Source organism: Syzygium oleosum, unplaced genomic scaffold, assembly GCF_021117445.2.
Source record: "Syzygium oleosum isolate NSW1041296 unplaced genomic scaffold, Sole_v2.1 Sole_v2.10, whole genome shotgun sequence".
Classification (NCBI taxonomy): domain Eukaryota; kingdom Viridiplantae; phylum Streptophyta; class Magnoliopsida; order Myrtales; family Myrtaceae; genus Syzygium; species Syzygium oleosum.
Genome location: NW_026607494.1, coordinates 10,724,284 through 10,864,835, shown reverse-complemented (window position 1 = coordinate 10,864,835; position 140,552 = coordinate 10,724,284). Strand labels below are relative to the sequence as shown.

The 140,552-nt window shown below is 41.8% G+C and overlaps 15 protein-coding genes, 2 long non-coding RNA genes and 3 pseudogenes across 19 annotated transcripts; 12 read left to right on the top strand and 8 right to left on the bottom strand.

Annotated features, from left to right (window-relative positions):
- Positions 1–760: 760 nt before the first annotated feature.
- LOC115679931 (coumaroyl-CoA:anthocyanidin 3-O-glucoside-6''-O-coumaroyltransferase 1-like) lies at positions 761–4,271 on the bottom strand (annotated as a pseudogene).
- Positions 4,272–6,290: 2,019 nt separating this feature from the next.
- On the bottom strand, positions 6,291–8,669 carry LOC115679933 (coumaroyl-CoA:anthocyanidin 3-O-glucoside-6''-O-coumaroyltransferase 1-like). Its single transcript, XM_030603654.2, has 2 exons — positions 8,130–8,669; positions 6,291–7,341 (listed from the first exon to the last, which is right to left on the bottom strand). Exons 1-2 carry the CDS (start codon positions 8,577–8,579, stop codon positions 6,355–6,357), a joined length of 1,437 nt encoding a protein of 478 aa, XP_030459514.1. The 5' UTR covers positions 8,580–8,669; the 3' UTR covers positions 6,291–6,354.
- Positions 8,670–17,943: 9,274 nt separating this feature from the next.
- Positions 17,944–18,735, bottom strand: LOC115679909 (coumaroyl-CoA:anthocyanidin 3-O-glucoside-6''-O-coumaroyltransferase 2-like; annotated as a pseudogene).
- A 501-nt stretch (positions 18,736–19,236) lies between these two features.
- On the bottom strand, positions 19,237–21,215 carry LOC115679934 (coumaroyl-CoA:anthocyanidin 3-O-glucoside-6''-O-coumaroyltransferase 1-like). The gene is made up of 2 exons (XM_030603655.2): positions 20,700–21,215; positions 19,237–20,278 (listed from the first exon to the last, which is right to left on the bottom strand). Exons 1-2 carry the CDS (start codon positions 21,171–21,173, stop codon positions 19,292–19,294), a joined length of 1,461 nt encoding a protein of 486 aa, XP_030459515.2. The 5' UTR covers positions 21,174–21,215; the 3' UTR covers positions 19,237–19,291.
- LOC130139205 (uncharacterized) lies at positions 21,075–21,835 on the top strand. The gene is made up of 2 exons (XR_008817397.1): positions 21,075–21,271; positions 21,522–21,835. It is a non-coding gene; the product is annotated as an uncharacterized LOC130139205 (long non-coding RNA).
- Positions 21,836–23,976: 2,141 nt separating this feature from the next.
- Positions 23,977–28,121, bottom strand: LOC115679937 (coumaroyl-CoA:anthocyanidin 3-O-glucoside-6''-O-coumaroyltransferase 1-like; annotated as a pseudogene).
- An 8,533-nt stretch (positions 28,122–36,654) lies between these two features.
- LOC115679935 (coumaroyl-CoA:anthocyanidin 3-O-glucoside-6''-O-coumaroyltransferase 2-like) lies at positions 36,655–38,753 on the bottom strand. Its single transcript, XM_030603656.2, has 2 exons — positions 38,152–38,753; positions 36,655–37,782 (listed from the first exon to the last, which is right to left on the bottom strand). Exons 1-2 carry the CDS (start codon positions 38,599–38,601, stop codon positions 36,802–36,804), a joined length of 1,431 nt encoding a protein of 476 aa, XP_030459516.1. The 5' UTR covers positions 38,602–38,753; the 3' UTR covers positions 36,655–36,801.
- Positions 38,754–49,914: 11,161 nt separating this feature from the next.
- On the top strand, positions 49,915–55,565 carry LOC115679932 (diacylglycerol kinase 5-like). 2 transcript variants are annotated; one of them, XM_056315252.1, is made up of 13 exons: positions 49,915–50,343; positions 50,865–51,073; positions 51,162–51,284; positions 51,398–51,526; positions 51,823–51,908; positions 52,154–52,277; positions 53,108–53,156; positions 53,286–53,368; positions 53,578–53,645; positions 54,171–54,245; positions 54,549–54,636; positions 54,770–54,886; positions 55,032–55,565. In XM_056315252.1, exons 2-13 carry the CDS (start codon positions 50,876–50,878, stop codon positions 55,347–55,349), a joined length of 1,458 nt encoding a protein of 485 aa, XP_056171227.1. In that variant the 5' UTR covers positions 49,915–50,343; positions 50,865–50,875; the 3' UTR covers positions 55,350–55,565. The 2 variants fall into 2 exon arrangements, with proteins under 2 accessions (XP_056171227.1, XP_030459512.1); XM_030603652.2 differs by having other exon boundaries at positions 49,915–50,379.
- Positions 55,566–55,833: 268 nt separating this feature from the next.
- On the bottom strand, positions 55,834–58,837 carry LOC130139057 (uncharacterized). Its single transcript, XR_008817309.1, has 3 exons — positions 58,549–58,837; positions 57,579–58,405; positions 55,834–56,988 (listed from the first exon to the last, which is right to left on the bottom strand). It is a non-coding gene; the product is annotated as an uncharacterized LOC130139057 (long non-coding RNA).
- A 9-nt stretch (positions 58,838–58,846) lies between these two features.
- LOC115679938 (uncharacterized) lies at positions 58,847–59,455 on the top strand. The gene has a single exon (XM_030603660.2). The coding sequence runs from the start codon at positions 58,862–58,864 to the stop codon at positions 59,318–59,320; it is 459 nt and encodes a 152-aa protein (XP_030459520.1). The 5' UTR covers positions 58,847–58,861; the 3' UTR covers positions 59,321–59,455.
- Positions 59,456–62,378: 2,923 nt separating this feature from the next.
- LOC115679941 (uncharacterized) lies at positions 62,379–62,877 on the top strand. The gene has a single exon (XM_030603662.2). It carries the CDS (start codon positions 62,464–62,466, stop codon positions 62,749–62,751), a length of 288 nt encoding a protein of 95 aa, XP_030459522.1. The 5' UTR covers positions 62,379–62,463; the 3' UTR covers positions 62,752–62,877.
- A 2,251-nt stretch (positions 62,878–65,128) lies between these two features.
- Positions 65,129–65,676, top strand: LOC115679942 (uncharacterized). Its single transcript, XM_030603664.2, has one exon. It carries the CDS (start codon positions 65,292–65,294, stop codon positions 65,574–65,576), a length of 285 nt encoding a protein of 94 aa, XP_030459524.1. The 5' UTR covers positions 65,129–65,291; the 3' UTR covers positions 65,577–65,676.
- A 3,066-nt stretch (positions 65,677–68,742) lies between these two features.
- LOC115679940 (uncharacterized) lies at positions 68,743–69,305 on the top strand. Its single transcript, XM_030603661.2, has one exon. It carries the CDS (start codon positions 68,860–68,862, stop codon positions 69,154–69,156), a length of 297 nt encoding a protein of 98 aa, XP_030459521.1. The 5' UTR covers positions 68,743–68,859; the 3' UTR covers positions 69,157–69,305.
- Positions 69,306–73,160: 3,855 nt separating this feature from the next.
- Positions 73,161–73,698, top strand: LOC130139119 (uncharacterized). Its single transcript, XM_056315482.1, has one exon. The coding sequence runs from the start codon at positions 73,252–73,254 to the stop codon at positions 73,501–73,503; it is 252 nt and encodes an 83-aa protein (XP_056171457.1). The 5' UTR covers positions 73,161–73,251; the 3' UTR covers positions 73,504–73,698.
- A 1,262-nt stretch (positions 73,699–74,960) lies between these two features.
- LOC115679936 (vesicle-associated protein 4-2-like) lies at positions 74,961–78,182 on the top strand. The gene is made up of 7 exons (XM_030603657.2): positions 74,961–75,602; positions 76,428–76,498; positions 76,751–76,832; positions 76,987–77,105; positions 77,383–77,460; positions 77,606–77,725; positions 77,839–78,182. The coding sequence occupies exons 1-7, from the start codon at positions 75,332–75,334 to the stop codon at positions 77,896–77,898; spliced, it is 801 nt and encodes a 266-aa protein (XP_030459517.1). The 5' UTR covers positions 74,961–75,331; the 3' UTR covers positions 77,899–78,182.
- A 4,502-nt stretch (positions 78,183–82,684) lies between these two features.
- LOC115679910 (uncharacterized) lies at positions 82,685–83,218 on the top strand. The gene has a single exon (XM_030603633.1). The coding sequence runs from the start codon at positions 82,685–82,687 to the stop codon at positions 83,216–83,218; it is 534 nt and encodes a 177-aa protein (XP_030459493.1).
- Positions 83,219–85,266: 2,048 nt separating this feature from the next.
- On the top strand, positions 85,267–86,016 carry LOC115679943 (uncharacterized). The gene has a single exon (XM_030603665.2). The coding sequence runs from the start codon at positions 85,437–85,439 to the stop codon at positions 85,719–85,721; it is 285 nt and encodes a 94-aa protein (XP_030459525.1). The 5' UTR covers positions 85,267–85,436; the 3' UTR covers positions 85,722–86,016.
- A 140-nt stretch (positions 86,017–86,156) lies between these two features.
- On the top strand, positions 86,157–89,719 carry LOC115679930 (protein NRT1/ PTR FAMILY 2.8-like). Its single transcript, XM_030603649.2, has 3 exons — positions 86,157–87,571; positions 87,709–87,926; positions 88,145–89,719. The coding sequence occupies exons 1-3, from the start codon at positions 87,430–87,432 to the stop codon at positions 89,543–89,545; spliced, it is 1,761 nt and encodes a 586-aa protein (XP_030459509.1). The 5' UTR covers positions 86,157–87,429; the 3' UTR covers positions 89,546–89,719.
- Positions 89,720–90,355: 636 nt separating this feature from the next.
- On the bottom strand, positions 90,356–107,472 carry LOC115679928 (vacuolar sorting protein 18). Of its 2 annotated transcripts, XM_030603648.2 has the most exons (23): positions 107,192–107,472; positions 106,071–106,283; positions 105,832–105,971; positions 104,682–104,777; positions 104,019–104,086; positions 102,979–103,080; positions 102,493–102,637; positions 100,955–101,098; positions 100,751–100,870; positions 100,567–100,623; positions 100,022–100,081; positions 99,746–99,853; positions 98,928–99,070; positions 98,457–98,535; positions 97,670–97,732; positions 97,389–97,519; positions 95,217–95,322; positions 94,213–94,401; positions 93,200–93,427; positions 92,705–92,860; positions 91,530–91,691; positions 90,871–90,987; positions 90,356–90,707 (listed from the first exon to the last, which is right to left on the bottom strand). In XM_030603648.2, exons 1-23 carry the CDS (start codon positions 107,352–107,354, stop codon positions 90,537–90,539), a joined length of 2,961 nt encoding a protein of 986 aa, XP_030459508.1. In that variant the 5' UTR covers positions 107,355–107,472; the 3' UTR covers positions 90,356–90,536. The 2 variants fall into 2 exon arrangements, with proteins under 2 accessions (XP_030459508.1, XP_056171008.1); XM_056315033.1 differs by lacking the exon at positions 94,213–94,401.
- A 6,912-nt stretch (positions 107,473–114,384) lies between these two features.
- LOC115679911 (CYP enzymes assisting alcohol dehydrogenase-like) lies at positions 114,385–133,967 on the top strand. The gene is made up of 6 exons (XM_056315068.1): positions 114,385–114,605; positions 114,703–114,740; positions 132,483–132,885; positions 133,012–133,269; positions 133,380–133,538; positions 133,621–133,967. The coding sequence occupies exons 1-6, from the start codon at positions 114,420–114,422 to the stop codon at positions 133,729–133,731; spliced, it is 1,155 nt and encodes a 384-aa protein (XP_056171043.1). The 5' UTR covers positions 114,385–114,419; the 3' UTR covers positions 133,732–133,967.
- The last annotated feature ends 6,585 nt before the right edge of the window (positions 133,968–140,552 follow it).

The window sequence follows — 140,552 nt, the reverse complement described above, 5'->3', positions numbered from 1 at the left end:
GGTCTGAAGAAGTTTTGGACTTTCAACATTTCCGGAATGCTAATATATTTATTTCTTCCAACTTTGCCCTTGCTAAACTTTCATAATTCCATAAATCCCCTAGCCATACGTGACGTCTTTGGAGGCCGACCGAAGGGCTCAAGCTGCTAGCTGTTGGCCAGCCCTGCCTGCCAAGTCTTGAGATTTTTTTTCCATATATATATAAAAAAAACAAAAGTCTTTTACTACTATAGTTTTTTCCAAACGACATTTAAGTCAAAGTTACTTTCCAATATATTTTTAAATAACACTTTATCAAATATTATTTGCATTTTGAAATAACCCTTTCACCTAAAGTCCTTTACATTTCCTCAAAGATTTTCCCCAAAAGCCGAATCAAATGCATCCTAAGTTGAACTAAGGGACTTTGTAGGACTTTGGAAATGCTAGCATTTTTCAAATGAGCTCCCAAAAATAGTTTCCAAACAATTCAACATTTGCCCAGGAATCTTTACAGCCCCAAAGCCCATTTTACAAGACTATATGAAAATGTTTAAAAGTTTAAAGACCACAATAAAAAAAATTAAAAGTTCAGATATCACATTGAATATGCTTAAACTTCAGAGATGATGTTACACATTTGAACTAAGTTACCGTTTGTGTCATTTTCCTTTATATCATTTTGGTCCGATGATGAATTCGAGAGATTCTTGCAAATTTTGTGCTCAAAAATTGATAGGAAGTCCTTACATTTGTCAAAAAAATAAGGTACAAAGACCAATGTTGTAACACGGCATATATAAGGACCAAATTGAAATTGACATGGCATTACATGGACCGATGTATTTTAAAGTGGCATAAATGATGTCAATCCATTTTCAAATAAAGAAATGAAGTTCTCCATGCCAACCTTGGTCAATGCCAACCCGACCTCCGTACCACCATCCCCATCCCTGCTCTTCGAGAGAGAGATCGCCCTCGATACATCGATGTGCACCATGCGGCTTTTCCTCAGCCTCCCTCACCCGAAGTCTGTGTCATACGCCTTCTACCTCGACGACCCGGCCACCGTCACTATATCCACATGATTAGCTATTTTGTAGTCCCTTATCCATTCCTCCGCCCCTCTCACTGCTCCCTTGTCGCTATTTCCTTGACTCTCCTCCCTGTAGCTCTTGCGGCATGCGAAATTCCACTTTTGCCCAAGAGCGTATTTCTTTTTTCCGAGAGAAAACATATGTCCAGATAGTTTCCAAAGTATGTCAATGGTATCGAGTATTCAAGCCGGTCCCTACAATCTGCGACAAAGATGAAGTAACAAAGTTTGTCGTCATTGGTCTTTGATGACGGTTGGTTCTGACGCTCATTTTCTTCGCCTTTCGATTTGGTGATGCACACCCACACGAATGCACACGTCGCCACGAACGCCGACAAGTGGATTGAATCCGACTCCGAGTCGAGGTTGTCATTCTTGAGTTGACTCAAGATCTGCGCTTTTAGCCCGTCGATGTGAGCTTTTCGAAGGACAAACGTTGCTCTCACCATGTCCGCAACGGCAAGAAGAGCTCTGCTCGGGCTTGGGCTTGGGCTTGGGCTTGGGCTTGGGCTCGGGCTCGGGCTCGGGCTCACATAGCTCCACCAGTCTTTCAACAATATGGACTCGTGCCCATTCGGGTCTTTGATCACTCCTCGGTCGTGGAAAGGACTCAAGTCGTCCGGGTCAACGCAAGTGGGGTACCCTTCGGACCTGTGAATGGACGACCACGATTGCATGAAGTGATTGAAGAACCTCCCATCTGCCACCGCGTGGAGGAATTGCCCACCAATGCAAATGCCCTTGTTTGGGAACAGAGTCACCTAAATCATTATCCAACAAAATCGTCGATAAGTTTCTAGTTTAATTTTTATTTATACAACTAGTATTTTGAGTTAGATGTTTGTTTATCACCCTCGCATATCGGTTACACATAATCGAGGAAGATAATGTATTTGAAATCATGAGTTCCTAGAGACATTTATTAATGAAATCTTTATCATAATCTACAGCATTTCTCGTAAACACATCACTCGTTCTCAAGTTCTAATGTCACAGTTTCATTTCTTTTTTAGCCAAACAAAGTACCTCATTTGATTGCTTCAAACTTAAGACAATATTGCAGATTCATCTCTAAGTATCATTTCAATCGAAAATCGCAAATATGATGCTGCGTTTTAATGTTAGTCTGCGCACATCAACATGATGCTTAATCAATACTTCTCGTGATATCTATAAAATGTAAACAATGAGATCCTGCTTTAAACCTTGGACTCTCTTCATATAATTACTCCTCTTTCATTTTCTTTTTTATCTTTGTACATGTTATATAGACTCAAATTACTCTTAAATCCAATATCTGCCTTATATTTAGGGAAAAAACCACAAAAAACCCCAAACTTTGCCATCTGTGACACATTTACCCCGAACTTTTTTTTGTGACACCAAAAACCCCGAACTTTGCTTTTTGTGACACATTTACCCCAATGTATTTAGTTCATGGGCATTTTCGTCTTTTTTGCTTTTTCTTTTTTTTTCTTTTTTTCCTTTCCGGCGGAGGGCCCTCAGTGGCGGTCGACTCGCTGAGTCGGGCGAGGGCTGCCCTCGCTCGCCCGGGCGAGGCGACCCTCGCCGGCGTCGGGCGAGGTCCGCCCTCGCTCGGGCGAGCGAGGCGGCCCTCGCCCGATCTCGGCGAGGTCGACCCTCTCCGGCGTCCGAGCGAGGGCGGCCCTCGCCGAGATCGGGCGAGGGCGACCTCGCTCGACGCCGGCGAGGGTCGCCCTCGCCCGATTTGGCGAGGGCCGCCGCCGGCTGCGTCGGACGAGGGCCGCCTCGCTCGCCCAGTGCGAGGGCGACCCTCGCCCGACGCCGGCGAGGATCGACCTCGCCGGATCGGGCGAGGGCCACCTCGCTCACCCGGGCGAGGGCGGACCTTGCCCGACGCCGCCGAGGGTCGCCTCGCCGGGCGAGCGAGGGCGGCCCTCGCCCGACTCAGCGAGGTTGACCTCGCCCGACGCCGGCGAGGGTCGACCTCGCTGAGTCGGGCGAGGGCCGCCTCGCTCGCCCGTGCGAGGGCGAACCTCGCCGACGCCGGCGAGGGCCGCCTCGCCGGATCTCGGCGAGGGCCGCCTCGCTCGACGCCGGCGAGGGCCCCCTCGCCGATCCGGCGATGGGCAGCCCTCGCCGGATCCGGCGAGGCCCCCCCTCGCTGGAAAGGAAAAAAAAGAAAAAGCAAAATAGACGAAAATGCCCATGAACTAAATACATTGGGGTAAATGTGTCACAAAAAGCAAAGTTCGGGATTTTTGGTGTCACAAAAAAAAATTCGGGGTAAATGTGTCACAGATGACAAAGTTTGGGGTTTTTTGTGGTTTTTTCCCTTATATTTATGTCTGTATGATATAACTTTCTCGCTTGTATTGTATTTTGTTTTCTAACTCCCAATTGCATTAACTTTGTGTTGCAATAAGGAAACATATGTTGTTGCCTAATGAGCTCAAGTTATATCATAGCATTATTATACTGAATTAACAAATAGTCCACACACAACTTCAAATAAAAAAAATATTTGATGAGCTCAAATGATATTAATACTAATACCAAATAATAAAAATTAAGAACAAGTAAATACGAACACGATTACGTGAGAGTCAGATTATCGACAACTGACCTGAATTGCCATAAGGGGCCCCGCACGTGCTCCATCGGATGCACGCGGCGGCGGGAGTTGAGGCACCAGAGGGTGTATCAGCGTGGTGTCGCAAGCCTCGCCGTTGACAAGCTTGGCGAAGTCGGTGGGGGACTCGGCGACGGTGAAGGAGAGGGAGTCGCCATCGGAGTAGAGGATGTAGGGCTTCTGGGGTGGCGCCAGGGGGAGGACGAGGTTGGCGGCGAAGGGGAAGAAGCGGCGGAGACAGAGGGAGAGAGAGTGGACAAGGAGCGGGAGGGTGGTCTGAGCGAAAGAGGGAGGGGACTGGGGGAAGTAGTAGAAGAAGAGGCGTTGCATAGGGCAGCAGAGAAGCCACGGGATGTCGAGGAAGGTGAGAGGGAGAGCATGTTGCCTGGACCGAGTTCGCCGGCGGTGAGATATCGTAGCGGTGGAGGATCTTGATATTCACCATCTCGTCCGACAGTGAAGGGGAGTTTTTGTCCCAGTTTAAAAGCGATGATGTAGATCCACTCCCGCACATAGGTTTGTGCGCATTCAATGGAGGTAGTATACTGAGTTAGATCTGAAATACGCAGTGGTTTCAATCAATCAAGAGCTCGTGTCCTTTTCTGGGAGGTCTCGACATCAGAGCTGGACTTTCTGGTTTTCAAGTCAATCCAAAATATTTAAAGATGACGGGAAGGAGGGTGAGACGAATTGGTCTCGAGAAAAAGCACGACACCGCCAGATTGCGAAGCTAAAAGGTAAATCGGTTTGCTGATACAAAACGCCAAACAAATGTAATCAAATCATGCTCCAAAACAAAAGCCTCTGTCTCAAAATCTCTCTTTCCCGTGAGTTTTTTCCTCTGCGAGCTTGCTATGCTGTTTTCTTAGCACGCAGGGAAAAGTGACGGCTTAGCTTTGAGTTAGCTAATGGGAAGCAATAGTGAGGCGAGACTTGGATAAGATAGGGCCCAAAGTAGATGAAGAAAAGGTGCAACCATGGTGTCACAAGTCTACGTTGACGGGCTCAATCTAGACAGAAAGTTCTATAATCTAAGAAACGGATTCTTTCATGCTAAACCACCATAATTGATATTTTTCTCCGTACCTTCTCTACATATTGTCGAAACTTACAAAAATCTTAAAGCTTTCTTGTGCAGTGTGGATTCATGGCTTGTAAAACATATCCTGAGCGGTGAAAAAATGGGGGAACGGCAAAAAGGCCTGATAGCCTCCTTCCAATCCAACATCGGATTTGAGTGCTGTTCCAACACCTTTTGCTGCTTATTTAAAAAAAACCGACGCAAACATCGGATTTGCCGCTCTTAGAAGAGCCGGATCATGAAATTTTGTTGCAATCCGCCGTTGCACATGCCCACACCCGCCACCATGCGCTATTGCCCTTGGGATCCACACGGCAACAACTCTTGTACGCATGCTGGCGTTACTCCCGCCACGTCAACAGCGTGTCTTGTGCCACGTCGATGGTCACGTCAATATGACATGTCCTCGCCACGTCAGCCGAGTCAGTTAACTTGCACAGTTAGCTGGTTCTTCCTCTGCAGACCGACCGGTTCAATCGAGCAAACAGAACTTGATTCAGGACATCAGACCAAACCATCTCTTGTGTTTCCGTCCAATTTGATTGATTTTTTACTAGTTCTTGAAGACTACAGACTTTTCCAACGTTTTTCGTCGTGCTGAGTTTCCCTTTTTTTTTTAACCTTATTTTCACCATATCTATCCTCCAAGGTGCTGGTCTCTTCGTATTCTTTATCCATTCTACTGTATTCGCCGGTTCAGTGCATATTATGGATAATTTGGAAGTTTCACTACCCATTGAGACCATTTTGAATGGTTTAAATTCTTTTTTGAACAAAGATTTCATTAAAAAAAATTACATAGGATGAATAGTAGGAATTTGTCACCAGAAACACTTAAATGATGTTTTGTCCATCGATATTGCACACAAATGATCAATCGAAAAATTTTAGTACCGAAGTGAATGTTGCATGAACGTTGTGGTACTTTTGGCATCATTTTCCCGTTATAAAACGATTATAGCAAGTTGGAAAGATTTTTGTGTGATTTATAATTCTATAAGTTCTTCGTAGGAGTTTATGCTTATCTTTCTTTTGTCTTGTTTTGAGGAATTAATATTCGATGCATACTTCTAATTTGAGGAACTGGGGCCAACATCCTTACTCATATTTCACTCTAAGTCAGCAAAGGTTGTGCAAGTCTCGATCAAATATTTACTTTATGGATAATAGCACAAATGGCCTCTGAACTTTAATCCAATATGCAATGTCATCGCTGAATATTTAATTTGTATATTGTAATCCCTGAACTATTGGTAAATGTTCAATATGATCCCTAGAATATATGAAAATATTTAAAAGCTCAGAGACCACAATTAACAAATTAAAAGTTCAGAGATCACATTGAACGCGCTTAAAGTTCAGATACGATGTCGCACATTGGACCAAAATTACCATTTGTATCATTTTCCTTTATATCGTTTGGCCTGATGATGAATTCTAGAGATTCTCACAAATTTTGCGCTAAAAAATTGATAGTAAGTCCGTACATTTGTCAATAAACTAAGGTAGAAAGACCAATGTTGTAACAAGCCATATATAAGGACCAAATTGAAATTGACATGGCATTAGATGGACCGATGTATTTTAAAGTGGTCTAAATGATTTCAATCCCTTTTCAAATAAAGAAATGAACTTCTTCATACCAACCCTAGTCAATGCCAACCCGATCTCCATACCACCATCTGCATCCCTACTCTCCACGAGAGAGATCGCCCTCGATACATCGATGTGCACCATGCGGCTCTTCCTCAGCCTTCCCCACCCGAAGTCCGTGTCGTACACCTTTTGTCTCGGCGACCCGGCCACTGCCACTAAGTCCCCATCGTCAGCTGTTTTAAAGTCCTTTATCCATTCCTTCGCCCCTCTCAATGCTCCCCTTGTCCCTATTTCCTTGACTCTCCTCCCTATAGCCCTTGCGGCATGCAGAACTCCACTTTTGCCCAGGAGCGTATTTCTCTTCTCCGAGAGAAAACATATGTCCAGACAGTTCCCAAAGTATGTCGAGGGTATCGAGTATTCGAGCCGGTCCCTACAATCTGCGACAAAGACGAAGTAACAAAGTTTGTCGTCATCGGTCTTTGATGACGGTTGGTCCTGACGCTCGTGTTCTTCGCCTTTTGATTTGGTGATGCACACCCATATGAATGCACACGTCGCCACGAACGTCGACAAGTGGATTGAATCCGACTCCGAGTCGAGTTCGTCGTTCTTGAGTTGGCTCAAGATCTGTGCTTTTAGTCCGTCGATGTGAGCTTTTCGAAGGACAAACGTTGCTCTCACCTTGTCCGCAACAGCGAGAAGAGCTTCGCTTGGGTTTGGGCTTGGGCTCGGGCTCGGGCCCACTAAACTCCACCAGTCTTTCAACAATATGGGTTCGAGCCCATTCGGGTCTTTGATCACTCCTCGGTCGTGGAAAGGACTCAAGTCGTCCGGGTCAACGCAAGTGGGGTCCCCTCCGGACCGGTGGATAGACGCCCACGATTTCATGAAGTGAGTGAAGGACTTCCCATCTGCCACCACGTGGAGGAATTGGACCCCAATGCAAATGCCCTTGTCTGGGAACAGAGTCACCTAAATCATTTTTCAGCAAAATCCACGATAAGTTTCGAGTTTAAACTGGTAATTTGAGTTAGATGTTTGTTATCACCCATGCACATTGATTGCTCATAATCAAGAAAGATAATTTATTAAAAATTACGAATGCTATGAAGACGTACGCTAATCCTCGTAAACATATAACTCGTTCTTGACTTATCATTTTACATTTTCATTTCTTTTTTAGCCAAACGAAGTACCTCATTTGATTGCTTCAAACTCGAAACAATATTGCAGAGTCATCTCTAAGTATCATTTCAATCGAAAATCTCAAATTTGACACTACGTTTTAATATTAGTTTGCACACATCAACATGATGCTTAAGCTATACTTCTCGTGATATGTATTAAATCTAAAAGATGAGATCCTACTTTAAACCTTAAACTCCCCTCATATAATTACTCCTCTTTCATTTTCTTTTTATCTTTGTACATGTTATATAAACTCAAATTACTCTTAAATCTTATATCTACCTTCTATTTATGTCTGCATGATATAATTTTCACGCTTGCATTGTATCTTTGTTTTCTGATACCCAGTTGCATTAACTTTGTGTTGCAATAAGAAAACATATGTTGTTGCTGGATAAGCTCAAGCTATAGCATAGAATTATGATACTGAATTCATAAATATTCCAAACAGACCTTCCAAAAAGAAAACCTTGATCCGCTCACATGATATTGATACTAATACCAACTAATGAGAACTAAAAACAAGTAAATACGAACACGATCACATGAGATCCAGACCATCACCGACTGACCTGAATCGCCATAACAGGCCCCACACGTGCTCCGTCGGATTCGCACAGCGGCGGGAGCTGAGGCACCAGAGGGTGTATCAGCGTCGCGTCGTGTGCCTCGTCGCTGATGAGCTCGGAGAAGTCGGCGGCGGACTCGGCGATGGTCAAGTAGAGGGAGTCGCCGTCGGAGTAGAGGATGTAGGGCTTCTGGGGCGGCGCTATGGGGAGGACGAGGTTGGCGGCAAAGGGGAAGAAGCGGCGGAGACAGAGGGAGAGAGAGCGGATGAGGAGCGGGAGGGTGGTCTGAGCGAAGGAGGGAGCGGACTGAGGGAAGTCGTAGAAGAAGAGGCGTTGCATGGGGCAGCAGAGAAGCCACGGGATATCCAAGAAGGTGAGGGGGAGAGAGGTCGCCGGGACTGAGTTCGCCGGCGGCGAGATATCGTAACCGTGGAGGATCTTGATCTGCACCATCTCGTCCGACTGGTGAAGGGCAGTTTTTCCACTAGGGAAGGAAGCCGCTATATAGACCCACTCCCGTACACAAATTGGTGTGAATGTGGATTGTGCTTGTCTGACGGCACAATCCATCCTAGACATTGGAATATTGTTCCGAAATAAAATAAATGATATTTAAAAATTCATAAACGAAGAATATTAAATACTCAATGTTCACATAATATAGGTACATTGGACTTTCGATTTTTTTCAAAGTTTTACTTTTTCTCTTGTTGCTCGATTTTTGTTGACATGTATAGCAAAATTGTTGACACGAACGTCAGGATATACATATTGTGTTATAATTTGCTCAAAAATATTATATGATGTGAAATAGGCACCACATTAAACAACATAAATGAAAACAAAATTAAAAGATAAAAAGGGGTTTCATCGCAGCTACCATTGCCCAAGTTCAAACTCAAGTTTGTGGATTCCATAGCCACTCGAGCTCGTAGACATGGCCGCTTAATTTGAGCTCGCAACAGCCATGGGCTCGAGTTAAGAAGCTCACAGCGATCATATCCTATAGATATTTTCAAGTCATGAAGCTCAAGGCCAAGGTTGCTCAACTTGAACTCTTGATAATAGTCACTCAATTAGTGATTGTGTGAATAATTTCGAATCATGAAATTTGTATCACTGTATGTACTTTATGGGTTTTCTTCGCCTTAATCACTTTCCTTATTTTATTTTTATCACATAAGGACTTTCACAGTCATCCCATTAAGGGAAATTTTCCGTTAGTAAATTTAACAGTGTTAAGTTTATGACTCGATTATATCAATTTGACAAGTTTTAGGGCTCGATTGTACTTTTTACAAATTTAAGACGTAAATGCACTTTTAAAATAAGTTTTAGGACTTATAGTATATTTATCTCTTTTATTTTTATCATATAAGGACTCTCACTGTCATCCCATTAAGGAAAATTTTCCTTCCGAATTTTCGAAGGAAACCGGCTAAACAATTTAACCGGTTTCCTTGGGAAATTGAAAGTTAAGGGGCGGTGCTAATGGCCAATCATTTCTCCTGTGCATATAATGGAGGTAATGAATTGAGTCACATCTGGAAATGCGTGCTTTCAATCAATCAAGAGCTTTGTGTTCTTTTCTGGGAGATATCGACATCACAGCTGTCTGACAAAAAAAAAAAAAAAAAAGACATGGCAGCTGAACTTTCTGGTTTTCGAGGTATCCAAAGTATCCAAAGATCACGGGAAGGAGCGAGAGACGAATTGATTTCGAGAAAAAGCGCTGCAAAACGCCAAAAACGTAATCAAATCATCTCCAAAACGCCAACAAACGTAATCAAATCATGCTCCAAAAGACAAGCACCTTTCTCTCCCTCTCTCTCTCAAAATCTCGCTTTCCCATGAGTTTTTTCCTCTGCGAAATTTGCTATGCGGTTTTCTTAGCTTCACTGGCCAAGGTCCCTCGTTTGCCCTGCATATCTTTGTCTTCCCGGTAGGGCGGGGAATACGACCCCGGATGGGCTCAAAGGGAGATACCTCTGAGACTCCAAACGGAATCTACTATGCTGTTTTCTTAGCACGCAGCGAAAAGTGACGGCTTGGCTTCGAGTTAGCTAATGGGATAGAACAAAGGTGCAATCATGGTCTCACAAGTCTACGTTGACGGGCTCAATCTAGACGGACAGTTCTACAGTCTGAGAAACCGATTCGTTCATGCTAAACCGCCATAATTGACATTTTTCTCTGTAGCTTCTGTATAGGATGTCATAGCTCTCAAAATCTTAAAGCTTCATGTGCAGGATAGATTCATGTCTTGTAAAATTTATCCTGAGCGGCTAAAAAAGAGAGAAAGGCCAAAAAGCTCGAAGCTATATGTGACGCTCCAGAACATCACGCGCGATAAATATCTTTTTCAATTTTTACTTATAATTATTAAAGCACGCAGAAACATATTAAAATATTCACAAAATTCCATACAAGTTCAATATCATATATATGCATTTTTTTATATACATTATCACCAGTTTTACAATACAACATTCAGCCAAAAGGCAAAATACATAATTCCTAAAAAGAGTCAAGGTCACCGAACTTCAATATTATACTTCTACGCCCAAAAGCCTGCCTGCCTAAGCGATCCAACTAACTCGCCCTCGATGTTAACATACCAAGCGATGTAACGATGGAGTATATATTCTGGTAACCTCACGCCGACCCATATAACGAAAGTACACTTAGTATAAACTACTAGTGATCCAGGTATAACTATATCTTCAAAACTATAATCCAAAAACATGGGAGCTCCAAAATACGGCGGCGGTGAGGGATCCATCCTATATATCTGAAAAATAAGGAGTGAGCCGAGTCCCGGTAATTGAAATCTCTAAGTCCAAAGTAGAAGATTCACTCACCACTCAACCTGATATCAACAATAATTATGAGTTCATGGCAGTACATAATACAAAAATAAAGTTACTATCCTTCTAATCATGATGTGTCAATGAAACAACAATAACATTGCATAAAATCAATCACTTATGTGCAAACGGATAGCATATTATATATATCCCAAATATCATATAATATCTTATTGATTTACACATATGAGTTCATATTCGTCACTGGCTAAGACCATCTCGATTTACGAGGTATCTCGACTAACGAGGCATTTGTGTGGTATTTAAAGAAACAAATTTAATGACATTATTCAAGAAAAGGAAATCCAAGAGGTAATTGACTACAAATTTTAGATGGTGGAATATTGTTCCGAAATAAAATAAATGATATTTAAGAATTCATAAATGAAGAATACTAAATACTTGCACACATAATATAGATACATTGGACTTTCGATCTTTTTAAAGTTTATTTCTTTTGTCGAATGGTTAGCCATGGACTTGATTTTCGTTCGGGATGTCGAAAAGAAAATCCAAGAGATATCCCCCCACTCAATTTTTTAAAAATTTGTTTCTTTTGGCAAAAACGACGTATTTTATATTTCACGTAAGCCATGCAAGCGCTATGTTAACACTGTTTACTTTCTGGCATTCATATAGACAGATTTTTAACGGTTTTTATTAACAGAACTTTGACGAAGGGTAAATGTGTCATACATATACAAGTTTAGGATTTTTGGTGTCGGCACAATGTGTATAGTTTATATTTTTGGTGGCCTTTCCCCTTTTAATTAAGGAATAATGTCACATTTTATTCCTCTATTATTGTCCGAAAATTAAAACCGCCCTCTATCTTTTTATTGTTAAAAAGCCTCCTTCAACTTTTTAAAAAATACCTTGTTATACTTTTTCTCTGGCACAAGGACACTACAATTGCCAAAACTTGTGTACGGCGCTCACTTTAGTGCCAAAAGTTTCCGTCGGATCACTTAAGTGCCGAACTTTTTGAAAAGCGATCATTTAAGTGCCATTTTGGCCGGAAATACTACGTGGCATTTTTTATTAATTTCTGAAGCCAATGTGGCTCGCCGGAGGATGAGTCAACATGTACAGTCAGCATTTTTTATTATAAATAATTTTTTTTCCTTTTCTTTTTTGTTCCTTTCTTTTCTTTTTTTCCTTTTCTCGCCTCGCCGGCTGCTTTGCCGGTGGCCGGCCCGACCACTGGTGAAGCCCGGGAAGGGCTGGGCGAGGGTCGCCCTCGCCCGATCTGACCTCGCCGGCCGTGGGCAAGGTCGGCGAGGGGCAGCCTCGCCAGTCGTCAGCGAGGGATGGCATCGCCAGATTTGGGCGAGGCGACCCTCACCGGCCGTGGGCGAGGTCAGCGAGGGGCAGCCTCGCCAGTCGCCGGCGAGGGATGACCTCACCAGATCTGGGCGAGGCGACCCTCGCCGGCGACAGGCAAGGGGCAGCCTCGTCTGTCACCGACGAGGGATGGCCTCGCCCATGGCCGGCGAGGGGCGGCCTCGCCCGTTGCCGGCGAGGGTCGCCTCGCCCGTTGCCGGCGAGGGTCGCCTCGCCCGGATCTGGCAAGGCCATACCTCGCCGGCGATTGGTGAGGCCGCCCCTTGTCGGCCTCGCCCATGGCCGGCGAGGGCAGTCTCGCCCAGATCGAGTGAGGGCGACCCTCGCCCAGCCTTTCTCGGGCCAGCCACCGGCGAAGCGGCCGGAGAGGGGAGAAAAGGAAATAAAGAAAAGAAAGGAAAAAAGAAAAAAAAGGAAAAAAAATTATTTATGATAATAAATGCTGACTGTACATGCTGACTCATCTTCCGGCGAGCCACATCGGCTTCAGAAATTAATAAAAAATGCAACGTCGGATTTCCGGCCAAAATGGTATTTAAGTGATCGTTTTTCAAAAAGTTTGGCACTTAACTAATCCGGCGGAAACTTTTGGCACCAAAGTAAGCGCCGTACACAAGTTTTGGCACTTATAGTGTCCTTATCCCCTTTTTCTCTTGTTGGTCGATTTTTGTTGACATGTATAGCAAAATTATTGACACGAACGTCAGGATATACATATCGTGTTATAATTTGCTCAAAGATATTATATGATGCCAAATATGTGCCACATTAAACAACATAAATGAAAACAAAATTAAGAGATAAAGAGGGGTTCTATCGTAGCTACAATTGCACGGGCTCAAGCTCAAGTTTTTGGACTCCATAGCCACTCGAGCTCGTAGTCATGGCTCCTTAATTTGAGCTCACAACGGCCATGGGCTCGAGTCGAGAAGCTCACAACGATCATATCCTATAGATCCTTTCGAGTCACGAAGCTCAAGGTCAAGATTGCTTGATTTGAGCTCACGATAATGATCACTCAATTGGTGATCGCATGAATAATCTTGAATCATAAATTTTGTACCGCTATAGGTATTTTATGAGTTTTTTACATGTTAATCACTCTCATTTTATTTTTATCATATAAGGAATCTCACTGTCATCCCGTTAAGGGATATTTTCCTTCCGAATTTTCGAAGGAAACCGGCTAAACAATTTAACCGGTTTCCTTGGGACATTGAAAGTCAAGGACGGAGCCAATCATTCTCTTGTGCAGATAATGGAGGTAATGAATTGATTTACTTCTAGAAATGCGTGCTTTCAGTCAATGAAGAGCTTGTGCGCTTTTCTGGGAGGTTGGGTGGTCTCGACGTCACAGCTGGACTTTCTGGTTTTCAAGCTAATCCAAGATATCCAAAGATCACGGGAAGTGGGGAGAGACGAATTGGTTTCGAGAAAAAGCACAACACGCCAAAATTGCAAAGCTAAAGGGGGGATGTTCTACGGATACAAAACGCCAACAAATGTAATCAAAGCATGCTGCAAAAGAAAAGCCTGTCTCTCTCTCTCTCTCCAAATCTCGCTTTCCCGTGACTTTTCTGCGAGCTTGCTATGCTGTTTCCTTTGCACGCAGGGAAAAGTCATGGCTTAGCTTTGAGTCAGCTAATGGGATACAATAGTGAGGCGAGACTTCGATGAGATAGGGCCCAAAGTGGATGCAGAAAAGGTGCAACCATGGTGTCACAAGTCTTCGTTGACGGGCTCAATCTAGATAGACAGTTCTATAGTCTGAGAAACGGATTCGTTCATGCTAAACCGCCATAATTGACATTTTTCTCTACAGCTTCTGTACAGAATGTCGTAACTTGCAAAATCTTAAAGTTTCTTGTGCAGTGTAGATTCATGGCTTGTAAAATATATCCTGAGCAGCGAAAAAGGGAGAAAGGCAAAAATGCTCGAAGCTATCGTCCCTCATTCCAATCCTTGTTCAAGTAAAGAAGTGACCCTCTCCATGTGAACCCAATCTTTAGATCACCATCCCCGGCCCTACAATCTGCGATGAAGCCGAAGTGGCAAAGCTTGTTGCGGCCTTCTTGTTAGAGACATCAGGGGATTTTCTAGATTTTTCTTGATTCTCTTAGATAGTCATTCTATAAAATTTATAAATAAGCTCATGTACTCTTCGTTAAAATTCGCAGAGAAATATACAAAATTACATGAATTTCTCTTGATATCAAAGTGAGATTCTGATCTAGTTATTTCACATGTGGGTCCTCCATATTCGTTAGATTTTGAAGCTAAATTGTGAAACAACAACAACACCGCCAAATTGCGAAGCTAAAAGGGGAATGATTTGCAGATACAAATCGCCAACAAATGTAATCAAATCATGCTCCAAAAGAAAAGCCTCTCTCTCTCTCTGAAAATCTCGCTTTCCCATGACTATTTTCCTCGGCGAGCTTGCTGTGCTGTTTCCTCGGCACGCAGGGAAAGTGATAGCTTGGATGAGATGGGGCCCAAAGTAGATGAAGAAAAGATGCAACCATGGTGTCACAAGTCTACGTTGGCGGGCTCAATCTAGATAGTCAGTTCTTGTTTCGTCAAAACTACTCCCGCAACGAAAAATCTTTTATTGAAAGTCGTTCTTCGATTTTTAATGAGAGGAGACAGATTCTACGGCGATTTTGAACAAGAGATATTCAGTCAATAAGGAATAACCCTAAAACTTTTACTTCGAATTTCGAACCGAACCGTACGGACAAATCATGCCGGAATTTTATCTATGACAAAGCTTGAAAGTACAGCCACTTTCACAGCAACACAGGTCCACAAACTGTGTCGAAATTTAATCGACGATAAAACTTGAAAACGTGCAAAGATGTAATGCCGGAATTTAATCGACAATGCAACACCTAAGATAATACACGCCAGAATTTAATCGATGACGCAAATCGGAAAACTACAGCTAAGGAAAAATAAAGTGCAGTATAGGAAAGTAAAGATAATTGAAAGATAACATTTTGATTGATTTGTTAGGGGGTGCTTCCAAAGAGTATAATGTGGCTATTTAAAGCCTACAATCGATGGTTATAAATAGAGGTTACAAACGGTTACTAACAGAGACTGCGAACGGTTACAAATAGAGGTTACAGACGGTTACTAACAGAGGTTACAAACGGTTACTAACAGAGGTTACAAACGTTTACCAACGGTTACATTAAGTCTACTACCTTGACAGTTTATTCGACTCTACTACATTGACGGTTGCTTCTACCCTACTACGTTGACAATTCTTTCTTCGACAGTTGTATATGAGATTGTCGACTCCACTTTTTGTCAATTCCTTCAAGTCGGCAATTCTTCCATGAAGGTCATATCCTTTTTCCGAATCCTGACCAGTCACGATAATCTACTTTCTTCCAAAATCGACAAATCTATAGTGCTTTCCTAAGAAAACTCCAAACATAAAAGTTGTAGATCCAGGAGTCTTCGTTCTTTTGGTTTTGGAATTAGGTCAATCCAATATGTATCAACAAAGTTATGACCATTTTCCCGAACTAGCGCAGAGCTGAAATTTATGCTCGTTTTGTGACGGAGTCTTCGTGTGTGCAAGTCACTCTCCCAATCCTATTGCTCGAGTAGTCGACACATTGGGCTACATCAAAAAGACCACGAAATTTTGCTCTTATTGACTAAACCCATCACTTATTAATAATAACAAAAAAATGGTCATTTTTTGGTGTAAACATATGCCCCATTTTAAAAGAATTGAATGATTCATCAATCATTCAATTCTTTTAAATTAGGTAACCAAGAGTTTTCATGTGCCCCTTGTCATTGGCAAATTTGATTTTTTTTTCTTGCCAAATTTAATCTTGCTCGGATGCATCACATGACTAATACTTCTCCACGAAAGACACGTAATATGTAGAGTCTTCATGGGGTCCTTTATCTCTGTTTTTTTCCTCTGCGAGCTTGCTACGCTGTTGTCTTTGCACGGCGGGGAAGTGAAGGCTTAGCTTTGCTTTTGCTTCAGCTGGAAATTCGTGATCTAATTTCTGGAGTCTTTTAGGGTGGACATTTGCTAGTGCAGTCTAGACAAATCTTACAAAAAAAAATCTGGTACGTGGGCGGCCAAGGATGCCATCTAGAAGAGTACACCAGATTCTCAAGTGTTCAAAGAGAATCAATTATGGCTGCTACAAAATATATTGGGAACAGTTGGTGCATGTAGGTTTGTGCGTGGGGCGTTGTCCTCCACCATGAGCGGGGAGCATTAAAATAATCTCCCTATCATGTAACTCCTCCACTGACACCTGCTCCAATTACTATAAAACTATTTTTATAAACTAGTGAAACTATTATTGTCACACAAACCTTGCCTATATTCCTCAAAGTAGGATACCCTAATCCATTCTTCTACATCAACTAAATCATACACACATATATACTTTCACACATCTAAACAAAAACTATCACGAATATCAAAATCATGTTTTCGTACAATCCAAATTTCTAACATGGTATCAAAGTTTTCAAATTTTCAACGACTTCTAATATAAAAGCTAAAGCGATACAAAAGTTAGGCGACACTTTGATAATACAGTTTCCCAAGACAAGTAAGAGGATGTGGGGCGGTTGTAGAGGGAGGAGGAGGCTGGCGGCGACAGGTAAGAAGTAGCAGAGACAGAGAGAGAGAGCGAGTGGGGGGGCCGTTGGGTGACGGAAGTTGTAGCAGAACAACCGAGGCATGGGGCAGAAGGAAAGCCAGCGGACGTCAAAGAAGGTGAGCCAGTAGGGCAGTGGAGACACGTTCACATCAAATTTTCATCTGTGAAACTGCATTATGTGTTAATTGTGCTCATTTGTTCAGATAGGAGAGAATAATACATATTCATTTTTTTTAAAAGCTGTAATTGCATCGACCAAATATGTCCTCCGAAATTGTGGAAATTAATTTACCTTTTCTTCAAATTCAATCATAGTTCATTATTCTATTCATTTAATACTAGACATTTTCAAATGCTATTTTTGAATTCATGCATGGCAAAGATACTTGACTTATGGATTATGATCGTTTAATCTCACTATATTTACATTCATTTTTCGGTTCAAGTCATGATATAGAAATCAGTCAATTATTTCCAGAAACTTTCCTGTTACAATTATTTAGTTTATATTATAAAATTAGGTACGTGCTTGGGCCGCTATCACCCGTATTGAAAGAAGCGTGACTTTATCTCATATTTGAAAAAGATTATGTCAAGTTGGTTGGAAAGATTCTTTTTTTTTTGTGGGATTTATAATTCTATAAATTCTTTAGTCAATGCTTTTCTTTCTTTTGCCTTGTTTTTAAGGAATTTATACTCGACACACACCATTGATTTGTGGAATTGAGGTAAACATCCTTACTCATTTTCACTCTTAGCAAAAAATTTGCAACATTCAAACAATTACTTCCTTTTGGCCCATTGATAAATTCTTGAGATTCCCGCAGATTTTGCGCTCCAAATTTGGTCAGAAGTCCTCACATTCGTCAATAGTCTGATACAAAGACCAATGTTATTACACTCGTAATGGAAGAACTAAATTGAAATTGGAATTGCATTATATGGACCAAATGTATATTAAAGTGACGTAAATTATTTCAATCCCTTTTCGAACAAAGAGACGAACTTCTCCATGCAAGCCCTAGTCAATGCCAAACCGACCTCCACGCCACCATCGCCACCATCGCCATTCCTACTCTCCGCAAGAGAGATTGCCCCATGTAAGTCGATGTGCACCATGTGGCTCTTCGTCGGCCTTCCCCACCCAAAATTTGTGTCGTACACCTTCAGTCTTGGCGACCCGGCCACTATCATTAAGTCCTCATTGTCAATAACTTTCCGGTCCTTGATCGATCCCTCCGCTCCTCTCAATCCTCCCCCCATCTTCACTTTCTCGACTCTCCTCGCTATTGACCTCGCGGCATGGGAAATTCCACTTTTGCCTAAGAGCGCATTTCTGTTCTTCAAGAGACAAGTTATGCCCAAACAATTACCAAAGTATGTTGAGGATATCAAGTATTCGAGTCGATCCCTACAATCTGCCAAAAAGCAGAAATAGCAAAAGTTGTCCTTGGCACTCTCCGATGACGATTGTTCATGATGCTCGCATTCTTTTTCTTTCGATTTGATTATGCATACCCATACGAAAGCGCACGTCACCATGAACGTCGACAGGTGGATTTGCTCCAACTCCGAGTCGATGTCGCCGTTCTCGAGTTCACTCAAGACCTGGGCTTTTGGCCCATCGATGTGAGCTTCTCCAAGGGCAAGCATTGCTCTCACCTTGTCCCCAACAGCAAGAAGAGCTTCGCTTGGGCATGGGCTTTTTATCGATTCTGATTGTTTTAATCTCACCGTATTTGCTTTCATTTTCGGTTCATGTCAAGCTATAGGAATTAAATTGTTATTTCCACAAATTTTCCTTTTATAATTATTAAGTTTATTTCATTAAACTAGGTACGAGCTCGGGCCATTATCGCCAATATTGGAAGAACCGTGATTTTATCTCATATTAGAAAACGATTATAGCAAGTTGGAAAATGATTTTTTTTTTGGTGGGATATATAATTCTATATGTTCTTCGGAAGAGTTGATGCTTATCTTTCTTTTGCCTCGTTTTTGAAACATTTAGACTCGATCCGTACCACTGATTTGTGAAACTGAGGTTGATATCCTTACTCATTATTTGCTCTTAGTCAGCAGAAGATGTGCAACATTCGAACAAGATGAGCAACATTCGGACAACTATTTATTTTCTTTTGGCCCAATGACAAATTATTGAGATTCCCGCCGATTTTGCGCCCAAAATTTGGTTGGAAGTCCTTGCATTTGTCGATAAACTAAGGTACAAAGACCAATGTTGTCACACCCGAATCATAAGGATTTCGGTTGAAATTGACGTAGGATTATATGGACGACATGTACACTAAAATGACATAAATGATTTTGATCCCTTTTCAAGTAAAGAAACAAACTTCTCCATGCAAACCCTAGTCAACGCTAGCCCGACCTCCACACCACCATCCCCATTCCTACTGTCTGCAAGAGCGATCGAGCCCGACATGTCTATATGCACCACGTGGCTCTTCATCGGCCTCCCCCACCCGAAATCCGTGTCATACACCTTCAGTCTCGGCGACCCAGCCACTGTCACAAAGTCCCCATCGTTAGCTGCATTAAAGTCCTTAATCCATTTCTCCGCCCCTCTCAATCCTCCACCCGTCTTCACTTCCTTGACTCTCCCTCCTATAGCCCTTGCAGCATGTGAAATTCCACTTTTGCCCAAGAGCGTACTCCTCTTCTCCGCGAGGAAACATATGCCCAAACAGTTCCCAAAGTACGTCGAGGGTATTGAGTATTCGAGTCGGTCCCTACAATCTGCCAAAAAGCAAAAACGACAAAGCTCGTCGTCACTGCTCTCTGATGATGTTTGCTCGCGGCGCTGGTGTTCTTTGCCTCTCGACTTGATCATGCATACCCATATGAACGCACTCGTCACCACGAATGTCGACAGGTGGATTGGCTCCGACTCCGAGTCAACGTTGTCGGTCTTGAGTTGACTTGAGACCTGCACTTTTAGCCCGTCGATGTGATCTTTTCCAAGGACAAATGTTACTCTCACCTTGTCAGCAACAGTGAGAAGAGCTTCGCTCGGGCTCGGGATCGGGCTCGGGCTAGAGCCCGCACAACTCCACCAGTCTTTCAGCAATATGGGCTCGATCCCATTCGGGTCTTTGATCACTTCTCGGTCGTGGAAAGGGCCCGAGTCGTCCGGGTCAACGCAAGTCGGGTCTCCTGCGGACCGGTGAATGGACGCCCACGATTTCATGAAGTGATTGAAGGACCTCCCATCTGCCGCTACGTGGAGGAAGTGGACCCCAATGCATAAGCCCTTGTTTGGGAACAGGGTCACCTAAACCATCATCATTTTAATTGAAAATTTCAGATACGAAACTACTATTTAATGTCAATTTGCGCACATCGACACGATTCATAATCTATTTTTTCTCATAATATATATTAAATCTAAATGATGAGATCCTAATTTATACTTCGGACTCCTTTTATATAATTACTCCACTCTCATTTCTTATTTTTTCGCATGTTCTTTAAACTCAAACAACGCAAAATCCAGTATCTTCTTGAAAATTTCTCACAGGCATTTTTGTTTTGTAACTCCCAATTTCGTTACCTTTGTGTTGCAACAGGAAAAGAAAAACATATGTTGTTGTCAAATGAGCTCAACTTATAGCATATTCAATACCAAATGATGAGAATTAAAAACAAGCAGACACGAACACGATCGCGTGAGAGCCAGACCATCACCAACTGACCTGAATCGCCATGAGGGGCCCCACACGTGCGCCGTTGAACGCACGCGGCGCAGCGAGCTGAGGCACCAGAGGGTGTATCAGCGTCGCGTCGCGCGCCTCGTCGGTGACGAGCTCGGCGAAGTCGGCGGCGGACTCGGCGACGGTCAAGGAGAGGGAGTCGCCGTCGGAGTAGAGGATGTGGGGCTTCCAAGGCGGCGCCAGGGGGAGGACGAGGTTGGCGGCGAAGGGGAAGAAACCGCGGAGAGCTAGGGAGAGTGAGCGGACGAGGAGCGGGAGGGTGGTCTGAGCGAAGGAGGGAGGAGACTGAGGGAAGTCGTAAAAGAAAAGGCGTTGGATGGGGCAACAGAGGAGCCACGGGATGTCGAAGAAGGTGAGGGGGAGAGCGGTTGCCGGGACTGAGTTCGCCGGCGGCGAGACATCGTAACGGTGGAGGATCTTGATCTGCATCATCTCCTCCGACGGTGAAGGGGACATTCAAGCTAATCCAAAATATCCAAAGATAACCGGAAGTTCAGTGAGAGATGAATTGGTCTCGAGAAAGAGCACAACACTCTAAATTGCTAAGCGAAAAGGTCAACGATTTGCAGACACTAAACACCAACAAATGTAATCAAATCATACTCCAAAAGGACCAAAACAAAAGCCTCTCTCTTTCTCTCTCTCTCTGTCGGTCTCAAAATCTCGCTTTCCCGTGAGTTTTTTATCCCTCTGCGAGCTTGCTTTGCTGTTGTCTTAGAGCGCAGGGAAAGTGAAGGCTTACTCTGTTTGAAATTTGTAAACTAATTTCTAAGAGTTTTTTAGGGTGGGCATTTGCTGGTGCAGTCCGGACAAATCTTACAAAAAATCTGGTACGTGGGCCGGCAAGAACCCACCAGATCCTCGAGTGTTCATAGAGAAGTCAATCATGTCTGCTGGAAAAAATCTTGTAAATAAAGTCTAAAATCGGTGCATCTAAGTCGTGGGATATCACTATAGATAGAGCCTGCGCTAATTTGTGTTGTGCGCAGGGCATTGTCCTCCACAGTCCACCATGAGCAGGGAGCATTGAAATGATCTCCATATCAGGTAGCTCTCCCATCGACACCTCCTTCAATTATTGCAAAACTATTTCTATAAACTAGTGAAACTATTATTGTTCCATAAATCTTGCCTACATCCTTTAAAGTACCCTACCCTAATCCATTCCTCTACATCAACTATACGGTTGCACACATCAAAACACAAACTATCATCAATATCTAAATCATGCTTCCGCACAATCCAAATTTCTAATATGGTATAAGAACTTTTAAATTTTCAACAGCTTCTTATATAAAAGCTAATGGGAGACAAAAGTGAGGCGAGACTCTGATAAAACAGGTCCCTAAGACAGGTTGGGGGTAGAGGATGTAATTGCATCGACCAAATATGTCCTCCGAAAAGATGGAAATTAATTTACCTCTTCTTCAAGTTCAACAATAGTTTATTATTCTGTTCATTTAATATTAGACATTTTCAAATACTATTTTTGAATTCGTGCGTGGCAAAGATACTTGACTTATGGATTATGATCGTTTAATCTCACCGTATTTACATTCATTTTTTCGGTTCAAGTCCTGATGCATGAATCAATTAGTTATTCCCAGAAACTTTCCTATTACAATTATTAAGTTTTTATTATAAAATTAGGTACGTACTTGGGCCACTATCACCCCGTATTGAAAGAAGCGTGATTTTATCTCATATTTGAAAAAGTTTATGGCAAGTTTTTTTTTTGGTTGAAAAAAAAGATCATGACAAGTTGATTGGAATTTTTTTTTCGTGGGATTTATAATTCTATAAATTGTTTAGTTAATGCTTATCATTCTTTTGCCTTGTTTTTAACAAATTTATACTCGATACACACCATTGATTTGTGGAACTGATGTCAATATCCTTACTCATTTTCACTCTTAGTCAGCAAAAATGTGCAACATTCAAACAATTACTTATTTCCTTTTGGCCCAAGAGTCCTAACCCGTTTTCACTCTTAGGGTTTGTTTAGTAACGTTTCTGTTTTTTTGTTTTTCTGTTCTTTTATTCCCCGGAACAGAAAAAGAACAGAAATCCGTTTAGTAAAAAAAATCTATTTTTTTGTTTCTGTTCCAAAAAAGTGTTCCAGAAATAGATTTGGAACAGAAACAAGAAGCAAAAAAAATCTACTTCTTGTTTCTGTAACAAGAAAAAAGAAACGATTTTTTTTCTAGAATTCTCTAAAAATAAGAAACAATCCATCGGCCGCAATCCGCCCACCGCCGCCTCTCACCGTCCTTCGCCGCCACCTACCCCCCGCCTTCCGCCGCCACCGCCGCCGCCCGCCGGCCGCCTCCCGGCCGCGCTGGCCGCCTCTTGTCGTCGACCATCGTTCTCCACCGCTCGACGCTTGTCGCCACCGACCGCCGTCCTCCACCGCTGGCCGCCGTGCTCCATCGCCCGACGCCAGCCGCCACCCGGTGCTGGCCGCCTCCCCCCGCCAACCACCCGACGCTGGCGATCACCCACCACCGGTCGCCGTCCTTGGCCGCCGCTGGCCACCCACCACCGGCCGCCATCCTCCGCCGCCAGCCATTGTGCTCCACCGCCCAACGCCGGCCACCACCCGGCGCTGGCTGCCCTCGGCCGCCGGCCACCTCTTGCCTCTGGCCACCCGACGCCGGTGGTCACCCACCATCGGCCGCCATCCTTCGCCACCGACCGCCGTGCTCCATCGACCGACGATGGCCACCCTCCGCTGCCAGCCACCTCCCGCCGTCGCCCCCCGCTGCCGTCACCACCGCTCGATGCCACCGTGCTCCACTGCTGACCGCCATGCTCCACTACCTCCCACCGCCGGCCGCCATCCTCTGCCGCCGCCGACCACCGTCCTCCGCCCCCCACCGCCCCCCACCGCCACCCGCCGTCCTCCGCCGGTAGCCCAGAAGGGAGAAACTCATCCATGGAATAGAAATGGATCATTCGTACCCTAAACGCATTTCTATTCTTTTTCTATTCCAGGAATAGAAATTTTGTGTAGTTACTAAACGCTATTTTTTGGTCAGAAACTGTTCCAAGAAATAGAAATAGAAAAAACTATTTCTGATCAAAAATTGTTTCTGGGAACAGAAATGTTGCTATGCAGACCCTTAGTCAGCAGAAATGTGCAACATTCAAACAATTACTTATTTCCTTTTGGCCCAAGAGTCCTAACCCGTTTTCACTCTTAGTCAGCGAAAAATGTGCAACATTCAAATAAGTAATTATTTCCTTTTGGCCCATTGACAAATTCTTGAGATTGCCCCGGATTTTGCGCTCCAAATTTGGTCGGAAGTCCTCACATTCGTCAATAGACTAAGGTACAAAGACAAAAGCTATTACACCCGAAATGGAAGGACTAAATTGAAATTCGCATTGCATTATGTGGATTAACTGTATATTAAAGTGACATGAATGATCTCAATCCCTTTTCGGACAAAGAGACGAACTTCTCCATGCAACCCCTAGTCAATGCCAAACTGACCTCCACACCACCATCGCCATTCCTACTCTCCGCAAGAGAGATCGCCCCAAGTAAGTCGATGTGCACCACATGGCTCTTTATCGGCCTCCCCCACCCAAAATCTATGTTGTACACCTTCAGTCTTGGTGACCCGACCACTATCACTTAATCCTCATTGTCAATAACTTTCCGGTCCCTGATCCATCCCTCCGCTCCTCTCAATCCTCCCCCCGTCTTCACTTCCTTGACTCTCCTCCCTATTGCCCTCGCAGCATGTGAAATTCCATTTTTGCTCAAGAGCGCATTTCTCTTCTTTGAGAGATAATGTATGCCTAGACAATTCCCAAAGTATGTCAAGGGTACTGAGTATTCAAGTCAGTCCCTACAATCTGCCAAGAAGCAGAAATAGCAAAGTTTTTCCTTGGCACTCTCTGATGACGATTGGTCACGGCGCTCGTGTTCTTTTCCTTTCGATTTGATCATGCTTACCCATATGAAAGCACACGTCACCACAAATGTTGACAGGTGGATTTGCTCCAACTCCGAGTCGATGTCGCCGTTCTCGAGTTCACTCAAGACCTGGGCTTTTAGCCCATCGATGTGAGCTTCTCCAAGGGCAAACGTTGCTCTCACCTTGTCCCCAACAGCAAGAAGAACTTCGCTTGGGCATGGGCATGGGCTTGGGCTTGGGCCCCCACAACTCCACTAGTCTTTCAACAATGTGGACTAGAGCCCATCCAGGTCTTTGATCGCTTCTCGGTCATGGAAAGGACTCAAGGCATCCGGGTCAACGCTGGTGGGGTCTCCTCCGAACCTGTGAATGGACACCCACGATTTCATGAAGTGATCGAAGGACCTCCCATCTGCCATGCAAATGCCCTTGTTTGGGAACAGAGTCACCTAAATCATTATCCAACAAAATTAAGGAAAAAGGACATTACAAATCTCATAACTTTTATATGGTACTCAAGTCAGTGTTGAAACTTTTCGAACGATCACTTAAGTGTCATACTAATAAAAAATTGATCACTTAAATGCTTCCGGCGACATATTCCAACAAAAAATCCTATGTCTCTTTTAATGAATTTTTAAGTTTGATGTGACTTTTTTTCTAAAAGCTAAAGTCCAAAGTGGATAAATAATGAGATAATTAAGCACGTAAATGACTAAAATGATGCCGTTTCATCTAAAGAAAAACTCATTATCTCTCTCAAGTCTCAAGTTTATTCAATGATGGTACTTAGCTGTTTTACACATTCGCCGCCACTGCCGGGGGTGATGATAGGGGCGAATAGCCAATCTTTCAAGCTATTTTACTGACTTTTCTGAATAGAAGATAATTTGGAGATTAGGGTTTCCAAGAACAAAACGATTTTGACAAACTTATCCCCAATTTGTTAATTTCGAGCACATGAATGTGAGACGATGTTGTCTAACTCTTATTTTACTGACTTTGCTTTGATGGCAAGCCACGTTGGACAGCTTATTTTAAAATAATGCCACGTTGGATCATTTATTTTGAAAAAATGCCCCATTGAATTTTCCGGCCACTCCAAAAAACCACCGATCAATCTTAAACTGATCACCAACCTCTTTTACAACCGATATGGGATAATCTCAACAATCTCCTCCTTACATATTGGGCCGTAGATCGGAGCAGCAATAACCAGTATCTCTCTCGTGTCCATACTTGTTGGACTCTGATATTAGTGTTGGGTGGTCTTGGGCGGTCTTGGGCCTTTTTCACCCCAAAAGCTAGCTCAAAGGGTAAGATTTTTCCTCACACTTATAAACTGACCACTAGCCACCACAACTAATGTGGGACAACTTCAATAATCTCTCATCCCAAAAGTTAGCTCAAAGAGTGAGACTTTCCCTCACACTTATAAACTGACCACTAAACCCTTCTACAACCGATATGGGACAACCTTAACAATCTCTCTCTCACATATCGAGCCATGAGTCGGAGTATCAACAACCCGTATCTCTCTCATGTGACTATTAAGTCTAGACTTATTGGTAATTCGGGCTATGATATCAGTGTTAGGTGGTCATGGGCCTTTCTCACCCTAAAAGTTAACTCAAAGGGTGAGATGTCTTCTCTCATACTTATAAACTAACCACCAACCCATTCCACCAACCTCTTCCCTATTTTTTCTCTTCAAAGATTCGCGTTCCTAACAACACAAAATTTATGCATCTATGATGTCATTTTCCCCAAAATCCACCATAAATTTTGAGTTTAATGTTTATTACAAAACTGGTCTTTTGAGTTAGATGTTTGTTTATCACACTTGCATTGTCAGAAGATTTATTTACGGGTGCCCCATACTTAAAAAGGAAATGTTTTGATTTCAATATACTAATTACACACAACACAAAGAAGACAATGTATTGGCAACCCAATTTTTTTTTAGATAAGTGTTTAACAAATGTCTTGAGTTCACTTGTGACAAAATCCTTATCATTTAATTACAATATGCTGATTACACATAAAACGAGGAAAATAATGCATTAGACACCACAAGCCTTCTTTATATGAGTGTTTAACGAGTGCCCTAAAGATACTTATTAATAAAATCCTTCTCATAACATACGCTGGTTACCATAAGCACGGATCAATGTCAATTTCTCATTTCACAGTTTCATCTCTCTTTTGGCCAAACAAAATACCCCATTTTATTGCTTGAAACTTGGGACAATATCACAGTTTCATCTCTAAGTATCATTTTAATCAAAATTTTTAAATATAGCCCTTCGTTTAAATATCAATTTGCACACATTAACACGAGCTTAATTTATATCCCTCATTATATGCATTAAATCTAAACGATGAGATCCTAATTTAAACCTCGGACTCTTTTCTTATAGTTACTCCTCTTTCATCTTTCCATCATTTGCCATGTTCTGTAAACTCGAATTATGCTAAATACAAATATCTCCCTTATCCTTATATCTGTGTCATATAACTTTCTCGCTTACGTTGTATATATCTTTGCTTTCTAAATCCCAACTGCATTACCTCTGTGTCGCAATAAAAAACAATGTTCTTGCCAAATGAGCTCAAGCTGTAGCATGGCATTATTACACTTAATTTATGAGTCGTAACAAACACACCTTCCAGTTGATTAGCTAATAAGATGTTAATACTAATACCCGAATTCCGTTTTTTTAGAGAAAATAAATGATTGAAAAAATATTTTCCTAAAATAACTTACAAAAATATATGAAAAAAAAATATCTTCATCATCCAAAAAAATATTTAGACATAAATCATTATCAATAATAAAAATATTTTTCATTGACTATTTATTTCAAGCAATACAAGCGATCCTTTTTAATCAAATATTTTTCAATTATTCATTTTTCGCAAAATAAATGAATCCCTAATATTAATAATTAAAAGCAAGCAAATACGAACACAATCAATGTAAGAGCTAGACCATCACCACCTGACCTGAATCGCCATAAGGGGCCCCATGCGTGCGCTGTCGGACATTTGTGGCGGCAACAACTGAGGCAGCAGAGGGTGTATAAGTGTTGCTTTGCGCGCCTCATCGCTAACGAGCTCGGCAAAGTCGGCGACAGACTTAGCAATGGTCAAGGGGATGGAGTCGCCGTCGGAGTAGAGGATGCGGGGCTTCAGGGGCGGTGCCAGAGGGAGGATGAGGCTGGCAGCGAAGGGGAAGAAGCGGCGAAGACAGAGGGAGAGAGAGTGTATGAGGAGCGGTAGGGTGGCCTGAGCAAAGGAGGGAGGGGATTGAGGGAAGTTGTAGAAGAAGAGGCGTTGCACGGGGCAGCTTTGAAGAAATGGGATGTCGGAGAAGGTGAGAGGGAGAGTGGTTGCCGGGACTGAGTTCGCTGGCGGCGAGATATCGTAACAGTGGAGGATCTTGATCTTGATCATCTCGTCCGACAGTGAAGGGGAATTTCATGGGAGGAAGCTAACAGGCAGGCTGATGTTTGGTTTTTGTCCATGTTTAAAAGCGATGATGTAGACCCACTACCGTACATAGATTGGTGGATATAATGGAGATAATGAACTTTAGCAAAAAAACAAACAAATAATAAATTGAGGTGGATCATCAGGAGCTTACGTGCTCTTCAATCAATCAAGAGATCACAAATCGTAAAATTTATCAAGTTAGTACAATCAAATCATAAAATTTGTTCGTATATTCTATTTGTCAAGCTGGACAAAATTAATAGAATGATTTAGTTACACTAACTTGATAAATTTTAATACTTAATTACATTTTTTGAAAGTTTTAAAATTTAATTATATTTTTGTGATAAATTTTATACTTATATAGAAAAAAAGTGAAGGGTTAGCTTCTTAAACATACATACATATATCACCACGAGCCAATGAAATGCAATAGTGAGGCAAGACTTGGATGAGATAGGACCAAAAGTAGATGAAAAAGGTGCAATCATGGTGTCTCAAAGTCTACGTTGTCGGGCTCTATCTAGATGGACAGTTCTATAGTCTAAGAAACTGGTCCTTTCATTCTAAACCATCATAATTCACATTTTCTTTTAAAACTTCTCTACAAAATGTCGTAACTTAAAAATCTTAAAGCTTCTTGACTTCTTGTGCAGTGTAGATTCTCGGCTTGTGAAATTTATCCTAAGCCGCGAAAAAAGAGGGAAAGGCAAATGGCTTAAAGTTATCGACCCTGATTCCAATCCTTGTTCAAGTTGATAAAGTATTAAAACTTATCAAGTTGGTGTAAAACTTATCGACCATGGTGGTCAAAGCTTGTCGTAGCCTTCTCCTTAGAGCTATCATGAATTTTTCAGATTTTTCTTGATTCCCTAATTCTCTCAGGATAGTGCATTATCTATTTTGATTGTGCATATTCTTGACCGATTGTGATTGAAATTGTATTATTATCTTAAATAGTCATTCTATAAAGTCTATAAATAAGCTCGTATACTCTTCATTAAAATTCACAGAGAAATATACGGAAATGACATGAATTTCTCTTCCGCATTATTCTTATCTCGATACCAAAGTCATATTCCGCTCTAGTTATTTCACATTCGTGCCCCTCATAATCGTTAAATTCCACGTGTCATTCCTAATATGGCTTGCACATTAGAATGAGTGTTAAAATATCCCACATTGCTTCATTATAGGATTTATATGTTATTTATATACATATGGTATCTCTCTACCTATCATTTTAAACTTTTGGGTTGTATATGCTAACGTGGTATTAGGGCTCTTGTTGTTTGAGGAAGCACCCATCGAGTTATACAATTGTTGAGCAATATTACATTTGTCACATAGGTGTCTGATTTCCACTGAAACCACTACCCTTGAGTGATGTACTGACACCTTTGTTACTTGTTTCAAACAAACCAACACTAACATGAGATTTGCTGCCCTCAGAAGAGCCAGATCTTGAAATTTGGTTACAATCCGCAATCGCATATTGTTAACACAAAAGGATATTTTGAGAAAGAAAACCACATTCCTCACTTTTCTGTATTTCTTCTTCATTCTTTTACAATGACCTAGAGGCGTATATATATACAAAGAAAGAAAGAATCTTAAAAAATATATCCTCTAAACTAGCTAACTATAATCCTAGATTCTAGCTAATTACAATCATAAATATATTTTACAGCTCATTCTCACACTCCCCCTCAAGTTGGTGCATAGATATCGTGAATGCCCAACTTGTCAAGTGAGCTGTAGAAGATCCTGCTTGATACAGCCTTCGTCAGAATATCTGCCAACTGATCTTCAGATCGTACAAATGGAAATCGAATCACCTTGGCATCCAAGTTTTGCTTGATAAAATGACGGTCCACTTCAACATGTTTGGTACGGTCATGTTGAACTGGATTATGAGAGATATCAATTGCTGCTTTGTTATCACTAAACAACTTCATCTCGGCTTTAGGAGCGAACCCAATCTCTGACATTAACTTCTTAAGCCATAGGAGCTCACACACCCCTTTGGCCATCCCTCTAAATTCAGCCTCTGCACTTGACAATGCTACTACTTTCTGTTTCTTGCTTCTCCAAGTAATTAAGTTTCCTCCCACAAAAGTGAAGTATCCTGAAGTTGATCTTCGGTCATGAACACTCCCGGCCCAATCTGCGTCAGTAAATCCTTCGATTTCAAGATGACCCCTTTTTAAGAACTTCAAACCGCGTCCTGGAGAAGACTTCAAGTAGCGAAGTATACGCAACACTGCATTCATATGATCTTCACTTGGGGCATGCATAAACTGGCTAACAATACTTACCGCATATGCAATATCAGGACGAGTATGCGATAGATAAATTAGTTTGCCAACTAACCTTTGATATCTTTCTTTATTTGTTGGCACTTGATTTGGATACTCCCCAAGTCTATGGTTCTGAATAATTGGTGTGTCTGCAGGTTTGCAGTCCAACATTCCCACCTCTGCCAATAAATCTAGCACATACTTTCTTTGTGAGAGAAATATTCCCCCTGTCGACCTCGCTACTTCAATCCCTAGGAAGTATTTCAACCCCCCAAGATTTTTCATCTCAAACTCCTCAGAAAGTTTCTTTTGGAGCTTAGATATTTCTATCAAATCATCTCCAGTGATAATCATATCATCAACATAGATAATCAATATTGTTACCTTCCCTTGATGTCGTTTTAGAAACAATGTGTGATCTGAGTCACTTTGGGAATATCCATACCTCTTCATCGCCAAAGTGAACCGGCCAAACCATGCTCGTGGAGACTGCTTCAGACCATACAATGATCTCTCTAACTTACACACCGCCTCAGGTTGTGAGGATGAAGAATAACCTGGTGGAACATCCATATAAATCTCTTCTTCGAGATTACCGTGAAGAAATGCATTCTTGACATCATACTAGTGTAGTGGCCAATCTAAATTAGCTGCAAGAGACAACAAGACCCGAACAGTATTTAGTTTAGCAACCGGAGAAAACGTCTCTTGATAGTCAATTCCGTAAGCTTGCGTATACCCCTTTGCTACTAGTCTTGCCTTGTACCTCTCAATCGATCCATCTGCTTTGTACTTCACAGAAAAGACCCACTTATATCCCACAGTCTTCTTTCCCTTGGGTAAATCTACTAGCTTCCAGGTCTCATTTTTTTTCAATGCAGCCATCTCCTCCTCCATTGCTTGAACCCACTTGGGATCTTTCAGAGCATCCTGTACCCCTTCTGGAATACGAACTGCGGACACGTTCGATATAAATGCCTTTACTGGGCCTGACAACCTTTTGGTTGACACATAATTTGCAATAGGATATGTACATCTCTTCTCTTCAGCATCCGGCGAATATCTATTTGGAGGCTTACCTCGATTGTGTCTAGCAGGTAATTTATATCCCACAGAAGTATTAAGTTCATCAAAGATACAAGAAGGAGTAGGAGAGGTTACCTCAGGAATATTCTCAGGAGTTGAGTCGGGTACTGGAGAAGAGGGAAGCTGTTCTTCGTGATTTTGCTCCTGTAGAAGTTGGCCACCCTCAGATGATACCACCGCCTCAGACGATGTCTTCTCCACACCCCCAGACAATGCCTCTTCCGCCCCCTCAGACAATGCTTTCTCCACCCCTCTAGATAATATACTACCATGCTCTTTCGCCCTTTCAGACGATACTTTCTCCACCCCTCCAGATAATATACTACCAGGAAACTCCCACCAACTCGCCCTTTCTATCTGTATCTCCCCCTGAAAGGAAGAATGGGAACCCGGATAAAAGGATTCAGCTTCCACAAACGAGACATCCATAGTCACATAGGTTCACCGGGTAGAAGGGTCATAGCAACGATATCCCTTCTGGTGTGTACCATACCCCAAGAACAGACATCGCAGTGCACAAGGATCAAGTTTTGTCCGCTGATTCTTCGGGATATGAACAAATGCAACACATCCAAACACCCGAGGAGGGATGGTCAGGACTGAAGGTAAAGGCACATATGTAGACAAAGTCTGTAGTGGTGTCTGAAAGTTTAACACTTTAGACGGCATCCGATTGAGGAGATGGATAGCTGCGGTCACACTATTGTCCCAAAATCTCTGAGGCACATGACTTTCAATCAACAGAGCTTGAGCTGTCTCAAGGATATGTCTATTCTTTCTCTCTGCCACACCATTCTGCTGAGGTGTTTGAGAGCAGGATGACTCATGGATCATGCCATGTTGTTGAAAATACTCCTTAAGGTATTCATTCATGTACTCTCCACCATTATCACTTCTTAGAACTTTGATCTGTCCACTAAATTGAGTCTGTAACATAATATTTAAAATTTCTAAATATCTTGGCTACCTCATTCTTACTTTTCATCAAGAAAAGCCATGTCATTCTAGTACAGTCATCAACAAATATCACAAACCACCTACAAACCGAAACAGCAGTAATAGGAGATGGACCCCAAACATCTGAATGTATCAAAGAGAAAGGAGCTTTACTTTTATTCAAACTTATAGGAAAAGGAACTCTATGGCTCTTAGCCAATATACAAGTCTGACATTGCAAATCTAAATCCTTCAAATTCAAAAACAATTCAGGAAATAATCGCTTCAAATAACCAAATGACGGATGTCCCAACCGTCGATGCCAAAGCCAAATCTGTTTTTCTCTACTGATGGATGTACCGCTAGCATGATTTGCACTCCCGGAACTGAAGTCATCCATATAATACAGCCCCCCTCTCTTAGTACCACGCCCAATTATCTCCTTCGTGAGAATATCCTGAAACAAAACAAAAGTGGGGATACATTATAACAGCACAATTCAAATCTTCAGTAACTTGTCCTACTGAAATCAATTTGGTCGATAATGAAGGGACAAGCAAGGTGTTAGGAAGAGAAAAAATAGGAGAAATTGCAACAACTCCAGCCCTAGTCACAGGATAGGTGTATCCATTAGCATTTGAGATACTCTCACGTCTTGGTTCTGAAGTATGAACAAAGTCATCAGGAGTAAATGTCATGTGATCAGTAGCTCCCGAATCAATAACCCAGTGATTGCAATCAATCTGATTAGAACTAACCAAAGCACTTCCATGGTTACCTCCTGACATCAAATTCTGAGGATCAACGTGAGGTATCAGTGACAGCTGAGGCTCAACAGTCGCTAAAGAAGCTTTCCCTTTTCCTTCTGCTTGCTTTCGAGCTTTCAACTCTTTCCACCAATCTGGATACCCATGAAGCTTAAAGCACGTCTCCCTGGTATGCTTAGAATTACCACAATTCGAGCAACCTCCCCTCGGAGAAATTTTCTGGCGTATTGCCGAGCTAGGCTTTCCCCCTTCCTGCGTAACTCCTGGCTTCGCTATTTGCAACAGCGGTTCTTGATTTGCTTTGACATTCGTCTTATTCCCCCGAGATGCCATGGTTGCCGAATCATGTACTGTGTCACTGTTGGTCAGCATTACAGTTTGTCTCATGTCTTCTCGACGGACACGCGCATAGGCTTCTTCAAGAGTAGGAAACGGCTGCATCTGCAAAACATCTGCTCTGACCTTGTCAAGACGGTCGTCCAACCCATCAAGAAATATGTATACCCGATCTTCTTGTATAGCCATATTGTATCTTTCAATATCTTCAGGATACCGCATTGGGTTCGGACGGCGAAAATCGATTTCTCTCCACAAGCCTTGAAGATTGTTGTAGTACGCCTCAATTGGTCCTCCTCCTTGTCGCATCCGAGCAACACGCCTCTTCAAGTCATAAACCTGAGAGGCATCCGTTCCGTCAAAGAAAGTCGTTGCAATTGCATCCCAGACAGATTTCGCTGTTGGGAAGCGAATGAAATTGCCGATCAACGCCGAATCCATGGAGTTGATAAGCCATCCTTTCACAGTCGAGTCTTCTGTTTTCAACCTCCGAAAGCCAGGATCTGTAGGCAGTGGCTGAGGAAGGTCTCCATTGATATATCACAGTTTATCTTTACCAGTGATATACATCTCGACAACCTGAGACCATAATCCATAGTTGGCTCCATCCAATTTAATTGCAATCTGAGATGAAGCCAAATCATTCTGCGGTGTTGGTGATGGAGGAGGAGGGTGCGTCTGGTTCTGAGTGAGAATCTGAGTTAATCTGGCAATCAGATTCTCCAAAAGAGCTTCCGTGGTCGAATTCCCCCCTTGGTTTTGATGGGGAATCATCGCTCCGGTAGGGTTCTGATCCTCCATGGATCCAAAATCGATCGTGACAAAGAAGAAGAAGATCGAGTAGCACGCACGCCGAACGCCGTAATCGAGGATTCACGTACAGTACTCACAAAGAGCAAACCCTTGACTCTGATACCATATTAACACAAAGGATATTTCGAGGAAGAAAACCACATTCCTCACTTTTCTGTATTTCTTCTTCATTCTTTTACAATGACCTAGAGGCGTATATATATACAAAGAAAGAAAGAATCTTAAAAAATATATCCTCTAAACTAGCTAACTATAATCCTAGATTCTAGCTAATTACAATCATAAATATATTTTACAGCTCATTCTCACACATATGTGACGCTAACAAATCATATGCCACGTCAACATGACTCGTCCTCACCACGTTAGTCGAGCCAGTTAGCTTGCACAGTTAGTTGGTTTTTCCTCTGCAGACCGACTAGCTCAATTGAGCCGACTAAACTTGGTTCTAGATATCATACCAAACCTGTCCTCTTGTATTTCCGTCCACTTTGTTTGATTTATCGACCAATTCTTAAAGACTTCATACTTCCCCAAGTTTTTTCGACGTTCTGAGTTTGTTTTTTACCTTATTTTCACCCTATCTATCCTCCAATTTATCCATTCTACTGTATACTTCGATTAAGTGAATATTATGGATAAATTGAAGCTACACTACCCATTGAGACCATTTGAATGGTACAAATTCTATTTTATGGGTTAACAAATATCAAGTTTTTTTAGAGGACGCAAGCGTTGACGTTATGTCACTGGTGATATCTGTGCACCTACTAAGACTACTGATGAAACTGTGGACAAATCTGTTGAAAGTTTGGAGAGGTGAGATAACAAGAATCATCAAATCCTAATGTAGTTTCAAGACACTTCGATTACATCTATCAAACTTTAGTTTGGTCACCTCAATATAGCAAAGGAAGTTTGGGATCTCCTTGTCAACCGATACTACACCTGAGACATTACCCATCGGTATCAATTGTTAGGAAATCTACATCACATGCATTAGAAGACATGTTAGTTTGTTAATGATTTTTTATCCTCCACTCATGCTATCTATGATCTACTAGCCTGACGTCAGCCACAATAGGAAGCGAATTACGATGCTCACAAATTTGTTGAATATCGTGAACGTATACATATTAGGCAATTTCTAATGACACTTAATGATGAGTTTGAATATGTTCTATCTTCACTTCTACATTGAGATTCGCTACCTCATCTCGAGGCAATTATCTCAGAGTTGTTGACTGAGGAGACTTGAGTCACTATTTTGAAGGCGCAACGCACTACTTTGTCCACTTCTACAAATGTGGCGCTTGTCGCTTCCGCTTCTTCCTCATCATGCAAATGCTATTATACGTCACCAACATAGTCATCTTGCATCCAATTGCTATTGACTACAACCTAAGCAGCCCATGGGACGAATAACTGATCCCGATATGGAGGTCCACTTGCACTCGGATCCATCACTGCTACTACCATTGAGGATTTCCCCAACAGCTCTTCCGTTACTTTTGAGAATTTTCGTTCTATTTTTTGAGAATTTGATACTTCTAACTCCTTTGTCATGCTAACATTTCTATTCTGTCTGTCATTCCAGGTACTTTTGATTCATGGTTATTTGATTCCGCTTGTTGCAATCACTTGACTTCAAAATCCAATTTGTTTTAAATTGAGATTATTCATTTTTCAGTTCTCGTCAAAAAATAGGAATTGATTAGTTATTTCCAAAAACTATCCTATTACAGTTATTTAATTTATATTATTAAACTCCATACATGCTCGGGCCATTATCGGCGGTATTCGATGAACTGTGATTTTATCTCATATTATAAAACGATTACGGGACCACCCGCCTGGGTGGCGCTGCTGGAGCGCGCACTCTTCCTCTCGCAAAAGGTTGAGCGTTCGAATCCCGGGCGCCGCAGGGTGACTTAACCGGTGGCACGTGTGTGGTGGCTAGCACGTGTCGCCCCCAGGGTTTACTCCCCGGCTGTCGGCCGTGTGGGGGTTCCCTGGGTTACCAAAATAAAATAAAATAAAATAAAACGATTACGGCAAGTTGGAAAGATTTTTTTTCTTTTTGTGGAATTTATAATGCTTTGAGTTCTTCGTAGGAGTTAATAATCTTTCTTTTGCTTCGTAACGAGGAATTTGTATACGACACAAACCATGGATTTGTGGAAATGAGGTCAACATCCTTACTCATTTTTTACTCTTTGTCGGCAAAATATGTGCAACACTCGAACAAGTATTTATTTCATTTTGGCCCATTGATGAATTCTAGACGTAATTAAAAATTGGCTCTAAACTTGGTTGGAAGTCCTTACATTTGTCAATAAACTAAGGTACATGGACCAATGTTGTTACATCCAAAACATAAGGACCAAATTGAAATCAGACATGGATTATATGGACGACATGTACACTAAAGTGACATAAACGATTTTGATCCCTTCTCAAACAAACAAACAAACTTCTCCATGCAAACCCTAGTCAATGCCAACCCGACCTCCACACCACCATCCCCGTTCCTACTCTCTGCGAGAGCAATCGCCCCCGATATGTCGATCTGCACAACGTGGCTCTTCGTCGGCTTCCCCCACCCGAAGTCCGTGTCATACACCTTCAGTCTCGGCGATCCGGCCACCGTCACCAATTCTCCATTGTCAAATACTTTCCAGTCCCTGATCCATCCCTCTGCCCCTCTCAATCCTCCGCCTCTCTCCACTTCCTTGACTTTCCTCCCTATAGCCCTCACGGCATGTGAAATTCCACTTTTGCCCAAGAGCGTCCTTTTCCTCTCCGAGAGAAAATATATGCCCAGGTAGTTCCCAACGTACGTCGAGGGCATCGAGTATTTGAGTCGGCCCCTACAATCTGCTACAAAGCAAAAAGAGCAAAGCTCGTCGATGCCGCTCTGTGATGACGATTGGTCACGGCGCTGGTGTTCTATTTGTTTCGATTCGATCATGCACACCCATACGAATGCACACGTCACCACGAATGTCGACAAGTGGATTGTATCCGACTCCGAGTCGACATGGTCGTTCTTGAGTTGGCTCAAGACCTGCGCTTTTAGCCCGTCGATGTGAGCTTTTCCCAGGACAAATGTTGCTCTCACCTTGTCCGCAACGGCGAGAAGAGGTTCGATTGAGATCGGGCTTGGGCTAGAGCCCACACAACTCCACCAGTCTTTCAACAATATGGGCTCGAGCCCATTCAGGTCTTTCACCCCTTCTCGGTCGTAGAAAGGGCTCGGGTCGCCCGGGTCAACGCAAGCCGGGGCTCCGCTGGACCTATGAATGGACGCCCACGATTTCATGAAGTGATTGAAGGACCTCCCATCTGCCGCCACATGGAGGAACTGGACCCCAACGCAAATGCCCTCATTTGGGAACAGGGTCACCTAAATCATTATCATTTTAATGTTAATTTACGCCCATCAAAATGATTTCATAATCAACTTTTCTCATGATATCTATTCAATCTAAAAAACGAGATCCTATTTTATATCTCGGACTCCCTTCACATAATTACTCATTTTCTATTTTATTTTTATCTAAGTACATGTTCTATAAACTCAAATTATGCTATATCCAATATCTATCTCATCATTATCTCAGTGTGATATAACTTTCTCGCACACGTTGCATCTTTCTTTTCTAACTGCCAATTGCATAGCATATGTCGTTGCCCAATGAGCTCCAGTTATAGCACAGCATAACATGATTATGTAGAATTCATAGCTTCACCAGATAGACCATCACCAACTGACCTGAATCGCCATAAGGGGCCACATACGTGCGCCATCGGACGTGTGTGGCAGCGGGAGCTGAGGCACCAGAGGGTGTATCAGCATCGCGTGGCGACCCTTGTCGCTGACAAGCTCGGCGAAGTCGGCGGGCGACTCAGCGACAGTCAACGAGAGGGAGTCGCCGTTGCAGTAGAGGATGTAGGGCTTCTGGGGCGGTACCAGAGGGAGGACGAGGCTGGCGGCGAAGGGGAAGAAGCAGCGGAGAGCGAGGGAGAGTGAGCGGACGAGGAGCGGGAGGGTAGTCTGGACAAAGGAGGGAAGGGATTGAGGGGAGTCGTAGAAGAAGAGGCGTTGCATGGGGGGGCAGAGAAGCCATGGGATGTCGAAGAAGGTGAGCGGGAGAGCGGTTGCCGAGACTGAGTTCGCCGGCGGCGAGACATCATAACGGTGGAGGATCTTGATCTTCACCATCTCGTCGCGCGGTGGAGGGGGAATTTCAGAAGGGGAGGAAGTTTTGTGAACAGGCTCAATGACGACGGGGCTTGGTTTCCGTCTCCGTTTCTCCTTCCTTTTTGTTTTTTCTGCTGCTTTTTCTAATCTTTAATTTTCCTGGTCAATGGAGGTGCAGTTTAGGAGACCCAAAAGAACAATTATCATGGTATAGAGTACATCCAAGTTAGTAGTTGTAGGTGATATTTTGACGTCATATTCCAACCACTTTCAAAATATAATTTTATTTATTTTTATCATATTATGGATTAGTAAAAGAAAAGGATTTGAATTGGATTTGCGAGGACTATTGGTCCACAGTTGTCCATCTGCCGCTTCGTGGCTCGCGGGACCGTGATCGTAACATTGCTCTTTGATTAAATGGGTTGAAAGGGGTTTTTTGCAGACCCACCGGAATCCATCAATTTTGGACCAATTCCAAACATATGTTCTAAATCTCAGACAATTCATATATCACCCAATCCACTAAATGTGAGTTGATATATGGGTCCATGACCTATTTTGCCACCTTTAGTTTTTTGGATCGATGAAACAAAATTAGACCTTTAATAAGTTGTTAGAGATATTTAAGATAATTATGATGGTTTTCTTTATTTCTTAAGATTGTGCGAATATCTCTTTTTGATTGTGCGTATTTTGATAGATAAGTTATCTTATATAGGCTAATGTAATCTCTGTCACTACCCGTATTCCTGTAGGATAGTAGCTTCCGCTGTACCAGGGACAAAACCTTGCAAGGGATGGCAGTGCGGCTGTGCCTCTACCCTGAACGAGGTCTTTCGGTCGTCCTTCCTCTCAAAGGACGTAAACTCAAACCATACAAAAAAAAAATTAACTCCCAAAAGTCCCCATCAAAAGCGCTCTCAAACTATTGGCCACTCACCGAGGAACCTGAAAAACACGAAGGATGAAAGGAATGAGTTACCACGGCCCAATGAGTAATACATTTTTTCCAAGCGGATTGAACAATAAGTACGCATCATTATAAAATGATATCAATCTCATCATCTCAAATTCAATATACAAATATCGAAAATGTATGATAACTTTTCAACAAAACTCTATACGTACAAGATCGGTCATCAAAACTTATACAATAATGACAAACAATTATCAATGGTCTAATCCATTGACTAATCTCATCAAATCACACGTCGATGATCCATTCCATCAACTAATCTAATGTTCATCATCAAACTATGGTCACGTTTAACGCCATGACAAAGGCGACTAAGTTTATCCCCCTTGGTTAAGTCTATCACTTGCATCAGCCAGTGGTTCAGCCCAAAAAGACGTCCTGACATTATGCATACTCCCCCTTCAATGGGTTCTCATCGTAACGATATGAGCAATATCAACCAATATCTTTTTCCAACAACGCACAATCAACACCAAAAAGTCATTTTATAAACCGATTTTATAAACCGAATCACATGATCTTTCACAATTCCGTTTATTAATTAGAATTGATTTCATAAAACATTTCATAATCAATATGTACAGCTTTTGGCAATTCCTTTCACAAAACATTTAACCAAAGCATTCCCAATTGGTCATTTTAGACCACTTCATAAAACATTCCCAATCCCTTTTCAATCGACTAAAAATGTAGTAAAAGTTTGATCTAATTTATGTAAGAAACATGTTCTTAATAACTCATACTGTATCAAAACTCTACCATTTTCATAACATGAGTTTGTAAATTCATGGAAGAAATAGTACTACTCATTTGGGAAAGCCAAAAACCAACTGTCGATGGTTAAACGAGCCAATCACTCAAATACCTATCAATTAATCGAAAAACAATATCAAAAATTGGGAACAAAGACACTACAAATGCCAAAACTTGTGTACGGCACTCACTTTAGTGCCAAAAATTTCGAAACAATCACTTAAGTGCCAAACTTTTTTAAAAACGATTACTTAAGTGTCAACTCCGCCGGAAATCCGACGTGGCATTTTTTTTATTAATTTCTGAAGCTGATATGGCTCGCCGGAGGTCTAATCAGCATATAGAGTCAGCATGTACACTTCAAAACGACGTAGTTTAGCTTATTTCCCCCCAAATAAGAATCCTAAATCCCCAAATTAAAAGAGAAGGCCAAATTGAAAACCATAACCGGCGGCAATTCTTCCTATTTCGGTTTGCCCCCCAAATTAAGTGTTCAAGCTTTCAAATGGAAGGTAAGAGCTTCAGCAGCGACTCAACTTCCTTTCAACGAAGCGAAGAAGGAGGTGAGTGTAATTGTTATTATGGATTACCGAGTCCAAGAAGAATATCTTGGACTCGTTTAAGTCTCGGGAGAAGATTTCATGGATGCGCCAAGTATAGAGAAGGTTCAAAGTGCAAATATTTCAAATGGGTCGATGCAAAATTCTCCGATCGAGCGACAGAGGTGATCTTGGAGCTACTTGAAAGATGGCATCAACCTCCACTTACATTAACGGACGAGTTAGATGATATGGACTCTATGCAAGCAGAAATGAAGGGTTTAGCATCTCTGGTCAACCATTTGAAGAAGGAAGTTTCAAGGATGAAAAGAGAAAGAAAGTGTTATCGAGTGTTGATTATATTGTTGTTGTCTTGTTTGGTCTTATTTTATGCTCAAATGTAAAGTGAGTGTTGAGAAGAAATATCTCAGTCTACCATAATTGTGAAGATCAGTGGATTATGTACTTGTATTGTGTAATTTGTCCGTATATTTTGGTTGTAAGTTTGTTGCAATTTTTGTTTGTATGCAATCTATGGTGGAAATGGAAGGTTGGAATTCATCAGTTGTGAGCACTTACAAGTTTCCTTGATTAGTTGTGTATTGTTAATCTTGGTTTGCTGCAGTGGCTTACTGGTAAAGTTTTGTTGGTCTGCTGCAATATTTATTGCAAACACTGGTCGAAATAAGGAGTGAACAAGTTGTTGAGTAATCATTTCAATGCCATAAGTTGTAACTAGTGATCGTATGAGTGCTAATTTTTTCTGAAAGTGATCACTTAAGTGTCAATCATGGCTCAAAAGTGATCACTTGTACTGCACAACTTTAAAAAAATGGTTTAGTTGGTTTCACTTTTTTTTTCTACTTGTAATGCACCACAACATACTAAATACATTATGCTCGGCTATCAATGCACTTGGCTACTCTCGTCCACGATCCTCGAGCTTGTCCCCCGTGCACTAGCACAATGCAAGCCATTAGACACATATATATGCAAACATTGGACAATGCAAGGAACTGGTGCATCTTGTGCTGGTGCGCACCAGTATTTGCTGGTGCAAGAACATGTTTTAGCAACAAAAAAAAAAAAAGAAAGAACATGATGTGCTTGCACCAGCACACTCGACCACGAGAATAACTAACACCACTAACACCAACACCACCAGCGCCACACTCGACCAGCAAAACCACCAACGCCACTCTTGACCACCAGCACTACTCTCGGCCACTAGCACCAGCACCAACACCACCAGCACCATACTCGGCCACCAAAACCACCAGCGCCACTCTTGACCACCATCACCACTCTTAGCCACCAGCACTACCAGCACTAGCATCACTCAGCCACCAGCACCACCAAGCTGCTGGTGCAGTCTTACGCTTGCTGGTGCCAAGATGCACCAACACCCTTAACTGCACCAGCTGCATCTTATACTTGTACTAGTACACACAATTGCTAGCATCCACAAATGCACCAGCACATACAACTTCCACCGGCAACAAAACAATATCAGTCTCATCACAACCTTGCACCAGCAGCACAACATAACAACCATTCGCATACCAGCCAAAACCAAGACAAAAAATGAGAACTGACAAAAACATTGTTACCATTAACATTGAACTGATTCTTTACACCTAACATATGAAAACAACCCAAACAAAAACAATGGCAGCAACCCGCAAAAAAAATAATGGCAGCAACTTCCATCAGTTAATTTGGACAACAGCCCCAGTTCCTTTCCTTTTACACTTTTAACTTGATTCATAATCCTTGCACTCTTTCTAGCTGGACGTACAGGTTCTTTAACCGACCTTCCTATCACATATACCTTCTTCTTAACGGCAGCCATTTTCTTTCTACCACGTGTCATGTGATGGGAGCTATCCGTAGGGTCACTGTTGGTACCAGGTTCAATCGGTTTAGACAGAACCGGTACTTGGTTCTTTGTTGGTGACTATTTTGGAGCTGTAACCGATGTCTTCTTCTTTGGAGCACTCTTCTTTGGCTTTGGCACAGCCCTTGACTCTTTAGTTCGGCCACCTTGAGAGATAAGCACCTCCGAACTTCTCCCAGGCTACAACAAAATAACCATATAATCACCAATATATTAAATATGAATACCACAATATAAATTAAATGAACAAATCCTACAAAACTTACATTCAAAATAGTCATTCCAGTACGTTCGTCTGTATAAAGGCCATAACCATATTGCTTTATCCTTTTCCCAAGAACTCCTCTTGTTCGCTGCGGTGCCTCAGTTTCAGCAACTTTTATGGGAGCAACTTGTGCAACCTGTGTAACCTCTGCAACCTGTGCAGTTCGTCGTCTTCTTACCTAAGAAAGACATAAAAAGAATTAAATTTGAGACCATAAATAACACAAAAAAGCACAACCATGTATAACTTACAGGATAATTTTTTCTTGTTTGTTCAACAGTCGATTCAGTGGTTGTGGCTGCTATCCTGCTTGGAGTAGTCCCTGCACCTAACCCCACAATAGGGCCTTCAGTTGGCCCTTTAGCTGGCCCTGCACTTGATCGTACATGAGGCCCTTCTGTTGCCCCTTCAGCTGGCCTTACAGGAGTCCTTTTTATTGGCCCTACATCAGCCGATGCAGCCTGTTGTTCCTAATGTTGCTTCTTCAACGCACATCCTTTTTTATTGTGCCCTTCATTGTAGCAATAGGAGCACCTCATCTTTGCTCTCGTCCTGGTTATCCTCTGACTTGAGATCTCCCTTTCCTGCATCTTTCGTTTCCTGCTAGGCCTTCCTATTTGCTTCTTTAGTGGCAAAGGTATAGGAGTTTCATGATTCGTTGGCTCCCAGAATTTACTACTTCTGATAGGCTGCATCATGAATTGGTATGAAGCAAGGTATGTGCTTTTCATGTACCAACCAACTAGGTAATTCTCTGGATTTTGTCGCTTCATTTGGATGACACAAATGGCATGGGCACAAGGAATTCCAGTTAGTTGCCACGCTCGACATGAACATTTTCTTTTCTCTAGGTGGACGACATACTTATCATTATTGTTTGTTATCTCATAGCCATCGTCTCCATTCCAAATTAGATGGCAGAACCTACTAGCAACCAGGTTCTCATCCAATCTCTTCGCAATCCTAGGACCACATTTTTTGGTCTATTTTGTAGCCTAATCTCTTTGTTTATGCAGCCTGGTCATGACCATAACGCGAATGTCTTCAAGCATGCTGATGATTGGTTTGCACCTCGCCTCTATTATTCTGCCATTAAAAGCTTCACTAAGGTTATTGTCAATGATATCACACTTGAATTTTTCGCTAAAAAAGGCCTTACACCAATGCTTAGCTTCTATGTGGAAGAGTGCTTCCAAACCTTCCTTTGTCAGTTGCAACAACCGCTGTTTGGCCAATCTAAAATCAGCCATGTTGGCGTTCTTTGCTATTTGCCAAAATTGCTTCTGCAGCTTATCTCCTTTGCAGTTCTTTGCCCAGTTTGGGTATATGTGCCTCGCACACATTCTATGCTCGGCATATGGCATCAACTCAGCCAATGCAGGAACAAGTCCCTGCAAAAATTCAAACCAATAAATACAAGTAAGCAAAAATATGAGATTAAGTAATAAGAAAAAGCTAATAATTGAGAATGACATTACCTTTTGTTGATCGCTCATGAATGATCAACCTCCTCCATTGTCAATCTCTAGGTTAACCATTAAATTTTTTAGGAACCATGACCAGGTGTCTTTATTCTCCATCTTGACAACAGCCCAAGCTATTGAAAACATTTGATTATTGGCGTCTCTCCCTATAGTAGCCAACAACTCTCCCTTACATAATCCCTTAAAAAAACAATCATCCAATCCTACAACTCTTCTGCAACTAGCCCAAAACCCCCGTTTGCATGCATCAAAACATACATAAAATCTATCAAACTTTGGCCCATAGTCAGGCAGTGGCCTATCAACAGCCTTTACATATACTCGACTAAATGGATTTTGAAGTATGCATTCATAAACATAATCCCAAACCTGGGCATATTCTTCCTTGTACCGACCCATTAGTACTTTCATCACCCTTTGCTTCGCTCTTTTGCACTGATTTCTCGACACATTAACCCCCACCTGCTCCTTCACTAATTGCTGAAAATGAGGACTCTTGATCTCGAGCATCGCCTTGATAGTATTAAAGAATCGCCTCGACAACCATGCACGTGTTACTCTTTTATTGTCAAACATGATGGAACAACTATGATCCTCTTGGAAATACCTAATATGGAATGACCCCTTCCTACTCAGCACGCCATAGATTTTCCACGGACAATTAGATTGGGAACACTTACCTTTCACAAATTCCTTAGTATTTCTAATAAATTCAATGCTCCTTTGTTCAACAATGGAGTTCTTCACAATAGCTTCTTTAAATTGTTTGACATCATCAAATATCATGCCTACAGACAAAACAGGTTTATCGACAGTCGGATCGTAGCAAGGAAACTTACTTTTCCTTCTATGCGCAGGTACATCATCATCCAAAAGCTTATTCTCAGAACTACCACTCTCATTACCACCACTCTCATTACCATCACTTTCAGCCTCATCACTACCTCGACAACCAGCTCCTTCATCTCTATTTACTGGCTCAGATTCACACGTTTCTTCATCACTTGCAAAATTCACATTTGCTAAAACTTCATCATCTTCGTCACTCGTTTGAGCAACTTCCCAATCTACTCTAATCAACTCTTTATCAACTAATGTAGACTCATCCCTCTCCTCCCTCACTTGCCACTCATGTTGCCCTTCGTCTAATGTAGACTCATCCCCAACTTGATTACTCACTTGAATGCGATCTCCTACTTCTCCTATTTCAGTGTTCTCATCGTTTTCATCATCTCCATCATCCTCATCATCACTATAATACTCAACATACACCTTAGCTTCCTCGCCGTGAAGATAATAGTAAATGATATCTTTAATACCATTATCATCACTAAAGTATCTCAAACCATCCTTCAACTCCTTCACAGGAACACAATAATGCAATTTTTGCACTTTACATGGTAAATAATACACTATATCCCTCACGAATTCAATGTATGATGGCTTCTTAGCATCGACGAAGATTGCACCTTCATTTCCACCGGCATATTCCCACTCGTCAATGCCAATTACAAATTCCCCGCCATAGCAAACAATGATGGCCACAAGGTTCTCCCTCATGCTGACACTGCACTCAGGGAAAAAAAAACATTAGCTTTTGGGACCACATAGCAGAAAGGACAATAATTTTACATGGAGGTCCCCACAATCGCAAAAAATTGATTAAAGAATTGACTCCGCGGTTGTCGTTTTCTGGAATTAAACCAAGGTTGATTTAATTAATTCGGCCCCCACAATAGCACTTGATTAAACAAAGTGAGGTCCCCACAACAGAAATGAATCTGTTTACTTATACCAACTTTCCCTTCCCTATTACCAAGAACCATTTTCCCTCCAATCCGAACCCTAATTTTGCCCTCGTTGCCCCAATTTTGCAGTTGGAGCCTCAAGAGATAAGACAACTAACTTGAGTGATTGACGGCGAGACGACGACAATGAGCGAGCGACGGCGGGCAGGTGACGGCAACCGAGGGACGTCAGCAAGAATTGACTCCGCGGTTGTCATTTTCTGGAACGAAACCAACAAAGTTGATTTAATCAATTCGGTCCCCACTATAGCACCAAATTGATTAAACAAAGTGAGGTCCCCACAACTAGTACCAATTTTTCCTTATCTATTACCAAAAACCCTTTTCCCTCCAAGCCGAGCCCTAATTTTGCCCTATTTTTGCAATCGGCGCCTCAAGAGAGAAGATGACTAACTTGAATGATTGATGGCGAGACGACAGCAACGAGTGAACAATGGCGGGCAAGCGACGGTGACCGAGGGATGGCAGCAGACGGCGGCGAGCGAGCAAGCTTTGTTCGTGTGCAATAATAGGTAAAGGGTTGCCGACGTTCTACAACCTCGGCCGAGCGAGCGAAGTATCTCACGCATCCAGGACGTCATTTTGGCCATAGGCTCCAAACGACGTCATTTCGTTTGTTGGAGCCATGTTGGAAGAAAAACGACGTCGTTTCGTTTGTTGGAGCCACGTTGGACGGAAAAATGACGTCGTTTTTTATATCCATGTGGACTGTGTTTTAAAAAATATGCCATGTCACATTTTTCTTTTAATTGTAAATGCCACATGTAAATTTTGGTAGGAATTTCTCGCCATTGGCTATTAAGTGATTGTTTTTTCTCCGATTTGACACTTAAGTAATTTGGCAGAAACTTTTGACATTAAAGTGAGCGTCGTACACAAGTTTTGGCATTTGTAGTGTCATTGTTCCCAAAAATTGAGTAAAACACTACTCCAACAAGCAACTCGACAAAACCACGCTCAACCGTCAACGAATCGACTCCTAAGCGCTAACTAAGAAGCTCATTTATAACAAACGTTCGTCTTTCTTCGTTATGCGTAACTCGCACGCGAAACTTTGGAATTTCATTCCAAACAAACCATACTTTGAAATCGAGTTTTGTCAAGTGCCACCGCTCTACAATGCACTAGGCTACCATTTCCATAGGAATCGCAACTCAAAAACTTCTCAATTGAACCTCATAGTTCAAAATCTACACAACTCTCATTTTAGGACCTAACTTCCAAAATTACTCCGATTAGACGAATAATCAACTAGAATACTTACCCGGCATTGCAATACATATTTGATTTGGCTTATCGGGGTGTTTGGATCGTGAACGGGCAAAATTTTTCTCTCCTCTCGTTTTTCCCTCTTTCCTTCTTCACGTTCGCACATCTTCTTCTTTCTTCGTTTATTCCACCACTTCACGTCTTCTTCTTTTCCTTCTTCACGTTTTCAATGCACAATTTTGTTGATGAAGAAAGAAAATGGGCTAGGCTGACCCATTTATTACAATCTCATTATGATATATCGAATTATACAAAATTCGCCATTTTCTCTCTTATGCATTTTTACATTTAACTTGATATCAGAGCTACTCGATCTTGAAGTGCACTGGGTGCACTAGCACCCGGTACACAGCCAAGTGCGTATCTAAAGCTAATATTGTTTCTTGTCATTTTCCAATAAGTCTTAATATCCTCCAGTTAAGTTGATTTCAACATTTTTCATCTCGTAACATTGTTCGTATCGTCCAATAACCAACGTCATCTACAGAGCCCCGTTATCTGAGAAAGCTGAGTTACTATTTTATTAGCAAAGCTAGCCGCATCAACCGCTTGCTATTTCCCTTCGATTCTCGGCTTGGTCATTACGATGCTAGCTACACAGGTCATGTCATTTAGTAACTATTTTGAAAGCAAAGCTAGCCACATCGGTCGCTTGCTATTCCGACGCCAGCCGCATCAATTGCGTTCATCTAGTTACTTTTTTTAGTCAGCAAAGCCATATCGGCCACTTGCTGTTTTACTGCTGCTCATATCGAAGAACTGACACAACCACCAGACTTACCGCCCTTAGACGAGCCAGATCTTGAAATCTGTAGTCTAGGCATTTTTTGGATTTTTATTTTTATCTATTTTGAGGGAGGATGTTAGAGATAATTACGATAATTCTTTAGGATATTTTCCTATATTAGAGATAATTAAAATATTTCTGTTGGTTTTCTGTACCTCTCAAAATTGCGCGATATCTTATTTGATTGTGCATATCTTGATTGATATATATTACCTTTGATGGTCTCTTATAAAGTCTATAAATAGGCTAATATATTTTTCATTATGATATATCTAAATATATCGAAATATATTATAAGTGCGACCGGGTGTGACTAGTGCACTCGCACCCGGTGCACACCCAAGTGCCCATCCAAAGCTAATTTAGTTTCTTCTCTTTTTTTTCAATAAGTCCTAATATCCTCCATTGATTTCAATATTATTCATCTCGTCGATAGCCAATGTATTTTTGCCGCATAGTTTGCAGAGCCCTCTCATACAAGGAAGCATTTAGTCTTAGTCGAGTTGATGGTTGTGTTTCGATTTGACAACCGCAACGGCTGCAACACCCAGTTGAGCCTTTCACGGAGGTGGCTTTTCTTTTGATGCCAGCCACATAGACCGCATCGCTCAATAAGATGCTACGACACCAGCCATATATGCCGCGTCACTCAGTTACTGTTTCGCAAGCCAGCCCTATCGGCCATTTGCTATTTCCCTTCCAGTTCTCGACATTTCGCTTGTCTTTTCTAGAAGCCACACCGCCACCAGACTTGTCGCTCTCGGACCAGCAAGATCTCAAAAATTTGCCATAGACAACCGTCAAATGTCGCCTCATCCACCATATCTCAGCTGTTGGACACTATTCAGATTGGTATTCAAACTCAAGTTGACATCTTCAATGCACTATAGTTTGAGGGGATGTTAGAGATATTTAATATAATTCTAATGATTTTCTATAGCTCTCTTTGATTGTACGTATCTTGATTAATATGTTATCTTATTTAGTCATTTCATAAAATTTATAAATAGGTTGATGAAATCTCATTATGATATATCAAATTATACACAAATTCCTGATTTTCTCTCTTCTGCTTTTTTACATTTAACTTAAGGTAAATACTAATCATACACACTTGAGAAACAAGTTAAAAGACTATATTACCCAATTTCCCTACATAGATTAGGGCAGGCAATGGTGGATATGAATTGAGTCACATCACCAAGCACATCATTTTTGAATTTTCAATTGTTTCACCAAATTATCCTATTTTTTTCTCTCACCAAAGAAACAGCAAAATTACATTATTGTCCAATACCTATGGCCACACACAGCACACCACTAAACTAAACTCCCCCACCTAATATTTTTCAAAATTATTGCTTTCGCCATTATCCCCTTGACTTGAGCGCAAGATCGCACATATTGTTCTCTTGTGGCCCCTACCAAGTACCAACTTTTGCCATGTTTTGGATGCTGACAGGCAGACTGTCGGATTGCACATCTTCCCGCTCATAATTCGGAAGTTATCGTTACTTAACCGTGTTTAATGTTCATTTGAGTCGTACCATGCATTCGTATGACTTCAGTAATCCATAAAGACTTCGTCTTTGTGAATCCATGGCCATCAAATCAACGCGAGCCACGAGAGAGAAGCGAGGAAAGATCCCCAAAAAGCGTCCTCCTTTATCGAATCTGACAACGAACCTGCGCGTGAGGTGACAAAAAAATAGCGCGACGATCTCCTGCACATTTCATTGTCCTACGTTGCGGCTTCCCACCTTCACATTTCAAGCTATCGTAACTTCGGATTCGCACCTTCACGCTCTCCCTGCTCCGTGAAAGAATTCTCTCTGGGTTTCAGTCGACATCTCTAACGTTTCGATCAGACAGCAAAAGGAGCGTTTTTGCTTAGTGGGGGACGTTGCATCAACGAAGTGAATCTTGAATGATTCGGATATCCGAAGTCTCAGCGATCTGATTCGCCAAGAACCCATTTCCAGGTGATTCCCCGTACTTGTTAGAGTCTGAATTCCCAGGTATATTTCGTCTGTTAAAGAGCTGATTACAAAAGCTTTTCTTGTTGCTGAATTCCCGGCAGAAAAAAGTGTTAGCTTGTTTGGCTTTCCTTACGGTCGATGCGTAAATCGGATCAAATTAAAGGAATAGCGAACGGAGCGCAGAGTTCCTTTTGTTGATGGGTCCTGTTAGAATGTGGACTTTTGACCTCACTGAAGCCAAAAGGATGGACTTTTGAGCCATTTACATTTCTTTTGTTGGGGGGGTATTTCTGTGTTTTCATTGGTTGCTGTAGGGATTCTAATTGTGAATCTTAATGTCATGACCGATGAGGGTCTCCTTAATTCGAAGGACTTGACCTAGGATCTGCATCTGGCACGCTCTCTTTGTCGCTTTCCCCTCATTGATCAGCTCCCTTCAACATGGACCTACATGTGTTTATCTATACGCATGGTTTGTTATATTTGTTCCTTGTGTTCCGGTTTGATGCTATCATAATTGGCAGTCAAGGCAGCAATGGCACACCCAGACTCCGAAACCTCGTTCCTAGATAATTTCCGCATTCCCAGTTACCTAATTGCCCCCGATTCGGAGGCTAAGAATGATTCGATTGTACCTCAGTGTCCAGTTTTGGTGTTCATCAATTCGAAGAGTGGCGGTCAGCTGGGAGGTGACCTCCTCGTAACATATCGTTCTCTTCTTAATGAACACCAGGTACTTTCATTCACACTTCACATGCAATTGGTCATGCTTTTGCAATTCGCGCTTTGATTTAAATCACGAACAAAGCTTCCTCCTGCAGGTTTTTGATCTGGGAGAAGAGGCTCCAGACAAGGTTTTGCGCAGAATCTACTTAAATTTGGAAAAGCTGAGATCCGATGGGGATGACCTTGCCACTCAGATCCAGCAGAAATTGAAAATAATCGTTAGTATGATATACTTGAGGTCTTAACTTGCTTAATACATGTTATCAAACAGCCACATTCAGCTTATAATTTCAAGGATTTGAGTACTTGCTTACTCTTTTCTGCACACCAGGTAGCAGGTGGCGATGGGACGGCGGGTTGGCTTCTTGGAGTTGTCTGCGATCTCAAATTATCTCATCCTCCTGCAATTGCGACGGTGCCCTTGGGTACTGGAAACAACCTCCCTTTTTCATTTGGATGGGTAGGCACATATATATCTCTGCCTCATTGATTTGCCACAATTATAATCCATTAAGTTCTTAAATGTTTGTGTTAATGAGGCTGATCCTCTTGGCTAGTCTTCTTTCTTTCTGTTTTTCTCCTCTGCAATGTCAAATAGATTTCACGACTTTATTATTGAAGTTAAGCATGCCAAATTAACAACCAACGAGAAGTAGTTTACATCAATTCTCTTGATTAAACCAGGATAGTCACATGCAATGTCTAACTATAAGGTTGATGTATAAAAATAAAAGATTGACCTTGCTTTTGTCACAGGGTAAGAAGAATCCTGGGACTGATGGTTCATCAGTTGTGTCGTTCCTCAAGCAAGTGATTCTGGCAAAGGAGATGAAAATCGACAGGTACTAAATGCCATGCTGGAATTGCTGCTGATCAATCTGAATCAGTTACAAGTATTACTACGCATACAGCTGCTGCTGAGTGAGCCATGAAATCAGTGTATCAGAATGATCTTGAACTGAATAGCAATTTTGGATGCATTGTGTGGCCCTTTTTGGGAACAGGGGTTCTAGTGATGATGAATTGTCTTTCACCTTTTTTTGGTTCATTGCCGTCGTTAAATATCAAACTGCGTCTTGCAATTCAGCTGGCATATTTTGATGAGGATGAGAGCTCCCAAAGAAGGTTCCTGTGATCCCATTGCACCCCTTGAACTACCGCATTCTCTGCATGCTTTCCAACGTGTTTCTTCAACAGATGAACTGAACATGGTAACTTATCCGTGTCTTGGGCACCACCTCTCTATGTTTTTAATTCTTCAAGCCTACTCTATCGAGAATGTATCTTCTTGGAAAGCAAGGTGGTTCTTTGTCTAGTATTCTTAATTAGAACTTTCTACTCTGGCAAGCACTTTTAGGATCAAGATAGCCTATATTGTTTCGGAGTCAACTAAATGCTAATGCCAAAATTCTTTTGGCATGCAAAGATACTGCACCTGTGTGCAGCCTATGAGCACTTCTAAAGACGAGCTTGATCATACTGCAGATAATAAAAAGGAGCTATCCTATAGGACCTTGGGCCAATGAAACTATTCAGGGAATTGGAAAAAGGGAGGAAAGCTTGTTTCATAGTAATATATACTTCTGAAAGAAGCTAATTTTAGATAAAGCTTTTGCATGGCTTTTGGAACTCAATGCAACAACTGGTTGTCAAGAAAAGAATTATAGAACTTTTTAGTCAAGTAGTAACTTCTCCATACCATCCCATCTTGTTGTTCCTTTTCTAATCTATCATTTACATGAAAAAAATACTTAATTTTCGTGAATGGATTCAACTTGTAACAGGTGCCTAAATATATAATCAATTTGTCATGTGATATATCATCTCGTCTTTAGCTCAAAGTGGACAAGGACCCGGAAAAATCTTAAGTAGCTATTGGGCATTCCCAGCAAAAAGCTCACAATCTATCCATGGTGGAAGATTACCAGAATCTAAAATCTATGTGGAAATCTGCATCTTTTTTGTTTTTGCATTTTCTCTGATTACTGTAAATTACTCGGTAATGCTCTTTTCCTTGTAACAACTTGGAACCACTTCTCAGGAAGGTTACCACACATTTCGTGGGGGATTCTGGAATTACTTTAGCATGGGTAAGATCTTATAGTTTTTCCAGTATCTTTTTTCTTCCTTTCTTTTGCTCCAGATGATAATGTGGATGCTTGATTTTTGCCCTTAACACTTTTTCGATCCAAGAGAAACTTAAGAAGCACTTTCTACAGGCATGGATGCTCAAATATCGTATGCATTTCATTCAGAGAGGAAGATGCATCCTGAAAAATTCAAAAATCAGTTGATTAATCAGGTACTTTTGCTGTCTTCATCACTTACTAGGATGGATTTTGGAGAAGTTGGAAGGATTGATGCTTTTGTTTGTTGCTTGAATTTAATGGAAAATGCATATAAAATGGTCTTACTGTATATTACTGTGATAAAATCTGCTTTTCTTTTCCCTGTCAGTGCACATAATCATACAGAGATTGGTCACTCTGACTTCTCTAGTTTCATTTGCAGAGTACTTATGCAAAGCTTGGGTTTACTCAAGGATGGTTCTTTGCTTCTCTTGTTCATCCTTCTTCACGGTAAATATATAGATGCATTGATCTTTTCTGTGTTTCAGTGCAATGCATGTCTCTACTGGTGACTTTTTGGTCATCAGCTGTTTCAGAGTAGTTGCAAGTGGTTTATAACTTTGGATAAAAGATAGTCCAGTGAGACTTGGCTTCAAAATGAAATTGTATATCTCCATGGGTATCCTACTTTTCAAGATACTTTAGGCTTTTGAATCTTCCAGTGAGATCTTTTGGTTAAGAGAAATTTCTCCTGCTAGGCTCTACATTATAAGGAAGGTGACCAAATCATTTGGATTGTTGTCCAGATAAATTAGGAAGATTGTCATTGCTGAGATTGGATAGTTTTTTTTCGCATTGGCCATAGCCTATAGGAATCTGTAGGTTAATCAGTTCAGAAATTTTGTCTCTTTGATAGGCTCAATAGTAGCTTCTAATCGTCACAATTCTTTTCTTTTCCCATCTTCCGGATAGAAACTCTGGTTACGGTCAGCTCTTTGTTGTTGTTGTGAAAGTAGCATAACCTTTTCAATACAGGAATATAGCTCAGCTTGCAAAAGTGAAGATTATGAAAAGACATGGTCAATGGCAAGATCTCCACATACCACACAGGTAAGCTCGCCTCTTCGTGATTGAATCAACTGAGCCACAGTTTATGTAGCAACAAAAATGAAATTCAGCGTGTCTAGGCATTCATTCGGAGACTTGTCCTATCAATTTATTCCTTGAACGTATGCATTCCTTTTTTCACATCTCCATGCATTATGAAGTTCTTGGTAAGCGTGGATGCTCATGACAATGAGTTTGTCCATCATTTAACTGTGACTAATTAGTTATTTCCTATTTCTGGTTGTACATAATGGATATATTTGATCCTGCACTAAAGACTGACACTTCTTGTACTTTCTTCTTCAGCATTAGGTCAATTGTTTGTCTCAACTTGCCCAGCTTTTCTGGTGGACTGAATCCATGGGGGACGCCAAACAGCATAAAACGGAGCGATGTTAGTACTGACTTGCTCGATTTGTGTCATTGGCAGAGTGAAAGAACTATAGTTGTCTCTTTAAACCAAAAGTAATTGGAAAAGCTACCTTTGCAATTGCTATAACCTATTCTAATTAAACCATTATATGCAGAGGGACTTGACCCCACCTTATGTCGATGATGGTCTCCTCGAGGTCGTCGGTTTTAGAGATGCCTGGCACGGTCTTGTATTGCTTGCTCCACATGGGCATGGGACTCGTCTTGCTCAGGTAAAATCTGAAGCTGGGATTTTGCGTTCTTTCTGGATGAGTCTTGAAATTAGCAACTCTCTTTGACTAGAATCTAAGATTTATGGTGTTGCTGTTGGATAAAAAGGAAATGCGTCCTTCAATAATTCTTCCCATTTTGTACTAGGCACACCGCATCAGGTTCGAGTTTCACAAAGGCACGGCCGATCATACATACATGAGGATTGACGGGGAACCGTGGAAGCAACCGCTACCCCTGGACGATGACACTGTTGTGGTGGAAATTTCTCACCTTGGTCAGGTGAACATGCTCGCCACCCACGATTGCCGGGCCAAGAGTGTCCATGATCCATCCACACCGAGCCACCACGACGACGAGGACGATGACAGTGGTGAAGAAGATTCAGGGGAGGAGTTCAGGAAGTTCGGGGCGGCCGAAACTTTCAAACTCCCAGATGAGCTTGACATTAGCCGTCTTAGTTGATATCTCTAGTTTCCTTCTCCTTGATTCTTTGTCTAACTACCGCTCATGGGAATAAACGACCTTTGGTTATTCATCTCATTGTTCATACATATGCAACTGGAGACCTTTTGACACCTTATTGCTGCCTCAAGTTTGCGATTAACATGTTGCAGACATCCGTATTGACAGTGTCCATATTTTCTTCTCTCCATAAATTATCCCGTTAGTTTCCAATCATATGGTCTATAAATTTAGAAGGCCTTTACTATCTCTCAGTCATTTGGCCTTTACATGTGTGATCTTTCAAAGTAGAGTTTCTCTAGCCGACTCGTGTGGTGTTCTGATGCCGATTTTCTTTGAATTCTCTTTGCTGTATCAAGTAATGTCATTATCATTTTGTTGGAGCTTCGTTTCATGAAGAACGCCTCATTTTGAGATCATGTTTGTATCTATGTACTCGATCAAAGTTAAGCTGGCAAAACCGACCATGGCCGAAAATCAGATCTATATACGGCACAAGTTTCATTGCACTTGCAGATGATAATTACAGGAGCCTAACTATTACTAAATACGGGAGAGGCTACATGAAGAAAACCATGTTCAAAATAAAGCTTAAATCAGATGAGGACCCCAGCACATAAGGTGCATGACCTTGTCAGCCTTCTCGGCCTCCCTGAGCCGGCGGCTTTCGTCCATCATGGCAGCCGTCTTCGCGGCATCTCTGCTGCCAGAAACCCATCTGAACTGAGAAGGCTTGCCGGCCGATGATTCCGTGTTGCTTGTCGCTTGGGACGGCTTGATTCCAAAAGGCATGGTCTTCGAGCTCCGAGGATGGTCCTTTATTAGCCCCTGGACGGCCCTCATGCACACTCTGCTCATGTACCTTAAGCTCATCCCGCGGTCGACCGAAGAAACTGACCGAAGATCAAGAAGGTCGCGTGGTCCTATGAAACGTACGTTGCGTCTAGTTGCTGTCTGTGAACAGATATATACGTGGCACTGAATGCCCCATGATTTGCCCACTCCGTGTCCGCAAGCGAACAGGAATATAATAGTGGTTTTCTTCCACTGATTTAGGCGCTGCTGGATTTAGTAAACAAAAGAAAAGTCGTTCCCAGCACTGAGCCAGCGGACCCCCACCACCCCAGGTTTCCGGATTCTCCTCCCATGCAAAACCATTTGCTCTCAGAATGCAAACGCCGACAAGTTTTGGGCTCGCCGCTTGTTTCAACGTCACGTCACCAGTCAGTATCACCGCTCACCATCCAAATAAAGAACTCCCACCGCTCTGATCTTCTCCATCCAATAATCATCACTTCACTTCCACGCACCATCAGAAACGCGCCACCGAACCGAATCAAATCCTAAGATGAGGTCGACGAGCAGAACGTGGGTCGTGGCGGCCAGCGTCGCCGCCGTGGAGGCCCTCAAGGACCAAGGACTCTGCCGGTGGAACTACACCCTCCGGTCGATCCACCAGCGTGCCAAGAATCGGGCCATGTCCTCGTTCTCTCAGGCCAACAACAGCAAGAAACGATCTCCTCGGTCGTCGTCCGCGGCAGTCTCGAGGAGGCTAGCCGGAGAAGCGGAGGCGAAGTCGGAACGGTCGATGCGGAAGGTCCTGTACTTGAGCACTTGGGGTCCGTGTTGAGGTTGTTGTCTGAATAGCAGTAGATTAGATCGAGAAGGAAGTCGAAGTTCGTTGCTGAGAATGGATGTAAATTGTCAATACATGCTGAAATTACAACAGACAATATATATTACGTGAAAAGACTTTTCCATCTGCACCGTGGCTTATTCACTCTGTTCCTAATACTTGTCATACACCAATTTTAAATGGACTTCACATGATCAATGACTTTAATTGACCCGGCTTATGTCGTATAAATACGGATCCATTTTCCTATCGTAAGCTAACATTTGATATGCGAGAAAAAATCGGAGGTTGTTAACGGATAAATATGTATTTGAAATTGATGTGTAATATGCATTGTACAGATATTCATTTACCATATTGCAAATGTCTCTTGTGATCAACGGTGCTAAAGGAAGTACCTTTTTCTAGTGAATCTAATGTAAGTAACCTAGGCAAGGTGACGTAGCATTTGATGTGTAATTAGGATCTATTTGGTGATTTGCTCTATTTGATGGTTTGTGAGCGCCACTCAGTAATTGACATGGCAAGCATTGGATTGACACGTACATGCTGACATGGATTTAGATGAACAGAATAAAAAAATCTCCATCCACCTCACTTTTACTCCTCCATCTCCGTCCACCTTGAGCGTAACCTCCGCCCCTCCCTCTGCAATCACCACTAGCGGAGTTGCTGGCACAGCGTCCAAGGCGACCACTGTCGGGCGTGTCCAACCCTCTCCATCTTCTTTGTGGTCGACGTTCCTTTCCTTAACTTTGTTGCCACAGATGAATTTGGATTCATGGGACGGAGTTGCGGATTTGGAAGTCGACCACCGTCGCCTTCAGCCATGGACGAGCCGCTATCTCTAGAGCCATGGTTACAAATCCGGAAGTCCTGCCAAGGCCATGGACAAGCTGGTATGGCCAAATCTGAAGGGAATCTGGAAGCTCGACGTTGGCGATAGAGGTCGCGGCGGGGATGGAGTGGTCCAAATCTGAAGACATTTGGACGCTCGCCGTCAGATCTTGACCTTCAGGTGTGGAAGTTCGATGTCGGGATCTCAACCTCGCTGGTCGCTGTCATAGACAAACCTTTCCCATGCTCGGAGAAAACGAAGACAAACAAGAGCTTCAAGCCTCACTTTTTCCTTCTCTTTTTTTTCTTTTTGTGTTTTGTTTTCAAGTTGCATTGTCCGAAACAAGCATCACAGGACTTGAAGAGTAGCCTTCAGATCTGAGCTTGGCCAAACCATTAGATGTTGAGCTATCGTGCTCGCGGTCATGGCTCCAGATCTGGAACTTATGGCCTCAAGCTCCACATCTGGAGCCATGGCCGCGAGCAACGATGGCTTGTTTCGCGCCGGCAACCGTGGACGGCCAGGTCTCAAGAGCCGGCCAAAAAGACACCGGAACGTGGCGCCGATGGTCAGGGACAATGCCTAGGTTCGGAGAAAGAAGTGGGTGAAGGATGAAGTAGAGAAAACTTAGACTTTTATTTACTTTAATTCAACTCAGCAAACACATATCTGTCAATTATTGAACATGAATAAACAACGCCCTCAAGCAAACTCTGCTCATGTACCTTAAGCTCATCACACGGTCGACCGAAGACACTGACCGAAGATCAAGAAGGTTGCGTGGTCTTATGAAACGCACGTTGCATCTTAGTTGCTATCTGTGAACAGATATATACATGTACTGGAATGCCCCATGATTTGCCCATTCCGTGTCCCCAAGCGAACAGGAGTATAATAGTGGTTTTCTTCCTCTGATTCAGGGGCTGCTGGATTTAGTAAACTAAAGAAAAGTCGTTCGCAGCACTAGGCCAGCGGACCCCCACCACCCCAGGTTTTCGGATTCTCCTCCTACTCAAAACCATTTGCTCTCAGTTGCAAATGGCGACAAATTTTGGGCTCGCCCCTTGTTTCAACGTCACGTCACCAGTCAGTGGCACCACTCACCATCCATATAAAGAACTCCCACCCGCTCTCATCTTCTCCATCCAATCATCACTTCAGTTCAACACACCATCAGAAGCACAAGATCGAACGGCATCAAGTCTGAAGATGAGCTCGACGAGCAGAGCGTGGGTCGTCGCCGCCAGCGTGGCCGCCGTGGAGGCCCTCAAGGACCAAGGATTCTGCCGCTGGAACTACACCCTCCGCTCCATCCACCAGCGCGCCAAGAATCGGGCCGTGTCCTCGTTTTCTGAGGCCAGCAGCAGCAAGAAGCGATCTCCTCAGTCGTCGACCGCTGCGGCGGCTTCGAGGAGGCTAGCGGGAGATGCGGAGGCGAGGCGGTCGGAGGAGTCGATGAGGAAGGTCCTGTACTTGAGCTCTTGGGGTCCCAATTGAGGTTCTCCGAATAAGTAGATTAGGTCGAGAAGGAAACCGAAGTTGGTTGCTTAGAATGGATGTAAATTATAAATACATGCTGCAATTACAGCAGACAATATATATTACGTGAAAGGACTTTCCCATTTGCACTTATTCACTCGTTCCTAATACTTGTCATACACTTATTTTCATCGGGGTTCACATGATCTAACAACTTTTCTTCTTCCTTCCTTTTCATCTTCGTGCTCTTTTCTCCTCTCTTCCTTGCCTTTTGTCATTCCTGTCGACGATCCTTAGTCCTGTCGATTTTTTTGCTCTGAGCTAATTCCGGTGGCATGCGTTTTTGTCGGTTTCATTAACTACGTTTGAGGTCTCGACGGAGAGGGTTGTATCAGGGAAGCCTGCACCCTGAAAACCGTTAGAATCTCAGGGGGTTCATCTTCCTTAAACTTTTCAATGTCCGTATCGAAAAGCTGACGCATAGTCCTTTTAGCGAATAATTCAAGCAAAACCTTGTTTAGAGAGAAAAATCTCGAAATTCAATATTGATGATAATAATGTTCTGTCTTCAAAACAAACCCTAAACACCCTTTTATAGGGGTTAAACCTAATTACAATAGGAAACCTAATCATAATAGGAAAGTTACCTAATCTGAATTGGAAACCTAATCATAATAGGAAATCTAATCATAATAGGAAAGTTAATAAGCATCAAGTAGCAAAATTACAAAAACGACCCTTAAAATTAACTCATAAAAAAATACTAAAATAATAGAAAAAAAACCATCTAATCGCATCACCGTTTCGCTTTCCGTTTGGACTTCTGTTTGTCCAATCGGTCCAGAAACGCACCATTAATAAATTCCGCATCGAAAGCTCTCCACCATAGTGAGACCACAAGCTCTCGAAGTACATAGTAGATTGAGGATTTTGAGCAAACGAGAAGCAGTTGCATCGATCGAAGATTTCTTGAATAATGTTGAGCAACACCCGAAGCTTCATCATCTCTATAGTTGTTTTTCTTAGTAAATGGAAATTCTGGGGAATAAGAGGATCGAAAGCTCCATCTATAGTTGTTTTTCCTAGTAAACGGAAATTCTAGTGAATGATCGGCGTGGGGATTCCTTGAATAAACTCGAGGTGTTTGGCAGTATTGGAGTTTACTAAAATTTAAGTCCTAAATTTGTCATGAAAATGTAATCGAGTCCTCAAATTTTCGAAAAGTGTAAACATATCCTAAAATTTGTCATAGAAGTACGATTGAGTCCTAAAACTTTAAAAAATGTGCAATCAAATTTTTGAAAATTGTCAAGTTTGTGTAATCAAATATTTCCATTAACTCCGTCCAACTCGACAAACGGAAAATGCCAATAATTTTTAAGACTCAATTGACCAACTTAACAAATTTTAGAACTCAATTACATTTTCATAATAAGTTTTAGAATTTTTAATGCATTTATCCCTACTTTATTTTATCTCTTTCTGTGCGTACGAGGGTGAGTTTGTAGGTTCCCCCCCCGCCCCCCGCCATGGCACTACTGACGCGCCGCTGGTTTAGAGAGAGATATATGAAGGAGACGGTGTGTTGTGGAGATAGCGGCATTTAATGATGAACATGTCCTCGTAAATCACCTGATACCATTCCTCTGTCCTCCGCCATTATTCCATGCATGTAAGCGCTAAAACTGATATTAACTCTGTTCGAAGCTACTTCTGATTTTTGACCTTTTCTTCTGCTTTTTATGTTTGGTCCTTGTTGTTGCGTCTCTTGTGGTCTGCTATGATACTCTGTTTTTGTTTTGGGCGTTCGCCTTTGTGTCAGTTGTAGTCAAAGACAATTCAACGCCTACTTCCCGCGCTCCTTCGCCCAGGTCCAGCCTTGTCTTCCGGACATCTCCGAGCTCCTTCGCTTTGTGAGGACCTCCGCGAGCGCGAGTCGGTCCTTGAGCACAAGCTCGTACAAGAGACGGCGTGGCTCGTTTCGGGTGCTCGAGGGCATAATCTGTTCCAAGAATGCTGAGATTGCCAAGTCGATGACGCAGATTGAAGAACTCCAAGTGTCAAACAAGAGGATGGGACGCGTGCGGGAGATGTCTAGAGCTAGGTTGGAGGAAGAGAAGACGATGACTCCAGAGCAAAGGGGGAGAGAGAGAAGAGAGTCTAAGCCCTAGTGGGTTGGAAATGGGTTCACTTTAGAATCATTTAGATCTATTTATTTTTAGGCTTTAATTTTAAAATCCATTATAATTAGGCCTTTCAAAATTTGAAGTAATCCATGTGTGATCCATTCCAACAAATTCTGGTTATATATTGCTTTACCACCCATTCTGACGTCTAATTAAAGCCATCGAAAAAACTTGAGGTCAAAAAAAAAAAGGGAAAGCCCTAAATCAAGGAGATTTCTTGGACCGAACATACTCCAAAATGAAGTCCTCGTGAACAAAGAGATTTTCCCACAAAGGACCAGAAAAACAAGAGTTGAAAGATTGAGAAACAAGAGTACATTTAAAAAAAGATTTGAGAATAACCTAGTCATCATCGACCACAACCTTCCTATTTAAGAAGATGGAGGTGGAAAGTTTGATTTCCCAACTCTCTACTTTTTTAGGGCGATTAGAAGTAGAGACGTTTACTTTCAGACGTAAGTTTTAACTTTCATGTTCCATAAAAAGATAAAGTAAAAATTTGAAAGTAAATTGAAAGTTAAAATATAACAAATAAAACAACAATGATCATGGCCGATGAGAATCCCAAGAAAGAAATTGTCACGTTTAACTCCTTCAGTTTGGTGAAGCTGAGTCAGGTACGGCGAACAGGAATACGATGGTGGTTTTCTTCCTCTGATTCAGGCGCTGCTGAATTTAGTAAAGAAAGAAAAAGATAAGGTCATTCCGAGCACTAAGCCAGCGGACCCCCAACGACCCCAGTTTCGGGATCCTCCTTTCTCCACTCAAAACCATTTGCGCTCAGGATGCAAATCACGACAAATTTTGGGCTCGCCCCTTGTTTCACCGTCACCTCACCCCATTGGCATCACCACCACTCACCATCCCTATATAAAGAAGTCCCACCCGCTCTCATCTTTCTCCATCCCAATCATCATCAATTTCACTCCCATAACACCATCAGAAGCACAAGATCGAACGGAATCAGGTCTGAAGATGAGCTCGACGAGCAGAGCGTGGGTCATCGCCGCCAGCGTCGCCACCGTGGAGGCCCTCAAGGACCAAGGATTCTGCCGCTGGAACTACACCCTACGGTCGATCCACCAGCGCGCCAAGAATCAGGCCAGGTCCTCGTTTTCTCAGGCCAACAGCAGCAAGAAGCGATCTCCTCAGTCGCCGGCCGCCGCGGCGGTTTCGAGGAGGCTAGCGGGAGAGGCGGAGGTGAGGCAGTCGGAGGAGTCGATGAGGAAGGTCCTCTACTTGAGCTCTTGGGGTCCCTACTGAGGCTCTCTGAATAAGTAGAGTAGATCGAGAAGGAAATCGAAGTTGGTTGCTGAGAATGGATGTAAACTGTAAATACATGCTGAAATTACAGCAGACAATATATATTACTTGAAAGGACTTTCCCCATTCGCACCGTGGCTTATTCACCCTGTTCCTAATACTTGTCATACGCCTATTTTAAATTGGTTTCACATGACCAACGACTTTGATTAACTCGATTTGTGCCGCGTAATTATGGGTTCATTGCCCTGTCATATGCGAACAATAGATATGCGAGAAAAATATCGGACTTTTACTAGGTTATTAACGGATAAATTTGTGTTTGAAATTGATGTACAACATGTAGTGTACAGAGATTCATTTACTAAACTATTTTGCAGATGTCTCTGGTGCTAAAGGAGGTACTTATTTCTACTGAATCTAATGTAAGTATGATCAAGGACTATTGTACACAAACCGAGTCCGCCGGAGATGGAGATAGGTCTTTCGTGCGAGGATATGTAGCAAGGGTTCAAAGAAAATTATATTTTATGGGACTCAGTATAAAGGTAACCTGTTTGGAAATTCTTTGATTTGCAGAAAGATGAGGTTCAGCACTGATGGTGTTACAATATTGAAACTTTTAAAATAAATGAAAGTGCTTCCACACCATTTTATATGTTATTAGGGCAGAATGTCCCGAGCAATTTTACGTTTTTAGGTCAAAGTTCAACCTATACATGAGAGAAAGTGTTGGAATATTTAAGTATCAGTAGCAAGAAATCCTCTGAAATAGAGATGATGATGACCTGTTTAAATATTTAAACGAATTGAACATAAATACAATATTATCCAATCCTTTTAAAATGGGAATATGTGAAAAAAATAAGCAACCTTTAGTAATAGACAATGGTAAGATTTGATTGGTTAATCAAGAGTCCGGTAAAAAAGGATACTCAAAGGGCACGGGTGAATCGACAACTACATCACGCGGTTATTGACAACGAGTAGAGAATGATTGACAAGTACCGTGGCTTAGTGACAAAGCTTGTGAGTGGTCAATCGTCATAAATTTTAAGAAAAATGACACAAATGGTCCAATGAACTTTGAATTAATGTGCAACGTCGTCCATAAATTTTTAATTTATTTAATGTGGTCTTTGAATTTTTTGTACCTATTTATTTTGGGCCATGTAAAATATTTAATATTGTATATGAACTTTTTGTACATATTCAATTTAGTCCTTGGGTTATATAAAAATGTTCGACGTTGTCCCTAAATTTGAATTAATGGAAAGATAATATTGGATATCTTTATATAGTTTAGAGACTACATTATACAAAGTAAAATTTCAAGGATGACATTGTACATTAAGTGAAAGTTTAAGGACTTTTTGTATAATTATCCCTCAATTTTACTAAGTGGTGGGCATGGAGAATATTGAGTATTGAATAGGAATGCCCAATGGTGGCACCAATACCAAGTGATAGTTATCTCGATGAGCTAGAAGATTGTAATTGCTTGTGGACAAGAACCGTGTAGTGGTGGCCATAGTGGAGCAATAATCGCTTACGTGTCGCTGTCGCCCTGTAAATTATAAATACTTGCATGTGTGTATTGCATATGGAGGCCCTTTATAAACTTGACATCAAATCGATGAAATTTAACTTTCCATCTACTTTGTTCACCGTATTTTTGCTTTTTCTAGTACTTCAAACTCTAGAATTTATTTTGCATCCATTTTCAATTTTAACCTTAGTAAAATTTTCATTATCACAAAAAACCAAAATTAACCTTTGGTTAAAGATATTCCACTTTCTAGTTGAAACTCCCACTTTTCGATGAAACACAAAGGGACAATGACACAAACGGTCTCTGAATTTTAGCTCAATGTGCAATATAGTCTCTGAACTTTTAATTTGTTTAATGTCATCCCTTGATTTATAGTACATGTTCAATGTAGTCCCTAAACTTGAATTAATGTAAGAATACATTGAACATTTTCATATAGTTCATGGACTACATTGAACAAATTAACAAATTAAAAGTTCAGGGACCACGTTACATATTTAGCCAAAGTTCAGGAACTATTTATGTCATTTTTCTCAAACACGAATATGGCATTTTCTTTCTTTTAATGGATTTCTTTCCCGGGTTTAGATAAACTGCATTCTCTGTTCTTACTTATTTTTCTTTGGATTTTGCTTCTCGTCTTTCTTTTTGTTTTTCCTAATGAAGCGCACGTTGCATGTAGTTGCTATTTGGGTGCGGATGTATGTACATGTGTACCGAGGACACCATGATTTGGCCCATTCCGTGTCCGAACGTGAGCAGGACATGGCCCCGCCGCCCCCACTCAAAACCATTTGCACCCGGAACGCAAACCGCGACGAATTTGGGGGCCTCGCCTCTTGTTTCATCGTCGCCTTTACCGATCAGTATCGCCATCCCCTCTATAAAGAGTTCCCACCCGCTCTCGTCCTCTTCATCCCCATCGTCATCAACTTCACTTCCACAACACCATCAGAAACGCGCCACCGAACCGATTCAGAGTCGTAAGATGAGCTCAACGAGCAGAGCGTGGGTGGTGGCGGCCAGCGTCGCCGCCGTGGAGGCCCTCAAGGACCAAGGATTCTGCCGCTGGAACTACACCCTCCGCTCCATCCACCAACAAGCCAAGAATCGGGCCAAGTCCTCGTTTTCTCAGGCCAACAGCAGCAAGAAGCGATCACCTCAGTCGTCGGCGGCGGTGGCTTCGAGGAGGCTAGCGGGAGACGTGGAGGCGAGGAGGACGGAGGAATCGATGCGGAAGGTCCTCTACTTAAGCACTTGGGGTCCGTATTGAGGTTGTTCTCTGAGTAGCAGTAGATTAGATCGAGAAGGAAATCCAAGTTCGTTGCTGAGAATGATGTAAACTGTAATTGTACGCTGAAATTACAGCAAGGCAATATATATTACGTGAAAGGACTTTTTTCCATCTTTTTAGCAAAAAAAAAGGACGTTTTCCCATTTGCACTATGACTTATTTACTCGTGTGTAACAACGTGATTCATCGACACTTTGATCGACCCGGTTCGACTAGAGACGGAGGGACGACTGACCTGTTCATGCGCGAAAGAAATGGCTTTCTGTCGAGGGTGAGGAAAGCAATGAAGCATACGTAGATTTGATTTGAATCGTGTATAAGATATAGAAGTTTGGTCACTAAAGTTTGTAAATGTGCCATGAGAGTGGAAAAGAAGTAAGCGGTAAGGACGAAGGATGTTTGGCTTAAGGAGAATCATGCTTTTGCACCAGAGTTAAATCATAAGGGGAACTATTTTCACCCTAATTTTGGATGAAACCATACTTTTTTTTTTAATTTAAAGTGACAAAAACATAGTTATGTTATCAATATTAAATCATAATACATTAACCATTCGGGGTTGCCCCATGGTCACCATTCCCATGTGGGAATGCGGAGGTCGGAAGGGGGATTCTGGGTTTCCCAAGTGGGTCTAGTAAGTGCCTGCCCCCGATCCTCAAAAAAGAAAAAGAAAAAAGGAGGTGCTCCACAAGGTCAAAAAAAATCATGAGATATCAAAATTCTCTAATTCCAGATTTAGATCAAATGAGATTTAGTCCGTGCATGTAAGCGCTAAAACTGATATCACCTCTATTTGAAGTTGCTTCTGATTTTGCGCTTGTTCTTCTGCTTTTTATGTTTGGTCTTTGTTGTTTCGTCTCTGGAGGTATTAATCTAGTATACTCTTTTTTTTGGCATTTGCCTTTGTGCCGGTTGTAGTTGGAGACGATACGGCGCCTATTTCCTGGGCTCCTTTGCCCAAGTCTATCCCTGTTCGCCGGACATCTCTGAGCTCCTCCACTTCGTCAAAAATCTCCGCGAGCGCGAGTTGTTCCTCAACCACAAGCTTGTACGAGAGACGGCGTCCCTCGTCATGGTGCTCGAGGGCGTGATCTGCTCCAAGAATGCTGAGATTGTCCAGTCGGTGAAGCGGATCTAAGAACTCAAAACATCAAACGAGAGGCTGAGACGCGAGCTAGAGGCATCCAGAGCTAGGTTGGAGGAAGAGAAGATGTAACGACCCGATCCGAAGAAGGCGGGAATTGGTTGCTAGGGCTAGAGAGCTCGGACAAGGAGCGGCTCCTAGCAAGTTTAAAGGATAGTGAATTTGGCAAAAATGAACCAAATTGCATGCCGAACATATATATGAGAAAACTAGAATTAACTCACGGAAATACCTTTTGACGTAACGACAGGTTTTACTTTTGAACTTTGAAGTTAAGCGTGCTCAAACTAGAGCACTACTATGATGTATAATTTTCTAGGAAAATGCCTACATGTATGCCAAAAGATAAAACCATGAGACTCAATATGGGATGGGCTAAAGTGGACATATCTCGAGTGAGTTAATCTAGAGATATTACAATATGATATCAGAGCAAGACCACCTCTAGTAAATGTGTGGTTCATGGATGTACCATGCTGAATCTAGTGAGCTTATAACGATCCGGTCCGCTGAGGGCAGGGGGTGGTCGTGGGGGTCAGAGAGCTCAGATAAGAAGCGGCTCCTAGCAAGCTTATAAGATGACAAATAGGGAATTGCACACCGAATAGAGGGAGAGCGCACTTGGGATATATATGTGTGTGTGTGAAAACTAAAATTAACTCACAAAAGCGCTTTTTGATGTAACGGTAAGCTTTACGTTAAAACTACAAAGTTAAGCGTGCTCAGGCTAGAGCACTACCAGGATAAATAACCTCCTTAGAACTATACGCTATAACGAGTAGAGAATGATCGAAAAATATCGAGGCTTAAGGAAAAAGCTTGTAACTGGTCAGTTGTCATAAATTTTAGGGAACATGACGAAAGTGACACAAATAATTCCTGAACTGTGGTCAAATATGTAATGTCATTCTTAAACTTTTAATTTGTTCAACGTGATCCATGAATTTTATCCTAATGTACAATGTCGTCCCCGAATTTTTTATATATGTTCAATTTAATCCCTGAACTATATAAAAATGTTTAATATTGTTCATGAACTTGAATTAATGAAAAGATAACATTGGATATTTTTATATAACTAGAAATTACATTGAATATTTATCAAAAGTTCAAAGATCACATTTAATTCATTAAAAGTTCAGGCACGACATCATATTAAACTAAAGTCCAACAATCTTTTGTGTGATTATCCCTAAATTTTACTAGGCGGTGGGCATGGAGAATGTATCGAGCAAGAATGTCCAACGGTGGCACCAATATCAGGTGGTGGTTATCTTGATGAGCTGGGAGATTGTAACTACTTACGGACGGGAACAATTAACGTGCCGGAGTGAAGCCTGAAACCTCGAAGAACGTGCGGTAGTGGCCACGGTGGAGCTATAATCGCTTATGTCACGCTGTCGCTCGGCAAATTATGAATACTTTGGTGCGTGTATTGTCTAGGAGGGCCTTTTTAGGCTGAAGTCAAAATCAATGAAATTTTGACTCTTCATGTACTTTGCTCACCGCAGTTTACTTTCTAGTGTACTTCAAATACTAGAATTTATTTTTAGTCCATTTTCAATTTTAAGCCTGGCAATTTTCTTCTTCTTTTAATCTCGGATTTTGCTTCTCGTCTTATTTTTTGGTTTTCCCATGAAGCGTGCGTCGCATCTTAGTTGATATCTTGGCAACAGAGAGATTGCATCGTGTGTACATCATGATTTCGCCCATTCCGTGTCGTTTCCGCACGCGCGCGGGAATAGTAAATACCGGTTTTCTCCCTCTGCTTCCGGCGCTGCTGAATTTCGTTAAAAAAAAAAAAATTCCAAAACCGCGTGCTGCTCCTGCGATCATTCGTCTTATTAGCGAAGGGAAGGGAAGGGAACGGGAGGGCAAAAGGGTCATTCCGTGCACCTAGCCCGGTGGGGCCCCCCACCGGCCCCCACTCGAAACCATTTGCTCCGAGGATGCATGCAAACCGCCACGAATTTTGGGGGTCGCCTCTGGTTTCGTCGTCACCTCGACAGATCAGTGTCGCCATCCCTATGTAAAGAAACCCTACCGCTCTCGTCTTCTCCATCCCCATCATCATCATCAACTTCGCTTCCACAACACCATCTGAAACCCGCGACCGAGATGAGCTCGACGAGCAGAGCGTGGGTCGTGGCGGCAAGCGTCGCCGCCGTGGAGGCCCTCAAGGACCAGGGATTCTGCCGCTGGAACTACACCCTCCGCTCCATCCACCAGCGCGCCAAGAACCGGGCTATGTCCTCGTTCTCTCAGGCCAACGGCGGCAGCAAGAAGAAGCGATCTCCTCAGTCGTCGGCCGCAGCGGCAGCGGCTTCGAGGAGGCTAGCGGGAGAAGCCGAGGCGAGGCAGACGGAGGAGTCGATGCGGAAGGTCCTGTACTTCAGCACTTGGGGTCCGTACTGAGGTTGTTCTCTGAATAGCAGTAGATTAGATCGAGAAGGAAATCCAAGTTCGTTGCTGAGAATGATGTAAACTGTAAATACATGCTGAAATTACAGCAAGGCAATATGTATTACGTGAAAGGACATTTTCCCATTTGCACTATGGCTTATTTACTCGTGTGTAAAAACGTCATTAATCAACGACTTTGATCGACCCGGTTCAACTAGAGACAGGGGGACGACTGACCTGTTCATGCACGAAAGAAATGGCTTTCTGTCGAGGGTGAGGAAAGAATGAAGTTTGGTCACTAAAGTTTGATTCATGTATAAAATATAGTGAAGTTTGGTCACTAAAGTTTGCAAGTGTGCCATAAGAGTGGGAAAAAGTTAGCGGTAGGACAAAGGATGTTGGGCTAAAGGAGAGTCATGCTTTTGCACAAGAGTTAAATCGTAGGGGGAAGTATTTTCACCCTAATTGTGGATTGAGCCATATTTTTTTTTTATTTAAAGTGATAAAATCATCGTTATGCTATCAATATCAAATCATGACATAATCACATGGGAATGGGGAGGTGGGTCCAGTAAAGGTCCGCCCTCAGCTCCTAAAAACAAAGAGGCGTACCAAAACAAATCATGACATATCAAAATTCTCGGCCCAATTTAAAAAAAAACCCTCAACTTTACGCTTTGTCTCAAATATACCCTGAACTTTTTTTTGTCTCAAGAAAAATCACAAACTTTTATCTAAGTCCCAAATCTGCCCTCCCGTTAAAAATCCGTCCAATTGACGTAAGGAAAAAACAGAGAACCGGCAGCTACGGCGGTGGCCAAGCCTTCGCCGGTGGCCGCCGCAACAGCCGTCGGGAAGGAGCGGCGGCCCACGCCCGGGCCTTCCCGAGCCGGCGACCTCGCCGCCCGGGCGAGCCGCCGGCGAGGGCGCGCGCAGCCCCGATCCGGGCGAGGGTCGCGCCTCGCCGGCGGCTCGCCCGGGCCTGGCGAGGGTCGGCGAGGGTCGCCGCCTTCGAGAAGGCCTAGGCGAGGGCCGGCAACCCTCGCCGGCCCCGGCGAGCCGCCGCGAGGGCGCGCGCCCCGATCCGGGGGAGGGCGCGACCTCGCCCCGATCGGGGCCGCACGCCTCGCCGGCGGCTCGCCGGGGCGGCGATGGTCGCCGACCTTCGGGAAGGCCCAGGCGTGGGCCGCCGCTCCTTCCCGACGGCTGTGGCGGCGGCCACCGCCGCAGCTGCCGGTTCTCTATTTTTTTTTTTTTCCCTGACGTCAATTGGACGGATTTTTAACGAAAGGGCAGATTTGGGACTTAGATAAAAGTTTGTGGTTTTTCTTGAGAAAAAAAAAGTTCAGGGTATATTTGGGACAAAGTGTAAAGTTAAGGGTTTTTTTTGGAATTGGGCCCAAAATTCTCTAATTCCAAAATTAGATCAAGTGAGATTGTTGTGGCAAATTTGTCGTGTCATGCAATATCAAAGATACTTGACATATTTATTAATATGCGCTTTTAAATGGTTGAACTGATTTGGAAAACAAAGTAAAAGTTGAAATACTTGAGAGAGAAAATAAAATAGAAGGAGAAGATGATAGTATGGAATTGAGAAGTTCAGAGTAAAACTTGCAATCATACTCTCTTATTTGTGAGGTCAATGGAAAAGTCAACTATGAGAGTGGTTAATAAATATAATTAGACTCTTTGTTTTAAACAAAAAATATATTTTTATAGAAGCACACCTTTTTTATCCACGACTTATAATGGTCAATGGATAAATCAAGAAAAAGAATACGTTGGGGGTAATTTCCACCCTATTTTGAATGGAAAGTAAGTGAATTTTTTCAAGTAATGTTATTATTATTTAGTCGAGTACTAATTTTGTCATTTTAAATTAAAAAGTGTGGTCCCATCCAAACTGGGGTGGAAATGATCTCACCCTAAATCATATTGTATGGAACTAAGGGTACGTTTATTTCATAGAAAAAAAATGATTTGAAAATCATTTTCCCAAAATGATCGCTTGTATTATTTATAAAAATGAAACAAGGAAAGATATTTTTACCGTCTATGAAAATTTTTAGTTATAAATTGTTAACGATAATGAAAGCATTCATTTTCAAAAGGGCGGCGCTATTTCCACCTCTCATATGACTAATCCACTCCATTTTCCATTGAAAAGACAAAATTATCCTCAATGATTCAATTAGAATTTAAAGTGTGGCCCCAAATCAATTTACTTTCCTTATTTTTTTATTTTCATTTACTATTTAGGATCTAGTTACCATAATTAAGAAATTAATGTTTTCCTTTTTATTTTTGGAATTTACTTCTGTAAAAATAAGTTTTGTTGAGTAAAAAAGTGATGGTGATGGACACATAAGTGAAAGTTTATAAATAAGTGATCTTGTTAAAGAAGTGTCTATGTTAAAAATTTTCTAGATTTTACTTGATAACGTAGAAAGAATTAGGTTTCTTAGAAAATTTTATTTTCAACAAAACTAATTTTACGAAAGTGATTGATTAGAATTAATCAATTTTGTAGTTGATCGCTCATTTCTGATTAGAATTGAAAATCATGTTTTTATTAGGTTATTGTTTTTTTGTCTAATGCTGTTTTGCCCATTTTTTGGTGGACCACACTTTTTCCACTCATCTTTTAGCTTATACACTCTTTTTTTGTATTTTGACAAAAGTATCCCTCGTAGCTTCTATTACTTTTGATACAGCTCTCCAAAAGTGATCTTTTTTTTTAGATTATTTGATCAACTTTGTTTCTTCTTTTATTTATTGCGAATCTCACTTTCTTTCTTTCTTCTTTCTTTCTTTTCACGCCTTTGACGTCTCTGTTCTCCGCTCTTGCAAATCGTCTACGCCTCCCACTCCTTCTTCTTCTTCGTCGTCTTCTTCTTCTATACATCTCATCGTCCTCTATTTTCTATCTATGATGCCAACCCTGTCATCCTCCACACTTCAATTATAAAAAGGAGCACTGGTTTTCTCTACCAAAAAATGGGAAAAACAACATTAGAGAAAAAAAACAATAACCTGATAAAAACATGATTTTCAATTCTAATCAGAAATGGGCGATCAACTACAAAATTGATTAATTCTAATCAATCACTTTCGTAAAATTAGTTTTGTTGAAAATAAAATTTTCTAAGAAACCTAATTCTTTCTACGTTGTCAAGTAAAATCTAGAAAATTTTTAACATAGACACTTCTTTAACAAGATCAATTATTTATAAACTTTCACTTATGTGTCTATCACCATCACTTTTTTTACTCAACAAAACTTATTTCTACGGAAGTAAAATCCAAAAATAAAAAGGAAAACATTTAATATATATACAGATTACCCACAATAAACAAAAAAAAACATGAATTGCTTAATTATGGTAACTAGATCCTAAATAGTAACTGAAAATAAAAAAAATAAGGAAAGTAAATTGATTTGGGGCCACACTTTAAATTCTAATTGAATCATTGAGGATAATTTAGTCTTTTCAATAGAAAATGGAGTGGATTAGTCATACGAGGGGTGGAAATAGTGCTGCCCTTTTCAAAAAAATACTTTTTAAATCAGTCATTTTTCAAGAAACAAAATGCTCCAAGAAAAGAAAGAAAAAACTAAGGTGTAATTTCTTTGAACTGCAGAAGGATGAGGTTCAGCAGAGACTGGGAGGCAAACAATACTGTCACCAAGAGCGCATAAACACCAAAGAGGCAAAAGACCAGACCAATAATAGGTTGGTTTGGGACTCCAAAACTTGGGGCGTGGCCGGATTTTACAATTCAGAAAACCGTGTGCTTCTTTTTCGATCGAACTCCAAGTTGGGCACTCAGGTTTTGGTCACCTTTGTCCTCATGAAGCATCTGTCACTACTTTGTCCCGCATGGGCCTCCATAACCACTACTGCCCCCTGTTTTCCCCGAACTCCTTTTTGGCCTCTTGTGCCGCCACATTCATGCATTTAGTACTTGCAATGTACCATCTCATCTTCTACATCTATATATAAGAACCCCATCCATCTCCTCACCCATAAACGCAGCACCAGTGTGTCGTAGTAGATCAGTGATCACTCAATAGTAGTCCCCATAGAGGAGCAAGAGAGAAAGATGAGCATCTCGAGAAGAGCTTGGGTGGTGGCATCGAGTGTGGGCGCCGTGGAGGCGCTCAAGGATCAGGGCTTCTGCAGGTGGAACTACGCCCTCCGGTTGCTGCACCAGCAAGCCAAGAACCATGTCCGGTCGTTCTCGCAGGCGCAGAGGAAGCTGTCCCTGATGCCCCGCGTGCCGGACGATAAGTTGAGGCTGGCCGAGGAGTCTCTGAGGAAAGTCATGTTCTTGAGCTGTTGGGCTCCTAACTGATGAACATTTCGTGCAATTCTCTTAGTTTTGGATTTATATGGATGCCAAAAATGACTGTAAGATGGTATTTAGCAGCCGGCCCTTGTGCCAGATATTGATTAGCAATCGTTACAGGAAGAAGTTAATTTCCAGGACTTATCCAGTCCAGACTTTTTGTAATGAATCTCTAACCTATGAAAGAGTGACTTTATCATAGTTTTCCTGGTGTGTACCCATTTTCATCGCATGTTTTTCCTAGAGGTACTGTTCGATGTAAGGTCTTGATGCCTACTTCATGCCATGTCTAGAATATCTTGTGTCCTTTTTGCTGTAAATGTTTTCTTTATGCGTTTTATTAGGAAGAACATGGTCTCCTTTATTCTTTAATCAAGATGAAATCCACGAGAAATCAAGCAGCTTTCTCGACTAAGTGGGACTTCATACACTTATATCACAGTTTCATCACTCCATATATGCCCCATTCACCCACTTTATGCTCGACTGTGTAATCTAGGAGCGATTTTGATCGTTCTCCAATCATCTTAAGCCGAATCGCTTTGGCGCATATCGATTTAGTCACCATCTCTTTAGCACAAAGCGCAGATCGAATTAACGATTCAATGAATTTGTCATCTATCGACCACATTTGGAGATGTAGCCGGTAAGTTGCTTTGCTCAAAGGTTGTTGATCAAAGACCAATTGGGTCGACAAACGAAAAAAGGGGCCATATGGTCGCCCATCTTCATCCCTTCTTAGAGTAAGAGACTTTTTATAGGTGTGATAGATGTAGGAACATTATCCAAGTACAAATTGATTAAAAATAGATACACGTGATTCCAATATCTGTAACCCGTGAACCCAAAAACAAAATTTTCTCTGAAACGATACAACAAAAACTTTTCTACATCAACAACATCTTGTATGTTGTATCACCAATTAAAGATGCGATATTGCAAAAATAAAGAAATTTCTCTTAAGAATCACATGATCATTTCATTTCAAACCCATATTTCACTCGTTATGAAAGCAAAAGTACATAATCATTTCATTGGATTTCATAGATGACCGTACTGAGTACTAGAAAGCGAGGAAGAGAACCGCCCATTACAGTTTAAGCAAATCTTAGATTATTCCAACGTACTGCTGATGAAAGAGATGGAGGGCCCACGAACTGTAGCAAGATGGGGAGCGGTGGTGGTGGGGATGCATCCAATCTCATTTCCTGTTTGCAGCACCGAGGAAAAAAAAGAACAAATTCGAGTATCATTGCACATCATCATTTCGTGGCGTGCTGGTTTGTAGTATTTCAATGGAGGGTGTGCTTTATCCATTCTTTTCGAGCACAAGCATTCGATCCCACAGCCCCACCACCACCTCCAAAGGCTAGTATCAAAAAGCACTGCACTGGATCGACTTGGGTCGAGCTAGGTCCTCGGATGATTGGTCTACATTGCCAAGCATATTCTCCACCATCTTGCTGTTAACCTGAAGATGTTTTGCATACGTACACGAGAACTGTAGTTTGTATCGAATTGGAAAAGCCATGAATTAAGCGAAGTGGGAAGAAAGCAGATGTTACTGACTCATTTGACCGCTCGAAAGCAAACAACTGGGAGACAATGGGGTGCAGACCAGCACACCTTTCTTGGTACAGCGAAAACAACGTCGGATCCAGCCTCAGAAAAGCATATGCGCGCTCATGATTGAACCGTTTCGTGTCGACACACCTTCTCTTCTTGGCTGTATATCTTCGACTATAAAATACACCCCCGAATCTTATCTTCGCTCGCATACAAAAAGATCTCCCCTTTTCTCCGGCGAGACCCGCGTGCGGGATTCCGGCGACCGATGGCCCTCGATCAAGACAGAGCGGAGGGCGACCACAAGAAGCTGTGGTCGCACCTAAAGATGCCGTTTTGGCAGTCGACAGTGTCGTCGCCGTCGCCCGCCACTTCGTCGGCGGCTCCTGCGTCGTCGTTTCAGCAAAACCAGAGTGCCCACCTCGATCACCAGCTCAGTGATCATCACTCTGCGAGTGCGGTGGCTGCAATGGCGAAGTCTCTGCTTCCCTCGAGGCGAAGACTCCGTCTTGATCCTCCAAACAAGCTCTTTTTTCCATGTAACTCTCTCTCTCTCTCTCTCTCTCCCTCTCTCTATGTTACCTTGCAAAGATCTTTGTTTTATTTGATTTTGCTTTCGCTGGTTGTGCTGGTCCTGTACCAGTCAAATTAGTATGTGAAAATGATGCCGTGTGCAATTTTTGCTTCAGCTATAACGTGATTACTGTTCATCTCTGAGAAAGGTCCTTAGCATTGTTTCTTCCTAATATTTCACTGAATTTCCTGTTTGTTTTGTCTACTGGGTGTTGTTCATTTTCATGCTACAGGTGAGATTGCTTCTTTGCTTGGTAGGCTTTGAGAGCTCTCTCTCTCTCTCTCTCTCTCTCTCTCTCTCATAGCTGGACATGTTCCCTGATTCTAATACATTGTCAGTATTTGAAGTTTAAAGGAATAATTGGTTGGTGTCCCCGTCACTCTTTGCTGATATTTCCAAATAATTGTATTATCTAATTCTATTCGGGGAAAAGGGTCTAATTATTAAAGATACGTTTGTTATATTGCATGATGTGGCCTTGGTTTGGTGATGCTTTTGTTCTCGAATAATGTTCTTTCCTTTGTTTTTCTGTTCTTCATCAGGGCATGTTCTTCTTGAGTTCTTTTGAGCTGCTCTGTCTTCAAATTAGTTGGTACTGAAAGTTCCCAAGTTTGTCCGTATATGGCAATGGTCAATTTGGTATCTTGGATTGGAAATATTTGAGCCTTTTTGAGTCATTTTAAGCTATCCAAAGGCTTTGCTTGCTGATCATGTCTGTGACAATGTGGGCTGAAGTTGCCTCTTAATTTAAGTTATTTCTGTTAATTCTTTGTTTATTTTCAACTTGAAGATGAACCTGGCAAGCAGGTTAGGAGTGCCATCGAGATCAAGAACGTGTCCAAGACTCATGTAGCATTCAAGGTAAGAAGGTGACCTTTGGAAACTGGGAAATGAAATGTATGAGAGCATCTTTCAAGAAGTCAAAAAGTTTGTCATTTACTTGCTGAATCTTTTAGCTCGACGAGAGTCTGGCTTTCAAAATTTAACTTGCATAAGCAGGGCTCGCTCGTCTTTGTGAACATTGTGTGGGCTTTCGACGTTGCATTGTTCGGCATTTGAAGTAGCTTGAACATGTAATTAACAAGTTCTCGACTCTTTCTTCTACCTTTTCAGTTCCAAACAACTGCCCCCAAGAGTTGTTACATGCGCCCTCCAGGGAGTGTACTCGCCCCTGGAGAGAATATCATTGCAACTGGTAAATTTAACTACTGTATCTTACCCGTCATCAATGCGCAAGAAAATCAGAAGTTCATTGTATTCTTGCTTTGATCAGCATGTCTCCGGCGTTTTATACGCGTTCCAGCAATTAAAGTCATTCAGTTCTTGTTTCAAACTATTGACTGATGCAGTGTTCAAATTCGTGGAGCCCCCCGAGAGCGATGACAAACCAGCTAACCTGAAGAGCATCGTTAAGTTCAAAATCTTGAGCTTAAAAGTACATGGGCAAATGGATTATGTCCCCGAACTGGTATGCATTTTAGGCCTTCATTGACTTTTACGTTCATTCAAGTACAGCTAGCACTGAATAGGCATTTGATGGATAGAATGTTTTGATCTTCTTGATAAATATATTTCATTTTCTGCCCGGTCCTCGTTGTGTTGGCCCAACGGTTTATTGCGTGTGGCTAATGTGTGTGACATCGTAGTTGGCGGACATGTCGTAAATGGTAACCAACATTAATGGTTGAGCAAAATATAGACCATTTTGGCTGTTGACCTTGTTCTTCTGTCCCAATTTTATGCAGTTTGATGAACTGAGGGACCAAGTGACAGTTGAGAAAATTTTACGGGTGGTTTTCCTCGATCCAGAGCAATCGACTCATGTAAGGATCTTCCGTTCTACCTTGACATTCCTTTTCCTTTCTTGCTCATCTAGTCATCAGCATAGGATTACAACAAATGCACGATAACAAAGGATGTTGTTTTCACTAATATATTAAGGAGAATGTGGTTTCTCTTCTTGTAAAGTTGATAGAAAAACTAAAGCGGCAACTGGCCGAGGCCGAAGCTGCGCTTGAGTCACAGAAGAAACCTCCAGAAGAGCCCGGCGCAGGTCCTGTCAAGGAAGGACTCGTGATAGATGAATGGGTGAGTCATTGCTACTTTATTTAATGATTCGATCGATCCTAAAGCCAGGTTCGGGATATGTTGGTCCTGTATATATTCTTGATACTCACCCAATAACCGTTTCGACTCTGCAGAAAGAAAGAAGAGAAAGGTACCTAGCACAGCAGCATGTTGAAGGTGTCGATTCGGTTTAAACGGATTGATTCTAAACTTGCGACTTCTTCATGAGGAGATCAAAGCGCCGACGTGTCAACACGCAACGTGAAACCGATGAAAAGTGACTGATAGCAGTATCTTATTAAAGGGCCATAACTTTGGGCAGTGAGAAGTTTGAATTTGTAGTGAGATTAGATGAAGCTGGTTTTGCTGTTGAACCAATGCAGTGCAGGGGCACCAATGTTTCCTTTTGGTCATGCTTGAATTCAGATGCAGATTTTGTTGGGAGAACCTCCTAATATATTTTGAAGTTGACAAAATTGTCCATGAGTATTTTGTAAGTCTGATAAATGCTTTGAAATATTTTGATTCAGGAAGTTATTCTTGGAAGAGAAGCAAATGACAATCTTATTCAGATTGTGAAATTATTTCAAGATAAGAGATTCGGACTTTAGATGATGAGGTTCAGACTTTATACTGCAGATGAAGAGGTTCAGACTTTACACCAAAGATGATGAACTTCCGACACAAGTCCAGAACGTAACACAAGTTCAGTGTTCGAAGTTGAGAACGCACACAACAGTTAGTAATCTGAATTGGATTTCACATATAAAAAGATTCGGTTAACTCAATCTTGAAGATTGTCTTATAACAGTTTAGTACGCAAAACATCTTAATTGATTGATAAATCAATCTCGAGATAAGTCACTTTCCAAGCGAAAAAGCTTTACTTATAGAAACCAAAATGCTGGTTGTATGGGCAATCAGATTTAGCGGGATTCTGATTTTGTCCCTCAACGGCTACGCAATCTTCTTGATACAATTCTATGCAACAGGTAAATTAGAAGACGATCCTCTGGAAACTGTCCAACGGCTAGTTTGAAAGTGGAGGAATATAAAAGGAGAATAACGTGCCGAGAAGCAGTAGTAAGAGACAAGATCAAGAATCTAGAATTCCGAGAGATCTTTAATCTTTATATTTGTCTTTCGTGAGCTTAAATGTGTAATCAATTAAGAGGTGTAGACAATGTCATAAGTGTGTGCTTAGGTGTGAAATAATGTGATCTATCGGCTTGGTATAAGCAACACCAGTTTCGAGGAGAAGTGCTTGGGTTTAAGCAACACAACTTGTTGTAACTTCTCATTGATTTGATTAGTGAAATCCAGCCAGTAGACTGTCAGCGTGGGAGAGTGGACATAAGGTTGATCTAAGCCAAACCACTGTACATCTGTGTGCAATTTTTCTCATCCCTAAAACTCCTTTTATTTAATTAATTGCACATTTATTTATTTGCCATTCAAAACTTGTTCAAAATCTAAACATTGTTCAGACTTTACCTATGATCAATTATTTCCGCTTTAAATTGATCAAAAAGTGTTCGAATAACCTATTCACCCCCATCTAGGTGATATTAGCTAATCTCATCAGATTCTATGTAAGTTGTGATGCAAAAACCAACTATATTAACAGATTAAACTACTAGACTGCAATTGGAGTTGGCAACTCATTCCTTGATTGGGCGAGAAGTTTAATCGAATAATTTGTGGATAAATTTGGTAGATTAATAGAAGATGAACAAATGATTGTTATAGAACCAAAATAATTTAGTATGGTTGAAGTTCTTGATTGCTCCGCTAGTGTTGTACCTACTGATGTTGCACATTGGATTTTATAAGACCCATCGTGTCGAATCCACTCCTATTTTGACTAAATACACGATGTAAGAAATCAAAATAACTAAAAATACCCAAACTATGGGTCCCAAGACCCCGTATCTCTCTCTCCTCATGGCTCGTGGATGGTTGCTTTTAGACTGTTTCCCCATCTCTGCGCCCGCGGCTTTCGAAGACCGCACCACCGCTATTGTTGTGATCAAGGCCGTTTGGGGTAGTCGACCGGATCGAGCTCTATTCGAGATGGTGAGTGCTAACTGCTAAGCAATAGCCTCCATCCCCGAGCATGGGGCGGTACAAGTAGAGAGAGAGAGAGAGGAAGGGAGAGAAAGAGAATGGCTACGCTACGGTCTCTTAAGGGATTGTGGGACCTTCAATGTGGGTTTTTTTTGTAATTTTGACTCCTAAAGGTGTGTGTGAAGCTAAAGTTGGGGTGAATTTACCACCACCAAAACTCCTTTTGTTTTACGAAAAATAAATTATTTAAAAAAAAATTTATAAAAATGATCACTTATAACGCTTGTAAAAATGAATGAATGAAAAATGTTTCATCGTCCACGAAAATGTTTAAACATAAATTGTTATTGATAGTGAAAATATTTTTCATTAGTTAATAATTTCAAGCGGTACAAGCGATCATTTTTAATTATTCATTATTTATGCAATAAACGAAGCCCGAGACTCTTCTTCTTTTATTTATGGGAAAATGACATAAATGGTCTATGAACTTTGGCCTAATACTCAATGTGGTCCTTAAAATTTTAATTTGTTCAATGTAATCACTAAACTATAGCTCAATGTGTAATGTGATCCATGAACTTTCAATTTATGCAATGTAGTCCTTAGACTCTTGGTACATATTCAATTTAGTCATTGACTTATATGAAAATGTTCAATATTATCCATAAACTTAAATTACTGGAAGGACAATGTTGAACATCTTCATATAGTTCAGGGACTAAGTTGAACATGTACCAAAGTCCGGGGACCAAATTGAACAAATTAAAAATTCGAGGACCATATTGCACATAGGGCCAAAGTTCAGGAACCACATTGAACAAATTAAAATTTCATGAACCACATTGCACCTGGAGCTAAAGTTTAGGGACCATTCGCGTCACCATCCCTTTATTTATCTTTCTGTTTTACTTTATATCAATAATTGAAAGGCCAGATCTTATCCCGTAAGATGCTTAATGACAAACTTTGGCAATTTGGCATTGGGTAGTGGATGGAAAAAGATAATGATCAGTCCATTTTGAGGACGATGGTTAGGTCCACCATGATAAGGATAGGCAAGATTTACTTTTTTAATTAGATTTTATCAGGTTTATTTATAGGGGCAGATGGAATCATATCTACTTTCACAACGCTTTAATAAAAACCCAAGTGCCCTTTTTTTCATTAAATAATTAGATCAGTCCACTTATAGATAATTAAAAAAAATTAAAAGGACTTGCAACTAGTCTCTTTTTTAATTCCCCACGTTTAACGGGTCTAATCATATCCATTCCACTGCATGAGGGAAAATTGCTGTTTGGTCCCACATTTTTAGGATGTTTGCAACATGGCCCCTATTATCTCAATCTTGGCAAAGAGCCCCCCCGATGTTTTCAAATTGATATTAATACCTCCCCTTATGTTTCGAAATAATTGTCAACATACCTCTCATCTTTATGGACTTCATTGCAATCATCCCCTTATAGTGATCGAGAGAGCTTAATTTTAACTAAAAGATGAAACAAAATTAGAAAAAGGAACAAGAAAAGAAGACTGCATAGTAATGTAGTTAAAAATAGGCCATTCATATTTTACTTATTTTTACATTTTACTTTCTGAACAAACATACTGCAAATATAAATATCCTTCTTGCACACTAAACAATCATTGGCATCTATGTTTTATGTGATCGCCAATCCAATCATCCAAATTAAATAAAAATCAACAATAAGAAAATAAAAGAATCAATTTTCTTCCCTCCCTTTTTATATTTATGCTTTTATTAATTTTCCTATCGTTTTCCTTTGATGATATAAATTTGCTCTTGCGTCCTCCATGTTTTTTAAGGGATAATGACATAAATAGTCCATAAACTTTAATTCAATGTGCAATGTGATCCGTAAAATTTTAATTTATTCAATATGGTCCCTGAACTTTCGGTAAAGTCCTTGAACTATATGAAAATATCCAATGCTATCCTTCTGTTCATTTAAGTTCACAGACAAAATCGAAATATTTTTTTTATAGTACAGGAAATAGTTTAAACGTGTATTAAGAATTTAATGATCATAATAAATAAATTAAAAATTTGAAAATGATACTATATATTAAGATAAAATTTAAAAATTTTACTGAATAAATTAAAAATTTAAGGATCGCGTTCAAGCATCATCCTTGGAATTTTCTCGCTTTTTTTAACTCTATATTTTGGCTCGCCAAGGCGTAGGAGAAGGACCGAGGGCAGTGGCCCCACGTGAAGAGGGGCGTGGGCGTGCCGGTGGGCGCGGGCGGAGCGGGACGGGAGCTTTTCCACACCCCCCTCGCACGTGTCCCCCTTTCGAGTGGTGGGGCCCAGGCCAGGGACAAAACTGGAAATGCAGAAGTCGAGGGGGTGGGGCCCACACGCGCGAAAAGGGGGCGATGAGTCATGTCTTGTCCTTTCGGATAAGCCACCACCTGTCCCCTCGACCCCCACCTATCACCTCGCAAAACTTTCTTTTTATCTCGGCCCCCACGAGATGGTACGCGATAAAGTGGCGATATTTTCATTCGAGTCCCTCCACCTTTCGTGTAATTGGAGAATGCTACTTTTGATTCGATGGTCAAGGAGAGAGGGAAACAAATTAAATTCCTCTAAATCAAAAAGTGGTATAGACCGTGCAATCTATTTTTAGGCAAAAGTAGGGTTTTGGGGCTGTCGCGGAGTACGTTTGATCCAATTTTACGATACGAGCCACTTGGGCCGCTAATAACAATCATTCTATTTCAAAAATTAATTTCTGATCAGAAATTAATTTTTTTATTTTTATTTCTAAAGGAGTTTCTGAGCAAAAAAATAAGTTTGATAATGATATAAAATTTCTGTTTCAGAAATATAAATTTATTTGATAACGACACAAAATTTCTTCCTCTCAAGTGGCCGGTGAGTGGATGGCGGGGGGAGGCGACGGTGGCAGGAGGAGGGCGGCTGGTGGTCTGCGGGCAGCGGCCCACGGTGGCCGGCGATCGGAGGTGGGCGGCGATCGGAGGAGGGCGGCCGGAGGCGGGAGCGATGGCCGGTTGGACGGCGGCCGATGGCCCACGGTAGCCGGCGGTGGGAGGTGGGCGGCGGCCGAAGGTGGGTGGTGGCGGGAGGAGGGAGGTCGGCGGCGGGACACGATGGGCGGCGGTGGAAGGCGAGTGGCGAAAGGAGGAGGACGGCCGGTGGCGGGAGACGGTGGACGGCGGGTGGCGGGTGGCAGCCTACGGTGGTCGGCGGTAGGATGCGGGCGATGGGAGATGATGGCTGGCAGTGGGAGACAAGCAGCGGCGGGAGGAGGGCTACCGGCGGTGGGAGACAGTGGTCGGTGGACGGCGAGCGGCAATGGGAGGTGGGCGGCAGCCGGAGGAGGGTGGCGGCGGGCGGTGGTCGCTGGCAAGTGGGTGACGGATGGGCGACCGACTAGTGGCGAGGGTGAACAATGAGAAGAATTTTAACTTCTTATTTCTGTTCCAGAAATAGAGAAGCAAAAAATTTTAACTTCTGATTTCTGTTCCAAATCTATTTCTAGAACAATTTTTTGTTTCAGAAATAGAAATTAAAATTGGGCTACCAAACGGATTTCTGTTCCAAAATCTATTTCTGAAACAGAAATAGAGAAACAGAATGGTTATCATTCGCAACCTTAAAAGCTTTGTTTTAGAGGGCGATGGGAGCTTTCGTTTTAGCATGTTGTGCGATTTAAATTTGACGTGGACTCACGGGTACCGGATGGTTTGAGATTTCTATGGGCACGTTTGGACTCGTGGGCAGTAGAGGGTTTGTCAAAATTCCAAAGAAAAGAACCGTCCGCCTCAGATTCTTAATCACTTTCGCTTCCTTTCGACTTTACTTCGTTCATATGTATTTTCCCCAAAATGAATGACAATAGGTATTATTGATCAAAAGAGAAAAAAAAAAACCTCGTGGGCATCAAAGACTGTGCAATTTCAACTTAATGCAAATCAAATAAAAGGAACGGAAACCCCTATTTTGATAATGTTCCAGCAGCTTTTGATTTTTATTAAGATCTCTGAAAAGTGATTATTGACTTGTTGAAGATGTTCGCTAAGTTGCTCAGTCCCTACAGGGAAAAAGGCACTATATTAAACTAAAGATCGACCGATTGTTTAATCATTGTCAATCGAATTCTCAAATATATGGTCTATTGATTTTTGAGATTATAGTGTGTAAAGAGGAGGCTATATTGTCATTGCGCAAATCATTGAACACTCCTAGCCTAAGAACTGATTTGATCATGCTCACCTTCCTAAGGCGAGAGCAGTAAGTGTTTGCCTTTGCCACATAGAGAGAGACACCCTTGCCCTATATGCGAGGTGACGAAAATTCCTAATGAATACGCACGAACCGAAAAGAAACTAGTTCGTATTGATTCGAGACTACCAATCAATCATAACAATAGATAACTCCAAATCTATTGTAAATTCATTTTCTTACGTGATTGGCAATTTTATATATAATGTGTGAAAGGTTCTTGTTATTGAATCACAACACCAATCATAAATTTAGTAACCTTACAAATGATAAAAAATAAAAAGAGATCTTGCATATAATGTATCGCATCCTATACCATTACTACTAAGGCTCCGTTTGTTTGGCGGAAAATATTCTCCTTTTGGAAAATATTTTTCCGGAAGTCATTTTCTTGAAAAATGTTTTCCCAAAACATAATTTTCCGGTGTTCGGCGACCAATATGAAAAAGTTTCGGAAAATATTTTTCACCGGCGACCGGCGGCGACCGGCGGTCGCGGCTGCAGGCGGCGACCGGCGCGCAGCAAGCGACGCAAGCCAGCCGGCGGGCAGCAACCGTGGTGCGAGGCCGGATCGGCCCATTGGCGGGCCGGCGGATCCATGCAGGCTGCAGCCCGGCGGCAGCGGCGGCGGCGGCCTACGACAAGCGGCCGGCAGCGGATGCGGCGAGCGGGCGGCGAGCGGCGGCGGCGGCGACCCGGCGGCGGCCAACAATGGTGGCCGGCGATCAACTTCCTCTCCCACGGAAAATATTTTCCCTCCCATGGACAATTTTACCTTCAATTTGGGGGAAAATGATTTTCTCTTTGTGAAAAGAGGAAATCATTTTCCTCAAAATAATGAAGGATTTGAGGATGGGGAAGGAAAACATTTTCCGCCCCCGAACATCGAAAAACGCGAAAAATATTTTCCGAAAAAATATTTTTTCGCAAACGAACACGGCCTAAATGTAAAAATTGGGGTCGTTTCGCGTTTCTCCTTCTGATTTCTAATCCACGAGACGAGAAAAAGAGAGTAAAACTGGCGCACGAGATATCGAATTTCTCCCCACCTCGAATGTCTCGTTTGGACAGTAGCGACCATTATTGCTCGCATCCAGATAAACCACCCGAAAATGACAAAACCGCCCTCGATCCTCCCCCTCATCTCCGGTTTCCGGTTTCCCAGAAACCGCTCTTCTCCCTCCTTCTCTCTCTATAATTGACGCCTCGCCTCGCTATCTTCTTCCACTCGAACCCACCAAACACGATCAAAGACTAATATCCATCGTATCTTACGACCACCCACTTGCGAGAACCGGTCTTTCCTCGCAACCCAGCCTTCGAATACCCCAGAAGACCTGCAAAGATCCCACCTTTCGTTAGAAGGAAGAAGCAGCAGCGGAAGGGAAGATGAGTTACTTGAACAGGGCGTGGATGGCCGTCGGCGTGGCGGCGGTGCAGGGCCACTCGGACCAGGGCATGCGGCTCAAGTCCGGCCTCAAATCGGTCCAGCCCGGGAAGAGGCGGCTCTTCTCCGGATCCGACTCGGCGGACCTACGGCCGCTCGCCGGGGCCGTCGGGTCGGGGCTCGACGGGGCGGCCTCGAGGGGCTGCCGCGACGGGGAGGAGAGGCAGCGGCAGGCCGACGAGTCGCTGAGGAACGTCATGTACTTGAACTGCTGGGGTCAGAGCTGAAGTGTTTGAGATTTCCAGAAGTGATCTAATCTGTTTATGGAGATGCGATGATGAGAAGAGAAGCCCCGGTAGATGAATCGAAACGGGGCGGCTCTGAGTTGACCCGGGGTTGACTGAGCTTGAGTGGTCGGAATGTTTGGCAGACGAGACGATGAAACATTCGGACTTGTTGGAGCTTGGGAAGCGAAGAAGATAGATTTACATAACCAAGTGGAGGGTTGTGAATTTGTGGTTGTAAATATCTTGAGAAATGGAAAGAAAGAAAAGAAAAAAGTAGACTTTTTCGGTTCGACAATTCTATGATTTGCTCTGTTTTTGCTTAATTTTTTAGTGTTGGTACCTGGAGTGGGATCCTTTACATGCTGTGACTTAATCTTTAAGGGCATACTTAAAAACTAACAGCTGAGAGCAAAAGAGGAAAAAGTGGAACAGATCTGAAGTAACAAGATCTTTTTTATATAGGTTGACGTTATTGATCAGCAATACATGAATGTTACGAGATGCTGTCGATCCTCCGATTTTATTGGAAAGAATATCAAGGTAAATGGTCTCATACAAAACAAGCTTCCATATAAGTCTGTTATTGATCAGCAATACATGAATGTCACGAGATGCTGTCGATCCTCCGATTTTATCGGAAAGAATATCAAGGTAAAAGGTCTCATACAAAACAAGCTTCCATATAAGTCTGCTACTATGGAGTGATTTGAGAGCTCTTGAATTGAACCCAGGTCATTCATGGGACAATCCAACACTTCCCAAGGAGATGAAAGAGATAAGGTAACAGCGCTATCAATGGGACCTCATTTTCAGATTCCTCCAAGCTGGTTGGCCCTTTCGTCCATAATTGTTCTCTCGGCCTGGATCCTCATCTTCGAGTTTGTGTTTGCCGAGGGCTTCGCTCAGATTCGATAAAACTGCGTTTTGCTCTGTTTTTTGCTTGCTTTTTGAGTGGTGGTACCTCGGTTCCTTTCCATGCCACGACTTAAATTTATAAGGGCATACTTAGAAGTTAACAGTCGAAGCAAAAGATGAAGAAAAGGGACCATATCTGAAGTAACAAGCTGTTATGGAGAGATTGACGCCATTGATCAGAAACACGTTAATGTCAGGAGATGCTGCTGTCAATCCTTAAACTTTATTGGAAGGAATATCGAGTTGATGGTCTCATTCGACATAATGGTACCGAGTCGCCAGCTAGAATAATGTACGAAGAACGAAGCTTCTATGTTAATCTGCCAAGTGGAGTGATTGGAGAGCTCCACAGGCCATTCATGGGTGCTCTGTTTTACCTATTTTCGGCCGTTTTAGTCAATAACGGGACAAATTTAATCCTTCCCAAGGAGATGAAAAAGAGAAGGCAACAGCACTGAGAAGACAATAAAAATCAACGCATTTTGGACTAACGGTAAACAAATCGTGGAAGGGTCGATGCAATTTTAGAGGGGGCTCGTTATGGCCGGTTCTCTTTATTTACCATATAAGTCTTTACGAAGCTCTTTTATGAGGGGTCGTTTTAACCATTTTCTTTTTTAAACCACATGATGACCTGGAATTTGCTGGGGAATGCGCTGCTGCCCCCTAGATTTGGGGGAATTCCTATGGTCAACAACATTGATACGAACGCTAGACCCAAGAAGGAAAACCTACAAATTCTGAGGAAGTAAGAGAAGAGAGAGAGGAGGAAGAGAGACGAGGGAGGGAAGGTATGGAAGGGGACAAAGAAACAGAGATGGTCAAACTTGACGTGGAGAATGCAATTCATTCTCTTTCGTCAGAACATGAAATCCCTCCACCTTTCCTCCCCCAAATACCGAAAGGAGGGTGGAGATCCATATTTTACATTCTGGGTAATGTTCAAGAGCGTTTCCACATTTTACGATTCGTTAATTATCGGCATGCATTCTTGATAGCAGTATTGGAATGGTTTCTTGGATGCAATTCTGATACTCTTCCTGTTGTGGTTGGTCTTGGTTTGGTGATGTAGGGAATGAGTCTTTTGAGAGGCTGGCTTCGATGAGCTTGATAATGAACCTGCCGGTGTATCTGAAGATGAAGTACAACTTGTATGGAGTGTTCTTGATCAATGTGGTCAGTATATGGTCTGGTTGCTGCAACATATTGCCTCTGGCTGGTGCTTTTGTTGCTGAGAAGTATCTGGGCCGGTTCCGAACTCTCCTGCTCGGCTGCACGGCTTCTTTCCTGGTATATTTTCAGTCGACCAGTCTTTGAAATATCATCAAAATTAGAGAATGAATTGTTCCTAAAAAATATCAGTCGGGTCTCGTACTTTGAAGAACATTTTTTGGATTAATTAATAGCTGCTGTAAGTCATGTTATATACGTTCCAATTTCATGAGGACTGAGGGCATCATATTAGGGGCCATGCAATCCCAACCGACCTAACTACGTTGCTTTTCCAGGGAATGGGGATGATGATACTAACTGCATCCATACCTCAACTAAGACCCTCCGCTTGTAATTCTCAAACCGATTGCCAACAGCCAGATTTCGGTGACCTGACCTTCCTATTTGCCGCTCTTGGATTGGTTGCCATTGGTGCCGGAGCCATCAGACCTTGTTGCATCGCTTTTGGAGCCGATCAGTTCCAAGACACCACGGAAAAGGGAAGAAAGCAGATGCAAAGCTTCTACAACTGGTGGTACTTGTCATTCACGGCCACACTGATTATAGCACTCTTGGTTGTCGTCTATGTCCAAAGCAAGATCAGTTGGGTTGTAGGTTTTGCCATACCTACCGCTTGCCTTGCACTTTCTGTGTTCATCTTCTTGCTAGGCCGCAACACGTATATTAAGATTGAGCCTCAAGGAAGTGTCTACTCCAATATGGTCAAAGTGATCGTGGCGGCTCTTCGTAAGGGCCATTTAGCTCATAGAGACAAGAACAGGATGCCCTTTTATGATTTTCCTCTCGATGAGTCGGTGCCACAGATCAAGAAGCTTGCTCACACAGATAGGTTTAGGTGTCTTGATAGGGCTGCTATGATCGCTGATCCAGGTGAGTTGAACAATCAAGGAATAGCCAAGAACGGTTGGAGATTATGTTGCTTACAACAAGTGGAACTGTTAAAGTCTTTGGTGGCAATTGCACCTGTATGGGTATCGGGAATTGTCTGTTTCCTAGCCATGGACCAACAGAGTGTAAATGGGATACTTCAGGTGTTTCAAATGGACCAATCAATGGGACCTCATTTTCAGATCCCGCCAAGCTGGTTGTCCGTGTGGTCCATGATTGTTCTCTCAGTGTGGATCCTCATCTACGAGTTTGTGTTGCCAAGGGCTTCGCTCAGATTCTCAGGTAAAGAATGCAAAAGGCTGACCATAGTACAGAGAATCAACATAGGTATTGTAATGGCCATTCTCTGCATGATAATAGCCGGGGTTGTCGAGGAGAAGCGGCGATCTTTGGCCTTGCAAAATGGATCTTTTGTTTCGCCAATTAGTGTCGCATTTCTCTTGCCACAGTTTGCGTTGTCAGGGTTGATAGAAGCTTTCGCGGCTATAGCAATGATGGAATTGCTCACGTCCCATGTGCCAGAGAATTTGAGGACTGTAGGCGGGGCAATTTTCTTTCTCTCATTATCGATCGCAAGTTATCTGACATCTTCTCTTGTGAGTGCCATCCATGGCCTGACCGGAATGAATGGGAAGATACCATGGATAGGCGGTCGAGACCTTAACGAGAGTAGGCTTGATTACTATTACTATGTCATTGCTGGCCTAAGCATTGTGAACTTGGCATACTTCAATCTCTTTGCCAGGAAGTTTGTGGGTAGAGTTGGCGTTGGCGGCGAGGTCACGTAGGTCAAAGAGTCCTTAAAGCATGTCTCTGTAAATGAGGTAACGGAGCTTGCCCTTGGCAAGGGTTCAGTTCTCTCCAAATCTCCTAGATTTTTTTTTGCCTTATTTCCAGCTCGTGCCAATTGGTCGAGCTTGTGATGAATCATCTCCAATACATTTCTTGTGCCATTACCCCAACTCAATCCACTAGGTTAAGCTCTTGATAACTCGTCTCGAATACCTTTTGTGTTTGAAAAACGAAACTTGAATTATGACGATACTTCATACATCGAGTTTTGAATGAGCAGGAATTTGGAATGGGCAATGTGGCAGTAATTGTAAAAGTTACTGTAATGATATCCTAGTGAAGTATCCCATAAATGGTGCTTTTGACAAGAACGATGACACTAGAATGAGTTCGTGTTTTTGGCTAACAATAATGTGAGTCGTACATCATGATGGACAACTTGTGCTGATACTTGCGAAATCGTTTGTAGCAAAATGGTCTCTGCCAGAACCTAATCAAAAGACCTTGCGTATCGCATTCATTTCAATAAGGAACTTGTGTTAGGACAACGAGAAATTATATTTCAAGAGAGAATCCTTTGCAAGGGTAAAAAAAGAACATGTTCTTCACAATATAAAAGCAGAGGCGGGTTCCGCAGCTGTGCTACCTACACAATACTGTCAAAAATAATGAAAGTGATCCAATCAAGATGTCATCCTCGGTGGATTGTAGAATTCCCAATATTCTCTTCATCTTGTTGCTTTTTTGTATCCTCAATTCCCTCTCACTTGACCCGTAAAGAACAAATTGAAAAGAAACTGAGAAGCTCGACGACTTACAAAAATTATTTCATTGAATAGACGAGTCAGGTGAAACATATTAAAAAAGGTATAAAAAAAAAATCAAGATCTGTGTCAAACGCCAACAGTTGCACAAAATCTTCCAGCTCTGCACCAAGGATACATACATACAGATGCACAATAGATTCTTGGGAATCACCGAGTAATCTCACACAGGCAAAGAGAGGCTCCTTTGATTTGCAAGACTGGGCTTTATCTCCCACGAAGTGACCTGTTGTGCTTCTTCTGGAAGTATAAAAGGCAAAGAAATCTCGCGGATCATCAAGTCACCACAGAAAGGGCATTCACTGGCAATGGCATCATCCAACTGTGACCGCAGCTATAGATTTAAAAACAAAACACAGAATGATCAAATCAACTTGTTACTGTAAAATTGTCGGAAGACACGAAATTATCAAGGACAATAGGAAATAATCATAAATTCTCAATCCAAAATCCTTTAGAGCTTATCAAATGAACATCATGATGAGTCGAAAGCTAACCTTCTCTGCTGGGGTCACGCTCGTGATGGATTCTTCGTTGATGCCATTAGTTTGATCTCTCCGCGTTTCACTACCCAATAGGGTAAGTTGCTTCTGCAGGTCTAATATGTACTCTGCCTGGAAAATAATAGTTTGAAAATGACAAAATTATTGGAGAAGCTCCATAAAATACAAGCCTCAACCCAAATTCTTGAAGAGGTTCTGAAAATATAAGAGGCTAACCATCGGAGAGAAACTAAAACATAGAATTCTAAGGAAAGATATCTATAAGGTCATAACTTCCAACTTCACTATGCCTTTATGCTATCTTGATCACAGCAGATGAAGTTAATTAAGAAAGCCACGGTCCATTTCTAAAAATCGATTTTTTTTTATACAGGAGGAAGAAATAACTCCTATCCATTAATATTCGCCAATATCCAAGTTCGGAACATACAGATAACATCTTTAATTACTGCAAAAAGAACATCTCTACTTCCACTTAAGTTAACTCGAGATATAAGACTACAGGGTTATTTCAACTTCAACTGCTCTTTGAACATCCAATCCTATGAGCTTTACATTACATATATTAGATACCTTTGTCAAGTTAATGATAGATAACTGGAAAGAGCACTCATTTAGCATATAATGTTAAAATAAGCAGAACTTCAACTTACTTGGGCTTCATTAGTACAACGTGTGACATGAGCTATCAAACATTCCGCATGGAAAGCATGTCCACATGGAAAAACATAAAAAGGAGCCATTGGTCCAGTTGATGTATAACCCCTAGTCATTCGATACTCCCCGCTCACAGTCAGAATTTTACGTCGGCAAACCTGATAAGTTGTATTGATTTATCATAATCAGCAAGTTCATGAAGACAGGCAAAGGTAACTTTAAAACTCTGATAGGAGCAGCAATGAAATGACAGAGAGATAATCAACCAAGTTAATGGAAAAACTGATGCAACATAGAACCTTCACAGCGCAAAGTAAAAGGAGCTAACTAGCTCAATAAAACAAATGTGAGAGCTGATAACAACCTGAGACACCTGAGACAAATGGCAACAAGACAAACCAGTGATTTCTTGCTGCTTATTATACACTCTTGTGCCACACCACTCTAACATCATAAGCACCGTAGTTGCTTCTCTGTGTACTCTCTTAAGGTTGAGTTTACTTATTGTTCAACAAAAGTTTTAGTTCAACTAATTCTAGACTACAAGTATTGCCATATACTTGGTTTTTATTATAAGAGATAAGATCATTGTCATTTTACCTGCAGCTAATTTCCAATCCAAAAACTTTCATCTAAATTTGCAATTGTTTATTGTTTGTGGCAAGTATTGAATCCTCATCACACGATCATTTATATAAATAACCATTTGATTGAAAGTTTTTCTTTCAGCGTTGACCCATCACATTCCCTTGTGTCTCATCAATGGTAGGCAATCTTCCTTTCCTTCTCTTCTACATAAATTCTCTCCGGTTGAAGTGAAAAGTTGAGTATATACTCCAGATACTTATCACGATTGATGCTTTTATCAGATTTTCTTCTTGTTGAAAATAACTAGTAATTTTGAAAAATTTACTCTTTCCACAAGAATCTGTTAGTAACTTTTGACTATTTCTCGCGTACTTCTAATCGTCGGCCCATTGATTTCCTTTTACTCTGTCTCTAATAGTTGTCAAACCAAAAGTCAAACTCCAATCTTGAAGGAGTTCATCTCATCCAATCAATTCCTTTCAATTAACTTTCCCGCTGGCTAGTGAGTATACAAAAATCAAATGTGTCCTCAAATGAAGTCAATGAAGATGTAAACTTATCAAAAGCATCATAAGTTACATACCCCACATTCCTCGTCACGTTCAATGACAGCATATCTTTGAGCAAGTGCGCTTATATCATTTCTGATATTGTCTGCACCATGCGTTGCATCATTCATCTCCTCTTTCAGCTGTTCAATTTGTTTGTTGTAATCCTCCAGTGATGAACATATTGCCTCCTATACATTTATAAGAATAAAACTTACAGATGACCAAAAGCAAATTAGACAAGTGAAGGCACATACGTGGTTACTCTAGAATAGGTATGCATTGATAAGCCAGTCTAAGCATATGATAAAAAGTCTCGATCATGATGAAAGATTAATATGTGAGTAACAAGGGAGCCGCATACGAGCCATTAGACATACACCTACCACTTCACAGTGTAGGTTCAATAGCATTTTGGTTTACTTTTTCGGGGGGAATAAAGTACCAGCTACAAATGCAACAGACCACATTCTTTCAGCAGAATGTTAGAGTAAGAAGCAGAAAAAGGGTTTGTGATAACATATATCTACCTTGAAGTCATCAATAAGGGCAAAGTCTGGAAAAAATGGCAATATATCCTCTATCTTTAAAAGACCGTCAGTTTCTTTGAGAAATGCTATTGCTCTCCGAATGTTTTCCCTCTTCGCTCCTTTTTCCTGCTCAACAACATGCTTGGCAACCATAAGCCAAAGCTTCTTTCTCAAATCTTCATCATCTTCAACTTTGTCAGCTTCAGCCATAGCAAGCTCAGGATCAACCTGATTCACCAAAGGAGATTCTTAACCGATCGAAGTGAAAGTCCTTAAAGTGCTGAAGCAATAAAATCAGCCACCAAAAGGTTTACAAGGCAAACAGTCTGCTAAAACAGCGCAGACTAGTGCAATCATTGCACATATTATACAATCAAGTAAATGTGATCGTACTGGCAAACTGGGGATGACAGTAAAATAGAAGAGTATCGCAAGAGCTTGTGATGACAAGGTATGATGAGGAGAAGATTAAGAGAGTTCCTGCCATAGTCCCAAGAGCTATTAAACAAGGCCCAAAATATTACGGTAACTGACTAAGTGTTCATGGAAATGAAAGACCATAAAACTTCTTGGAATTCTGTGATACATGCTAAGAGTAGCATTGATGGGAATAGCAGTCAAGAGGCTATCTGCCAACTTAATGAAGATTTCCTCCACAGGGTCCTTTCAGTCTCAACCAACTGAAAACCACAGAAAGACAACCATAATCAAGGTAATAAAACCAGCATAAGATATATTTCCTCACAGAAATTTCCGGGAGCAACTTATTCGTATATATTACAAAAGATGAGATAATTCAGGGAAAATGATGACAGATAACCTTCTGCCAGGAAAATAAGGATTGCATGAAATCAGCACAGCTCAAAAGAGTGTAAGGCTCATAAAGTCTTCGACAAAGAAGAAAAAAACTAACAGATAATGTGAGAAAAGAAAAGATGCTACAAACCAGTGATAAAAGCCCTCAGGGGAAAAGCATAATTGAAGTCAGATGATGACTAGGAACCAAAAAATACCTGCAGAGCAAGAGCAACTGCTTCTTCATGCATAGACATCATACTGTATATATGAACGCAGGCGCGCATTCGCTTTTCTTTGAGGCAAAGGCGCAAGGCATACTTGGGATCGTAAAAGAATTCTGGACCATTTTCTCGTCCTTTTCCGAATTTGCATTGTAGGAAGCGCAGAAGGGCACTATCATCTTCCTAATCATCATGATAAAGCAAACCAATAGTCATACTTAATTCTCCCATGCATTTAAACATATCATGGCACTACTCTGAGTTAAAACTCTCCTTGCAACTTCAAACGGCAAATCATTCATCTTTACTAGTTAGTAGTTACTTATAAGACTTGGAAGCTACATTATGTACTTAGTCCATTGATTCAAAAATTAATTTGTGATTAAACCGTAGAAAGGAGATATGCATGTCATAAGATGCCTTGAGAAGCAGAAACATTACCAATGCAGAAGGTAGTTACAAAAAAAAAATGGATGGAAGGTAGGCAACTACTTAGTTAAACCAAACGCTCATCCTATAGGCCCATAATCAGGTCAATTGCTGTAAAGTCTCCTGCTTGTTCATATATGGGGCACCGCACCTTGTAAATGTGGATTGCAACCTAAATATTCTCTATCGTTGATCTTGGGCATCATAAAGTGGACAGCATCCATCCAAGCAAAAGTCCAAGGTCATTACAAAGACCATGATACCAGGTGGTCTTGTTTATTCATCAATAATATCGGAATGGAAACAGGAGTGATTTATTATATGCTTAGGAATTCATTTTACTTAAAAGCTACAATTACAAGAAAAGACTGATTTGATTGTTTACAACTGATCACTACCTAGTACCTATTTAACTGACTAAAATGGAACAAACACAATGACACGGGAAAAAGATGTCATTCTGATTCCAGCAACACAACACAGTTGTCACCACGAAAGAGATATTGACAGGAACACAGTGAAGAGGAGCATTATGAAGCAGCTTAAACTGAAAACAGAAAAAGTGTCACCTGCTTAGCATACAACGAAAGAAGTAAGTTGTGCGCGCCTGGATCCTCATTATGCAGACGATGGACACAGAACTCCAAATATTTTATGACTTCATGAGTTTCATTCCTACACGTTAACATGCAATAGGAGTAACAAAAGAGCTTAATGGCCAGGAATAATAAAAAATAAAGATAAGAACTTGCAAATCATATGATTGTCTCATACTTCCCCCTTGTAAACGGAAGAAGCACATAATCGCTAAAAAGGTAGAAGTTCATAAATCATATTATAATCTCATAGCTGCTCAAGAAGTGACACAAGGCTTCGCAGAGAACTCCATTTAATGTCAGATTGTCCATTTTTTATAAAGGCATTAATGTTAGAAAAAAGAAAAGGCATGTAGAGAAAAGCTAATAATAGAAGAGAATCCAATATGAAAGTGAAGTTTGATGGTGTTAGAAAATCTGATTAAAAACTTTATGGCATTAGACGGATGAAGACTACATGCATATAAGGCCTTGACAAACCATGTAGATACATGAAGTTTGCAGATTAGCAAAGTAGGGGCCAAATAGTAAGTAACATAGTGGGTCCATATCTTATTCGCACAACAGGTAAGTTGGTTAAACTAGGAAAATATCTTAATGTGATTGGAAAAAAATAATTAAAAAGGATACTTAAATTAGGAACTTGATTGGCCCTTCGGGGACAACTCTTAGGCTCCGTTCGTTTCGCGGAAAATGTTTTCTAGGAAAACATTTTCCGGGTTTTCCGGTGTTCGGGGGCGGAAAATAAACTACCCGCGGAAAACATTTTCCCTCAATGAGTGAAAACATGAACAAAAGTAAGGAAAATGTTTTCCCCTTTTCAAAAGAGGAAAACATTTTCCCCCACCTTCTTGCTTCATTCATTATCTTTTTTCTTTTTTCTTCTTCTTTCTCTTTTCTATCTTCTTCTCCGGCCGGTCGCCGGCCACGGCGGCAGCCAGCAACTGGCCATAGGCAAGCTCGAGCCTCACCGGCCTGTGGCGAGGCTCGAGCCTCGCCCAGCTTGCCGGATCGGCCTCGGGCGAGCTAGGCCTTGCTGGCCTGTGGCGAGGCTCGAGCTTGCCTATGGCCGGTCGCCGGCCGCGGTCGTGGCTGGCAACCTGCCGGAGAAGAAGAAGAAGGAAAAAGAAGAAAAAGAAAAAGAAAAAGAAAAAGAAAACGAAAATTAAAAATATTTTTAAAAAATATTAAAAGTATTGCCAAGAGGAAAATCTATTCCATACCGAACAATGGAAAATATTTTCCGAGACTTTTTCAGATTTCAGCCGAACACCGGAAAATTATGCCATTTTCCAGGAAAATGACTTCCCGGAAAACATTTTCCAGAAATGTCACATTTTCCGTCAAACGAACGGAGCCTTAATTTGCGAAATTTTTATTCATTATACTATTGAATAACTCATAGTTTTATTTTGTAGCTAAATATTGCAACTAGAAAATTTAAACATACTCTTAAAGTAATCAACTATTATTTGATGGATAAGATAGGAGAATAGTGATCCCTAATCATGCATAACCTAGTATTGAAATTCATTCAATTTGAATTGGTATTATGCATATGATTATCCCTCTTACATGCAAACTAGACGAAGAATGACACAAGGGATCGACGAATGGGGAATAAGACATACAGGAACCACATGCAAAACGATATATAAAACGGGATGTGAAGAAAAGACTGGGCTCTAAGATCATAAGTTTAAGATTAGAGGATCGACAAAAAAGGGGAAGAGAGGAACATCAAACAACTCATCTTTGCTCAATGGACATAATAAAAAGTACATACAAGCTATCAATTTATAGAGCATAGATAGAAACTCACAAAACCCTAATTACCTTACTTAATAATCACCTGTAATTAATTCCTAAAGTACTAAATATGCTTCAACAGTTTAAAAAAAAAGTTATATGGTCTTCAAAATTACAAGAGTGTATCCAATGACCAGGACAAAGTACAGAACTCAATGTGCCACTAAAAAAGTACCATAAGTGATTATATCTCGTTTCTGCTTCCCCTAGTTTGCTGTGGAGTAAGTAATTAGACTTCTATTGATTTACACATATTATACTCAACAGTGAATTTTACTATCATTAATTAAGCCAAAAATATATGCTGGGAAAGGGTAAAAAAGAATTACGCTTTACTTTGCATGAGGTTCATTTGAGTAACGCATCATTGCAGGGATGAGCTTCCTCGGATTTAGGTCTTTTCTTGTCATCCATGACTCCACAGTTTCATAGGCATCAAGCATGATGAGGTCCGGAGCAAACTTATACTGCAAATAGAGCAACAAACGACATATTAATTTCATGAATCCACTGACTTTGTCTCCATAAAAATTTAGTAGGTCACTACCATCAGAGAATAAGGAAAAAGAAATTTGACAGCACCGTCAGGTGTTTACAAGCAATAGTTTGATTTTTACCAGAAGGTCAATTGGAACAGCAGGTTTCTGGAGCACTTCCAATGCTTTCTTTGCTTCTCCTTGCTTATATAAAAATTAAAAAAAAAGAACGATTACCACGCAGATATGAAAATGAATGGGACTATGAGAGTAAGGTTGAACAGTGCATCATGATTCATCAGAGGTCCATAGTTTGCTACCTATCCTGCAAAGATCGCATCTTACATTCTGTCCACAAATAAAATGACTGTCATTTGTACATTCCGAGAGAGTAAAATGGACCAAGCATCAATAAAGACTGTAATACGGCTCTCTATAGTTTCATCACAAGTAACGTCTCCTGCCTTCCATAGAGAATTAATTTTTTCTCAATCAAGATTGCCTTAACATAATAAACTCATTCATTCTCCACCAAACACAACTCCAGTTTACTATGTTCTCATACGCAATGACAAAGATTAAGTACTTGGTTGGGACCCACAGAATCCTAAAACGACGAAACCATTTAGTTGCGCTGGGGGAACAACATCTGAATTTTCATCTAAAGAAAGCTAAGCTTACATTAGTTCCTTCAGAAAACTTCCTTTGTATGTCAGAATTGCCCTATTGTTACGTAATAGTTTATGTAATCAGAGTACATTTGCATCTGACACTTGAGGAGGTTAAAATTAAGCATTGAAAGCTATTGCTATGGTAATGGACAGTCAATTAAAATTTAAAAAAAGCAAAGTTATTCCCATGAATAACTATATGCATTGATGATAAAACTGAATGCCAGTCTCAAGAATATGCAGAAAGTGCAATTCACCTGTATGTAATGATGAACTACAATCTCATACTGCTCCTTCAGACTGGCAAAATACACAAGCTCTTCAACCCTACCATAACTGAAGAAGGAAAAAGAAAAAATAAGTAACCGTAAGAATATAAGAGGCAGGTAAAGACAGTGCTACAAAAGAAATTATCATCATCTTTGAGCAGAAAGAGGACAGCGTATTTATATCAAAACGGTAATTCTAAGCACATCAAAGGCTGAAACACAAATTATAATTAAGAAAGAAATAAACCAATTAAACATATGGTACATAGGCAGGTAAAAACACAGTGCTAGAAAAGAGATGATCATCTTTTGTTTTAAGGAGGACAGCCTATGTCTTCAAATGGAAGTTCTGAGCACATCAAAAGCAGAAAAAAGATAAATTGAAATCAACAGGAAAGAGGCCAATTAGATGCATGAGGGATATCCCTAGCAGATATTCTCCACCACCAGATGGCTAACCTTTCCAGAAGTTTCATCGTTGTTGCCTCATCCAATACATCCTTGCAGTCACTTAGAAAAGCACGGAATTCTTTGATAATTGTGTAGCATTCCGAATTATGGTTTTCCAAGGCAGTATCATCTTCTAAGAGCAACCGGTTTATCTGGCAAATAATCATATGAAATTTCCAACAATTAGATATCTGGTATTTCAATATCAAAAATAAAGAAATGTATAGTGCTAATGCCACGACATCAATTAGGAAAGGAGTATTCATGAAGTATGAATTTGAATGTGGGAATTAAAATACAGATGTCAAAAGAAGATTTACGCAGCAGCAAGTCTGGAGCAGTATAATGGCAATATTACTGCTACTCTGTCCATTTTATTGGTAGTAAATTGGCAATATGGATTAGATGAAGACATCCAATGAAATTGATCTTTGGTCAAATAAGAGGAGACTTCTAATTATCGTTTCCCAACATTGTGCTGTTGATCAAACTTCACATGAGACAGCAGAAAGTGAAGTTCTAGAGAAGCTTTTGTTTAATTTATGCTGCCAAGTAGTACAAGTGTATGGCATTCTTGACTAATAAAGTCGTCAATGTATTTTTACGCTTCTTTTCAATAGGTTAGGCCATCATTACAGACTACTGATAAAATCAATCACTTAAATTTTAATCAAAGCACAAAAGGATGGATGCTCAAAAGGTACAGCTACTATTGAAGAATAATATATCAGAATAATTCTTTTCCACAATGGACTAGTGAAACATTCTGCATGGCTAAGCACAGCCGAAAGAGATGAAATCACAAAATTGAAGCAAAGAAGCAAAACCTTGTCCAAGTACAGTTCGGTAGCCCAAGTTGAAATCATAGTGATTTGGCACTTGTCATCCTTTGTAAGATTATCAAGCTTCCTCAACAAAAAAGTTCTCAGAGCATCCTGCAAAAGAGGAAGATAGAATGTCTGATGCAGGATGAAAGAAACATAGTAAAAAATGAAAACCAAACAAGAAAAAAATAATTTCTTTATCCAGAAAAACTCCAACTTTCTAACATACCATGACTTTGAGACAAAATATAAATACACAGTTTAGACACCAGCAATTACCTGTTCTCCTACGCCAATAAATTTCAGTGTGATCTCCTCGAATGATAATACGTAGTTTATCTGCAAAATATTTGCCTGTCAGTATTATGATTATCAATTATGGCCAAAAGAAACTCTTAGGAATATGCAAGTGTATTCCATCATAATGTTCTCAACTAGTCCATTGAACAGGGTTTTTTCCAGACTAAACCAGACAAAAATGACCCAAAGGTATATGACAGATGCCACAATGACCTTGGAGATTCCCATATACTGGTTTAAATTCCCATGGAGTACCATTTTTCTATGCTTGTAAGAAGACAACTTCCAGAATTTTGTGTCCAGCATGCGCTACGTATTGAAAACATTCACTTCAACTGCTAAAAGTATGGCTGGGAGTTTAGACTATAGCTACATAGGAAAAGTCTTCATGATATCTATCAGACAATTTCATGCATCACGAATGGTTCAGAATTATTCCAAGTGGATTTTGATATCAACCAAGTAAAACCTTATTAAATAAAGTATTTCCAACTACAAGTATTTTCATGAATCGGAATACTTACTTTTGCAAAGAAGGATGCTGCTCTAAGAAACTCCCTGGAGGCAAATGCTGCTTCAGCCTGCACCACAGACCCATGAGATCATACACTATCCAAATTTATTGTAAAAGGAAGAGCAGCTAACACCACATCCTCATATTTGGATGTAACAATCACATATATCACATCAAAGACAATGAGGTGTGACCTGAACTAGATAAACTTGGTCACGTTGAAGCTGGTCACGACAATTTGCTAAAGCCGCAGCATAATCCTTGATGTCCAGATACACCTTCCACATATCTCGCCCTTCATCATTAACTGACACCTGTATTCATACCCGGAAACTAAATGGAAGAGTAGAGCACAGATACGAGATACAAAAGAGATGAGCTTGTCATAAAGACCAAACCTGGAAAATGGAATTCTGGTCATAGGCATAAAACAACCCAGCAGTGGCATCACTGCATAATCCAATTATACCTCTTGAAAGTGACTCAGACGTCTGATCAAATTGAAGTTCCTCAATTATCTGCTCACTGATTCTGTTTACAACCTACAACAAGAAAAAATCCCGAGAAACAGTTCTAAAGACTAGAACACGATGGAATCGAACGGAGACCGCTATAGACATTGACAAGCAAAATAACAGGATGGCGAGATTTGGACTGATTGTGCGATCCATGTTTATGAGCTTGTAGTGCAAGCACAGACATGTTTGGACTTCCTAAGTCATAACCACCAGGAAATCGTGAAGAACTTTAAAGGAGCAGATATTCTGAGAAGAGAAAGACAATTGACTGACTGATTACTCTTATGAAAGGAACGATATGAAAGTCCAAACACTTTTAGGTGAGAGAATATGTTCTCTCTAAGGAAAAAAGCAGTTGCACGGTAGAGATGAAAATTGTGAACATCACAAATTATTACGTCGGCCATCTTTGATGTATTTCGTTTTAGAGATATTCATGACTGATCATGCTATATGTGACTCTTAGTGCATGCCCCTATAACAAAAATCTCATCTCTCGGATTGGGCAATGCCAATATCCATGAAGCACTATTAAGCTTACAGCGTCACCTATAATTTTCCAATTCGGCAATTGCAAGGAACTATCTAAACCTTCTCCATGTCGCCCCCTCACTCTCTACTAATAGTCATACCATCGGCATTGATCGACCATTCTTTCGAGTAATTGACAATAGAACAAGTCATTTAGGTGTCTCATCTTCAGATAAAGGATGACTGAATCTCTCTTCCATCCAATTAATCATCACAACAAGCAATATGCAATATATTATCCTTTCTTGAATGTGAATAGTGAAGTGACTAATCACACAAGAGATGAACATGTATTCAACAAACTTGTCTCACCTAATATTCTTATATGAGCATTCACCACTATATATTTATGCATATCATTTCTTTTCATAGGTGAGCTATGCTCACATTTGGAGATATTTATCATATAAGATCTAATCCTCGTTCAAAGGAATAATCCTAAGATTTTCAAGAATCCAAATTTCAGAAAAAGCGCACACCAGCCAGATTCAGAATCAATCTTTTCATTCCATCCACGAATATCCTAGAACACCCTGACCAGGTGCTTTTATAAAGTTTTTTTCTGCCTCTAATTAATGCTAAAGAAGTCTCTTTTCCCTACAGAATGAGACTTCCCCATCATAAAAGCAGTCTTTTAGGGGCCTAATAAAACTATCTGTCCAGCCAGTAATCGATTTCTTGTTGGTCAAAACTCTTCCTAGTCTGCAATTAATAGCCATCACTCTGCAGAGTGATGGAACAACTTGGAAAGGCAGCTCCTAGAAAAGATATCATTCATGTGTAACAAGTACTGGCCCTTTTCAGAAAATTGAAATGCAGGGCCAATTGTTCTAACATAAGGGAAAAAATAGTAAAAGGACAAAAAGAAAGTACCAATAAAAACGCACCTTAACTTTGTTGGCGATAAGAAGCAAAAAATGAAACTCGGACACTGCAAAAGAACTTGGTTTAAGTGCCTCAGAACCTTCACAGAGTCTCGAATAGTCCAAAAGTGCCTTATTCTCCACGAAGTTCTCATCTCCATCAGGAAAACTACACAGAGATTGCGACAGTTTTGGTTGGCATGGTGTTATGTTACAACCCAAAATATAGTGCAATATCAAACACATGAGCTACCAAAATTGAGGATGGCTCCCCCAAGGAAAAAAGTCTTTTAAGTACCGATGAACAAATGAATGAGGCAACCAAAAGAAACTTTGGTAGCCTCACTTTTTTATTTCTGCTTTAGTTAGTATAAGAAACTTCACTAACAGGAGGCAAGGGAGTTGCGAATCCTCACGAAATCAATTACAAAAGAAAAGATGCCTGAAGCTATGAATTCAGTGGCAGCCTCTCAATCTACCACTAAATCACTGGAAGGCCATCATCTTTACCTGTGTGTTGCACCAAAATTTAAGCCACCATGGTAAATACCAGCTCCAGAAAGCCAGGCAAAATGTACAGCTCTTCTTTGCTTGATGAAGAAATGCAGTTCACTGAAAGTAAGCAAAAATACAAGAGAAATACCATTTCAGAAAGGCTATTGCTCATAAAAATTCTCTCTAGGAATGAATGTCAGCTGATTCACCAACTAAGAATCTACAGATCTGGCTTTGATATTGTCACACTAATTATGTTTACATCCAACCCTGTTTTTAGATTGAGCTTAAGGGGATTAATTTTCATTCCGTTCAACACCATTATATCGTATCAATCCTCTCACCACCATGTCATCCATGCCATAGTTGTTGCTACTTGCAGCACCACCTGTATAGCTTTGACTCCGCAACTAATCGTTGGTCATTTATCTTTTTCTTGTCCACTCTAGCTTCTAATTAGACATTCACTTCCTTCTAGGGTCATATAGAATCTTCTATCGATCTATTATGGTGTGCCGTTACCCATTAAGAAATTCTTTCAACATTTCACCATGGGGGCCTTTTGGCCCAATTGTTAGGGCTGGAGATCAGGGATTGGTCCAAGGCCCAGTGTTTGGAGCCAGACACTAGATCTGCTTGAGCCAAAAACTTCATATTGGAAAAAAAGTTTGGCAGGTCTGCATAGTTGAAAAAATCTTGAACTGAAGGCTTATCATATATACGTGTACTTGGTCAACTACACCACAAAATGTGTCTGTGACATTCAGAAAATGACTGGTGCTGAAGTTATCATTTTATGTTGCAAGAGATGGTCATGTCGGACTATGGCTGAGCAAGCTTGAAGCGTGTCCAAGTGCAGAAAAGGAATGCTAATCAATCCTTGACCAAGGAATGGATATTTATGCTTCTGACTTTGCAGGCTTGTGGCATGATATAGGCCTTTTGTTGAGATTTGTAATTCATGTGAAATATTAAAATAGAGCAAACTGAAGTAGCAAAACTAACATGAAAAGGAGGAAAGGCTCGGGGGGGAGGGGGAAGAAAAACCCACTTGCCTGTTAGGTATTTCGCCAGGAAGCTCCATGAAATGCACAGCACGATCTACATATTTGGCAAAAACAGCCTAAAGTGTGCACATGAAAAAGATTAATCAGATGCTGATAAGAAAACCTAAAAGAGTATCTGCTCAGATGATATTCCGATATAAGCCAAGGACAAGGAGAAGATGCATTAAAGCAGAAAGGATAAGCAGAAAACATAAAATGATTATTCAGTAGTATGATTATATATAAAGAAAGTTATAGTGTCACCACCCAAAAAGATTTCATCAGAAGCTTTAATGTGGACATAAACACTCTCTAACAAAAAGGCACTTTTATAGTAATAACATGTGTGTGGAGAAAACATCTGGCTAATCATTTAAATATAAGCAGAAAACAAATTCAATTTTTCATTAAGCAAAATATAGCAACGTCATCAATGTCTAACTGTTAATGCGAAACAGTTCAAGGACTCTCAATTTCCATCGACAAATCTGGAACCAGCAGCATTGCTTAATATTGATTTTATGTCCCATTATTACAATGTTCATGTAGGAACTTCATTCGATCAAGTAATTGTTAAACAACTACTCAGTCAATGTTTAGAGCAAGAGAGCGGATGTTTGCACTTGTTAATTGCACTAAACTCAGTGAACTTTTTTGTTATTCTACACTTACTTCCAGTGATCCAATTCCAGTGAAAGAATAGAGTCGTGTTGGAGTAACAGCCATCAGATAATATCTAGTTCCGGTGCTTACGCTAGCTGTTTCCATCTGTAGAAAACAGACAAAAAAGATCCCAATAATGTGTCAGTCATCAAAGTCAAAGGCAAGTATCATCTACGAAGCAGACTTTAGCACAAATAGAAAAAGCGATCAGTCAACATTATTTTCCCTGACTTGAATTTTAACTGCTTCCAGCACCTGACTTCTGATACTAGAAACAGTTGGGGATTTCATATATTTTTTAAAACTTGTGTTAGATTATAGATGTTCGTGCTACCCAAATATTTCCATCCTTTCTTCCTTTACACAATCTAGTTGTGACTCTCAGTTGTGGATAAGTATCATGATTGAAGATGTGACCATGTTCTTCTGTACCTCTTCAACTTAAAGCCTAGCCACCCAAAGATCTATCCATTCTGGATCTTTGAAGGGAACCTCTCTTTTGCATTGAAGACTATTGCATTGAACATGGGCTGGCAAAACTGCTTGGTATTCCTCATCGAGTATGCCATTGCTCACCATATGGGTCCCTCTTATTTGTCAAAAAAACCTTGCTTATGCCATTGCAGCCTCAGCAGCAACATCCATGAACTGGCTACAGGCGCTACCTCAGGATTCTTTCTTACAATAACACTCAAACCTTCTCCCATTACATGGAGTCAGCTATGGGGGGCTTAACAATAACTCTACAGTATTAGCTTTTCTTGTGACATTTTAACTGCAAATTGCTTATATAAGAATTAGTAGCATGGCTTTCCTTCTGCACTAAACCGTGTTAAGGTTTCTTATGCTTAAAATAATTAGATTGAGGGTTCCCACTAATTAGCATCAGTTTTTTCTTGGTGTCACCATCAATGAAGACAATGAAAATATCAAGCAAACCTTCAAATGTCTGCCAAACCAACAGCTGATCTTGTATAACTGCTGTTTTCTCTATTTAGGATCAAATTAGACAAAATATTATGGTGCAATCCCTCGAAGTGAGATGGAGATCAGAAAGGAAAGGCACAAACATCCCTATGATCAGCAGAGGACCCCTACTACCGCAACAAACGGTGAAAGGTGAGTGAAACAAGTTCCATTGAGGCATACAAAAAGATACCTGCAAGCCAGTAAATGCTTCTGGAAGTTCCGACAGTTCGAACAGGGATTTGATATATTTCTCCCTTTTGTCCTTTTCATCCACAGCAATCTCATGAAGTTGGCCGTTGTCCATTCCCAGGATAACTTCCTTGGTAGAAGCTGCTTTCGCAACAGCAAATCAAACGAGAAAAGTTGGATCACAGTGCCACTATCTTGATCTAAAGACTGGACGTATCCATCTAGGAGACAAACATTTACCTTCTGTTATCTGCTGTCTATTCCATGCAACCGCATTCACTACAAGACCTTTTAATTTGCTTAGGATACGGGGCTTGCTCCACTTTGCATGGACATAAAAGGTGTCGGAACCACCACTGCCAGTTACACTGGCGATACAGTGGCTTCCCCCAGGATCGACAAAAACCCTGTGGATAGATTGCTCCCCAGGACGACCCACCGTGAGATCAAATTCTGGACGTTCAAGTGCATTCCATTAGCTATGCTATAATCATACAAATTTGACAACACTCGTTGATAAAAATCCTATAAGACATTAGACCTGCTTCATCGCCGTAAAGGACTCAACTCGTAATACATATCCGTTCAATTGCCGTGTAGCACAATGGCTTCAAAAGGAATGAAGACTCGGTACACTAGCAAAACAAACCATATAAACTACTCAAACCCAGGTCAATTCTGACCGAAAGATCTTTCATTGCTCGTAGAATGCATTTTATATTACTTAACTCTACTCCTTCCATACCCACTAATACTATTTCGAGATCACGAACCACGCAAAATTTGATTTTTTTATGCAATGGCAATCATGAACCTCCTCATCTCTAGCTCTCGAGCTACGAAACATGAGAACACGAGCTTCCCAATCTCTTTAAACTATCGACACTCAAACAAATTCACCTTTCAAGCTAAACGTACTCGTGAATCAGCTCGACCGAACAATAAAACAAGAGAATGCAAGCGAAACTTTAGCTCACAAAACCGGGATTTCATTGCTCGTAGAATGCCATTTATATTTACTTAGTTCTATCATAATATAGCTCTCTACTCCTTCCATACCCACTAAAACTATTTCGAGATCACGAACCGCGCAAAATTCGATTTTTTTTTTTTCTGCAACGGCAATCATGAACCTCCTCATCCCTAGCTCCTCCAGCTACGATACATGAGAACACGAGTTTCCCAATCTCTTTAAAACTATCGACACTCGAACGAATTCACCTTGCAAGCCAAACGCACCCGTGAATCAGCTCGACCCAACAACCAAAAAGACAGAATGCGAGCAAGACTCGAGCTCACAGAACCGGGATTTCAGAATGCCCAGAAGGAAGGGAGGGAGGAATCGACCGGGAACTCCTCACCGTGCGAATCTCCGACGCCGAAGTCGTGCCGGATGACCCATCCTTTGCTCGTCCCCAAGACGATCACGTCGTTGCCGGCGGCCATGCAGGTGATGAGGCCGCGCCCCTTGGCCGCGAATCGCTCGAGCAGATCGACCGAGAAGACCTGCCTCGCTTGATCCATCTTCAACCTCTCGCCGCTCCCAATCCCAAATCCCAGCAGCTCAAGATGGTCTCAATGAATCGCGACGCTTTGCCATCAAACTCCTGATTTCTAATAAACCTTTCGCAACATCAAACGCGAGTTCCATAATTTAATACCATCATTTATTAGTCCATTTTATAGTTATTAGAATTTAAAATGAATAATATTGTACAGTTTTTATGAAAAAATTCATGTAACTTTTTTTTTTATAGGGAAAAAACTACCAAAAACCCCCAACTTTACCATCTGTGACACATTTACCCCGAACTTTTTTTTGTGACACCAAAAACCCCGAACTTTGCTTTTTGTGACACATTTACCCCAATGTATTTAGTCCATGGGCATTTTCGTCTTTTCTCGCTTTTTCTTTTTTTTTTTTTTTTTTTTCCTTTCCTGCGAGGGGGCCTCGCCGGCGTCGGCCTCGCGGATCCGGCGAGGGGGCCCTCGCCGGCGAGCGAGGGCGGCCTCGCCGGCGTCGGGCGAGGTTCGCCTCGCCTGGCGAGCGAGGGCGGCCTCGCCCGACTCAGGCGAGGTCGACCCTCGCCCGACGCCGGCGAGGGTCGACCTCGCCCGAGTCCGGGCGAGGGCGACCTCGCCGGCTGTCCGGCGAGGTTCGCCTCGCCCGGGCGACCGAGGGCCGCCTCGCCCGACTCAGCGAGGTCGACCCTCGCCGGCGTCGGCGAGGGTCGACCTCGCTCGAGCCCGGGCGAGGGCCTCCCGCACGGATCTGCGAGGGCCGCCCTCGCTCGACGCCGCCGCCCTCGCTCGACGCCGGCGAGGGTCGACCTCGCCAGACGGGCAGGGCGGACCTCGCCGACGCCGGCGAGGTCGCCGCCCCGGGCGAGCCAGGCGCCCCTCGCTCGACTCAGCGAGGTCGACCCTCGCCCGACGCCGGCGAGGGTCGACCTCGCCAGATCGGGCGAGGGCGGCCTCGCTCGACTCAGCGAGGTCGACCCTCGCCCGACGCCGGCGAGGGTCGACCTCGCCAGACGGGCGAGGCGGCCCTCGCTCGCCCGGGCGAGGCGCCCTCGCTCGCCCGGCGAGGCGGCCCTCGCTCGCCCGGCGAGGGCGGCCGGCGAGGGTCGCCGCCCGGGCAAGCGAGGGCGGCCCTCGCCCGACTCGGCGAGGTCGACCTCGCCCGACGCCGGCGAGGGTCGACCTCGCCAGACGGGGCGAGGCGCCCTCGCCGCCCAAGCGAGGCGCCCTCGCCGCCCAGCGAGGGCGGCCGACGAGGGTCGCCCTCGCCGGGCAAGCGAGGGCGGCCTCGCCCGACTCAGCGAGGTCGACCCTCGCCCGACGCCGGCGAGGTCGACCTCGCCCGAGCCTGGGCGAGGCCGCCTCGCTCGCCCAGCGAGGCGAACCTCGCCCGACGCCGGCGAGGCCGCCCTCGCCGGATCCGGGCGAGGGCCGCCCTCGCTCGATGCCTGCGAGGGCGACGCGGCGAGGCCCCCTCACGGAAGGAAAAAAAAAGAAAAAAAAAGAAAAAGCAGAAAAGACGAAAATGCCCATGGACTAAATACATTGGTAAATGTGTCACAAAAAGCAAAGTTCGGTTTTGGGTCACAAAAAAGTTCGTAAATGTGTCATGATATGGCAAAGCTGGGGTTTTTGGTGGTTTTTTCCCTTTTTTATATAAAGGGTTAATACCACGAAAAATTCTCCAAAATTATTGTACCAGTTTGATATTTTTGATGATCAAAAAATTAATTTTTGATAAATATGTTACAAGTACATCGATTACTATTTTTTGTGGTCAAAAAATAAATTTATGATAAATTTGCCATAAATGTATTAATTTGAGGATTTTTGTGGTATTAACCCTTATATAAATGTGTATACACTTTGCGAGCGCAAGTTCCAATTTATGATACAATAGATATCTTGCATAAAGAAGCTAACAATCCAATTTCGGCCATGACATTGCAATTAACCTGTACGCCTCGATTGATAGTTGCCTCACCAGCTTATCGATCATAAAGGTCATAAAAATGCGATTGGCCTAAAAAGCATGTCAGTGGAGTGTCTGAAGGGCTCATCGATTATGAGTTTTCAGTAGGCAGATTTTAAGTGAAGTCCATGACACGTGTTGGCAATTGATTCGCTCAAATCATGAAAGAAAGAAAGTTGAAGTTTGAGACATGAAGTATTCATTGACAGAGAGATCTAAGGGTCCAGAGCAATTACAAAATCATCCTAGAATAGTATGCATGTTAAGAGGCGATTAGAGATTCACTAAACGGCTCATTAAATATATAGGAGAAATCCAAGTAAAATTTCAAATTTTATTTAAAAAAAGACAAATAAAAAATAATTGAAAGGTGTGTACGGAAGAAAATCAAATGATTTCCCTTACCAAATAGCGAAAAATATTTTTTATTTTATTTTCAGGTTTCAGCTAAACACTGAAAAATGTTATCATTTTCCTAGAAAATATTTTCCAGAAACAACATATTTTTCGCGAAACAAACGAAACCCAAGTTCTTGAAAATTGTGAAAACTTCCCCGCGTTTTAATTTCTAAAGGAAGTTAAATTTTCGATACTTTTATGAATTTGAGGTGTTTAATATTGTTAAAGATCTCAACTGAGAAAATATTTAGTGGTTTGTTAGTGCCACTTCACCAGCTAATTGGCATATATTAATGTGAGTTGGTGCAATTAAAAATTAACATGTGTCTTTAAATATACGGATTTTCTCTCTCTTCGTCTCGATCACAACCGCCGTCTCTCCGGCCACCGCCCAACTCGGCCATGTCCACCGTCTCAACCATCCACCATTGAGGGCGCAGTCACCTCCATCTTCAACACCCACTTCCCTACCATAGTTGCCACAGCATGTACCCTTCCTTCGTCTCGAACGATCATGGAGTCTCACTCCCTAGTGTCCCTTTCCATCGTCCTCCCCTTCAAGTTCCGTCCGGTGAATACCGTCTCTGACTCCACCAGCGAGTTCCCTTCCGTACAGCGCGGCCGTGACAAGTCGGAGCCATGGTCACGTCTAGATTTGGAACCGAGAAGCCATGGCAACGACAGACCTCGGAGCCATGGCTGCAACAGACCCTGGACCCATGGCTGCAACAGACCCTGGAGCCATGGCCGTGTCCAGATCTTAAAGCCTTGGCCACGACAGATTTGGAGCGTGACGGCATCCAAGTCAGATTTGGAGACACCAGCCATAAACGAGCAAGAACAACATCCTACAGAGAACTTCCAGATCTAGCAAAGACTTTTGACAGAGGCGAGCACTAAGACTATACAAACTTCCGGATTTGGAGCTTGTCCATGGGTGCGAGCCTTGAAGGCGAGGTCCATGGAGATTGTGCTGGTAGTGACAATGGAGGGAGGCGCCCGTTAACTCCGCCGTTGTGGGCTCATGGTGGCTGCAACTACAGATGGAGGAGGAAGAGAGGGATGGATAGAGATTTAAAAAAAAATTTTATCTAATTCCACATCAATATATAGATGTCAATTTTTAATTGGCTCAAAGTGAATAAATGCACGCCACGTTAGTTGGTGCCGTGGCATTCGCAAAAGCTGAACCCCAAAGCCTAATCATTCCCGTTGAATGCTAAAGGAAAAAATCACCCGGATGCAGTGATTATTTTCATGGCAAATATTCTTATGCTGAGCAATTATCACACGCTTAGGAGGATTGCTCCTAGTCCATCTCGACAACTCAAATCGAAAACCATGTATTTGATGCACGAGAATCTTAATGCATTCGACCACTCCGATGTGGTGAAAGTGATGCTCTCAAAGCATATAAAAAAAAGTTCTTGTTTTAGACAATGATACCGCTTTTCCCGTGTTAAGGATTCTAAACCCAGTCTGCCCCAGCTTCGTAGCATCGACTAGTTACGTGGCCCGCGCTTTGCACGGGCATATCTTGAAAATTCACTTTTAAATGTATTTTTATGTATGTATTATTTAGGATTGTAATTATTAATGGTAAGAAATACCGAACAAACTACATTATCGATTGAAAGTATAAATTGCGGCTTGAAAATTTAAATTCAGAGTTTGCATAAGGATGTATCGTAAAAGAATTGGAAAAGAAGATGTTGAATTTTTATTAGCTTCTTCGCCAATTTAATTTTGTTTCCTTTTAGGGTATATAAATTTCGCTTTTTTAGGTTCATGTTCTTCAAATATCGCTTTTAACCAATCTTTTGAATGGCTAAATTAATGCTTCAGATAATCTATTTCTATTCACTATTCAAACTCAGGAAAAAAGTCAAAAAACTCTTAAACCTATTGTATTAGTACCAATTTAGTTATATATTTTTATGCCAATTTAGTCCTAAACATTTTGATATAGTGCCAATTCAGTCCTTTCAACTAATTTGACAGGCTATTGCTTATGTGGACGTCGGTCGGCCTACATGGCACCGCCAGCAATAACGTTGACAATTTTTAATAATATTGTAATATTTTTTCTACTTTTTTTCTTTCTTTCTTTCTTTATTTTCCTTTCTTCTTTCTTTTGCCGATGGCTGGCCAACAGCCATAGGCAATGGCCGGGCGAGCTAGCCTTGCCTGGTGCTACCTCCCGCCACAGGCGAGGCCCGGTGAAGCTCACCAGATCTGTCGAGGGGAGCCTTTGCTGGGGCTTGCCCCCACCTGGCCAAGCCTCACCTGTGGCGGGTGACGACGATCCTCGCCTAGGCGAGGCCATCCCGTTCGGCCATGACTGGTGGCTAACCATCGCCTATGATTGCAAAAAGAAGAAGAAAGGAAAAAAAGAAAAGAAAGAAAAAAATCATAAAAAATAATTAAAAAATCGAAAAAACATTAAAATATTATTGAAAATTATTCACGTCAGTGCCGGCAGTGCCATATAAACCATCCAATGTTCATGTCAGCAATATCAGGTCAAAACTAGCTTGAAGGACTGAATTGGTAATATGTCAAAATGTTTAGGACTAAATTGGCACATAAAAAAAAGTTTAAGACTAAATTAGCACACAAAAAAAGGTTTAGAACTAAATTGACACAAATGCAATAGATTTAGGATTTTACTAACACTTTTCCCGTTCAAACTCTATTTGAATCGTACTATTTTAAATAATCAATCGATCAACAAACTAAGACATCCAAGCTTAAAATGATTCTTTTACATATCTGCTTATTTATTTAGTAGTGCTTTTATAAATGAGGAATCCTAAGGTAGATAAATAACCAACGGGTTCGTCGAACACTTTTTTCTAATCCCTTGAATTGGATATGATGCGAACCCAAAGTTTTCGTAGGCTGGATGGATGATTCAAACATGGAATTATTTGCATGTTGGCGCGATGCAGCCAGTGAGAGAATTTCGAACGTATTTCATGCAGTTAATTCTAGGTATGTATGCACATGTCTGATCGTGAATCATGTTGGAAAGCAATTAAAGAAAACTTAATGGGAGAAGCGCATGGACATGTGCTATGAAAGGCGCATTTCACCAGCTTATCATACAATACACGTTGATCAAAAAGAAGAGAAGATTCCTTCCCAAAACAGGGAACTCATGCGGAGGAGTGAAGGTGAAGGTGAAGGTGAAGGTGAAGGTGAATGTAATCATTTGTATATCTTTTGCTTAGATTCACGTGTGAGTTGTATTAGGAAAATTCTACATTAGAGAATTGGTATAGTGTAGAGGAGTTAGTGTTGGTTGTTTGTTTGTAAAACAAACAAAATAATGTTTTTTCCTTTGTCCCGCGTAGGAAAGTTTTGATAAGGTGGGCCACTTTATATGTATAAGTGTCTTCTTCCTTGTTAAAGTGAAGATAATGGGGTGTGGACTAGACTTCTCAATACCCGCGTGCGGATGCGCGATTATTTGGCGCACTAGTCCTCATTTAGTATTTTTATTTATTAAATTTCGAATTTATTATTATAAAATAACGATTTTATCCTATTGAAACAGTGCAACTGTTCGCAATAGTGTTGCGGTTATTTTTTTGATTAATTAATTTCGAAATTTATTATTTAGCCTAACGGTTATTAGGCATTCTTACAATCTTTGGAAGAATTGTGTCCCCTCGAATATAACTACTTCACCTTTGAAAGGTTGTGTCTTTTCGGACATAACTCCTTCAACGTTCAAAGGTTATATTTGTTCAAAGATTATTTTTCAGAATTTATAAAATTCGGATTAATAAAAAATGATTAAAAAATAATAATAATTAAAAAATTATTCTTTTATTTTATTATTATTTTATTCCGAATTTTCATATATCTTTTTTCAACGTGAGTTTTGATTTCGTATCAATTCACTATACATCTTTTTTACGAAGGGACATCTTTGTTCGAAAAGGTGTGATTAGTGAGTCAGTTTTTACATGGTTAATTATTAAGTCTCTTCATTCGGATTTTTAGACACTTTTTTATTCCAAAAAACTGCAGCCATTTTTTCTAATTGTTTTTCTAGAAAGACCCTGGAGATATACCGAAATTGCTATTCGATATTCTCAATCGAGACTTTGTTATATCCTGGAGGAAATTTGCCAATGACCATTAGCAACTTTGTGGGGCAAATACTTCCTTAAAGAAAGTGATATCATGCCTCAAAGTCTGACTTCGTTGTTCATACCGTTTGAAGTTGAAGTTTCTTTTCTTCTAAAGTTTGAAGGAGCATATTTTTTCCAACAGTTAGTATATCTAAATTAGCTTATAACTCATTGATTTAAGCTTTTGAGTAAATGTGGATCCAATTAGATAAGTTGACAGACTCGGACTTGGATTCCCTCTTGGTGATCTCTCAAGATGAAAGGTTCTGGGCTTCTGCTGCGCACTCCTAACAAAATGGTATTGGAGCCGATGATCGATTGGTGGGTTCTGAAGTTTGGTGGATGAAGTTAGGCGTAAAGAATACCTGGATTGAGAGGGAGATTTGTTAGGATGCACGTGACTTGAGCTCCCTCTTGGTAATCTCCCCACGCGAAAGATTTCGGGCTTCTACTGTGCGCTCCTAACATCTATATATAGCCATCCAGGTTCAGCACTTTGATACCTGTGGTGAGAGAAGAAGAGAAAGCAAAACATAACACAGAGAGAAGGAGAAGATGGGGAGCAAGAGCAGCAGCTTGCGAGTGATGACATGCAGAGGGGTGGTGTGCTGGGGAGCAGAGGAGGAATGGAGGGTGGAGGAGATACAAGTGGATCCCCCCAAGGGGAGTGAAGTGAGGATAAAGATGCTGTTCGCCAGTGTTTGCCACTCCGATATCCTGTGCTCCCAGGGTTTCCCTTCTGTTCGTTCTCCTTTCCATATCCCTCCACTTCTATCTATATCGTTCTCTCCTCTTCTGCAATATTGTTTACTCTTGTCTGATTTTGTTGGCGTTGCAGCCGCTTTACCCTCGAGTTCTCGGCCATGAAGGTGTCAGGTAAAGTCTTCTCTCTCTCTCTCTCTCTCTCTTCTCTCTTGAAGTTGCGTCTCCATGCCAAGTCTGGTCCACTGCCTGATTTGATTCCCACTAATTCTACCGTGTTAGTTATGTCAATGAGGTGTTGCATTCCTTCCCTACTTGAATATCAAGACAACCATCGGGATCGTTTCCCACTTTCTGGTTCGCCCCGAGGATAGCATCCGTCTCATTCATACTCCACATATAGCTGGATGCCTCTTGCTATAGCTCGAGGCTCCAAACAGCCATCTCCGCCTTTGGTTCCTCGAGAAATTGTTAGATCGCCCATGTCCATGGACACTACAAAAAAACATGTAATTTGCAACGGAAATTTGCGACGGAAAATATAATCCGTCGCAAATTTCGTCGCAAATTTCCAACGGAAAATTTGCGACGGTTTATTTCCATCGCAAATTTGCGATAGAATTTGCGACGGATGAAAAATCCGTCGGAAATTTGCAACGGAATTTTTATCCGTCGCAAATTCCGTAGCAAATTTGCGACGGAAATAAAAAACCGTCGCTAATTCCGTCGCAAATTTGAGACGGAAAAAAGTTCGTCGCAAATTTCCGACGGAAAAAAAAATCGTCGCAAAATCCGTCGCAAGAAAGAAGTTCGTCGCAAATTTGCAACGGAAAATAAATCCGTCGCAAAAAGTTCGTCGCAAATTTCAGACGGAAAAAAAAACCGTACCAAATCCGTCGCAAATTTGCGATGAAAACGAACGTCCGTCGCAAATTTGTAGTTTATCAGCCCGTGATATTCCAACCCTATCTCTCTCTCTCGCTCTCTCTCGCTTTTCTCCCTCTTTCATATGTCTGAAATCAGCAAAATCCGCGCATGCACATATTAATCTCGGTGAAGCTTTTGTACCGGTAAGTATCATAGCTAGCTTCGTGACTATTCATCGTTGAATTGTAATTTCTTTTATTTTATATATGTTTATGTTTGTTTTTTTTTCGTATCTGCATCACCGGTTTAACGACCGGCGACACCTCGCCGGCCTTTGGATGAGGCCGAACGGCCACGCCGTTTTGCAACGGAAATAGTTTCAGTCGCAAATTTGCGACGGAATTAACTTTCCGTCGCAAATTTGCGACAGAATCAAGGATCCGTCGCAAATTTGCGAGGGACGAATTCCGTTTCCATCGCACATTAAAAATTATTAAAAAATGATTCTTAAGTGATTATTCTTTTTGGGTATGTGTCTAATTGAAGGTCTCGCAATCCAAGTGGACGTTGCAATTCTCATCAAATTGACCACTTTCTCCTACCAATATTTCAGTCAAATATTTGGGTAAGTCTTCTTTACATGGTAATTTTTTCTATTTTTGCAATTTCATATTAATTGTTGCGTGAATAACAAAAATTATAATTTCCAAAATTTTATGGTTTTAATTAAGAACAATAGATATGATATTTTAAATATTTTACCAGAATTTTTTATTTTAATATAGACACAATGCAAAGAGAAAGGGCTTGGATGTATAATAAGAACTTACCTGGACGTCAAGGATTGACAGATGAGTTTCGTACTGGGTTGGAACTATTTTTAGACTTTGCTAGTAGTAAATATGAGTTCATGGATGGAAATAAGTTAAGGTGTCCGTGTAAAAAGTGCGGTAATGGTAAATTTCTTGTGTGTGATCAAGTTAGAGAACACCTTACTAGATTTGGGTTTAGTCCGAACTATTATAATTGGACTTCCCATGGTGAACCATTTATATCTGATGAAGGATATGGAAGAAGTGACCAATTTTCAGTTAGGGAAGAATGTGGCTATTATGAGCAATTAAACCCATACGAGAGGATGGTGATTGATGCAGCTAGTTATAATTTTGTCACAAAATCAAATCATGCAAGTACTAGTTTTACTCATACACGTGAACAAGTGGGTACTAGTTATGCTTCACAATTGGAAGATATAGGAGTAACGGGTTTTTGATGAGAATGTCTATAATGAAACTTTTCAATCTAATCAGCCTGGGATGTGTTGAAAGCAAGCAGATGAACCTTTATGGGCAGGTTGTGAGGACCACACTAAGTTATCGGTGACACCCGACTATTAAATATCAAGGCAGAGCATAATGTGTCTCATGGATTGCTTCAACTCTTTGTTGAAGTAATGCGGGAATCATTGCCTCGTGATAACATCATGCCAAGTGATTTTTATGATATGAAAAAGCTAGTGGATAACTTAGGTCTTCCGGTTGTAAGGATTGATGTATGTAGTAGGGGTTGTATGATATATTGGAGAGACGATGAAAATGCAGAATCTTGCAAATTCTGTAGCCAACCTAGGTACAAGATGAACAGGAGGCCGGGTCGTAATCAGAAACGTAGACCATGCAAGCAAATGTTTTATCTGCCCTTAATCCCCAGATTGCAAAGGCTTTATGCATCTAAAGCCATTGCTGAACACATGACTTGACATGCAAATCATGAAACAGAAGAGGGTCTAATGTGTCATCCTTCAGATGCGAAGGCATGGCAACATTTTGATAGAACATACCCTATGTTTGCGATGGAGCCTCGGAACATCAGGTTAGGTCTCTATGCCGATGGATTTGCTCCATTTGGGAAAACAGGAAAAAGTTATTCATGTTGGCCAGTTATCTTAACGCTGTACAATCTTCTACCTGGTATGTGCATGAAGACACCTTATATGTTTTTGACATTGATCGTGACAGGGCCGCAAAATCCGAAAAAGTTTATAGATGTTTATATGCAACCATTGATTGAGGAGTTACAACGGCTATGGGTTGAAGGTGTCCCTACGTATGACATTTCTACCGATCAAACATTTGTAATGAAGGCTGCCCTTCTTTGGACGATAAATGACTTTCCAGCTTACGGAATGTTATCCAGATCGTGACATCCCGAATTTCGGCCAATTTTTGGGATTTATAAAACGTGTAATCCGTCAGTGCGCTTATAATGGAATCTCGCCCGGGAACTGATCACTCTCGGGTTCTCGTTTTTAAAATAGAGATTTCGCTAGAATCGCACTCGATCGAATTTGGCCGTTATTTAGAGCCCAAACTTTGGTGTCGAATTTCTCGAGTTCCGGGACGAATTTAATTGGACGGTGTCGATATTATTGCGGCCGCAGTCGTATTACCCGAGTATGTGAAAAGTGGATTTTTGACCGGGTGCGGATTTGGACTGGTAGACCTCCCTCGTGGTGTGTTTTGGCATATTTTATTTTGGCCATTTTTCCTATATTATTAATTAGGATTATTGGGGACCGTTAGATCGTTTTCGGGTTTGAACCGTGTCCGTTGGATCGCACTCGAGTGAGAGGTTTGACTTTGAGTCTCTCTCTCTCTCTCCTCTCTCCTCTCTCCTCTCTCCTCTGCGCGCCGCGTCTGCCCCCCATTGCGTGCACGTCTCCCTCCCCCCTTCCCCATGCAACTCTCTCTCTCCTTTTTCATTTTCTTTTCTTTTCCTCTCTCTCTCTCTCTCTCTTCTCCTCTTCTTCTTCTTCGTTGGCTTCTTTTCCCCCCGACTGGTTCTGCTCCGCCGTGCCTCCTCGCCGACCGCCGTTCCGCCTCCGCCCGACGCCGCCCCACCAGCCGCTGATGCCGTTAGCCCTCCCTGCGCCGTCAAGCTCGCACTTGCCATGCCGCCCGAGAGGCCCCGCCCGACTCCTCGCTTCTCCTCCACCCGAGCGCGTGAGCTCGGCTCGGCCGTCCTCGCCGGCCGCGAGTCGCCGCCGGGCCATCGCTTAGCCGCCCCCGTCTGTCGCTGCTGGGCTGCGGCCAATCGCTTGCCGCCACCATGTCTCGGCCAGCCCGCCGCCGCCGCCCCCTTCTCGGCCCCGGGGTTTCTCTCCTTCACCTCGCCCTCACCGCCTGTGCCGACTCCTCCATCTCTCCTCCAGCCAATTGGCCGTCGCAGCTCGCCCGCCGGCCGCCGCCGCTGTGCACCGCCGCTGGCCGCACAGATCTCAGTCACTGATTCACATCACCCCAAACTCCTCCTCTCTCTCTCCCTCTCGCCCCCACCCCCGACCGACCTCCACCCTCCTACAAACCTCGTCGTCGCCGCCGCCACCACCGCTGCCGCCGTCGCCGCTGCCGCCGGCCGCCGCCCGACCAACTAGCTACCAAAGTGCCGTGGCTGGGCTAGCCTCGAGCGCCCCCGGCCGTAGCGCAGCCCCCCAGCGCCCCGGCCGTAGCCAAGCGTTGCCCAGCGCCCCGGCCGTGGCCGAGCTCGCCCCGCGCCGTGCCCGTCCGACCAGCGCTGCCGCCCGTCCGACCAGCGCGCAAGCTCCCGCGCGCCTCGGCACGCCGCACGGCCATCGCGCCTCGCGCCAGTGCACGCCGATTGTGGCCATCAGCCCGCGTTGGCCGGCCACATCACTTGCCGCTCTGCGCCCGCGCCTGGGCCCGAGATCGTTCACCCGGCCATTTTGGGCCCGAGCCGACTTTTCCCAGGCCAAACTTAGGTAAGTGACTTCCTAAACCCTACCTAGTACTTTGGGTATTTTTAGACTTGTTTAGGATGTGATTAGTATCGGGTTAGGAATTAATTTAGGCGTGGGCTAATTAGATTGAGTGTGCCCGATTTATGAATTATTGTGGTGATAATTGTGTGGCTAATATAGTGATTGACTGAGGTAAATAGCATGACTGAATTGTCGTGGCGCTTGTGGGTGAATTGGAATCAATTGAATGTGTTGACTTGAATGTCGGGTCGGTGGGCCGATGTGGGGAGCATGAATTGAGTTGACTGATGTGGCGTGCTAGATTGACATTGGTAAAAGGGTGGTGATTGAAATTGATTTATATGACTAAGAGCATGGTGAATTTTGTATTGTGGTGCATGTGCATGAGAAAAGCCCGGATCGATCGGAGGGCTGAGCTTCAGCGTATTTACGCGGCCGTGAAAGGTGAGTTAGACCCGAGGCGTAGGTTACGCGGGTCATTGGAAAGGGAAAATGTCCTGAGGCGTGGTTACGCGGGACGAAGCCCGGCTTGATCTGAGGGCTGACCTGAGGCGCAGTAGCGCGGGTCGTGGGAAAGTGTGAAATGTCCAGTGAGGGACGGAGCCCGGCTTGATCTGAGGGCTGACCTGAGGCGCAGTAGCGCGGGTCGTGGGAAAGTGTGAAATGTCCAGTGAGGGACGGAGCCCGGCTTGATCTGAGGGCTGACCTGAGGCGCAGTAGCGCGGGTCGTGAGAATGGGCCTGAGGCGCAGTGGCGCAGGCAGTGTGAAAGGACCTGGGAGGTCGTGAGAAAGTTGGCTGGACCACGCATGTTGCATAGTGTTTGATTATGAGGTGAATACTGCTAGGCATGGTATGGGACGTGCCCAAGTGGTTTTACCTTATAATCGAGACACGCGCGAGTGTTATTGTATGATGCATGGAAAATTTCCTTGTGTGATCTCGAATATGAGCTCACTGGATGCACTAATGTGATTTGACTAATGTACGAAGGGCATGTGATTGGATGGCGAGGTAAGTCCATTGATGTGAATTATATATAAGTTATCGGTTAGATTGCATGTTACAACTTGTCTGGGTACGCATTGGCCTATGTGGGGTATAGGGGGTTGCTTATTGAGACTCGTTCTCACGGTTATTATATAACCATTTTCAGATCTGCGACCGTGATTGATTGGAGACGCCACCAGGGTATCTCGGGGATGGAGGACGGGTCAAGTTACCCCATATTTTGTGTGCCCCTCTTTTGTATAGCGAAGTAGGATACCCCACCACTATTCCCTTTTGATGTTGTGTATTTGGAATTATTATTTTGTGCTATCCCTTTGTCATATTTTATTATTTTGGTTGTTTTAAATTCGCTTCCGCTTGCCTTTATCGTTGGGTGTTTCGTTTGGGTCGGCGACGTGTCCTGGGACGTCGCGTTCAATACGATCGTTGAAGGGGTGTCACGAGCCCGTTGGGGTCCGGGGCGTGACACAGATGGAGTACAGCTGGGATCTTAGGATGTCCGATATGTTTAGAGAAGTCAAAGTCATTTAGATTAAAACATGGAAAGAAGCCCAGCTATTTTGACTGTCACAGACAATTTTTACCGCCAAGTCATCCTTTCAGAAGGAATAAGAAAGAGTTCACCAAGAATAGGACTGAAAGAACGCGTCCACCATTGAGGTTGACCGGCGATCAAATTTGGGAGCGTGTGCAGGACTTTCCAACTGTTGTTGAGAACCCGCACGGCACGACTTTTGCGTACGGAAGTACACATATGTGGACAAAACGTAGTATATTTTGGGATCTGCCATATTGGAAGGCCCATCTTATTCATCATAATCTTGACGTCATGCACATAGAAAAGAATGTTTTCGACAATGTCATAAATACTGTGATGGATGTCGCCGGAAAAACAAAAGACAACTTGAACGCAAGAAAAGATATGAGAGATATTTGTGATCGGCCAATACTAGTCGTGGATGCAAGCAAAAAGGGACCAAAATCGAAAGCGCTTTATACATTGGATAAGGAGCAGAGGCGAGTTGTTTGTCAATGGTTGAAATCAGGCGGTTTCCCGATGGATATGCTTCAACCTCGGGAGATGTGTTGATTTGAATGAATGCAAGTTCACAGGTTTGAAGAGTCATGATTGTCACATCCCGATGGAAAGACTAATTCCAATAGCTTTGAAGGAAGTTCTACCGAACTTTGTATGGGGCGCCATTACAGAGTTAAGCAATTTCCTCCATGATATTTGCTCGACAGTGTTAAAAGCATCGCACATGGAAAAACTAGAGAGATATATTCCAATTATTCTTTGCAACTTAGAAAGGATATTTCCTCCAGCGTTTTTTTGATTCGATGGAGCATCTCTTAGTTCACTTGTCTTATGAGGCCAAAGTTACAGGTCCCGTCCAATTTCGATGGATGTATCCATTTGAGAGGTAATGTTTTTTTTAAAATACAGTTCAAATTAGTTTATCATATAATATGTTCCGATAAGCTTCTTTCTATTTCAACTAGATTCTTATATCATTTGAAGAAAAAAGTGAAGAATAAGGCACGTGTTGAAGCTTCAATTTGTAATGCATATATTGTGGAAGAAGTGACAACATTTGCATCATACTATTTTGAGCCGCACATTCGGTGCAAGAGGCGGAGAGCAGGCAGAAATGATGAGGGCCCCGTTGATCCCAATTGCACGGCATTCTCTATTTTCAATTATCTGGGTCGACCAAGCGGCGCATGTCAGTTTCGTTACTTATCATGCGAAGAATTTCATGCAGCCCGTACTTATATTTTACTGAACTGCCCAGAAGTCGAGCCATACTTCAAGTAAGTGTAAATTTGCAAATATATGTTTTGTGTGTCAAATATTTGCTAATATTTATATGGTTTTTAATATTAGGATTTTCCAAACTTCAATGTTTGGACTACAACCAAATGAGTTTGACCGTTTGTGCGATGAACAATTTGCAACATGGTTCAAGACATATGTAAGTTGCCTATGGACCAAAACCAAGTTATTAAAATTATATACATCATTTAGTATAATATATATTATTGACTTTGCATGTGTAACCTTAGGTTCACAGTAATTATGATAAAATTGGAGGGCAAGGATTGCTATATCATCTGTCATGGGGTCCACAGTTAAGAGTTTGAAGTTGGCCAGCATATTTCATAAATGGATATAATTTTCATACTCAAGAATATGGAATGGGAAAATCCACAATGAATAGTGGTGTGTGTGTTCGGTCATCCAATGGTGGCAGTTCAGAAGATGATTTTTATGGCTTGTTGGATGAAATCATAGAGATAGAGTACCCTGGACCATTAATGATGCGGGTTGTGTTATTTAAGTGCACGTGGTTCGACCCCATCAAAGGAATGAAGGTGCATACGAAGTTCAATTTGGTTGAAATAAATCACAAGAAAAGGTATATGAAGTATGAACCATTTGTCTTGGCACAACAAGCAATTCAAGTATGTTATGCATCATATCCTAGTTTGAAACGTGACAAAGCTGATTGGTGGGCTGTATGTAAAATCAAAGCACGGAGGAAAATCGAGGAACACTGGAAGGATAGAGCCTACCAACAAGAGGAAGTGTGTAACACGGTTGAAATTGAGGAATATAACATACCAACTTTACGAGATCCGTGTGGAGCAATGATAGATGTGGATCCAACTGAAATTTGCGAATTAAATGTACAAGAATATTCAGAATCTGATTTTCAGACAGATGACGAAGACGAGGACGAAGACGAAGACGAAGACGAAGATGAAGATTAAAATTTTTGTCACAAAACACTACAAATGTGTAATTATTAATGCTACAAGTGCTATTTTGGTTGTTATCATTATTGTTCTTGTTATTATTGTTATTGTGCTTTTTTATTATTGTTATTGTCGATTATTCTTTTTATTTTAATTGATCGTCCGAAATTTTGTCCCTAAATGCCGACAAGTCAAATATTATTAACGAGCCCTAACATTTCCGATATTCTAATTTCCATTGCAAAATTTGAGATGCCAAAATTTTGAACTGAAAAAAAGACGTAGCAAATTTAGGACCCAAATAAATGAGATGCTAAATTTTTGACCGAAAAAAAGACGTCACAAATTTACAACGATCATGTAGTATGTCCATATTTGCGACGGACCAGTATAGTCCGTCGCAAATTTGCGACGGACTCAACCTGTCCATCGCAAATTTGCGACGGATTTTTATTTCCGTCGCAAATTTGCAACGGATTTTTTTTACGGCACAAATTTGCGACGGATTTTTATTTCCGTCGGAAATTTTTTGTCGGTCGAAAATTTGCGACGAAAAGTGGAGTTTCGTCGCAAATTTGCGACGGAAATAGAAAGTCCGTCGCAAATTTGCGACGGAAAGTGGAGTCCGTCGCAAATTTACGACGGACTCAACCTATCCGTCGCAAATTTGCGACGAACTCAACCTGTCCGTCGCAAATTTGCGACGGACTATAGTGATCCGTCGCAAATTTTGCGAGGCAATTTTTACGGTTCGAAATTTGCGACGGATAATTTAATCCGTGGCAAATTTGCCACGGATTTTTTTTACGTCGCAAATTTGCGACGGATTTTTATTTCCGTCGGAAATTTTCTGTCAGTCGAAAATTTGCGACGGACATAATTTAATCCGTCGCAAATTTGCGACGGACTATACTGGTCCGTCGCAAATTTTGCGAGGGAATTTTTACCGCTCGAAATTTGCGACCGATAATTTAATCCGTCGCAAATTTGCGACGGATTTTTATTTCCGTCGCAAATTTGCAACGGATTTTTTTTTACGTCGCAAATTTGCGTCGGATTTTTATTTCCGTCGAAAATTTTTTGTAGGTCAAAAATTTGCGACGGACACTTTAAGTTCCGTCGCAAATTTGCGACGACCATTAGGTCCGTCGCAAATTTGCGACATTATTACCCCCTCCTCCTCCTCCCCCCCTTCCCCGACGCCACCCAAGCCTGATCTGCGCAGCTCCCCCGCCGCTATCGCTGTCGCAGCCTGCCGCCGCCTGCCTCGGGCAGCCTCCCCGCTCGCCGCCTGGTCCGCCCGCAGCCCCCGCCTGGCTTCGGCGGTCGCGGGCCGCCCGCCCCCGCAGCCCCCGCCCCGTCGCCCGCCCGCCGGTCGCGCTGTCGCCATCGCAGCCTGTTGCTGCCGCCGCCACCTCGCAGCCGCCTCGCAGCCTCCCTCATTCGCTGCCGACGGTCGCCTCGCAGTGCCCCCGCCCGTCGCAGCCGCCCGCCCCGCGCAGCCCCCGTCGCCCGCCCCGCCCGATCGCGCTCGCCCCCGCCCCGCCTCGCTGCCCTCGCCGTCCGAGCAGCGGCCCGAAGCCTCGCCGCGCCGCCCAGCCTCGTCGCTCGCCTGCCCGCTAAGAGCCGCCCACACTGTCGGCCCGCAGCCGCTGTCGCTCGCCGCCACCATCACGGCCGAGGCTCTCCCGAGGCTTGCCCCGCCCGTTGCCGCCCTCGCCGAAGCTACTGCCCACCTTCACCGCCGGCCACCACATGCCGACGCCGCCCAGCAACCCGCCTCCCGGGCCGCCCGCCCGACGCAGCCGCTCGACGTCGCCGCCGCCGAGCCGACACCGTCGCCGCCGAGCTCCGCCGTCGTTCGCCCGGTCGTGGCCGAGCACCTGGCCGACTAGTCACCATTTGGGCCCACGCCCGCGCCGGGACCGCCACTGTTCGATCGGCCAATTTTTGTTATCCTTGAACCAAGTAAGCAACTCCCTAAACTCTAGTTAGTATAATTAGGTAATTAGTCGGACTTGTTTAGGGATTATTTAGGATCACTTTTCGTTGGCTAAGTTACGGATCGATTGCATGTGGTTTTGATCGATGATCGATTGGTTAATTTATCTATTATGTGGATGATTAAGCGTTAAATGACGATAGGGTGATTGATTAAGCGTTTTCACAGAAAATGCTTGAAAATTGAACAATTCTATAAAAAATCATGAAAAATTACGGAAAATTAAAAAAACGGTATATGTTGGCAACAAATATGAAATTTGACCGTAAAAGTTTTTTAAAATTTTTAAAAAACTAAAATTTCATAATATCACAAAATGGCAAAAATTAATAGTGACCACCCATTTTTAGTGAAATTTAGATTTTTTAACGTTCCGGGACAAAAAATATTAAAATATTAAAAATTTTCATAACCTTATAAAATGGCTTAAAATAAATGTGGTCACCCATTGTGAGGGAAATTTTTATTTTTTTTGGGTGAAAAAAAAAATTAAAAAAATATAAAATTTCAAAACTGCATAGAATTGCCTAGAAAACATGTGGCCATCAACTTGCAGTGAAATTTAAATTTTTTTAGGTGGCCAAAAAAAATTAGAATTTAAAAATTTTCAAAACTTCACGGAATGGCTTATAATACCTATGGCCACCCACTTTTAGTTATATTTAATTTTTTTAACGTGCCCTAAAAATTATTAAAATAAAGAAGGACAAAAATTTTGGAAACTTTACCTAATAGCTTAGACTACCTGTGGCCACCCAATTTTAGTATGGAAAAAAAATTTTATTTCACGGAAAAAATTTTATATTAAAAAATAATAATTTAAAAATTCTAAAAATTTTTAAATTTCAAAACTTTACAGAATATCTTAGAATATCGGTGGCCACCAACTTTAAGTGAAATTTTTTTTTTAGGTCCCAAAATTTTTTTAACAATAATAACAATTTTTCTCTTACAAAACTTTACAGAATGACTTAGAATACCTGTGGCCACCTACTTTCAGTGAAATTTAAATTTTTGTACGTGGTCAAAAAAAATTTATTCAAAATGAATGCGATTCATATAGTGATGTTTGATACCTGTGGCCACCCATATCGTGCTCATATATTGATGTTTCATATCAAAATGAATGGGATTCATAGTATATTTGTTCATAGAAAATTGCACATCATAAGCACTCGACATTGGCTCATTTCAAGGAAACATTTTCTCAGTCTTTCCATCAAAATGGTAAGCTTCGTCATGTACATCATTATGTGTCCGTAATACGTGTCAATAGTTCTTTACATATTTGCATAACCTTCCTACTTGTCAGTATAAACGTGGAGGTCATTCGTATAGAAGACAAGCTTCTTCCTCGTCCTCGTCCCCGGCCCTTTCCTCTTCCCCTGTCCCGTCATCTAACCCTCAACCACAATATGGTCCGTCATAATATGGACACGTTGGCCCTTCCTCCAACACTCAACAACATGTTACGGGACTTGGCCACATGCGAACTGAATCTCCTCCAGTTCAATCTCCTTTAGCTCCCTCTCCTTCCGTTCCACCCCATTATTCGGCAGAACAATCGAATATTGATGGAAACACAGGTCAAGAAGATAACCGATTCTTCATATGCCCATTTGGAGATTCGTAAGTACTTCATTTTTATTTTAGTATATGTAATATTTAGGGCTTTAGATATTGATGTCAACTGAATTGTCGATGTTGCACAATATCCGTATGATTGCAGATTCACGGATGCTCCGTCTATTGTGAGGGAATTGAACAAAATAGTAAGAAACTTTTGGATGGGAGAGTATATTACTTACAGAAGTATTTCACAAGAAGTAAAAGAAATGTGGTGGAATGAGTTCAAGGTAAGTTTTACATATTTTATTTTCTCACCAATTAAGTTTGGTGCAGTATATTGATGGTCAAGAATGATGTAAAGGGACCAGAACAACTCTGTAGTTTTCGATACCTAAAGGACCAGATATTTTCCCCGATATGAACTTTACAAAATCTGTCTATATTTGTCTAGTGCATGGTTATGGATATGTGATCATCATAATAACTTTCAATTTGTGTTTTTATTCATTGCAGTGGAAGTTCAAGTGGGAGGAAGCGGAAGACAATGAAGTGAGAAGAATTTTCGATAAGAAAAACGGTGATTTTATGCGAAATGTCATGAATAGAGCGAAGATCAAGCAAGTAAAGCCGTCTTTCTTTACAGCTGACAATTGGGCGGCAATTAACAGATTTTAGGCATCTGAACAGAGTCGGCAACTCTGTGAGCAGAATAAGAAGAATCGATCTTCTAGTTCTAGTGATGGGTCAGCCACATATGCTGGGGGCTCTATCAACATTGCGGAGTATCGCAAACGACTGGTAAGTCTGTTAAATGAGTTATAAGTTAATTTAATTCAATTACTCATGTTTACATTTTGTAGGCACAAGAATTGGGGACGGAACCGACATTTGCAGCTACATTTGAACGCACATTTCAAAAGAAAGATAAGACATGGACTAGCGATCGAGCAAAAGCTGTTAAGGTATGTAAGGTTATATTTTGGCTTATATGTAAACTATAATGAAAACCGTGAATGCTTTCAATATTTATGGTAGATATATATATAGTGATTTTATTTTCATCTACATTGTTAATGTAGGAAAAATATGATGAACTTTTAATGAGCAGTGCTAGTGGTAGTGATGATTGTCCTGAGTCCGGGCCATTAGTTGATAATATGACATTATGGATGGAGGCAACGGGTGGGGTGAAAAAAGGGAAAATATTTGGGATGGGATCGTTGTCAAGGATGTACATGCCGAATAATCCTGGAAATTCATCATCCACTGCGACTGGTCGAAGGAAGTCACAACAAGACGAGCAATTGACCCAAGAAGTGCATTGTCTGAATAATTTACTTGTTCAGAAGGACGAACAAATAAATAACTTGGAACAACAAATGAGACTCGTTATGCGACACCTTAACCTCAATCGCTATGACGATCCTCCTGTACCTCCAGTCAATCCAATAGGTGATGGGCACAATGATGACCAACACATTGATGCCGAGAATGCTGATGATGATGATGATTTTCTCCGGACTTTCTAGTTAAAATTCTCAAAATCGGGGGTAAGCTTGCTTCATAATCTTGGTTTTTCATAATTTCACTCATATTCATATGTAAGAACATTTATGTTCGTCCTGAAACGTATTTTTGTTAACCCTTTTGTTACTTTACACCTAGTTCCACATCCATGCATAAACACTTCTTTTATATTCTGGACTGGTTTATGTATCGACATTTCCTCAGGTCTCGACAAAAGTGACTACTTTTGGTATCCTGCCATCGTACCAAAGCTGCGTCTTCTTGTGTATGGTTTTTCTGCGTCTTCTATGGTTATCCCGTCTCTTAGTTCATGTTTTGAATGTATTGTAAGATTGGATATCAAATAGCATCATGTCAGACTCTGCAACTTTCCTTCAGTTATTTGTTTCAATTATATGTCATTATGGCTGGTTTGTCAGAATCTATGGTTTGTTCGTTTTTCTGTTTCAATTATATGTCATTGTCTACTTTGTTTGATATGGACAAGAATTTATGGACGAAATGATGTAAAAATAGCGACGAATATTTTAAGCCGAATTTTGCGATCATTACAGTTCGTTGCTAATTTGCGACGAATACATTTTGCAACGAATTTTGCGACGAAATTTGCAACGAAATTTGTGACGAAATTAGCGACAAAATTTGCGACGAAATTTGCAACGAATTTTGCGACGGTTCGTCGCAAATTTGCGACGAAATATTTGCGACGGATTGTATTCGTGGCTAATTTGCGACTAATTTTGCGACGAATTTTGCGACGAATTTTGCAACGAAATTTTGCGACGAATCTGCGACGAATTTGCGACGAAATTTTGCGACGAAATTTGCGACGAAATTGCGACGAATTTTGCGACGAAATTTGCGACGAATTTTGCGACGAAATTTGCGACGAAATTGCGACGAATTTTACGACGGATAGCATTCGTCGCAAATTTGCGACGGATTGTATTTGTGGCTAATTTGTGACTAATTTTGCAACGAATTTATTTTCGTCGCAATTTTGCGACGAACTTTTAAATTTTCCGTCGCAAAATTTTGCGACGACCTAGGCTGCGCATGGTAACCATTCTGTTTCTCTATTTCTGTTCCAGAAATAAGTTTGGAACAGAAATCCGTTTGGTAACACAATTTTAATTTCTATTTCTGGAACAAATTTTTGTTCCAGAAATAGATTTGAAAGAGAAATCAGAAGCTAAAATTTTTAGGCTGCGAATGATAACCATTCTGTTTCAGAAATCAATTTCTGGCCAGAAATTGATTTTTCTATTTCTGTTTCTGGAGGAGTTTCTAAGCTAAAAAACATGTTTGATAACGACACAAAATTTCTATTTCAGAAACAGAAATTTGTTTGATAATGGCACAAAATTTCTCCTTCTCATGTGGCGGGCGGCGGACAATCGCTTCATTTCTTTTAGAAATAGAATAAAAAAATTAGAAAATCTGAAAATTCCTAAAAATCTGAAAAAAAATTCAAAAAATCCATAAAATTTTCCAGAAAATAAAAAAAGTCAGATTTCGGAATATAGGAAATTTGTTCATTTTTTAAAAATCAAAAATTTCAAAACTTCATAGAATGGGTTAGAATACCTGTGGCCACCCACTTTGAGTGAAATTTAAATTTTTTGAGGTGCCCCAAAAAAATCAAAAAATAAAAAATTTCAAAACTTCACAGAATGGCTTAGAATACCTGTGGCCACCCACTTTGAGTGAAATTTAAATTTTTTTTGGCACCTAAAAAATTTAAATTTCACTTAAAATGGGTGGCCACATGTATTCTAAGTCATTCTCTGAAGTTTTGAATTTTTTGGTTTTTTTTTGGCACCTCAAAAATTTAAATTTTACACAAAGTGGTGGCCACAGTATTCTAAGCCATTCCGTGAAGTTTTGAAATTTTTAATTTTTAAATTTTTTAGCACCTCAAAATTTAAATTTCACTAAAGTGGGTGGCCACAGATATTCTAAGTCATTCTCATGAAGTTTTGAAATTTTTTATTTTTGGATTTTTTTGGGCACCTCAAAAAATTTAAATTTCACACAAAGTGGGTGGCCACATATATTCTAAGCTATTCTGTAAAGTTTTGATTTTTTTAATTTTTTTTTGGCACCTCAAAATATTTAAATTTCACTCAAAGTGATTGGCCACAAATATTATAAGCCATTCTGTGAAGTTTTGAAATTTTTTTATTTTTTTTGGAGAAAATGAACAAATTTCCTATTTTCCTGAAATCTGACTTTTTTTTTAATTTTCTAGAAATTTTTATGAATTTTTCTGGAATTTTTCAATTTTTAAGGATTTTTGGAATTTTTTTGGCGGCAAGCAAATGGCGGAGGCGGGGGCGGTGATGGTGGCGGGAGGTGGCCGGTCGGCAACGACGATGGTGGGAGGCACGTGGCAATAGTGAGCGACGACAGGGTGGCCAAGAAATGGCGAGAAACGAGCGATGAGAAAAATTTATATTTCTAATTTTTGTTCCAGAAATAGAGAAGCTAAGGCTACGCATGGTAACCATTCTGTTTCTCTATTTCTGTTCCAGAAATAGGTTTGGAACAGAAATCCGTTTGGTAACACAATTTTAATTTCTATTTCTGGAACAAATTTTTGTTCCAGAAATAGATTTGAAAGAGAAATCAGAAGCTAAAATTTTTAGCTTCTCTATTTATGGAACAAAAATGAGAAATATAAATTTTTCTCATCGCTCGTCCTCGCTACTAGCCGGCCACCCCCGTCGTCGCTCACTATTGCCACCGGCTGCCTCCCACCACCACCGGCTGCCGACCACCGGCCACCTCCCGCCACCATCAGCCGCCTCCCGCCGCCGGCTGTACCCCAAAAAAAAAATTCCAAAAAATCCTTAAAAATTGAAAAATTCCAGAAAAATTCATAAAAATTTCTAGAAAATTTAAAAAAAAGTCAGATTTCAGGAAAATAGGAAATTTGTTCATTTTCTCCAAAAAAAAATAAAAAAATTTCAAAACTTCACAGAATGGCTTATAATACTTGTGGCCAATCACTTTGAGTGAAATTTAAATTTTTTGAGGTGCCAAAAAAATATTAAAAAAATCAAAAATTTCAAAACTTTACAGAATAGCTTAGAATATATGTGGCCACCCACTTTGTGTGAAATTTAAATTTTTTGAGGTGCCCAAAAAAAATCCAAAAATAAAAAATTTCAAAACTTCACAGAATGACTTAGAATATCTGTGGCCACCCACTTTGAGTGAAATTTAAATTTTGAGGTGCCCAAAAAAATTTAAAAATTAAAAATTTCAAAACTTCACAGAATGGCTTAGAATACCTGTGGCCACCCACTTTGCGTAAAATTTAAATTTTTTGAGGTGCCAAAAAAAAAACCAAAAAATTCAAAACTTCAGAGAATGACTTAGAATACATGTGGCCACCAATTTTAAGTGAAATTTAAATTTTTTAGGTACCAAAAAAAAATTTAAATTTCACTCAAAGTGGGTGGCCACAGGTATTCTAAGCCATTCTGCGAAGTTTTGAAATTTTTTATTTTTTGATTTTTTTTGGGCACCTCAAAAAATTTAAATTTCACTCAAAGTGGGTGGCCACAGGTATTCTAAGCCATTCTATAAAGTTTTGAAATTTTTGATTTTTTTTTTTGAAAAAATGAACAAATTTCCTATATTCCCGAAATCTGACTTTTTTTTATTTTCTGGAAAATTTTATGGATTTTTTGAATTTTTTTTCAGATTTTTAGGAATTTTCCAGATTTTCTAATTTTTTTATTCTATTTCTAAAAGAAATGAAGCGATTGTCCGCCGCCCGCCACATGAGAAGGAGAAATTTTGTGCCATTATCAAACAAATTTCTGTTTCTGAAATAGAAATTTTGTGTCGTTATCAAACATGTTTTTTAGCTTAGAAACTCCTCCAAAAACAGAAATAGAGAAATCAATTTCTGGCCAGAAATTGATTTCTGAAACAGAATGGTTATCATTCGCAGCCCTAGTAGCGACGGAATTTTTTCCGTCGCAAAATTCGTCGTAAATTCGATTTGCGACGGATTTTTGCAAATTTTCCGTCGCAAATTTCATCGCTAATCCGGTGTTTTTTTGTAGTGGGACAAGCTCATCAAGCCTTTAATGGGTTTGGTGGGTGGACTGGTCAGCGACGGTTGAACGTTGCGGGGGAAATGGGAGTGTGATTGTGGCGCCAGGGCTTTTCTGGCGTTTAAAATAAGATCAATGTCAAATGCCGATGGAAAAATGAACTCGTGAATAACTATCAAACACGCTCCCCCGGCAAAAGGATGACATGCATGGCCGATGCGATTATATAAATTTAGCCTCACAGATCCACCCCTTGATTTTTTAGTTGGAATAATTACTCATCAAAGCATTCCATCAGCATAAGGTACAGTTGATCTCAACATAACATGGCAGGATTGTGGAGAGTGTTGGAGAGGAAGTGGAAGAGTTGAAGGAAGGAGATGTGGTTATTCCCGCATATATCGGAGAATGCAGAGAGTGTGAGAACTGCAACTCTGAGAGGACAAACTTGTGCCTCCGGTATCCGCTCTCTTTGAATGGCATGTTGCCGGATGGCACATCGAGAATGTCTATCCGAGGCCAGACCCTGTACCACCTCCTCTCTTGCTCCACCTGGTCCGAGTACACGGTCTCCGACGCCAATTATGTTGTGAAGGTCGATCCTGGTGTAGCTCTCCCGCATGCCAGCTTCTTGTCGTGCGGATTCTCCACTGGGTTTGGGGCCGCTTGGATGGACTCTAAGGTAGAGAGTGGCTCCTCCGTGGCTGTGATCGGCCTTGGTGCTGTTGGACTCGGTGTATGTGGTTGGTCGTTTGCGTTACTAGCTTACATGTGTACTGTATAAATGCTGTTTTGAGAGGATTAATTAGAAAGATAGAGAGATAAAGCACAGCAATAGTTCATTTGATTTAATCATGAGCAGGCCATAGGAGGAGCAAGAGCGCAAGGGGCGACTACCATAATCGGCGTGGACGAAAATGGGATGAAAAGGGACAAGGGAGAAGCCTTTGGAATGACTCATTTCATAAATCCAGGTGATCACAAGTCTTCCGACAGTGCGGATTTGAAATCCATCTCCGAAATGGTGAAAGAATTGACGGGCGGAGTCGGCGTGGACTACTGCTTTGAGTGCACTGGAGTACCTGGCTTGATCAACCAGGCCCTAGAAGCCACAAAAGTGGTGATGAATCCATATCATCGCATTATCTACAAAATCACAATGCGCACGCGCACTCGCACACAACTGAACTTCTTCTCGCAAGTCTCTAACTGTATATTTGATGTAATCAGGGGAAAGGCAAAGCAGTAGTAGTGGGTGCAGGGCTGAAACCTTTGGTGCAAATTAATCTCCTGTACCTGTTGATGGGCAGAACATTGAAGGGAACCACTTTTGGTGGCCTCAAAAGCAAGACCCACCTCCCCCTCCTCCTCCACAAATCCAAAAACAAGGTTCTGATCAAGCTCTTTCACGCCTCACCAGTTCAGACTTTACGCGCACAACCACTGAACTTTGCTTGCTCTGGTTCCGCAGGAGATCCAACTTGATGAACTGCTGACGCATGAGATGAAATGGGAAGACGTACCAAGAGCTCATGAGATACTGAAACGATCGGATTGCGTCAAGATTGTGATCAAGATTTAGCACCCTATTTGCCTATGGCCTATTGCCTCCTGTCACGACCTCCCCGCATCCCTAATTTTCTATGCAATAATTTTAATTGGGTAATTAAAATTTAGGTGTCACCACCTCCTCCCCTTTCTTTCTTGAATTTGTCTAGAACTATATTGACACCATGCTTTGTTTACTGTTGCACCCGCTCGAGTGCCATCTATAGTCGCTCGTGCAAAATTCCAATAATATAGCATCAATATCAGTGGAACCAACAGACAATGACATCTAGTGCATTGCTTGCACCCGCTCGAGTGCCATCTAGTTCATTGCTTGTCTTCGGTTCGGGTTCTATTCAGATCGGGCCTCTGGTCCGGTCGCAAGACCCGACCCGACCCATTGACATCACTGCTCCTCACTATGGGGTTTAACGTCCCTTAGTTTCCCTCGAGACTTGTTAAATGACAGTACAGAAAAATTTTGAGCAAGTTCACGGGACCCTAGTTTTAAAAGAGGAGAAACTCTATCCACAACTCCCTTCCCTACCCGGTACCCCCAACCTTTTAAGGATGCTGCATCCTGAAATATGATGTTCAGCCAACTCATCTTTCCATTTGCTGGTTGCTGCAACTTGCATTGGCTTCGCTTAGTCGGCCTCCAGAAGTTTTTCGAACTTCTACCCATCCTTTGAAATGTGCATTTTTCATTTGGGAACTTTCATCCAAAAGTATCCGGGGAAAGAACAGCATTGGTGCCAAAAGTTGTGTACGGAGCTCACTTTAGTGCCAAAAGTTTCATTTGGATCATTTAAGTGCCAAAAATTTTGAAAAACGATCATTTAAGTGCCACTTCGCCGGAAATCCGACGTGGCATTTTTTTATTAATTTCTCAAGCTGATGTGGCTCGCCGGAGGCTGATGTGGCTCGCCGGGGGCTGATGTGGCATTTCTTTTCTTTTTTTTTTCCTTTTCTTTCTTTTTTCCTTTCTTTTCTTTTTTTTCTTTTCTTTCTTCTTATTTCCGAAGGCCGGCATCCGGCCACCAGCCATGGCCAGCCTCACCGGGCGTCGCCTTCCTTCGAGTGAGGGCCGGCGAGGCCGCCGTCGCCTCGGCGAGGGCCGGCCTCGCCGGATCTGGCGTGGCGAGCCCTCTAGCGAGGCAAGCCCTCGCCGAGGCCACGGCGTGTCACGCCTCGTACCCCACGAAGTGCGAGCATCCCACCTTTGGTCATTTGACTGCGACGTCCCAGGAAGCATCGCCGACCCACACCCATACAGAAATCAAACACAAGCGGATGCATAAAATAAACAAACCCAGACAACTACGATATGAGCCAAGGATAGCCATTTATCAACACCATCATAGAAAATAATTACACATTTATATTACTATTAAAAACCCTTTGTACAATATTTACAAGTACAAACAAAAAGGCACACAAGATCAGTAGCCACTTGGTCAAAAATGGATAAGTGGCTAGGGAGGTCAGGCTAAAACTCAGGGGGAGGGCTACAGTCCAAAAAGTAACGGCCCCCACTACTAACTAAGGACATTGGGTGACCCTAAGGTTCTCAATCAGGATCGGATGACTCGGAAGAATTCTCTGACAACTCCTCGGAGGCGTCCTCACTAGACTCTGACTCCTCCGAATCCATCGCCTGGGCTCGCTCATCCTCGAAGTCCGGCTCTAACTCCGGGTCAAGGTAAAGCTCGAACCCCTCCTCATCTGATCCCAGCTCTGCCACTTCTCCGTCCTCCTTTACGTCCTGCTCCATGGCCTCGGGTTCATCCTCCTCCTCATCCATCAGCTCGGGGTCCTCCGCTAGTACATCAGGCTCGTCATTCACCTCCTCCTCTTGCATCATCCACTCGGGTGTAACCTCAGGGTCGATCACCTCACCATCAGTTATAATTGGCTGCATCAACCCAACATCATCGACTGGGATATCAAAGGTCCTGAGGGGTTCTCCCACATTTCCATCGGCATCCCGATGGCACCATGCCACGTACTCCTGCTTCTGGTAAAAATACTCGCCTATCTCCACATATACTACTGATCGATACCTCACGAAAGCCTCCCCATTACCTGAGGGGTAGGTAGTGGTATACTGCCGAATATGTACAGGGATCCCAAAAAGAGTCGGTGGTCTCTCCATCCTCACGGTTGGGGGTCTGAAAAGTTTCGGTTTACACAACCGTGAGACGAATCTCAATGAGTTCAACCCCTAAACCTAGGCTAGGCTAGCATGCAATCTCTTGACCGGAAACAAATATTTAAATCACAATACAACAATAATCAAACCATTCTATGACCCTGCAGGTTAGACAGATTAACATATAATAGTCACGGCACATACGTGGTACACATTATCACACGTACGCCAATCACATGCTCATGCACCGAATCTCACACACTCGCATGCCAGTCCATGCATGTTGATGCATGCAAATGTCGTTGACAGGTCACGTGCATTTCCCGGCCCACTGGCCCACACTGGCACACTGGCAATCGCCCAATTTATTATTTATTACGACTCGAGTCAACAATATTCACGGCCCGGTGCGTCTAGCCTGCTTCAAAGTGCATAAGGCGCAGCAACCGATCTGGCCTAGTGTCTCTAGCCTGCTTCAAAGTGCATGAGGCGCAACACTGATCTCCTTATGAACCAGAGCCTACTTCAAAGTGCATGAGGATGGTCGTCTTCCGGACGTACCGGGCATCGTTCTGCTTCAAAGTGCATGAGGACAGTATCGACCCGAAGGTCACGACCCGAAAGCCCTTAGGTGATCACACAACCCATTATTATCTAAACCCCGCGTAAAACGCTTCAGGGTATTTTAGGTAATCACATGTTCATGACAGGCACGCAGTCTCACACAATTTCATCACAAGCCTCATTCTCGGCATTCATAATACGTGCCATGAAATGCAACATGAGCATCCACATAACATAGGCACAGGCACACAGTTCAATCAAAGTCATTCCACAGTGCCTAATTCACAATCCACGTGCTTACTTGGCCTATTAATACCGTGCGGCCCAATTCCAAATACGCAATTCAAGCCATCAATTGGCCAATCACACTCCGCACGATTCAGCCACACAAGCACGCAACATGGCATTTCACAATTAAACACAATTGATCACCAATCAATCAACAGCCAATCATTATGGGTAATCCCGGCCATTCAGCTAATAACTCTTGCTGTCCAATATAATCCGGTACATTCCTCGAAAATATGGACAGCCGCTATTTTCTCAATCCGAGCCCAATAATTATCTATAATAATCCCACTAAATTCCTTGGATTTTATTTCCACCAATCAGTCCTCAATCCAGTCCTAATTATACACCGATAATACCTAAACCAGTCCAGAAAAATGCACTATCAGTCCTAATCCAGGTTTAGGAATTTTACTCACTTAATCCAAGGTCACGACGACGGGAAACGGCAGCCGATCACTGGTGAACAGTGAAACCGGCGGCGGAATTCCCGGCGACGGCGTACGGACGGCGTGAACAGTGACCGTACGGACGTAGTGAACAATACCGACCGTACGGACACTGTACGGACAGGTACGGTCGGGGCGTCGTACGGTGTGGCTGGACGGCTGGGTGGCGACGGAACGGCGATCCGAGCTCCGGCGCGGCGGCGGCGAGGCTCCGACGCGGCGGCGGTGCTAACCCGGTAGAGAAAAAGAGAGAAAAAGAGAGGGAAAGAGAGAGAGAAAGGGGTCGGACGGAGGCGAGGCTCAGGCTGGGGGCTGTGGTGGTCGACAGCGGAGCACGGCGGCCGGCGGCTTGCTCCGGCAAGGCCAAACAAGAGAGAAAATGAGAGAAAAAAGGGAAGGAGGGGCTGTTCTGGGGTGGTTCAGCCGAATGAGAGGGAGAGCAGAGAGAAACTGATCTGATCTTGATCAAAAATATCAGTCCAAAGCACCACGTGTCGTCGATCCGGGCCGTTTGACCAAAATACCCCTAATCCGACGGCCGACGTTCGTTCTAGCCCAATAATTGATGGGAAAAATGGTCATTAGGTCCAATAATACAGCTGATAATCCATATTTAATTACCCCAAAAATTTTCCCAAAATTCTGAACTGAAAACCGCCCAGGGGCAAAACCGTCATTTTTCCGGTCCCGAGGCGAAGTTCCATTTTTCGCCCGTATCAACCCTCTATGTGCGTGGCCACCATAATATGGCGTCGGAATCGCGAAATTCATCGCGCAAGCCCTCGAAAATCGACCGCAAAGTTTCGGGAATAAAATAATATTATTTTTTCAATTTCTGTCGAAATTCCAATTTTTGGCCATAACGACTCCTGGTATGCGTGGCCACCCAAAAATGGTGTCGGCCTCGAAAAATAACCTCATTTGGCCTCGAAAAGCAACGCTGGCGTTCCGAGGGGCAAAATAGTAATTTTTCACCCCCGGACCGAAATTCCAATTTTTACTCGTACTAACTCCAAACGTGTATGGCCAGCGTGATATGACGTCAGATTCCTAAAAATAGTCTCTTAAGCCTTTGAAAATCGGCATCGAAATCCGGGCCCAATTCCGTGAACAAAACTCGCTAAACTTTCAATTTCAGGGTCTCTCACTAACGGGCGGCTGTTTAGAGGTCACGCGTATCGACCTAGGGTTATCCGAGTCATAACGGTCCGATCATTGAGAGAATGAGAAATTATCACTAGTCCCAGAGGTCACGATCGTTCGAATTAAGTTCAGGACTGGTTGGCCACGTGCACTCTCGGTCGTGCAGAATCACCTGCGATCCGATTGTACATCGTTGGCCTTGGCCAAACCAAATCCATCACCCTTTCCTACGATCGGCCCACGTTGGCCCAAAATATTCCCTCAGCATCTCTCGTGATCGGTGTCCGTTTCACGATAGGGTCCCCGGTCCACGTACCATTTTCTAGTTAGCCATACCCTATTGGTTAGTATCCCGAGAGTGATCAACTCCGGGCGAGACTTACTAAAATGAAATGCGAATTAATATCAGTTTTATTGATCCCGGAATTACATCGTAATTCGGGCTGTTACACGGCGGCCTCGCCCGAAGGAAGGCGACGCCCGGCGAGGCCGGCCATGGCCGGTGGCTGGCCTCCGGCCACCGGCCATGGTAGAAGAAAAAGAAAAGAAAAAAGAAAAAAGAAAAGAAAAGAAAAGAAAAAAGAAAAGAAAGAAAAAAAATCAGAAAAAAATATTTAAAAAATTGAATTATACACATGAAAATGCCACGTGTCATTAAAATTTAAATATAAAAGCCACGTATTAAATTTGATCGGAATTTCTCGCCGTTGGCACTTAAGTAATCGTTTTTTCTCCGATTTGGCACTTAAGTGATCGCCGGCGTAAACTTTTGGCACTTAAGTGATCCAAATGAAATTTTTGTTACCAAAGTGAGCTCCGTACACAACTTTTGGCACCAATGTTGTTCTTCTCCCAAAGTATCTTTTAGAAGTTAACAGAATGTTCTGCTGATATAATCAAATGAGACAAAGCAACTCCAGTTGGTTTCAATGAATCCTGACGCTTGCCACCATCAACTCCTGATTTCTTCTAACTATATATTCTCTATGCGACTCGTTTAATGATTTAAAGGGTCTATTTCACTTTAGCTTTTCCTTTTATTACTAAAAAACCTTTCGCAACATCAAACGCGAGTTCGATAATTTAATACTATCATTTATTAGTCCCTTTTTATAGTTACTATAATTTGAAACAAATAATAGTGTATAGTTATAATGAAAAAAATCATATAACATTTTTATATAAATGTGTACACACTTTCCGTGCACGAGTTCCAATTTATGATACAATAGATATCTTATACGTTCTATTTCCATTACAAATGAAAGTATTGTTGACACAAGGTCTAAAGAAGCTAGCAGTCCAATTTCAAGCCATGACATTACAATTAACTGGTAAGCCTCGCTCGATATAAATGTCTAACAAGCTTATCGATCACAAAGGTCAATAATATGATTGGCGTAAAAAGCCTGTCGATGGAATGTCCGAAGGGCTCGTCGATCGTGAGTTTTCAATAGGCAGAGTTTAAGCGAAGTCCATGACACGTGCCGGCAATCGATTCGCTTGAATCATGGAAGAAAGTTGAAGTTTGAGACAAGAAGTATGTATCAATAGAGAGATAACTGTAACTAAGGGTTGAGAGCAATTACAAAATCATCCTAGACTAGTGTGCAAGTCAAGAGGCTATTAGAGATTCAAGCATAGGATACGTGACGGAACGGCTCATTAAATATATAGGAGAAATCCAAGTAAAAGGCACATCCAACATCTCTAAACAAACTCAACATAGACAATGCACTATGGGCAAGAATCACGCTCCATTAATCAAGGTATCAGGAATCGCAAGGAGCCCGTCGGATTTTGAAGAAGATCATTCGGATTAAGTTTTGCTCAAATATGAATTTCGAATTCAAATTAAATTAGATTTCTTAATTCCAATACTTGTCTTTGATTTTAATAAATTTATAAAATTTACTTTTAGGACGACTTAATTGAATCATGGAATTAGGAAGATAATCTTAACTTTTAACTTCTTTGGGATATCAATGAGATATTCATAAAAGGAAAGTTTACTCTTAAAAGGACCCTATTTTTTTTCACACAAACTAAAGGACCCAATAAAGGGTGACCTATTGAAACTGCTTATGACTTTTCCACTAGAAAGAAAAAAGATTATGTTAAGTTCTTGAAAATTGTGAAGCTTCCCCACATTTTAATTTTTAAATGAAGTTAAATGTTCAAATAGTTTTCTGAATTTGAGGTGTTCAATACTGTTAAAAGTCTTTAACTGAACCGCAAAAGCTGAAGATAGCCGATGAA

Bases quoted from the DNA above. Each gene is read 5' to 3' on its own strand.
- LOC130139119 (XM_056315482.1), top strand. From the start codon at position 73,252: ATGAGCATCTCGAGAAGAGCTTGGGTGGTGGCATCGAGTGTGGGCGCC.
- LOC115679935 (XM_030603656.2), bottom strand. From the start codon at position 38,601: ATGGTGAAGATCAAGATCCTCCACCGTTATGATGTCTCGCCGCCGGCG. The intron at 37,783-38,151 runs GTCAGTTGGTGA...ATAATGATTTAG, and splicing joins GGCCCCTTATGGCGATTCAG to GTGACCCTGTTCCCAAATGA.
- LOC115679933 (XM_030603654.2), bottom strand. From the start codon at position 8,579: ATGGTGCAGATCAAGATCCTCCACGGTTACGATATCTCGCCGCCGGCG. The intron at 7,342-8,129 runs GTCAGTCGGTGA...AAAATGATTTAG, and splicing joins GGCCTGTTATGGCGATTCAG to GTGACTCTGTTCCCAGACAA.
- LOC115679911 (XM_056315068.1), top strand. From the start codon at position 114,420: ATGGGGAGCAAGAGCAGCAGCTTGCGAGTGATGACATGCAGAGGGGTG. The intron at 114,741-132,482 runs GTAAAGTCTTCT...ATAACATGGCAG, and splicing joins CTCGGCCATGAAGGTGTCAG to GATTGTGGAGAGTGTTGGAG. The intron at 133,270-133,379 runs GTGATGAATCCA...TGATGTAATCAG, and splicing joins CCCTAGAAGCCACAAAAGTG to GGGAAAGGCAAAGCAGTAGT.
- LOC115679910 (XM_030603633.1), top strand. From the start codon at position 82,685: ATGGCGGGGGGAGGCGACGGTGGCAGGAGGAGGGCGGCTGGTGGTCTG.
- LOC115679936 (XM_030603657.2), top strand. From the start codon at position 75,332: ATGGCCCTCGATCAAGACAGAGCGGAGGGCGACCACAAGAAGCTGTGG. The intron at 75,603-76,427 runs GTAACTCTCTCT...TTCAACTTGAAG, and splicing joins AAACAAGCTCTTTTTTCCAT to ATGAACCTGGCAAGCAGGTT. The intron at 76,833-76,986 runs GTAAATTTAACT...TGACTGATGCAG, and splicing joins AGAGAATATCATTGCAACTG to TGTTCAAATTCGTGGAGCCC.
- LOC115679930 (XM_030603649.2), top strand. From the start codon at position 87,430: ATGGAAGGGGACAAAGAAACAGAGATGGTCAAACTTGACGTGGAGAAT. The intron at 87,572-87,708 runs GTAATGTTCAAG...TTGGTGATGTAG, and splicing joins ATCCATATTTTACATTCTGG to GGAATGAGTCTTTTGAGAGG. The intron at 87,927-88,144 runs GTATATTTTCAG...TTGCTTTTCCAG, and splicing joins GCTGCACGGCTTCTTTCCTG to GGAATGGGGATGATGATACT.
- LOC115679941 (XM_030603662.2), top strand. From the start codon at position 62,464: ATGAGCTCGACGAGCAGAGCGTGGGTCATCGCCGCCAGCGTCGCCACC.
- LOC115679942 (XM_030603664.2), top strand. From the start codon at position 65,292: ATGAGCTCAACGAGCAGAGCGTGGGTGGTGGCGGCCAGCGTCGCCGCC.
- LOC115679934 (XM_030603655.2), bottom strand. From the start codon at position 21,173: ATGTCCCCTTCACCGTCGGAGGAGATGATGCAGATCAAGATCCTCCAC. The intron at 20,279-20,699 runs GTCAGTTGGTGA...ATGATGGTTTAG, and splicing joins GGCCCCTCATGGCGATTCAG to GTGACCCTGTTCCCAAACAA.
- LOC115679928 (XM_030603648.2), bottom strand. From the start codon at position 107,354: ATGGATCAAGCGAGGCAGGTCTTCTCGGTCGATCTGCTCGAGCGATTC. The intron at 104,087-104,681 runs GTAAGTGTAGAA...TGCACACTTTAG, and splicing joins CTGGAATTGGATCACTGGAA to GCTGTTTTTGCCAAATATGT. The intron at 97,733-98,456 runs GTGAATTGCACT...TTTTTATATAAG, and splicing joins TAGTTCATCATTACATACAG to CAAGGAGAAGCAAAGAAAGC.
- LOC115679943 (XM_030603665.2), top strand. From the start codon at position 85,437: ATGAGTTACTTGAACAGGGCGTGGATGGCCGTCGGCGTGGCGGCGGTG.
- LOC115679938 (XM_030603660.2), top strand. From the start codon at position 58,862: ATGGCGACAAATTTTGGGCTCGCCCCTTGTTTCAACGTCACGTCACCA.
- LOC115679932 (XM_056315252.1), top strand. From the start codon at position 50,876: ATGGCACACCCAGACTCCGAAACCTCGTTCCTAGATAATTTCCGCATT. The intron at 51,074-51,161 runs GTACTTTCATTC...TTCCTCCTGCAG, and splicing joins CTCTTCTTAATGAACACCAG to GTTTTTGATCTGGGAGAAGA. The intron at 53,157-53,285 runs GTAAGATCTTAT...CACTTTCTACAG, and splicing joins CTGGAATTACTTTAGCATGG to GCATGGATGCTCAAATATCG.
- LOC115679940 (XM_030603661.2), top strand. From the start codon at position 68,860: ATGAGCTCGACGAGCAGAGCGTGGGTCGTGGCGGCAAGCGTCGCCGCC.